The sequence below is a fragment of the Lissotriton helveticus genome, chromosome 1_1 (assembly GCF_964261635.1).
Source record: "Lissotriton helveticus chromosome 1_1, aLisHel1.1, whole genome shotgun sequence".
Classification (NCBI taxonomy): Eukaryota; Metazoa; Chordata; class Amphibia; order Caudata; family Salamandridae; genus Lissotriton; species Lissotriton helveticus.
Window position 1 is genome coordinate 543171175 of NC_136057.1, and position 144179 is coordinate 543315353.

Sequence of the window (144179 nt, forward strand, 5' to 3'; positions counted from 1 at the left end):
TGAAAGGAATAAGAGGTTTTGTATTGCAGGAAGTGTTGTATTAGGAATTTGTGCTATACTCTATAGGCTTCTTTAGGCTGGAATCCTTTATGTTACTTATTGGAGTTTTGAGGATGGTAAGGCAGAGGAGAGAAGGCTCCATAGAAAAGCTAGGCACTGCTGCTATGGTCCTGTACTGGGGTTATTCTGGAAACATTTACTTTACATTTAAAAAAATCATCTTTCATCTGTGCCCAACCTTGTCATGAATGCTACTATAAGATTTTCAGGCAAGAGCGCCAAAACCACCCAGAAGAGGAACTGCCATTGTCTACAAAAACAACTTCATATGCACCGCCTCTGCTGAAGCCATAACTAACTACATGGAACAAGTCCGCTTCAAATTATGAATCACAACAAATTTCACCTTGGGTGGAACCCTAGACTACAGCCCCTGAGCAAACATCAGATTTCATTGGCCCCCTAGTCCTCAAAGCCAGCACTTTCATTTTACTTGAAGACCAGACCAACTCAGCTGTCTGGACAACCTCAGGAACCTGGGAGTAACCCGATGAGTCAATGAGTCCACAAATGCCTCCCGAAACATTCTAGACTTAGACTATGGCATGGTGTGTCCAGGTGATGTTGATCCTAATGTTGATGGATGTGAAGACTGTTTTACAATTGAAATCCATCAACCCAGAAGAATCCTTACAGCGAGCCTAGCATGCTGACACTAGAACAATCTAACAGGGGCTGACTTGATGACCCCCGTACTCAAGAACAAACTGGAACCCACAGGCATCCTGGCACACAACATCGAGAACTTCAACAAGTGGCTCACCAACTGTGCCGACACCCCTGGCCCCATGAAATGAAGCAATACAGCAGAAAACAGAACCAAAATGTTATGTTATGTTATAAGCTGTTTTGTAACGCGCTCAATTACTACCGGAGTATCCTGGCGCGTTATACCGCTGGGGAACCCATCCTGGCTTTCCCTGTGGGATGGTCCCTACTGGGAGTCCCCAAGGTGAAGCCAGGTATCCCCTGCATTGATGGGGCCGTTGTGGGGATTGGGCAAGCTAATGCCCAGAGTTGCCGAGTGGGACCTCTGGTTAGAGTAGGCACCGAGGTGAGAATTATCGAGTCCGCTGACCCTGGTCCACGACCCTGCCGCATCGGGAATTGAACCCTGGTCCTGGGCCGACTTCTGCTTCCGGGTCTGCCACCTCTAACCAGTGAGCCACACCACTCCAATCAGCTGGTAAACAGAAGAACTCAAACTGACCAAGCAACATAGCAAACAACTGCAACTGAAATGGTGAACCAGCAATGGGGAAGTGGAAAAAGACTCCTTCAAAGCTGCCCAGATGAGGTACAACCAGCTCATCCTCTTAATTTCTCAGAAGAACCTAGTCCAATGAATAAATGCCATATCCAACAGAAGCAAAGAAATATTTGCAATCAAAGGATTCACCATACCCACAGCAGTCACTGAAAACATCAACCCATCACAAGACCTGTGGAACAACCTCTCAAACATCTTCTGCAGTAAAATAGCAACCATATACAGCAACTTCCCCTCACAACCGGACACCCTGGCCCTCTTCAGAAGTCCCCAAGTGATTAAGGGTGTAAACACATTCATCACATGAAGCACAATTAGTACAAAGGAAACCACAGCAATCATGAAGACAATTCACTCCATGAGCCCTGCCCCACCATACCTTCGACAAAGAAGAAAACCGTATCAGCAAGGCCCTTATCCCTATCCTAGACACCTCAATCAGTACAGTCACCTTCCCGGAATCATGGAAACAGCCATCAACACCCTGCAAATAAACCCTTTGGGATACACACCCAAACTCGCCAATTACCAACTGGTATCCCTTCCATACACAGCTCTAGAAAAATAACCATCAACAAGCACCTCTCTGACCACCTTGCCAAACACCACCTTCTCAACACCACACAATCAGGATTCAGACCCAACCACAGCACAGATATCACCTTCATAGCAATAACAGATGACATCCGGATGATCCTAGACAGGGGGGGACGGCATCTGTTATCCTTCTACACCTATCAACAGGCTTTAACACCATTTTGCACCCCATCCCAATCCAATGAACCCACAAGGTAGGAATCCAGGGACATGCCCTCGAATGGATCTGATCCTCCCTCACTGGAAAAACCTGAACTGTCAACATGCCCCCCTATGCCTCTGAAGCACAAGATCTTATTTGGAGAGTCCCTCAGGGCTCCTCCCTCATCACTATGCTCTTCAGCGTCTGCATGACCTTACTGGCTGACATCATATATACTAAAAACATCCTCACCTACCCAGATGATACCCAACTGATACCGTCCATCTTGGACAAAACATCCAACACCAGGAACAAGTTCACTACATGGATAACAGAAGTACCCACCTAGATGAAATCCAATTGTCTAAAATTGAACTAAGACAAGACAGAGGAGGCAGTCTTCATGAAGCCATGGGGCTCCACCAGGTAGCCACCCCTTGCTTGCAAGTATGAAATCTCAGAATCATCATAAATAACAAACTGGACTTTACCACACAAGTCAACACAATGGTCTTGGCCTGTATCAACAAACTAAGTATGCTGAAAGAAATCTTCAAGCAACTACTGACAACACAAGGAGAATTATCACCCATGCCCTCAACAGCAGACTAGACTATGAAAACAACCTGTACCTAGGGACTACCATCAAGCTTACCAGAGACTGCATTCCACCCAGACGAGTCCTTAACCTACGCTGAGCCCACACACCTTTGAAAACGCCACTGACTCCCGGTACACAAATGTGCACACTTGAAACTTCTTACCCACACCCACAAAGCTCTTCAGAAAAATGACCCTGCCTTACTGAACAGCCACATTGAATTTCACCCACCTTCCAATCACCTCCACTCTGCCAGTCTCACAAACACACCACCTAAACATACACAAAAGAGCAGGGAGTCGTGCCTTCTCATTCCCTGCACTGAATGCCTGGAACAACCTCCCACAACACAGAGCCTCCTCCTCTCCTCTTGACTTTTGCAAGAAACTGCAAACATGGCTTTTTGAGTAAGCTCCCAGGGCTGGCCTCACCTTCTTCAGACCGTCTGGATACCCTCAACAGCGATTAGCATGCTATAAAACTTGATATCATAACACACATTTCTGAAAGATCTTGGTTGTAGGCAGAGCCAACATATAGCTTTACATTCAACCATTAATTCCCAAAATGTTGTTCAAGTAGGTTCTTATTAATGTAGCTGTTGAGATGGACAAAGTTCCCCTGCATTCCTGTGGAATGTGCACCCCTTCCTCGAATTCCTCATAGTAACCCATAGTGCCCCTACCTCAACTGTCAGGTTGATAATGTGTATAGGCTGAGGCATTTCTGGAGACTCCAAATGGGGCTTTGTGGTCAGAGGGGCACACCATGTGCACTTTCATTTTGAAAAGTGTGACTACTGTATCTTCAACACACTGTGGAATCAGATGATGTCAGCAGAACTTTTTTCAATTGCCCACTAGGGAGAATAGTCTTTTAGCCATCTCCTGAATTTTTAAAACTATTCCGCTAGCTTCCTGTAACCGGGTCCTTCGCCCATTCGAATAAGGCATGAATTCTGTGAGTTTGTACATCACTTGTATGTTAGAGGAAGCAACATGGATTTGTGGATATGCCATGCATGGCCAAACTGGGTTCTATTTTACATTGAATATATTATACCGGTATAAAAGACGCACGATTGTAGAGCCAACGATCACAGCTGTGAATAGAAGGGCTTTCCCTCAGATTATTCCAGGGACCCCTTAAAGTTTGTCAGAAAAAGTGCTAAGGAAGGACAGAGTGGGTGCCTTTGAAACTAAGGTTTTTTTTCTCCTTCACTTTCCAGCTAGTTGTTCTGAGTGAGACACGCCTCCCCCACCCCCAAACAACCCTCCACAGGTGAACATGTAGTTATGTGTGGTAAAGACATGACTGAACTGGTTTACATGGAAATCGCAAAAAAAAGCAGAATTACCCAGAACCAGTCCCAAGACTGAACTGAAATATACACGGGCAGTCAGCAACAAAAGCTTCTATTCAGTGTACCAAGATTTACTGACCAGAAGCCTGGGGTGAAAGTCCAGTGGTTATCAGAAAATTCCTTTGAGCTCCAGGACTGGAGTATTGACCAACAGATCAGCTTGCCAGGTTTGGGACCAGTAACCTGGGGAAAAACTGGACTAGTGTGCAAAGAGGACCTTCCTAGGGTGAGCGGACAGGCTGCTCCGAAGGGGCATTTGAGGCATCCTTATACAAGAGTGAAAGAATGAAAGATAGAAAGAAACACACCCACCCTGCAAGATCTATCCAAAGTATTCTCATTGATAGCCATTCATAGGACAATGGGCCAATGCACTTTACTACAACAGATTTCTATGGTTACTGTTTTTCATTGATACGACTTCCATCAACTAAGTTATCTTTTACAGAGGACAATTTAATTTTCTCCTGGTGAAATTGCATCCAGTTGCCACAATTTCAAATAATGTGGTGTCACGGACAGTGAAATGGATGGTTTAGTGCAGATTACAGGAGACCACATTCCTTTGTGCAAAACAAAACAGATTCGGACTCCAAGTTTTTAAGTAATGGAAAAGAAATTTAATAGATTTCATAGTAGATCATTTATAGCTTTATGGTTTGGTATAATTGACAGGATTTGCTCTTTTTTGTACTAGAAAGTTACAGCTCATTTAAAATAGCTGGTAGATACAGAAAGCATAAATATACAATAGTTTTAAACACTGATTGTACTAAATGCAACAATACAAAGAAGCAACCAAGAGCACAAACTGTAATACAATAAAACTGTATTAAATTTGCGCTTTAAATATTACAATACTTTATTTACAATAGTAGTCCAAAATAAACATCTCATGCCAAATGACACATAAAAATTAAACAAAAGCAGGCAAAAGAAAACAAAACCAGAAATCTTCAGCATTATGTACAGTACCCTTAAGAAATATTCATTTCCCAACTTGGGCAATGTAACTACATCGATTTAGTCCACCTTTGTATCACGCGTTCCTCATGGCTCCCCATCTACGCCGTTCTGTAAATTCTCGTGTCAATTCTTATGTACATGTTGAGCAAAAAGATAAAGAATGTAGTGCTTCATTTTCTTTTCGATGCACGTCGGTGTGTCAGCGAACTTGGGGTGCGTAGCCTTCTTTCATTAGCCCTTCTTCATAGTCCGTCTGGCAAAGGATCATGTTGTTCTTCAGGAAAAACTTGTCACCGACACAAAACCTAGAGCAAAAATAATGACAGCAATAAACATGGATGTAGGAAATGGGTAGTTAATACCAGCCATTTTAGCAATACAGCATATATGTTGTGGAACAGTGAAACTGTTCAAAGTATCATTTCTTTTTACATAGTCAAACACCATTGCTGTTCTTCCCATTGCAAACTAAGCAATATGAACTAACAGTCGGAAATTGAATACTGGATTGCACTATTTTCTATTTGTTTTCCTCAAATTTCGTTCGGTTCAATTGTGGACTCACAGCATTTGCGAGATAAGGCTGAATTAAGTGAGGTACTTGCACGGTAAATATTTAGCAATCACCAAATAACAATTTCAGCTTTAGGTTCTGTGTAGAATGTAATTCTGGAAACACTGCATGGGCTACATTGCAATTGTATAAGAAACACAATAATTCTGATCAATAGAAGACACCCTTTCGTTAAAAAAACATAATTCAAGAGAGAGAGAGAGAGAGAGAGAGAGAGAGAGAGAGAGAGAGAGAGAGAGAGAGAGAGAGTGCGATTGAGAGAGAGAGAGAGAGAGAGAAAGAGAGAGAGAGAGAGAGCGCGAGTGAGAGAGAGAGAGAGAGAGAGAGAGAGAAAGAGAGAGAGAGAGAGAGAGAGGGAGAGAGGGTTTCATTTATAACACTAGAAATGCACAAAAAACTTCGAGGAGAAAACCTGGTAATTTAGGAAGGTGGCACATGCCTGTAAATCCTTGAGAATTTGACTTTCAGGGGTATTAAAAACTTTAAGAAAATGGTGTGGCTATCGGAAATTAGTTCTTAGTCTATTTTATATTGTACTTTAGAAAGCATTTGGTCTAATAGAATAGCATTCTGTTTCCTTTTCAACTACCATTCGGGCACTAATGGTGGAGGGAAAGGGGGTGAAGAAGAAAAAAAAACATACGGTCTAGATTGTTCGTGGTAGATTTAAGAGAAATAGGAATGTGAATTGCTGTGTATGAGAATATAATTGTAACACTTTAACCTTCAAACGGCGCAGTCTGTTGTAGTTAACCTAGTGCAACTGCACAATTACACTGGTTGACCGGGATGACCTTCGGAGGGGGTGCCTCTTCATCAGGCAGTCAATTTCTAATGACATTCAACACAAAGTCTCCTTCTGAATTGTCAGATTAAATTGTGGATTCAAAGCAGCCCCTTTAATGTTTTGTGAAGCTGGTGGTTTTAGATGAGGAGCAGTTGGGCTGATTTACATTTGTAAAGATTGGAATGCCAGACAAACACTGAAACCATTTATTTTCCAACTGGGTAGCTTTGGATATTTATCCTTATTTCATCTCGATGAAAGAGAAATATGGTGTAATAACGTGAATTGAAAGGCGTTAGGCTTTGCTCTAAAAAGAAAATTGTTCCATTTAGACATGGAATTTCTCTTTGCTCGGGATTACTGCATGCTGAGGTCCTTGATTGAAAATGCAGATTGTGCTACGATCTTAAATATCAGGGTTACGTGGATTTGTTTGCAATTAAAAAAAAGAAAAAAAGAAATCTCGACACCAACCACACATCTTGTGATCAGTACTATTTTCGGTTAGGGCCTTATGCAGTGCCAAATGAGAGTAATTTTAATGTATGTACTGGATAGGAAAGCAATGCACCCCCATGAATGAGTAAGCTAAAGCAAGTTGCATGCTCAAGCGCCCTAAATGCAGAAACACTCACTTCAGTCGAAAGGAAACTTGCTCGTAGCTGTAAGCAAATTTAAATTTCAAAACTTGACGGTAGCTTTACCTAAGAGCTCAAGAGGGTATGTCAACCAAAACAGAATCCCTCGATAGCTGGATAATAACTTAATAAGATACTGATTTTCTCTTTAAAAAGGAGTATTCTCATTTGCATGTATACATTTATTTGTATAGTACAGATGCAAGTGATAGGAGGGGTAGCTGAGGTCTGAGAAGTAGACTATTACTCCATTGTGATGCTTTGTTCTTTAAAGATGTGGGCCTTCAGTGGTTTCCTAAATTAAAGCAGAGTGGGTGCAGTTCTGATGAATAGAGTGAGGTCTTCCCAGATTCCACATGCCTAAATGGACCATGATCAATATATATAGGAGATATTGGGACCATGTAGACATCATATTTTGCCTTTATCCTGCCCAGGGTGCCTAAGGAATACATTATTTTGAATACTAAGGGAACACCCAGAGACATTTTAACATTTTCTTCTTGTGGCCCAGATTGTGTGATCCTTCACAACAAAGTGCTCCCCCCAAAAGTACAGTTGAGCCCATCAGGGTTTGTTCACAATACAGGGCGAGGACTTCATTTTATGTGACATGCTTCATCATTATGTGGGTAAGTGTCCATAGACAAAACGAATGAAAAAATAAAATAAAAACAAACACCACAGGAGTATTCCTCTTATCAGTGGGGTTAGAATGATAATGTAGGAGGAAACCTCCCTTTTAATATATTGGTAATAGACCCCATGGAACTGAGGTATCTATCCTGAAAACCCCTCCTCACTCTCTCCTTTTGATTAAATGGAGGAGCTGGTTGTCTTCATTTTTCTTTCTATGCACTCCATGTCCAGTATGGTGGTGTCCCGGATGAGAGTGTGCCTGGAGCCACCGGAGAGGACAGGTTTTTCAGTCCGATGTACACTGGGACACGTCCTAAATGGCTTTTTAGATACTGAAACAAGGTTTGAAGATGGTGCGAGCCAGCATGGGAGCTATTTGGGTTCAATATGGAGGGGGGTGACATGGCCATTTTTCGTGGGGGGTTTTAAGAGGCTTTCTGACCATGTGGGATGCCTTGAAGGTTGGCCAGGATGGAGACCTGGAGGATGTGGAGCAAGGCATTACCAGTATTCAGATTCAAGAATAAGAGTGCCTGAACGACAGTGCTCAAGTTGTGTCTGGGAAGAACCATTCTTTAAAGACATGGTTGAGTCTGTCTTGTGTAGCTTAAGGGTGAGCTCAGCATCCAGGGTTAATCCGAGCAATGTAGCATAGGGTCAAAGTTAAGCTTGAGAGAAATTTAAATTAGGTCTGCCTAATTGGTGTAACTTTTTTGTCTTACAATTGTTACACAAAGTTCCTGAAATTAGATTACACCACTTTGCATATTTAGGTTCCATGTTTAGTAAAACATTACAGGGAACCATAAGTTATACAAATTTACTGCAAACACCTGCGAACAGCAGAACGCAAGAGGCTATTCTTCAAAGTGCTTTTGTAAAGAGGCATACTCGTGCCATAAAACGATGCAAGAATGCATTTTGCACTCAAATATAGTGTGAAATGACAGGCTTTAATTTCACGTAATTGTGTGTAATTTTGCATTGGTGTGCAAACATTTAATTGCACACCAACAAAATTAAACTAATTTCAGACACCTAGTCAAAGTTGTGGTTGAATCTGTCCAGGTTTATATCATTTACCCAGGTTTACACTAGTTTTTGCTTGTTCTCGGGAAATAGCAGAAATTAGGTTTTGTTGTAGTGAAGCTTCGGGTAAGATCTGGCCATCCAGGTCGGGATGAGATGTAGGGAGTGCTTTAAGATTTTGGACGTCAGGATCCAAGAAGATTAGGTTACTTTTGAGGTGGTTGCCAGTAGGAAGTGTGCCAAGGGGCATCATATTGTTGAATGTATGTGGATTCCTGTGACAAGTATTCATACATCTTACGGATGTACATCCATTTTCAGCTACACAAACATTGTGTTATTAATCTTGCAGTACCCTCAGCCTAGCAAAATGTAATGGCTGTAAGGCCGAATGTGAGGTTGCAAAAAGGTAGTGAATGCTTATGCTACCTGTATGAAATTTCAAGCCAAGGGGTCGTAATTGGGTTGCCCTTGCTCAATAATAGCAATGCAATACAGATGCCATAAAAAATAAACATTCTATACTGCAACAAAACATTTAGAATGGTCCTGAGATTTTGTAGTTCACATTTACCAAAATCTACCTATCCATCATTAAAACCTGAAGTAGCTACCCTCCTACTTCACTTTCACTGTTACAACTACATTCACCTCTTTAAAGCTCTAGATGTGCTAAACCTGGCTCTCAAAGTTGTGATGAGAAAGCCTAATATGATTAATGCTCATGTTATTTTTAGAGGCAATCCTGGCCCTCTCGAACACATAATCATCCTCATAATCGCTACACTTTAAACTAAAAATATTAGTCAATTAGTGGCCTTTTTCCAACATCCCATACTAAGCAAAACTATGAAAAGGAAGGTGAGAAATATGAAATTTAACCACGTTCTCCAAGACCATCAATCCAAATAGCCACCTCAAAGGGGTATCGAAATAGCATTTAACATTAGGGAAGAGGCCTTACGATCTGGATGAGGACAATAAAATGGCCCGTATACACCGTGATGTCACTGTCAGCCACATTTTTACTGATTTGAGAATTTGACAGACAGATTTACAAATACATTGGGGCAAATCATTTTTCAACAACTGCAGTTGAGAACCACTTCTGTCAAATTGTTTGTTCACAAGCCCAGTGCCTTTTGGCACCATTGAAGGATTTTTCCATCTAGAAGATTAATATTTATTAGGTACTAGCTTACCTGTCGCGCGTTGCTGCGATCTCCGAAGAAAGGAAATTCAAGGAAACTCGTTATGATAACATTCAATTTACATTGTGTCATTTTCATTGAAATGTATTCATTTTAATATGGAAAACATTTCAAAGTGTTGTTTTAATTCTATTTATTTATTCGAGTGCTTGTGGATACACGACTTTTTGTTTTTCTGTCTGGTGCGTACATCAGTATTCAAAAGATTATAAGGGCCCTGGGGGGTGGATATTTAAACAATTTTTATGCCAAGAAACCTTCGGGGGAGTGTACTCAACAACTTCCCAAAGTTTCCTGGCAATCGGAGGAATGCTGTTTTAATTCTATTTATTTATTCGAGTGCTTGTGGATACACGATTTTTTGTTTTTCCGTCTTGTGCAAACATCAGTAATCGAAAGGTCATGAGGGCCCTGGGGGGTCGATATTTAAAAATTATTATGCCAGAAACCTTCACGGGTGTGTACTCAACAACTTCCCAAAGTTTCCTGGCGATCGGATGAATGCGGTTTTAATTCTATTTATTTATTCGAGTGCTTGTGGAGACACAATTTTTTGTTTTTCCGCCTTGTGCATACATCAGTATTCGAAAGATTATGAGGGCCATGGGGGGCCGATATTTAAAAAATGTTATGCCAGAAACCTTCGCAGGAGTGTACTCAACAACTTCCCAAAGTTTCATGGCGATCGGATGAATGGTGTAGTAATGCGCAAAGGACAAACAGACAGACAGACAGGCAGACATACATTCGTTTTTATATATATATATATATATATATATATATATAGATGAAGGCTCCCAGAAACAACTTTAGGAACAATTCCAGGTAAATGGACAAATGTATGCCAAAAATGCACCGATCCACTGTGGCTTGGCAAAAGGTCTAGAGTCTCCAACTAACATTATCTAGTGGAGTACACAATTCAAGCATGAAGTAGAATACAGCTCCTTGAAGGAAAAGTGTGTCTTAATCTCCAAAAGCAGGTCCCTTTGAAAATTGGCCTTAGATCACTCATTAACTTCAGTGACAAAAATTAAATTTGAAGTTGACGGACGATTCACTTACTGGGGCAAAGTTCCTCAACATCATTAAAATAAATAACACTTTACTATGTTCCGAACACAGACCTCCAATCTAGGTCTTCCCTTTTTCAAGAAAGATGACAGATCTTTATGCGTGCAAAGACCTAGACTTTCGAGCAACCTTAACCCTAGCCAGGGATCTAAAGCCAAAGACGATTCCTGAAAATATCACTATTCAGGTTTGCTTTTAAGGGACCTCAGGACAGACCCAGGCTGTGACTAAAGGATATTAGTCATGGTAACACACCGCACAAGAGAGGACAAACTTTCCTTTCCAATGATCAAGTTCCATTGCTGCCTCTCCTCCCAATTTCTCCTCTGAAGCAATAATAAAATGACAAAGCTTTACAAAATTCCTTTAAAATTTCAACAAAAAAGGAGCTTACATTTCAGAAACAATTGGTGAATATTTAAAATAACCTTACTCAAACTACTTCATCCTAACCACAGCAGCCATTGTCACCCCTTCATATAACCCTATGATTAATGCTCTTCAATCAAGTCAACCTACTCTGGTTAGCAGTCACATTTCATTTTAAATATAATAGAAGGCACTCAGGTTAGTTGGCAAGGAATTCTAGGCAACCCAGCCTGCATTAGCTTCCTTGGGATCACCCACTGCCTGCCCACCTACGCACTTTGATTATATTCAGAAAAACTGAGCCAGTGATCACACAGCCTAAGGACCACTCTGCTTCTGACCCAGGAATTTATTTGGTTCAATATGCACTTTACTGAGCAAGAGGTGGACTTTGACCACCTGCTAAAATACAGTAGTTGTCAGAAGGCAGTTGGACATTTAGACCAAGCTAGAAAACCTCAGGTAGGGCACACTCTTCTTAACAATATATTTCTTTAAGAGGCCATTATGATTGTCTGAAAATTATGTATAACTGTATTATTTGAGAATATGTGGAAAAGGAATGAAATAGTTTTTTGTTTTTTTTAAATCAAACATCCAGAACAAACAATTCTACTCGGAGGGGCTTGTCATAGAAATTGTACAGTCCGTGCAATGGAGCATTTTGAGAATGTGTTAAAAGAAGGGGATAATGGACAGTGATGGGAGCAAGAACAGGTGCTGAAATAGCAATGGGTTCAACAGGAGTGTGATTGAGGATTGCATGGAATGCACGTATAGCCATAAAATAAAGTGGATTAACTATTTACATCTGTTGTCCATTGTTTGGACTGTATGGATCTTTTTAACCAGCCATATCTTCTTAAAAAAGGGTGACCGTGGTCTCTTTAAGGACTAATTTTGAATAAGTTTAAAGATGACAGGGAAGCCTGGTTGCTGGAGAAAAACTCCAACAGATCCTATTTACTGCCGACAACGGTTGTGGGTGTTGAACCGTATCTCACAGCAGTCAAACATTCAAGGGACAGATCTTTGCTTACTAAATTTCGTCTGGGTTCTATACGCTCATTGATCTGTTTTCCTCTGGGCCAGTTTGATCCCCATGCACTTTTAACCTGCCCTTGTGAGGACAGTTCACACCAGACATTTATGCACCTGGTTTTATTCTGTAAATATTATGAATGCTTACATAGAAGGTATTTATTACCACTTTTAAAGGCAAGGGGTTTCACTCAGTTTCGCCCTGCCTTTTTATATTTACAGCTATTATCGTACCAGGAGGTGATGTTGGCGCTTACTAGGTATTTAAAATGTGTCCTTCACTGGAATAAAATATTTTGTGCCTAGCTGATTAGGAACTGTACTGTATTATGTTTAATAAGGCTTTTTAAGGTTTTAATGTGACTTTTATATATATATGTTTTTGAGATACATATATATAGTTGAATAAAGAATAATTAAAATTAATAAAAATAGCAATGTTTTACAGGATATACGGCCTCTGGATTACAGAGTTATCATGAAATTGAATGCTCTGGCCCAGGTCCCAGGTGAATGTAGTTTGAAAACTAAGGTCTGATTCAGAAGACCTATCCTTCAGTACTATAACTAATGATGTGACTAATAGATTTGCTTTCAAATCCATAACCTGCAATAGGTTCAGAATTTGTTAGCAGAAACGGTACAGTTTGAAATAATAATTCTAGAATTCATTCATGCTGGACTACTGCAATGATCTTCATTTACCTGTCCACCACCTAATAAATGCCAAATCCTCTCCAAGCGTGGGATACCACATCTAGCAACAGGTGTCAGCATATCTTGCAATTCCGGCAGTCCTTCAAATGTTGTTTTGACAGGTGAACCACTGAAGTACTGTGCATAAATTATTGCTTGGAATTGGTCTCACTAGATATAGTACTCAATTTAAGCAACCCATAGCTATGCTATAGCTATGCTCATTGAATGAGGACTTCCAATAGGTCTGCACATTATAAGTTGTGAAAAGGAGGCTATGATTTGGCAGTTCTCATTGAGATGATCGCATCACATTCCATGAGCGATTAAAGGGAGTCTTTTAAAAGCCAGTTAAATTGCTGGATCTTGAGCTCACATTGAATTGTGATCAGGACACATCTTTGTGCTCATAGCAGTACCAAAAAGTCTCCAGTGGCAAGAGCACTTCATGAAAGGCCCATTAGGCACAAAAGCGGTTCTTGGTGCCTTTCAACCATTGTGACATTACTCAACTGAACTATCAGAAAGAGATGTTGTCCCTTTGATTTTATTGGAGCCACTTGAAACTCCTGGTGGAAAACATGCACATTGTTGATACTTACCCATTTACAATTCTATAGGTCTCATCTAATATTTATGTAGCATGACATGTTACATTTAAGTTAATTATTTACATGGAAGGTACACTGTGATGAGAGAACTCAGTACCAGAAGAATAATGAACTTCAAAGTAGAAAAAACATTATGTACTTGCAAGTGTGATGGGGTGTGTAAATAAGTTAACTTTCACTAGATACGATACGCGGAAAGCACATGCACCAGGTTAGCTAAATTCTCCATTGTGGACTGCAGCACAATGAATCGTTAACATATGGACTCAACAGGGTACTAGCCCAAGAATTGGAATTGGGTTTTTGTCTTGGATGACTTAATGCCCACGTGGGCTTAACGCAACTGAGCCGACTTAATTTTCGACTGTTGTGAACTTGTCAATATCATGGACGGTATTTGTATGCATTGAGACTGAGCAAAATGACATTGTAGCTTTATTTTAGAGCGATGGATGCCACTATAAGAGTACGATTATCGTAAATAAATCAGATTAAATGAGAGAGTATCTGATACATTTAGACAAAACTCTCGAAAACAAATTGTCAACATATGTGTCGGCCAGGCTTTTTGTGATAAATGAAAGTGTACTTACAATGTTTAATGCATTAATTAAGCATCCGTTGAAACATGGGACTGTCATTAATAATATAATATATTTTTTCTATTGAGAAATTAAAAGAGTAATGTGCCCTTTGAGGATTTACACAATGAACTAGAAATTTTTCAGTTAAACTCAGAACATATTATGTAAATAATAGTGTTAAGATGTCCGCCATTCTTCTTTCACATTACCCCTTTGGCGTAATTGTCTGTTTATGTTTACTCATGGTATTTATTTAAATGTGTGCAAACTTGACACCTGTCACCAAGCGTGAACAAGGCAAGAGCTGAAAGGCATTGCTTTTTGCAGCCGTATTAAATATTTGCTGCACTACGAACCACGGTGTCGGAGAGACTTTCTGGAGGGAGAGTTTTGAAATTAATATTGCAGGGTTCCGGTACCCTGAGAACATACCACCCTGTCGACGGTCCCTACCCCTGTCCGGATTCTGCTGTGAATATATATATATATCAATCATAGAATCATAGATCTATATACACACACACACCCACACACACACACACACACTCACACATACATATACATTACTATGATAGCTTCGGAGTCAAAGAGATTAAAAAAAAAAACAACTCCAAATTTCATAGCTTTTTATCAATGAGAATCCTGGAGCTGTCACAGGGTTAAATGAGCAGGCAAACCTTTCTCATGAAAAGGTAGCAAGCAGCATTCAAGAGGTTGGATGATTAAGTAGTGGTGCATCCTCTGCCAGAAGAATAGTTCCTAGTTGTCTTGTGGGAGATTTTAGAAGTACATCTGGAGATCTGTACCACCCTCTACAGAAGCACAGAGATCCTGAAATGTATCTAATTATTCATGAATGACTTTCGGATCCATATTTTAGCATTCAAATCATGTATGGTGGAGTATATAGTTCGAAATCCTTGCTATGCTACCATGTTTATCTTGTGAAAGGTGTTGTAGGTGTTGCTAATTGTAGATGGAAAGGCCCATCCATAGCATTTAACAATATATACTGTAATAGGCCAGCGTTTGTTAATCAGAATCTTTATATTCCTTTGCCAGAACAAAAATGACTAGTCCATTGAATTGGAATCCAACAGAGCAGAGGATTAATCAGCCCCCTGCTTGCCTCAGAGTAACAGTAGTCACGCTTGATTTCAATTACTATTTTTTTAATAAAAAGAATGATGATGCAATAAAACAATCTAATTGGTTTACTTTGGCAAAAGATTTCAAGTGTTACATTTGTGCATACTTTGGAAAAAGTAAATGACATAATGCTATTGTAGAAGAGCACCGTGGGGAATCGACAGAGCCGGGTAAATTAGCGCTACAAACACTAAACTGTGGGAGGGGCTAAAGGAGAAGTAGGTGTACGGAATGAATTAAAAGAGGTGGGATAGGGTTGGAGGGGGGTGAACAGGATAATTGAGTGGGGCCACCAGAATTAAGCCTATGAATGATCAATATACTGCAGACATTTTAAACATTACCATTCACAAAGACACAATATTTTAAAAACATTGAAAGAGCATACCATTGAAATCTACCAATTAAATATTAGATAACCATTATTTTTACTTTAAAAAGAAAGGACCATATTTTTCCATATGATACGATATATTATTTATATTTCACACAGCTGCTCCAGGGAATGTCCTGGGGCGGGACAAGCTGAAAGTCAGAGCGGAAACAAGCTAAGATCTGCTGAAAAATCAGGTTTTCAGTTTCTGTTTTTAAAAAGCTGGTAATCACTTATAGAGTGTAATTCAAAGGGGAGCCGATTCCAGACCACTGCACCCAAAAAAGTAAGTGATCTACCGCCTACTCTGTCTCTGGATCCTTGGTGTTGGTGCCAGAAATTTATTGGTAGATCGTAGCTGTCTTCGTGGGCTACAAAAGCTAAATCGGTTACTTAGATAGGTTGGTCCTTTGCCCGAGAGGGCTTCATGACCCAACAAAATAGACTTGAATTTCACTCTTCCCTAATGGGCAGCCAATGGAGATCCTGAAGAGGAGACATGATACGCGTCCGCCTTGGGAGATTAAGCAGAAGTCGAGCTGCCACATTCTGGATCACCTGAAGTATATCCAGGAGATATTCCGGAAGGCCCACATAAAGGGCATTTCCATAGTCGATTCGAGTGCGGACATAATCAGTGCCTGGATGACTATTTTCTTTGCATAAAAGGACAGGAGAGGCAGAAATTTATTTAGCGATGACATGATTCCAATATACCAATTTCCTCAAAATATTTAAGTTCATACTTGACATACTAATACTCGTAATGACTAACAAATCTTTGGGTACTGACATTTTTCTACTCTTGAGCACATACGTTGTATACTAAGTGCTCAAAACCAATAAAACGTTATTCCAAATTTCACATCACAATTAAGAGAATCAGCATTTCTGCAATATCATGTTTCTAAGGGTCAGATGTAAAAAGCATTTTTCCGGTCACAAACGGCCAAATTTGCAGAATTAGGCCACTTGTGACCAGAAAAATGCTGTCTCAGGTGTACAAAATGCATTTGGTAACTTGTTACTGAATCACAATCTGAATTTGCTATTTCGTATTTGGAAAGAGACTGTTTTGGGCATCCCATCCAAAAACTGAATGGTTATGTTATGCATTACTGGTTTGCGACCAAATTCTGGTCGCAAAACAGTAGTAATTTACCACCATTTTAAAAGTGCTGGTAACCCATTCACAAATGGAAAGTGTCTCCTTGGGCCCACTTTCCCTTTGAGAATGTTAAAAACATTTTTTAAGAGCACGCAGTGGTCCCACGGACTGCTGTGTACTCTTAATAAAACAAAACTTCAAAGTTTCATTTTTCTTTCTTTTTAAAACAAGTCTTGTTTTTCTTTAACAAAAATGGGCTGCATAAAAAAAAACATTAAAAAAAAGATTGCTTCATTAAAAAGCAATCCGTCATGTTTGTTTGCTGACCTCAGTAGGCCACCATCCAAGTGATCGCTGCGATTTCTAATGGGTTGCAAATTGCGACTTACCTCATTAATAAACAAAAGGTAGGTTGATTAGTGACCAACTAGGAATTGTTCTGGGGGGGGGGGAAATCATACATTAGAAATACAGGTTTCTTAATTGCGATTTGGAGAGAATTCCTCAGTTGGAAATTGGTATTCCTAATGTCTGTACATCTGGCCCATAAGTGCTCTAAAAACAGCAGAAAATGCTCAGATATGAAATATTTTCCACAGATGGACATTTAAACTTAGACAACAGATAGGGGTGTTTCATAGCCGGCCGCCCAGTAGCAGAGATAAAACACCCAAAAACAAGTAGGTCTGATGGCATTTGAATTCTTCTAGCAAGTAGGTTCTCACCCTTGAAGCACATAGTACTATTTACCAACCTAATTTACTCTACCAAAAAACCTTGTTTCATTCTTTATTTTTTTTAAATATTAAAAAACGTTTCCACCATCATTGTAATCACCAATGCTATACCCACAACAACCATATTGACTCAACAGCTCCATTCCACCAACTTCTTCTAAATAGTTGAACCACAGGAGCCTAGCCTTGCAAAAAACTCAGATTAAGAAAAAATGAATGAGGAGAATTCTGGGCCCAGATCGCAGAAGTACTTTAGCTGAAGCCATCATTACCTTCCTGAAAAGAGGGGCAAAGCATTAAAGCTGTTACTAATCACTCCTCTCTTTTAAAGAATAGGTCTTCTCTGAACCTGGCAGACACAAGCAATTACCTCTCAGTCACATGCCTTCCACGAACGTCCAAAATGTTAGGGAACATAACAGCCCATCTTATAGCCTGTATAGCAATCATCATTTGTTCTGTTTTTTATTTTAATCTGTGGTGCTTTACATAAAACCCAGTTACCATATGGTAACCTCAGGCTATGTTATGGTCATATTCAACAAGAAGAAGGAAATGGGTCAGTTTTGGGTGGAATGAGCAGCCAGAAAGCAATAAATTGGTGTACACTGAAGAGAACCCGCATTCTTGTATGAGAGTAGAGCATGACAAAACTGTGTCAAGAGATTCAAATTCAGGAAAGTGGTAGCCTAGAAACGTTTGCTGGATATAGACATAACGGAATATGCCAGGTCGAAAAATACAGACCACGCTCAACAGTAATTACTATTAAAAATCAAATACTGACTATCCACATTGCAAGGCCTAAGCAAGAACACTGCAAGTCCAACTTATCAGTACCCAATTCAATATTCACATTAATAAACCCTATGTACTTCTTCTGGCTACATGGACTCCACCCCTACTAATATGCCTACACCAAAAACAATCACTTGTGAATTAGAGAGTGGGCAGAGTGATTTGCCTATGCTTTAGAGACTGAGCTCCATGCAATTTTAGCCTGTATTTTACAATATCTTAAAGGTTTCATTCCAAAAACTCTAGTTTAGGTTACCATCCTACATACACAAAATATAAATGGCATATCTTGTTCAGGGACATAGGTCCAATGAAATACCAATAAAAAATGTAGGTCAAACAGGACATTAGAACCTTTGACTTTCCATTTACAGATGTTTGCAAATCCATATTTTGAAAAAGCAAGCACCACAGAAAGACTCTTCTTAGTTAGAACATAGTGGTAGGCAAGTTTGTCACCTCTTGCCTAGACTATGCCAATGTCCTGTACAACAGCCTACCATCATATCATTCAAAATGGAAAAAGCAAAGCTCACATTGAACTACTCAAGGCTCAGAGAGACGGCAAGAATATTTTTTCTTTCTCGTTATAGAGCTCTGGTTTACCTTAGTAGTTTTCATGGAGCAAAGGAGTCAGATAGATGGCTAAGTAGAATTTTAGGTGCCAGGTGTCATCCTTTTGCATACAGCCCCAATGTATTGGTATACAAAGAGAGAAAACGGGTCCACACAACATCTGGCAATGGTAGCATAACAATAATTGAAAATCAAGACTAGATACATGGGCAGGAGTGTACAAGTAGAAGTTGCAGTCTAGTTTAAGAAATGGTTGGGAGTCTGTTCTATGAAACAGAAAGTCTAAGAGCAGACTAGTAAACAGGAGCCTGGCGTCAAATGGACAGCCAGCTTAGAATTTTTGAAAGTGGAGTACAATGGGAAAATCTGGTTGTGCCAACACTATTTTTCACTATTTTGTGTAGACTGAAGTGCCCTAGTGAATTACCCAAGTACAATACACTTTTTTTTCCTCTCCAAGGCCAACAAGGGTACTATGGCAATACATTTCTTATTATGGTGGTAGAACCCAACTGCCACTACTTTGGCCTGAGGTTATCAGAATCAATGTTCACAGACTGATTTTTTTTTATAGTTTGATATAAAGAATGCTCCTCCAGACAGCACTCATCAAATCATAGGTTAGACTGCCACCCTTTTGTCATGACCTCCTTATAAGGAAATGAAAAATGAAAGCCAGGAGCTTCCTGGCAACCCCCTCACACACTTAGACTTCCAAGTTCCGTCCTGGAAAGACTACACAAGATTATCCCGGATAAAAATGGACAGAAAAAAGTAAGAAAAAATGTACAACCATACAAAGAAAGGCAAACAAATGATAGAGAAGTTTATCCAAATAATAACTTCATACAAAACCTGCCTAAAGATGGGCATAATAGCAAAACAAATGAAAAAAATCAAAAACACTATGTAGTGTGGGTTACACAAGCAAATACTTTTAGCTGCTGTCAAAGGTGTGTTTTTCACTGGAGAGAAAAGGGAAGGGAAAACACATATATTAGGGAACCAATGTTGAATTTAGAAAGCGTATTAATGAAGAAATTGTGAACTGTGTAGTTGTGATAAAATACTTCATAATAGTAATGGGCAGAATGCGCAAAGCTTGCTGTGATGACAGGCTTTTAGTTCAAGCCAGAAGCTGCAGTAATTAAATTGGAATGATGGCCTTTAATATGAAAGGGTTATCTAAATGCTTTAAATGATGGTACCCCTTTTTTTATGAGAAGCATCTATAGATCTTGATCCCCACTTTTGAAAGTTTCCTTCAGATGTCGTTGTGGAGTTCAGAGGTTCATAGACCAAGACTTGATATGGAAAGTAGTACTTTATAAGTAGCTTTTATCCTTTATAATTGTATTTACGCTGTGTTACCTCAGACTGTATCACCACACAAGCCGGTGGTTTTGTCACCCATCTGTAATCTATTTAAATTGACCACTAATATTAGTTATTGTAGCAAACTGCTCCACACATTTATTCCTCCTTGATTTTTGCATTTGACCACTCTGTTTTTGAAGTTTTACTGTGAGTGAGTCTCCCTACCCTATTCTTGCTCACAGTAAATTCAGGGTACATGGACTTAGTGTGCTAACCACCAGTGCAGCTGTTTAATATAAGGCTAGTGCTCTACAACTAGGGTAGCATGCTCTGGGGTGGTTTCTTATGAGCACATATGTGTGCTCACATGTGCCTGTTGTGCCTGTGGGACATCTGTTCAGCCCAGTATCTGAGCACAGGTATCCTGATGCAGAGGGGACTCTTCCGAGATCTGTACAAACCTTGGGTAGGCCTTATATTTTGAGTGAGCATTCACTAGTGTAGGTCTGCCATGCTTATTGAAGGTATGTGATGCTTAAACTATATTAGACACTATAGGCAACATTTGAACTAAAGTATAGTTTCACCCCGCTTAAGCCTACAGGGTCCAGTGATGTATCATTCTAGGGCTAAATATGAATCTTCAGTGTAGATTTACCGTCTGACATATCTACACTCCAATTACCACTAAGAATGTTCATATGTCCTTGGCTCAGCCTATAATCAGATGCTAGTCCTCTGTGCTCCTCCACCCACTGAGCCATGTTGTTTACTCTGCTGCCCTGCCCACAGAATAGAGCCACTAACAGTCCTGGAACCAGTTCCTAGGAAAGGAAGGGCTTGGCAGGTAATCTGAACCTGTTAATTAGTTTGTCACACTGCACCTGTACCAGCCCAGGCACTTAGAAACAAACAATGAGAGTCAGACCTCTGGAGCAAACTTCTCGACTTTGAAGTTTTGGAGGGAAGAGATTGGGTAGCAGTGTTAGTGAGTGGCAAAGAAACGGTTTCCACAAACAACTTACAGATACCATACTGGAATGTCGTAAAATGCAGTGCAGGAGGATTGGGACTGGGGGTTGAGTGATGTGGCACCAAGGATTTGCTTGGGGTGGCTGGCTTTGAAAACTTTTAAAGTTATATCCTCCCCTCCCTGAGAGGGTAAAGTCCCCAGGATTTGGGAGAACTCTTATTTCATTAATTTATCTAGGGAGAGTGCCTGCTTGGGTCCCCTCCCCGAACCATAATTAGCCCAGAGTACCCCATTTCCTGAGGATGGAAGCAAATCAGAAGTTCTGCATGGGATACACATGCTGCTGGGACAGAAGAGGACATAGTCTCCTGCCCCAGCGGTGCAGACTGTGGTTAGGGTGAGCTAGCCAGTACATGCTTACACCCACACTCTGCAAACAGCAGGTGGGAAGAAGAGAATGTCTAGCGCCTGTGCCGGAGATGGGTCGAACATGAAGGCGCCCAGCATTGTAGGAGGGCCTTCAGGCTCCTCCTATATATTCCAAAGATGTGGCCATGACCTGAAGGGCCCAAAATCCCCATCAAGAGGGATCAAATTGTGCATATCTGCTCATTTTGGTGCCCAAGTCGGGGCATTGACAACGCCATTTTTGGGGAGCTGAAAAATGGCAGCTTATTTCTCCAGAAATGTTTTTAAAAATGTAACCAGGTCTCCCTGGTCACAATATTCATTTCCTAAGTGGCTGTTGGTCAGTTTCCAAGTTCTCTCTGAGCCCATACTTACGGGCACGGGAGGGCAAGGCTGGGTCCTAAAGCTCCAGTACAGGCAAATAACAGTAAAAGATGACATGGGAATACGTTTTTAGGTCCTGTCTGAGAGAGAGTGCAAGTGAAGTCACTCGCAAGACTTTTTGTTTACTTACTGCGAGCTTTGCCCGCCCGTTGATTACCATTGGTTGGCCTCATTGCCACTCATTTGCTTGCTTCTCTTTGGTCAGCACATGCCAGCTACACTTCCTCTTCCTGTGTTTGTCCCTCCCCTGGAACATGGCCCAAATAATGCCTCCTTTTGCAGTGTCCTTCCTCTGCTCGCATTTTTGGAGCTACTTTTTTTTTGGGGTGCAAGCACTCCATAGGAGGGAATGAGTTTGCTCTTTCAAACATATTGCATGCCCCGTCCCACCCTCTGTTGCGTTGCTTGCCCCTTCTTCCCTCATTTACGGTCTTGTTTTGTATATCCTCCTGCTCCATGGCTTGCCCCCCTCCTTCCCTCATACCACTGTCCCTTGTGTTGCTTGCCCCCTCCTGCCCCATAGCATTGCGTGCCCCCTCCTTCCCTCATCTCACTCTCCCTTGTTTTTCTTCATCCTCCTGCCCTGTCGCTTACCCCCCTCCTATAACTGTGGTCAGTCGTGATGCTTGCCCCTACCGCCTTCTTCCTGCTGTACATCATGTTACTTGCCCCCCTTCTACCACTGTTTGTTGTGTTGGTTGCCCCCATTCACCTTCCTCCTGCTTTCTGTGTTGCCCCCTCACCTACCATAGCAAAAAAACTAAAGAAACACATTTTGATGTAAACACATTGACCAAGTTAAAAGCTTTCACATAGGTGATTCCTACTGACTTTATCAATAAATAGTTGTTAAACAAGCAATGGCAAATTGGCAATGAGAAGTTTAACAATGCAAGGTTCCACACTAGAAGGAATGCTAATGATTATTGTTATGATTCTCACTCGAAGGGGTTACACTGTTGAATTACAATAAGACATGCCTGCATATACTGATATGGTGATTGCCTGACATATTGAGAAGGACAACCTTTTATTGTGTGTAGTTGCATCTAGTGTATGTAGGGGTATTGTGGTTATAGGGTTCAATACCCACTAGGGGTTTAGTGTGATGTGAGGGTGTGAAAGGGGTTTCCATCTACCTGAATACATATATATGTATGTTAATGCATAGTAGTATATCATAGTGTGTGGTTGTAATAAAAGTATTCTTACTTTTTAAAAGGAAAAGCACCGACTGGACAATAATTTTTGAGTGTTGCTGTTTCTTACCAGTGAGCTGGGGTTACTAGCCCATACCACCTCCTCTGACTAGGCCATGGCTACCCTGAGAAGGTCCACTGCTTAAATGTAAGACTTGCTTCCCAGTTAAAAGACAATTGCAGAATGACTAAAATCCTTTGCAGGTGAGAATTCAATTTGTTGTAGTCGTCAGGTCATGTCCAAAATGAAGCATACATAGCTTCGTTGGTAAACTCACCCAGCAACCTCGCAAGTTAGCTATCCCTTCCCTACAAAATGTTTATAGCCCCAAATGGGTTGGCAGTGATTGACAGAGACAGTAGAGCACACAAAAGAAGTGTAGAGTCAAGTTAACAGAAGCATGCTAAATTAGTTAATCGAAAAGTCAGTATTGCCAATGCAGAAAGGAATGGATTGCAGGAAGAAAGAGCAAAGAAGCTATACGGATCAGAGTAAAACAAAATGTGTTCCAGAGATTGTCTCAGGTAAGCTCACCTTCTATCCGCCAGTAAGTATTCGTACAAGACACCATGGTAGGTAAACCGCCCCTAGAGTGACTTGAGTATTGGGTCTAGTGGAAAAAGTAACAAATTTGGGGCACTGAAAAGTGAATTCTTCCACCACCTGAAAATTAGTTTAGTGTTTCATGGAGTTTAGACTCAGCCATGCAAAAAACACTTTCCTGTTTGCCTAAATTGCAAGCAGACATTAACATTATCAGTTTTTGTTGGTAAATGGTCGCAAGCGCATTTCTTACAAGAAATACGTGTGTGCGGGCGTGGGCGCATGCACAGTTTTCTTATCATTATTTCTAATGCCAAAGAAGAGGAGAAGGGCAGCCCGGGGACGCCACGGTTTAAAGGTAAGTCTTTTTAATTTGTTTTGATGTACTTTTAAATTATATTATTAATAGGGGGTTGAGGCGGGCTGCAGGCCAACTCCGCTCCGGAGTGTGCTGAGTTTTGCCTACTCCGCGTTCTCTGTGGAACGCGGAATAAGCAAAAATCGGCGGGCGGAGCAGAGTTCTCCGCCCACTTAGAGTTTCTTTATGAGGTTTGACGTATACGTCATTTTAGTATGGATTGCAAAACTGAGGTGTGGGTGTTCGGAGTTGTGTACTTTGAGGAATGCTATAATTTGTCCTGCCATAATTCAGAAAGTCCATATTGTTGAAAGGCCCAACAGATACAAAAAATGTAAAGCACATAAAACTCCATTACTTGTACTTTCCGTAAGCTGCTCACAGCACTTTTCTATGTGCCAAATTGTCTAGCTCGTGGTACTTACTATGCCTCACCACACAGTGCCTGACCTTTCTGGTATTCTTGCAAAGTAAATGTCACAACCTTCAGCTCTATAATGTTCAATTGCAAAAGTCATTCTACTCATTTGCTGCTTTCAGTTTATTCTTAGTGTACTGTACTTTGCCGCATGTAATCAGGCACCTGGAACCCCATGATGTTTAAACTGCTGCAAATGCCACCGAAGAACAAGCCTGCCACAAAATGAAATTATATTTATCAGGAATACTAACTCTCTCGTGATGTGTCCCCTATTTAAAAGCCTAAATGATTTAGGTGATGGAATTTAGGACCCTCAAGCACTAATAAAATGTCCCACTTTTTCAGCCCATTTGCTTTAAGCGAATTAGGAGCCAATTGCACATTAGGTAGAGCACTATGATGCCTTGCTAATAAACACCACGTTCAGTTTCATTTTTAAGTTGGCAGGTCTAGATAACACACCTGTGCTGACTAGGGAGTGGATGACATGCATTTTTTTGGGGGGGAGGGAATGGTAAACACACTTGAGAATTACATCTCAAGCTTAATTTCCTCCTTGAAATACGTACTTCTCCAGATTCAAATGCTCACAGAAAGCAAAGGGCACAGTTAGAAATAGATGAATACTTGGCAGCCTTCCATTTCTGTAGAATCTGTGCTGCCTTGTATAAGGGAAAGCATGTGGAAGCCATACAAAGCTTTCGTGGGACTGCTAGGCACAAGGGCTGCAGTGGCAGCCGTGCCCCGAGTTAAGCGAACACTGGAATGAGCCGGCATAGAATAGTTTTTCTTCAATTACAGGCTGATTTGCTAAAAGACACAACTTTATATGATGTTCCTATAAACATCAGACAGACAATCATTTTGTTCTTAATAACTGTGGGGAGCCCTGGCACAATTATATCCCTTAAGCTTTGCCTACTTTTTCACACAAGAAAACGAAAACAAAGTGAAGGCTTGATTCAGCTTGAAATCCTAGAACAAATGAATCCTTTTAAAAAATGAACTAGATCAAACTGCAGACCATCCAAGATAAATACTTCGCAAGTTAAAAGAAATAGAGAATAGCTGCTTGACGGTGAATAGGATTTTATAACACCATTCCTGTGCTCGTCTCTAAAACCACATTAAGCTAACAAAATGGAAGAATAAGCTAAAAAGCAGATTCGGTTTCAAACCTTCCACAAACTGGTAGAAAACCAGTGCAAGACATTACGATCAGGCAATTTGTGACACTTGCTGTGAACCTGATCAGAGAACTAATCTTGGGAGGAGGCAGGTCAGTGGGCTAGTCTTTCCGCCCCTGACTATACAAATTGAAGGCTGGCGTGAGCGGCTCTCCAAAATCCTCCTGAGGCTTGAACCTGGAGTAGACACCTCTGCACGCTATAGGTTCGAGATTGCCTTGGTTTTTAATTGTTTTCAACTTCATTTATTGTTAAAACTTTAACTGTAAACGGGGATATTCTGTATTTTAACCACGAAATTGCGAGTTTTGCACACTTTCCTCTCTCCCGGGGCCCACTCTCCAACGCGGGAACGCCATCTTGGGAGGAGGCAGGTCAGTGGACTGGTCTCTCCGCCACGGACTAGACAAATTATGAGGCTGGCGCGATTGCGCCACAGGCCCGCCGAAGTCACGCCTAAGGCAAGCCCGAATGTGCCCGTCCGCGCTCGGCCTGCGCTCAAGCGCCAGTCCCCCTGCCCAGTTTGGCTTCAAACAGAGTGCGATAGTCTACTCAAGCCCAACACTACTTAGCTTCAACACCTACAAACATACCAGCTGCTCAAAATTCCAGCCTGATAACTGTCTTCCACACTCCCAGCTTACATGTCAGGGTTGTGAAATTAAACTACCGGAACTAATACAACAACCAATTAAATCCTTAACTAATACAGGCAGGAGACATACTAAAATCTTGCCTTATCATGTATGGAAATGCGCTCTGATCAATGCAAGATCTTTAGTTAAAACACAGTTCTGAGTGTGAAACCTTAATTGAAGACGAGGAAGTCAGTATTGCCTTTATAACAGAATCTTGGACGGATTATGCCTCTGGTCCTGACTTGGTGAAAGCCACTCCTCCTGACTATCTTTCTTTCACATTGAATAGGCCAAATAGGAAAGGGGGAGACCTGGTAGCTATCTATCACAAATCAATAAAGGCATCTTTTAACCCTCTTGTCAATTCGGAATATGAAGCATTAGAGTTTTGTTTCTTCCTCTCACACCACTTTACCTTCAAAGGTTCTCTAATATACTGACTGCCAGGCCCCAGAAGCAAATTCCTAAGGCTAGATGACAGATTGTTGGAAAATGCACTAAGCGCCAACTCACACACGATACTCGCAGATTTTAATTTCCACTTAGAAATACTCACTGATCCAGACACCTCAAATCTGCGGGATTTGATGAATAGTGCTGGTCTAGAGCAACTTGTGATTGGCACGACTCACAAGGCTGGCCATACACTGGATGGCATCTTTTCAAACGAAATACAACTGCATTTCACGGATATTCTCCTGGTAGTCAGATCACAAAGCTGTGCTATTTGAGCTCACTACGCTTGACCGTCAGACAGTAAACCCAGTAAAAAATACAACTGGTTAGCAGAGTCTGGAACAAAATTAATGCAGATGAATTGCAGGAGTTTTTAACTGCAACATCTCCCTCATTCCCCACAGATTTGGATGAGGCCACCAAATCATATACCTAGTGGCTAGAGGCTGCGGGCGACAAGCTTGCTCCAAAAAACTCCTCCATCCCAATAGGGCATGCCCATCCTCCCCGTGGTACACCCAAGAACAGAGAGACCAAAAATTAGTCTGCAACATCTTGAAAGAAACTGGAGGAAGGAATATAGTGATAGGGACAGGAAAGAATACAAGCTCAGCCTAGCACACTATAAACAGTTGCTCCAGAAAACCAAACAAGAATTTTTCACCAAACGAATTAACCGTGCAAATAACTCAACCAAAGAACTGTTTAAAACAGTAACCTCTTTGGCACACCCAGCAATGCCGACTCTTTTGAGCACTCCGGAATTATGTGAAAAAATTGGGCAATTTTTTCTGGTCAAAATGGAGGCAATTTTCTCCATATTTACAAATGCAACAGCCAAGTCCAGCTCCACCCAGACCAAGGTCTGGCAGTCAGTAAATGGTTCCAAAGCCATCTTTGATAAATTTGCCTCAATAACACCCACAGAAACCTTAAATCGTATAAAGACAATCAAATCAGGCTCCCTGAGCGATCCCTGCTCAATTTCTCTCCTGAAACTAGCAGCAGAGCCAATTGCATCTGCACTGAACTCCGTTATCAACTCTATGTTTTCCGAAGGCTACTTTCCTAAAATCTGGAAATGCGCCTCAATTTTGCCTCTGCTCAAGAAACCCACACTGGACCCTAAAGACCCTAATAACTTAAGACCGATTTCTAGGCTCCCCCTACCTGCGAAAGTGGTAGAGAAACTCGTGAACATACAAATTAGTAGGTTCTTGCTGGAAACACAGGCACTGGATCCATCCCAATATGGATTCAGAGGGGGGCACAGCACCGAGTCAGCCTTAGAACCGTACTCTACTCTATCTAGGAGGCAAAGCGGTGATCATGTTAGATCTCTCCGCGGCCTTTGATACGGTCCATCATGTTCTATTGATGGACCGCCTGCGGAAGATAGGTAACCAGGGCACTGCCTGGAAACTTTTGGAATCCTTTCTCTTGAATAGAATTCAAATGGTCACACTAGGTGAACTCTCTTCCAAACCTTTTTCTTTACCATGTGGAGTCCCTCAATGCTCTTCACTGAGCCCAACTCTCTTTAATACATATGTCTCATCACTGGCCCTTCTTATTGAATCATACGGTTTCTCTCGAACCTCCTACGCAGACGACACCCAAATTGTGGTATCACTGTTGCCAGGGTCAATGATGGGAACAGCATCACGTCTCCAAGAGTGCATTGCAGCCATGGGTGGTTGGATTGCCCGAAACTGCCTTAAGCTCAACTCCGGTAAAAAGAAAGTGGTGTTGTTTGGAAACGACCCCAGCTTCTCGACTCCTGCTTGGTGGCTGGACACACTTGGTCCCCTCCCCACCCCCAGCAAGAAGGCTAAGAACCTGGGGATCTGGGTTGATAACAAACTTAGCTTTAAAGAACAGGTGAACGTGGTGGTCTCCTCCACCTCCTACATCCTCAGAGCATGCAGAAAAATAATGCCATACCTGCCCAAAGACAGCATACAAACAGTTATCACTACTCTATCCTTGTCTAGGCTAGACTACTGCAATGGACTCTACCTCACCTTGCAGGAGGGGCTCATGCACAAACTACAGCTCCTTCTAAACGCAGCAGCAAGACTGCTCACAGGGATACCTAAGTATCCCTCCATCCCGGCTGAGATCAAAAAGCTTAATTGGTTGCCAATAAAAAACGGATACATTTCAAAGCTTTATGCTTGGTCCATAAAGCCCTCAAGGGAGCCGGCCCAGAGTTCCTTAAACAGCAATTCTATTGGTATGTACCAAAAAGAGCCCTATGATCAGCAGAAGCTAAACTGATTTCGGTACCCAGAGTTCGTAAAGCCAGCTGGGGTCGTAGAAGTTTTGTAGCCAACGCAGCAAAGGCTTTGAATGGCCTTCCGCTGTATCTTAGATCAATAACAAACCTACTCTCCTTTAGGAAGTCCTTGAAAACTTGGCTTTTCTAGACATAAGCCATGCTGATGATTGCTCTCCCCTTATGCCTCTTTTGGACCTCATTCAGCGCCAGGACACCTGTTGGGTAACATTAACATTAACTTAGACTCTTCCAAAAAGGTCAGAAGACTATTGTATTCAAGGTCATCAACACATACGTGCTAGATAGGTCTTGAGCCAGGAACTAGAACAGGAAACAAAGCTTTAAGAGGCATAGATGTTCAATCCTCCAACAGAAGCCTGCATGGATGTCACCATAAACTAAATTCCAAAGGTTGGATAAAACACCACCACTAGAATAGGACTATGGTAATATTTTATTTTTATCAATTCAAAGAATGTCTGAATGTTTTTAAAGACTGAAGCCCCATTGCTACAGTGGATTAACTCAGTACAGTCGTAAAACCCAATAATTGCTAGTACACAGGTATCCAACAGCAATCTGAATCAGCAGTAGATGGACCACAAAACTGAAAAAATGTAATGTACTTGAGGAACTACAACCTACAGCACAAAGCGATGGAAAACCCGGAAAACCCGGAAAACAGCGGTCTTGGCCTGTGCAGGTAGGTATGTCTAGGATGCAATTATTTCAATAGGGGGTTGCGAGACTGAAGTGAAATGACATTAAAAAATATTTTTTTTCAAACTAAGTGGGCATGGTTGGAAGGTGGGGGTTCTTTTTTTCATCTTTTCTAGAATGTTTATTTTTATCTGGATTCATTGTGTGCGATTTACTACCAGCTGGCATCCTGGTTGTAGGCAGCACACTTGTACACTATTAAAACCCACTAAACAGAACTTAGCACAAGAATATCGGTCCTCAAGCCACAAGAGGAGTTCTTGATGTTTTCACATGGTGCAAACTAGGCTTGGAATTCAAGCATTGAGCCTTCAGTTCCCATGAGGTTATACAGCCCAAGAGATTTCAGCAGGATTCTGAAATGTCTGCTTTGTGCATTATATTTAACAGTCAGCACCAGCAGCCCAACTAATACTTGGTTGCGTCCCAGTAGCACTCAAAATGTGCACCCTTACCTCTGATTGCAAAGCTGACAAGCAAAGCAGTCCAGGTGGTACACATTGTCTTTGGCCCGCATCACCATCTCAAATGCAGGGATGAGTTTACTGCAGGCTGCACAGTTTCCTGTAACGCCAAATAACCTGTGAACACAAAAGACAGACATATAAGCAGTGTGCCATGAAAGCAAATAAGACACACATTCACTTTAACCCAGGTTTAGGTCTTAATGGAAAGCACACCTCAATTAATTAGGGGACCTATTTAAATAATCATAGTTCCTTCTCAAGGGTATGTAAAACACAGACCACCTAGAAGGATCTTAACGAACAAAAACTTCATCACCTCCCTGGCAAAGTCCAATAGTCTATGCAAATAGACTCACACCAATACATAAAACATTATTCTGTTCTCAAAGAAAATGTAGCCTTGTTCTAAACTCAGATCAGCCTAACAGTAGAATTACAATGAACATGTTAATACAGCGCTCAAAAAGGCAATCCACCACCATTCAGTTAGGTGTGCAATCCACCACCATTCAGTTAGGTGTGCAACAAACACAATTTCCAGAGCATTTCTAATTGAGGGCACATGTTCTATTTACAGTACTTTAATCAAAGTGCTAAACAGTTAAATATAATCCTATATGTGTACGGTTCAAACCCACTTCTACAGGAGCAGCACATCAATGTACTGCAGTCGCAGCCGGGTTACAGTTCAGTATTTATGCATTAGCAATGTACGATAAATAAGTGAAAGAAACACTGCTTCATAATCAATTTTTCAAACTGGAATATACAGATATTTCAAATGCCATGGAAATGTTTGTGTTGATCCACTATTTTTAGGTCGGGCATTAGCCAATATCTTCAGATAAAAAAAAATAAAACTTTAAAAAAGAAATTATATATATATATATATATATATATATATATATATATATATATATATATATATATATATATATATATATATACACACATTATTAAAAGGGCTTTCAGCCAACTTTCATTTTCCTTTGGTCCGTTGGTGTGTCATTTTCCTTTCACCCAAGAGAGTATAGAGTAAGATGTCGAGGTGGGCGGTCAGCCCACTTCAGTCACTGGATAATTTCACAGTCAGTGACTGCTTTTTGTCCTTTTTTTATTATTACTTTGATGTTGCTTTTTTGTTTAGCGTTTGATGCGACAGCATGATTCTTCATACCAAATGTGAGCACAGGCCACATTCCAAGCTTCCAGCTCCTGTTTCATGCCAATGCTGTTGTACATTCCTTTTTCAGTGTCCTTTATTTACAGTTTGACTAATATTTCACAGCATAATTATACATCCATTTGTATCTGTTCTGTATTAAGATATCAAAAGCTTCAATAATATACATGCGAATTCATGATTCTTCAGAACACATTAATTTTCGACTCAATTTCACCAATGGTTCTTCAATAAATATTTGCTGAGGAGGAAAACCAGCCGTCATTATGTTTAATTTGCAGCACTTGTTTTATTGCTGTTTTTGTCATTCTTTTCTTCTTTCAGTCATACTTTCATTCCTACTTCCTTTCCTTTCATTCCTTCTTTACCATTATTTTGTTCCTTCTTTCAGTCTCCTTTGTATTCCTTTGTTCTTGCTTTCCTTTTTGCTTTTTATTCCTCATTTCCATTTTCCATGCCTTCTTTCTTTCCTCTTTCATTCTTGCCTTTCTCACTCTTGCTTTCATTACTTCTTTCCATCTGGCTTTCTATCCTTGCCTTCATTCTTACCTTTATTTTTTTTTCATGCCTCTTCTTTCCTTCCTTCTTGCCTTTCTTTCTTAAAGGTAAGTGACTGACAGTCAATGGCACAACAATTGGCTTTTTACTTTTGTTTAGGTCTGTGTCAGCCAAGATCTTTGATGTTACTAAAATTATGTGTATGACATAACTACTGAGAATTTTCAGCCACACTTCATTCATTTGGCTATGATTATGTATTCACATTTTTGTTTCCTCCTCATTCGAGCATACATCCATCAAGAGGCAACGAGTTACCCCACTTCAGCCATTGGCTGACTATAGTAGGAGTACAGCATCTTTAGTCCATGGTATTTTTTTTTTTAGGGTGGGGTTTAGATTGACAAACTCCCGGCAGCTTCCCAAAAGGAGTTTTTCAAAAGCCATAACAAAAGAAGAATTGCCAAGAAGCTGGCAGGCAATGCTGGACCTATTGGCTTTACCAATACTTGTTAAAGCCCAGTGTGTCACATTGCAGGTTAGATGCAAAAAGAACAACTGATGGACAAAATGTTGAACAATGTTAAACATTCAACCCAATATAGAGATCTGGGCCTAAAATCCCTTATTTTTTTGGTCCCCATGCCATTCCGGTTTTCCAGTTTAAACCTAGCCATATGCAAATCTGGCTTGACTCTGCTCCCCATCGAGAACAGTCTATCCTAAACACCCAGGCCTGATTCTCCCTGGACTGGAACCAAGCATCCTGGGACTGGTTTTGGAGTTTCAACCCTCATAAACCAGGCTGGCCTGACTCCAGTAGCATGGAGCTCACGGGACTCATGTCTCAGCATTCTCATCCCACTTGGGGTGATGAATGCAAAAAGAACAATTGGATGGACAGAATGTTGAACAATGTAAAAGATTCAACCCAGTACAGAGATCTGGGCCTAAAATCTATAGTTTTTTTTGCTCCCCATGCCATTCTAGTTTAAACCCAGTCATATGCAAATAGTTTTTGACTCTGCTCGCCATAGGAACAGTCCAACCCGAACTGCCAGACCAGGTCCTCCTTGGACTAGACACAAGCATCCTGGGACCAGTTTCGGGGTTTCACCTCTCAGCTGCCAAACTAGCTTGACTCCAGTGGCTTGGCAGTTCAAGCTGGAGTGCTCCCATGGGGAGCAGGGTCAAGACTGATTTGCACATGGATGGGCCTAAACTGGGGTGGCGTAGTGAGCAAAGAAGAATGGATTTAATCCATTCCATCCATATTGTTCGGCAAAACATTTTGCCCTAAGTGGGATGGGTATGCCCAGATGTGGGTCCCTTGCTCGCTGTGCCACTGGATTCAAGCAAGCCTGGCTGATGCGGGGTGTTACCCTGAAACCGGATCCAAGATGCTTGTTTCCGGATTAGGGAGGACCCAGAAGGACTGTTACCTTGTGGAGCAGGGTCAATACTGATTTGCATATGGCTGGGTCCAAACTGGGGTGGCGAAGTGAGCAAAAGAACGAGGGATGTAACCCAGATCTGGTCTGGGGGTTAATGTTTAATTCATTCAGCTTTCTGTCCATCATTTGTTGCCGCAGCACATTGCAGTTAAGGAGCAAGTGCAATCCTTCAATGTTGGATTGTATTTAGCTTGTGAAACGTATTCCTTACGAAAAAATGTTAACAGATTTATTTTCACAACAAAACAGTGTGGGTCTATTTATCCTAACTTACCAGCACTGGTTATTGCAGAGTCCCAATCAGCCGCGGCACGTGGACGGAGTTACGGTGGGGCAAGAAGGCAGGGAGGGGGAGGGTCAGGGTGGGGTGTGCTAAAAACCGGAATATGGATAATTGCAGGAAAATTATCCATATTCCTGTTTTTAGCACTCCCCCACCCTGCCCCACCGTAACTCCCTCCACGGGCCGCGGCTGGTCCCCATATGGAGTATAAAGTATTTGTTCATGAATATCCCTGTGTGGACTGTTTTCATTTATGCACACCCGAGCATGCTAGGCTGTAGGGTGCCCAGAGTCTATTGAAAATAAACCCAAAATAACACACCTCCAGGATAGGCGACTGAGGGCCTTTTTAAGTACAATCATGGCATGTACCACTACAACATCACCACCGGAAGGAGGCATGATGCAAGCTGTCACTCCAGCAATGTTCCAGCTCTGCCTGTACTTCATAACAGCTGACCTTTCCTCATGACAAGAGACGGTTACTTCCCAGCTAACAAGAAGTGGCAAACACACAACAGATGTTATAGCACCACTGACACCAGGGGTCACCCGGTGTCAACAAGAAGCAGAAGCACTCCGCCCGGATCTTCTGGTAAATTGGAAAGAGGCGCGCGCGCGCTCCGGCCTCGCTTTTGTGTTTCTTATTAAAACATACATTAGCTTCTAAAGAATAAAAAAACATTAACAAACAGCCAGCATTCTTCCGTCTGACATCCAATGCTAAAAGCATTTCCATTATTATGAACAGAGCTTTTCATGAACGCGGCAGTGCGAGTCGTCCGCGGCATTAGGGGGTTCATGCGTCTGGCTGCCCCGTGCCAGAGCTCTAGAAAGGATTACGTTTTTTGCATGGCACATTAAAGTAAATGAAGCTGTAAACCATGCGCCGCTAGTGAGCGAAGGAGGAATAACGGTCTGCAAGAACATTTCGCCACATCAGACTCCAGAAGCCCAATGCATGAAAAAGTTTTAGAGAAGTTAAAAATCTAATTTGCAATGATTCCCACGAAACCCATTTACTGCGTGGAACATTATCGAATATAGTTTGTCACTCGAAGGCAGGCGCAACACGTCGTATTTTTGCAAAAGTGACCCGACCGCCTTCCTCCAACACCAGTCTGACAGGAGACAACTAATGTCGCCCCCGACAGGCGCCCACATTAAAAGCAGTTTTGCACTAATGAATACAGAAGTTGCTCGGCAGCAAATATCAGTTATGCAGTAAAATATGACTGCGCTCCCTCAATTATGTCCCAGTCATTTCTCAGAATTGTATCATTCCGAACAAGCCCGCCCGCATCCTAATTCCCTTTTAAGTTCTGCTCCTACTTAAGGAGCACGCATGTCCCCATTATGCAAACTGCCTCATCTCCCAGTTCGGCACAAACTTGCGATTAATGAGTCCCTTGTCTTTGTTTGAAAAAGTTCTGCATAAGCGAAAGTAATATGTGGTAATAGGTGCAACGGCTGGTAAAATCGAAGCAAACACGACCCAGATGAAATAAAAAAAAAATGAATTATGGCAAAAAAATAAAAATATTTATATATATATATATATATATATATATATATATATATATATATATATATATATATATATATATATATATATATATATATATATATATATATATATATGTATTCATATTAGACTTCTGCAGAAGATCCTGACAAATTTGACCAGGTAGAGTAAAAACCCTCTGTGAGGACACTGAAGGCAGAGTACTGGGTTTGTACTGCCCTATTCCCGCAACGAAAGGAAAGGACACTTTCCTAAACAGTGCAAGGTGATCGCAAAGAAAATTGTGTAATTGCCCCGGAATAGGTGTCATAGCGTGGAATGTTCTGTTCCAAAATCTTATCACAGGAAAAAGCACAAAAACACCGTTTGAAATTCTGGACGTGGTTTCCTTATCCGCTGTCCCCCGGTTTCAATTGCTCGCGCTCCCTGAGCATTTATCAGCCACCTTATTAGAATTTGTTTCCACACAAACCATTGATCATCAGCCTATTACTAGGCAAATGACAGTTAATTACCCACTACATTAACCACTGGGACCTGAGACCTGCTTCTGCTGCCATCAGTCAACATGATAAATGTGGCAAGTTCAGCAATGCATGGCCAGCCCTGAGCTGCCTGCTATAGTGTGAACAACCCTCAATCTCACTTCCAGGCCCGGGAAATCCATGGCAATCTGCATAATTACAAGCTCTGGGTTAATAACAGACAAATGATTTGTTGCATCTAAACAAAGTCCTTGGAATAGGATTGGGTCTCCTGTGGTTCCGGGCACGGATATGCTGCCACCGGTGTACTTTCTATGACACAAGCACATAAAAAAAGATAAAAACACACACCTGAGAAGTTGCATCCATCCGGTTTATTGATATCCAACTTATTGATTCTACATCTGCGATTTTTAATCACGAAGAAGCTTGTGAAGCAGTATCATCTTAATTATTCTCTGGTGCAACCAGGCAATTGGCCGTGGATAAATACCATTCCTCCATGCAGGTTTCCCCCCTCCCCTTACCCCCACCCCCAGTTGGAAGCTCCATCAGTTTTCATCTGCACCTGGACTGGGAGATCCTAATGATGAATTATTGCCCCTGGTCCTGGGAGGGGGAACCTTACAAGGGGCCATTTTACTGAACTGTCAGTTCACAGGCCGAGGGCAGAGATGCGGAAATCTGATCTAATTAACTGCAAAACGATGCATTTGTTAAACCCGCAGTTTAGTCCCAGGATCCGGGAATCACTCAGCAGCCACCATCACTTCATGTTCTTCGCTTTTGGTATCCAACGCAAGTATTCGGCTTTAGGGGGTCCAGAGGAATAATGAACCCAACAACTATCACGTAGAAGTCGATAGAGTGAAGGGCAGTTTGTGAGTAACTTCGGGCCCCAATTAAAAGCAAATATTGGTAACGCCAATAGGTCAGTCATTGGCAGTCAGCCCTTTGGCTTTGTCAATGCTAGTTTTGTTATGGTTTTTCACGAAAAGATATTGTTGGGGAATCTGCTGGCCCTGAACATATTCTAGAAACAAAAATATTTGGTTTATCTATATAAAAAAACAAAAACAAACAACAACAAAAACACTTATAGTCATAGTAGTCCGTGGCATATAGAGGAGCTACTCTGTGTTTGGATGTACTCCTTGTTAAGAGGTAGAACACAGTTACTCACAGTAAGGTCTGCTTATGTCTGAAATGGTCTGACCCACTGCCCCATGCTGTAAATTGCAGTGGGTGGCAGAAAGATCTGCAAGACAATACCAGACCAATGGGTGGCATAACGCCTCTGTAAGTACAGTGTACACATAATGTTAATACAATCAATAGTTTTTGGCTAATTACTAATAATCTTTTAACATCAAAGAAAGAAAGTTGTACATGGCATTAAATTGTACACACCTATTTTAACAAAAGTAGCACTACATGGAAAACTAGTGAATCGTATTTTTATATCGATTTAACATGGACTATTACTGATTAATAAAATCACAGCATTATTTTGGTTGGGGTCTTTAGTGACTCATGAATTTCCCTTTCATGTATCCATGGTCTGATAGTTTGGGTTTCAGAAGAGCCAACCTCCTGGTGTCCGGTACCTGTGTGTGGCCAACCTCTCCTAGTAGGAAACCGTAATGGAATGGAATTAGGGGAGTGAGTGGAAGCAGGGGACATCAACACTAGCTATCCCTATGTGTGCCCCAATTGGTACCTCTGAAGCCCTCAAGAGGAAAAATGAACAAAGACGTTCAAAAAGGAAATGGAACGAAGCTTGATACCAAATCTTAATTTCAAATTAGACATTTTCAGTTGGATTTATTTTTACTTAACGCGCGTGGTATCAATCAAGGCACGCTATCCAAATGTGTGTCCCAGTATTGTTTTCTCAGGCTGTCGCTGCGAACATCAAAGGAGGCCCTCTGCTACTAGGGCGGGCTCTTCCTGCTTGCAATCTAAGGGCATACTAATCCTTCCTGGGCTTTCCACAGGAGGGGTGTAAAGTATGCACCTGTCCAGTTCGCGGAAAACCAGCAGAGCAGATGGTCAGCTGTTAGTTGTGCAAATGTGGTGTGGAATGCTGCACATACCCAATGTACTGATCCTCGATTGTTACGTGCATGCAGGATTCTTTGGCAAAGAGTGCTTAGATCAGCCAGGGGGATGTTCCGGGTGATAAAGGAAGGTGGTGGGAGGAGAGAGGGGACTGGATTTTAGGAAGAGTTCGGTTAACAGCAACAAGCTGCCATGTTAGGAGGCCCCTGAAGTGTGAACATTGTAGCAGCCTATAGGACTTTCATGAGGTCCCCAGAAATCAAAATATGGCTTACCATGAGAATAAGGAAATGGGTAAACAAATTCCAGCAAACAGCCAGGAAAACAATACCATGGAGATAAGGGTAATATAAAAAGTTAAATAAACAACTAACTCCTGAAAATGACAGCCAAATGTGAAGCTGTCACATATTTGAAGAAAACTAAGATTTTTGCGAAAATTAATTATTGATGCATTTTGACCAGCAATCCAGCACGCTCACTCACTAAAGTATTGGCTTGAGGAAATAAACTAAGACGGTGTAGACAAATGCAAAGTTCTAGAATGGGCATGTCCAAACGCCTTTTGAAATGTTTCTAGTCTCCAACTAGAAACATAAAACACTAAAGGTCAAGATGAAGGAGTTATGGTGGCGCTAATATTTCTGTCTGTGTTGGAGGATTGGCCAATTGGTTAAGTATGTAAATGAGTGGCACTCACAAAGAGCAACATCAACAGTGAGGTTTTCGGAAACCTATTCCTCTACAAGTTCTCCTCAGGGCCAGTGTGCATAAACTTGTTCCACAACTGTGGACTCGTCTAAAGGTGCCTTTTTATATCGATTTATTTCATAGGCATATCGCTTTTATGGGAACCTGGTGTGTAAATAGATAGTAAAAAGTGAATATAAGTTAAGTTACAATTATTTTGTAAAGCCCTTATTTTGAAAAGGGATTTAATCATCAAAAGTTCATGGTCCTAAGAAAGGTAAGGCATAACTTAATCACAGACCAGACCATCGCTGCAGATTAAAAAGCCATGCACACTTTCCCAGAAAGTACAAAAGAGATTGTCTAATGCGAAAGGTATAGGCAGCAAAGATCACACTTCAGTAAAAGCTCTACTGCTAACCCCCAAAATATTTAATGGAGGAACAACTAAAATTCCTGAGGTGTTTATCTGACCAAGTGTGGGTGGTATAAGTTTTCAATTTAAGTGCCAAGAAATGGGGTAGAGGAATGCAAAAATGATGGCAAGGTTCAAATGATAGTTTTAAACATATTTTTCCTCCTGTATTGGCAGTGCAGCCTCGCTTAAAGTGAGAGACCCATGGTATAACATACTTAGGCTTTCTATCAATCTTGTAGCAGAACTGTGAAAAATAATTTCTGGAGGGTGCAAGATAAATAGGATTGCTATAATACAGAAGAGCCTGGCTCAAGGTATTTGACATGGTTAAATGGAAGCAGGATTGTAGAAAAGCAAAATCCTACAGTGCCGTAGATTGGTAGAAACATGTAGAAGAAACGTAAGGTGACATGCTTTTTCATGGAAATCTTACCATCAATGGTCAACCCAAGATCCAGACTATATGGAACAAGAGATACGCAAGTCCTTAAAGAACCCATTGTGTTTAGAGAAGGGGCAGCAATCTCTTTGGAGTAAAGAAAGAAGCCCCGGGCAGCACGGTTTTTGGGGGGCACCAGAGGTGAGCAAGTCACCATCCCCCCACACCCAAGAACAAGTCATCCATCGAGAACCAGAACTCTCCCCCCACTCTTACCTGCACCAGGCAGCAGTAGGTCTAGCTATACCACTGTCTGCCTTTGCATACAATTCTCACCAAGGAATCAAACAACTGGCCAAATAGGTAACAAAAAATAAGTACATTTTACACTCATAGTTCCTGCACCACAGCCAGTCAACACAGCACAGTGCACAAAGGAAAACAGATTCCCTCTCACCTTCAGAATGACAACAATTGTCAAATTAAAGTGTCTTTTTCCTGCATCGAGCACTTGAGGTATAGTCCCAACTCCAACACATTTAAGCGGAGATGAGCTGGACAGATTCAAAATCAGCCTTATCCACAGGTCTGCTGCTCAGGAGACATCAGAACATGGTTTAAGTGTATTGGCAGCCCCTCATTGCTCCACTAGGCCACACAATCAATCACCTTAAAATGGGAAATGAAGTCTGCTAGTACACCATCATACAAATAATGTATAGATCCTTAAATAACAAGTCAATGTGAGTGCTACTTAGACAGGAGTAAATACATCCAAAGTACATTCTGCTTGGCAAAAGATTTACTCAACCAAATTCAGGTGATCAGGGCATTAATAGCATATTAAATATGGAAGACATGACTACTCAGCAGGACAGTTTTTGCATGCAACCACAGCTGGACAATATTTCTGTGTATGCCCAATATTCAGATTCGAAGAGCCCCCATCACAACAATCCAGTAGAACCATGAAATGTGACAAAGCCAGGTCACTCATTTAAGCAAGCACAAAGGGAAATGGCTACATCACCCACAGTAAATTGAGTTCGATCTTGGACCAACGCCAATCAAAGAACCCCAGAAAGAAATGCAATTTTAATAACTAGAAGAACAGTTTATTGGTGGCAATAGGAAGATGTAATCCTATCAGCTGCAGCAAAACTTAACCCATGTGTTAATCTCGGGGAGTTACCACCTCAGCGCCAGGACACCGGTTGGTATTTGTGCGCTCTATAAGTGTTATAAATAAATAAATAAATAAATAAATGTGTTGTGCCTGTACTTTTCTACTATTTTAACTTGGATGCTAGGGTATGTGGAGCAATTTACTGTATATTTCCATTGAAATGAATGGGCACTCCATGACGAGTTACCCTTGTCATTAGCATGGAAGTGGTTAAGTCGAGCAAGTGCAATTTCCAGTAACAATAGGTTTTGCCGACAGCTGCACTGTCATGCTAGGCCTCAAAAAGGCAAACAGCCCTACTAACATTGTACTGATAAAACAATGAGTCTCCCAGGGCTCCGTTATTTCTCCAACTTGATTTAGTCCTTACGTGGCACCTGAAGTTTTCACGCTCATCCTCTCCTGCATATTTTACTGTAGTTCTATGCGGACACAGTATATTAGGTGTCATCCCCAAAATATGTTGAACTGTATGTCATTCAATATCAGTACTCCACTATTTAAAGTGCCGCCTGTTGAAAACGGAGCTCCTACTAATCTTCCCACCCAAAGCCTCAGCCTTGAGCCAAACAAGGTTGTGTTCATTCTCACTGCTAAACGGTCTCCCTCCAGCAGTGGCGTTTGGAAAACCCTTGATTTCATATTGGGATAAAAATGTAACCTCCAAACCCAGGAACGTACGAGGTAAGGACGTTTACTATCAACTCATACCCTTACCTGGTATCAAATCTTTTATCCTGGAAGGGACTTCAAAGTAGTCCCCATCTTTACTAACTATTGCAACTTTTTACAAGCATTCTCAAACGGTTTCTAACTTAGTAAAAAACGATGCATTAAAAAAAAAAGGATGTAATTATTATTATTATCGAATTTTGTAACACGCACAGCTACTCCTGGGAGTGTCCTGGCGCGGGCCTTTGAGGTGCTGGTAAAGGAGGCGATTAAAACAGAAAAGTTTTGAGCTGTTTCTTAAATTGCCCCAGATCCTGGATGCTATGCAGAGAAAAGGGCAACGAATTCCAAACCGAGGCTGCCCTAACGGCACGGGACCTGCCACCCATTCTTTGTAGGTACACACGGGGTATCTGTGCAAGAAGCTGAGATGCTGACCTAAAGTATCTGGCAAGCGTGTAAAAAACAAAGCACTTCCTAAGATATTCAGGCCCCCACCGTGCAGAGCATGATGTGCGAAGACCAGGGCCTTGAACTTTACACGTTTCATGACAGGTAGCCAGTGCAGCATACGCAGATGTTGCTTGACGCTCTTTCTAATAGGTGAACACAAGCCTACCTGCCGCATTCTGGAACACCTGCAGTTTTCTAAAAGTGTAGTCAGGGAGGCCCATATACAATCCATTGGCATAGTCAATGCGAGAGAGGATCAGTGCCCGGGTCACGGTTTCCTTTGCGTTCCTAGGAAGCAGCGGAAGGAATTTCTTAAGGGATTTTATTATCCCAAAACAGCTCTCAGCCAGTTTTTTTATTTGGGTCGAGAAGGACAGCTGCTCGTCAAACCAAACACCCAGGTTTTTTACTGGCAGGCCAGAGGAGGATGGCATAAGATAGTCGGACGGCCAGAGAGATTCTCTGAACCGAGGGAGAAACTTTCCGTAGAGAAGGATTTCAGGCTTATCCTCATTGCATTTGAGCTGAGTAGCACAGAGCCATTGAAAAACAGCTATCAGACACTCTTTTGCCTTTACAGTAGAGAACTCTGATTTGCCCCAAGTGAATAGAAGTTGGGTATCGTGTGCTTAAGCAACGATCTTTTCACCCTGCTCTTCCCCTAACTGGACCAGAAGGGTAACGTAGATATTAAAGAGCAGGGGGCTCAGAGAGGACCCCTGCGGCACTCCAGTGGCCACAAATTGAGGAGGGGACGAGAAATGTAATGCCATTTTCTGTTCGCAAACGGGTGAATCGGCCCGTTTGCAAATTGAAAAAGGACATTTCTAATGTATCAAAGGCTTGACATTCGCATTTCAGGTAATCACAATTAATTGCTTGTAGCCTTTCCTAAAGGCGAACTGTGCAATTAGGAAACGCTATTTGCCTTCAACTTCAAGTTGATGGTAATATGTGCATGCTTTGAAAAATGCATTTTTCAAAGTGCCATCTAGCACACACATGTCCTTAGGGCATGTTTGTGCTTTACGTGAGCACACTTACTTTTTTTGTGGGGTGCTTCAGGGGGCCGCCCTGGGGCACCCTTGGATTTTTATTGGCTATTTGTGATTACCAGCTTGGTAATCACAATTAGCCAATGCAATACCATTCATTCCTACGGGCCTGTAGGCCAATAGAAATTAATGGATTCATATTACCTAATAGCAATTCACAATTTCTGAATCGCTATTAGGTAATGTTAAGGATTCACAATTTGTTTTGCAATTCCTACATGCATAGCTTTTTGCAATTCCAAAATAGCGATTCAGTAAAAATCACTTTTAGAATCCCAAAATGTATGCTTGATGCACGTGCTCCTAAATGCTTAATTGTCCGATGTGGAATCGAAATGTTCTGAAGTATTTAATGTCTTTCTTAGGTTTATATTTCCAAGCGGACTTCATCATCACAACACAGATTAGTTTAGTGGGGGGGGACTCTCTGGAGAATAGTTGGACAATGGCACACAGTTTCATACAAGAGTTGGTAAATTTTTACTAGTTACATTGAATGGTGACCAATTTAATGGTACTCAAGAAGTTTAAGTGTAATACAGAAGTATCGTATTTATGTAAATTGACTTTTATAATCAATTTACTAATCACTGGATAGTGTGCATTGCAGTAAACAGTCACTTCACAACAAACCATCTTAAAATATTTGCATGAATGGAATTCTCGTAATTTGAAGAAATAGTAATCAAAAGTGGAGGAGTTTACACTTGAAAACCTTATTGCTGATGCAGGGGTATTACACTTGAATTGATCAATTTAGATATTAATGTTTGTGATCGCCAGTATATTTAGAGAGCTCTGCACCCCTACAGTTACTGCCTACACCACCATACATGGTTCTTTAATGTGCTATTCCTCCCCTAACATTCTTACAACTTCATCAGTATTGAAATTGGTCATGGGTACTCGCAAACATTTTCCCAGGGATCAAAAATGTTGGTCTGTGATGTGACAGAGGGTCGCATTGATGCCAGCAGAGTGGCGGTTGAGGGGGCAGTAAGGTGTGTGTAAGGGACGTGAATCATTACATATAGTGGCTGAACTGCATAATGTGAAAGCAGAAAACTTTGATCAATCCCGGCTTCCTCCCTTACCGAAACTGTCGGATTCAAGGCAGTTTAATTTCATTTTCCCTCCTTTTTATTAATTATTACATATTTGAGGACCTCGAAATTCAGAACTTCAGGATATGCACTGTACAAAACATTCTCAATTCTTTGATTTAAGAAATAATATTATTATGTATAATAGCAGCACAGGCCACCCAAAAGGTGCACAAAACAATACACTTGACTCTTAGTTCACTATTCTTATTCTTGTTAAGGTGGAGGGCGAGTATGAATGTTTCTAAATGCATGTTTGAAAACTATCACTAAAAAAAATAGATACATCTTAATGTGCTGATATAATCTTATTAACTAAGGTGAAAATATTCTGCATGTCAATGAAATACACTTTTGAAATATTGAACAGACTATCTTTTTTACACTTTTGTTGAAAGAGGTCTTAAAAAAAATCAAAATGCTCCTAAAGTTAAGGGGTGCAGGAAACCTTATTTTCTTTTACTGCAGTTAACCTATATATTAATGCGTCAAAGTTTATTTAACATACGTGTGAATGGTAGTGCTGGGTCTAGTAAACAGCAGCCTGGTGCTTCTGTTCACCACGGCACTAATTTCTACAGGGGTAACCCAGTATCCCTCAGAACCTGGGTAGATATGTTCTGAAACTACAATCGGTTCTGGTGAGAAGAGAATGATTTCTTCTAAATAATTAGTGCTTTAGTCCAACAACTTAGCACATACCATTAAATGATTAACACACAGGCCTGTATTCTCTCCATATATAAACATTCATATAACAGAGCAATACAGAGCACTACAATTAGACACAACACTGTCTTATAACAGAAAACAATTGAAAAGTAAAGAGAGGTTACCTGGTCATAACACAATGCACAGTGACAGATGACAGACAAAGGACATGTACAAAATTAATTTGATTGGGTGTCCATTATATTCATTCAATTTGTTTGAACATCTCCTATTGGCTGGTCAGTAGATATGTTAATCATTTATGCAGAACTCCTGGACGCATCATCAACATTTCGACCCCCTCCTAGATAGTGTGTTCATTGAAACATCAGAGCAGGTCATCCTCAGAACTAGAAAGCATGTATGCAGCCAGGCTAATGAAAGAAGATTGAGTTGCTGGATGCTCTGGTCCAAGTGTACACAGGGACATATCCCTCCCAGTGTGGATAGGGTGAAATCTGTGTATCAGGCGTACCCAAGATTAAAAGGTACTTTAGTAGGGAACCTTATTACAAAGAACTTTCAGCATAAAGATCGCAACAAAAAAAAGAGTTCCTGGAAGAACCTTTGTGAAGTCTCTGAAAAATTCTAGAATACAAAGCAAATAAATCAGCAGTCAGACTAAGCACACCTTGCAATTGTTTGCTGCTGACCAGGAGGCCACATCTAAAAGGCAGGAGGACCACACGCAGCCAACGGCCTACTTTGGGTATCACTCGCCTAGGTGGTCAATCAAAAATGTAAATCCCTCGACCATAAAGTTAGTTCATCCAAATTAGGAAGTTTGCAGATGGGTTCGAGTAAAGTTGACATGTGAAAAGAAAGTTAAATATGTTTTCCTACTCTGTAGCCTAAATCAATATAATAGAGTATTTTCATGTTTTGTTTTAGAACAGATTGTATGCTTACTGTTATCTGCTCCAAGACCATACAAATAGCAAGGCAACCTAAAGGATGAGCCAGTTAACTTTGAGTTGCAGATCTTACATGCAGATTATAACCTAGAAGATCAAAGGTGCAGACGACTTCAAAATTGATGATTTTCCACATATCCTGCAACAGAAATAAACCTAAAGGGTCTTAAAAAATCCAGGCTATTTGATTTTTTTTAAATCTTAGCTCTGTTCCAGGAATATCATAATGTGGGTGTGATTCAAACAACCAGTATCCATTGAAAGTCTTGTTATTTAGTCTGTTCAAGATGCACTGCCAATCAATGCTTTTGTGAGAAGAGAGTGATGGCCTGACGACCAAGCCATTTGCCTGCTTTCCTGAAGTCCTGAGAGACAAAGCAATGGAGAGATAGGAAGGAGGAAGGCAGTGCCCACTGCACATTATTTCAACCACTCCAAAAAAAAAAAAAAGAGGAGATTTAGAGTGGAACATGGATTCCAAATTCAAAGGAATGGTGAAATACGATGAAGATACGTCCCAAAATCGAAAATCTCCCTGGAATACTATAATAAGACACCCATATTTTTATTACCACTTCAAACCAAGTCAGAGTTGCAATGAAGGACAGCGGCTAAATGTCAGAGGAGGTCAAGGCCCCCACCTGTAACGGCGGTGTGGGCAAAGAAGTCTAATGCTTTTATGCTATTAAGATACGAAGATTATTGATTGTATTAGAATATAGAGCACAAATAGAGAGCGCCAGTATCCTTGATGAAGGATGTGGTTGGTGCAGTTACCAATATCTACTGCCTCAACAGAAGCTTAGAAACCAGATTTATTTTTTACGTTGGACTATGTTTGGGTGATGTAATTTATTTTCTTTGATTATTAGAATAGGAGTTGGACCATTGCCTTTTCAGAAGGTTAGTGAGGAATGGGGTTATGCTGAGGAGTTGTCAACTTGTGCCCTCTCTTCCACTTGCATATTACCTAGATCAATCAAGTATACCAGTTCTTCATTCTTGGGTAGGTTGGTTCTAGCCTGTGAGAGAAGTATTGTGCAGGTAAATTGTGTCATCCCATGTCCCTTGAATTTCATATAGGAGAGTAGATGTGCTAGCAACTTCCTGGTTTCTTGGTCTCACTGACAGAATTCAGTATTCTTGAGTGCCGGGTGTCACATATACAGTTTGTGTCAAAAGTCAGTATTGAATAAACTGCCTCTTTACTAAGAATTAACTCTACTAATCAGCTGACTAGTAACACTTGGCATCGATCTTCCCCAACCACAATTTTATCAGTTCAAGTTGTGATCGTAGCAATTCATATAAAGTCTCTGAAGTGAGAACAAAATACAGTGCGTCTAAGGCAAGGGGCTCAAAGGAGTCTGTTCTGTCATGCAAGGGTTCTTAAATGAAATGTATTATTGTTAACGAGTCATCAGTGAAGCAAATGGAACTAGAGGTACCGTCCTGAGAGCTTGGAAAGACTTTAATATCAAGAGCATCTTATTATGGGCGTTGGCATCCTAAAAAACGAAAACAAATATGAAAGTTGGAATAATGACCACTCCCAGTGGCAAAACAGAAAGTTAAGCCATCTCCAAACGTTTCTGGAGTGTCTCTCACATAAATGATACAGAGTTTTTTGTGAAAGTAGGTTCTCTTGCCCAACACTTCTATTGGAGTAATTGTGAACAGAGCTTAAATTTGCTCACAAAAAGTGCAAGTGATGGGTGTACATTTAAGGGCATTGCCTACAGTATTGATCAACCCAGTGGCAAGGGAGATGGTTCCATGAGAAGTTCAACAAAGAGGGAAGATGAAGCTGGTGGGTGAGGAGATTCTTGCATTCACAGACCACCATGCAATGAGATGGGGCCAACAAAGTCAGTGTCCTGTTCATCATGGGAAGTAGGGGCATCTCCATGCAAAGCTAAAAAGTGTAAAAAATATTTTTGGCGGTAAAAACACGTTTTCCTCAGGAGAAATCTGAGGAGTCTTCATGTCTATATTGAGTGATAGGGTGGAATAGTTGGAGCGGGTATTGAATAGTTCCACTTGACTGTTGCCATAGAGGTTCTTCAGATTTTCATGATATTAGTTGCTGCATGAAAGACGTGTTTATTTGAATTATGGATTCACTGATGCAGAGATCTGTGACTCTGGCTTGTCCCTGGCACTTCTTTCCCTTGGCCTACAGGCTCTCAACTACCTCTGATGGGAGGGAGACACATGCTATCCTAAAAAGGGAAGCACTGTGAGACAAATTGTGTACATTTGAGCCTATGTGGCTCAAAGTCTACTTTCAATGATCGGTCTTGAAGTTAACCTTGAGAGTTGATGAAGCCTATCGATCCACTTTATAATCAAAAGATAAAAAAGATATATAGATGAAGAAAATATAAGGTGCTGTGTATTTGGCAATGGCACAGGGTTGCTAAATTGAACCAAATGACACTTACCCTGAACTAGCGTTTTTGCATAATAACTTGATGTGACCTGTGTATTTTCAACATTATTGGCAACCCATATGTGCATTTCATCCCCACACTTTTGAAGTGGTATGTGCTAATATTAACTGATTGTGCAAGCCAGCATCCCTTAGGGAAACCCACATATATATGGTAATGTCACATTTTGGACTTCAAGTAGTAGGTTCTTTGTCAGCCTTTCAAGATCAGTTTGTCTTTTTTGAGAAAGGCAACTAAATATTTATCAGTTTTGTTTGTGAGAGTCTCTACATTTTTCATTACATCTTCAGACTGAAATTAAATTTTAGCAGGGTAGTACCAATATATATTGCTTAATGTGCTGGAAAAAGTATAGTTTGTGTGGGTTCAAACAAGATAAAGAGGTATGTGTGTTTATACAATACAACTTCAATTTTTTGAAAAAAAAGCTCTGGCACAAGGGTAGTGAGGGGATTAAAATATAACCAAGCTGAGAATCCACAGGGCATTGGATGGCTCCAATAGGACTTTGAATTCTGACAGTGAATGCAAAGGACTGTGGGCGTGTCATTGAACTATAAGAAGTCCTAAATGAATGGTTTCTAAAGCACTGCAACACCCCAGGTAGCTCCAGAATGGTGTGTGTTCATACCCTGGCAAGATGATAGTAACAGATGATTGGGAGAAACACCCTGAGCCCAAAGGAAGCAGTTCAACATGTGTGAATATTTTACCACTTTTCCCTGCCACCCCTCGAGTGCTTTTATTTAGGAAATCAGGCAGTCTGATGAAATGTACCCCTTTGCACACTTCCCACAATGTTTCCCAAACGGAGGTTGACCCTGGGTACAGCAGCAGCCAGTTCAAAAGCATGTATGTGAGCGAGCTGAGCAATGCGTTTTTATGAAAGACAAGGAGGAGGGCTAGGATTGGCTTCAGAGTTTGCAAAAGGAATTCAGCCAAGTGTGTGTCCAAGAGGAGGAGATGCCATATCCACCGAACATACATTTTTTGTGTAAAAGAAGACGGTGATAGCGGTGTACAAAGAGCATCCAACTGCTGAGGGGGCCAGGACATGCTAGGGGCAGAGGGTCAGCCCACCAGGACCGGAGGGCGAGCAGGGGTGATTGACTGAGAACGAGGGACAATATTGAGCTAACACCAAGAAGTAAACAGTAAAGTGGTTACAAACAAAGAGTGATAGTAAACTACTGTCTTTGCCTAGAGTGATGCTTCTCACAGCAGGCAGGCCTTGGTACTGGCTCAATGGAGTAGTGGCCATAATATGAGCATAATTCAAACTTGTGCCCCATAAAACCTACAGCAAGTTGAGAAAGAAAACATGGCCAGATACTCAAAGCAGACGAAGTCCTCAGAGAACATGAATATTGCATCTACTGAAGTCTAAACGTACCACCTCTCACCTAAACTACATGATTAAACCATCAATGTTAAAGTAAACATAAGCAGTTACCATTCAACTAAGACACCACCAGCAACAAAGACAACTACACAACAGTGGTACAGGTCAAACTAATCTAGCTTTCAAACTCTTACTCACACAACCAGGGTCGGATTGGTAAAGCAGGCATTCGGGCAATCGCCGAGGGGGGCGGTATCCGAGTTCCAGCTGTGGGCTGCTTTTTTGGGCAGCCTGGGGGGCCGATTTGGGTGGTGTCTGTGTTGTCCGGAAGCTGCCTGCAGCCCAGTGGGTGCCTGAGTGGTCTTTATTGGGACAGAAGGGCATCAATTACCTCCCTTTTATTTACGAGCAGAAGTGTCACTCCCTTTCTCTGGCTGGGCTGGCCCATTAATGTATGCATGTTGAGTGGGGCAGGGGGCCTGAGCGAAAGTGGCCTCACTTGTTTTCAGGTGTCTTTCACCAGTGTTCTGGAGAGATCGGTGTTTTGTCCCACATTTGAATCAAAGTAATGCATTTTTTTTATCTAAGTAAAGTTAAGAAAACATGCCTCTGTCAGAAAACCTCCTTTTATAAAACTTCGACTAAGCAGTGGTTTGAGGAAAGGCAATATGCAAATGTAGGCCAATTTTGTTTTGCGTGCCCGGAATTTTTTTTAATCCTAATCCAACCCTGCACACAATTGCTAGTAGTCTGGTAATGCTTCAAGACAATAGCTATGAATAGTGCAGAGCAACAAATCACCATATATTCACGACAAAGCAGAACGGAACAGGACAACGGCACTCACATTTGATAACAACTATAAAACGCTCCGACTCCACCAAGGCCGTCCTTGGCACATACTTTTGCGTTAGTTTTGACACACATGTTGCAAGTCTTACGACTCTGAATTCTGACATTCTCTATAAAAAAAAGCAGTGTAACTTTTTTATGCTGAAAATATAGGTTAAGGCAAAATAAACCAAAACTGAAGAGGATTTCAAAGTGTTGTTTATGATGGTAGGAAAGGTATTCAGCTAAAAAAATATGGAAGCCAGTTGGTGTTCCGTAAAATGCATATTATCTGTGAGGAAACATCGTGGCCATAAAGGTCTTAGAGGAAAAAACACTTTATAGTAATGTGAATAAAACCAAGCCTTGCACTACCTAGCCAATATACAAAATGCTGTAAATCTACTTGAGTTACTGTACTGTGAAATGAATCACTTAACCTAATCAGAAACTCCCCACCTATACAAGTATTTTGCCTTTATAGCTCCACAGTGAAGCTATTTGAAGGAGACTCGCCTATTTTAAGTTGGTTGGGGGTGGGGGGCATATAGAATTGTTGTCAGTGCATGTAATTAAGTGATCACATGAAGCCCGTTTCCTCGTGATTTATAATTGACAGCTCATACAACCTCGCGATTCCTTTGTGAATTCAAGAAGTTAAGAAGAAAGCAATTTCTCAGCAAAATTGCTTTTTCCGTAGCACCGACGTCAACTTAAGTTTTCTTCCTTGGAATGCCGTCCTTCTGCGCTCTTTATAAATAAGGCAGCAGAACCGAAGGGATTTCCTTTGTTGTGTCCCCTTTAGGATTTTCCCATTATTGGAAACATTTCTTTGAAGTCGCCACGCTGCACATGATGTGCAGAATATTAAGTAAACCTTAGACCTGTGTAAACCGCACAATCGACGTCCAGGCAGCTGCTATAAAAGACACTCCTCCAACAATGTGCCACCTTCCTCATAAATTAGAAAAGGTTTCTGCAAACGGCCCAGAAATGACGGCTTTGCAAAATCATAAACATAAACGTACTGTCCTAATCTCATTTCCAATCTATTGACAAATGCCAAGCAAGGGGATATGAAAAGAGGCCTGAGAGCTGGTTTCATTAGTATTTGTATTCTAGCTATAAACGGTTCAAAGCGTTAAAATGCCACTTGCAAGTAAACGGAATTTCTTCAAAACCCATTTATGAAAATCGGAAAAAACGACCCCCCCCCCGTCCGCATTTGTAAATGTATTCCTTTAAACCACTGTTCTGTTTACATCTCATTTTAAAGAGCCTGACTCAGAACTCCAGGGACTTATGCTCTAAAGCCCAAACTGTAGTGTTTTGAAGTTAGTCGCGGATGGGATGATGCTTCGAAAAAAATTAACGAATTAAATAAATAGATAAAGCATTATTTGGTTGCAGTAAAGTCAAGCACCGTCTTTACCCACTGATGTGCCTACATCACATAATGAACGAATGTACATGAGTAAGAGCAGTGTTCCTCAGAATCCACACCCAGCCTAATTGGATGAGCAGGAATCTGTGAAGCAAAAAGGATGCATTTCTAACACCAACAGAGCTGGAACGGGACAGAATGCCACCAAAGAGCCACCAGGTGTCATCTTAAAAGGAAACGGAGAACCCTGTACAAATATCAATTATACGTATGCATGCATGCGTAATGCCGAAGCCACCGGCCATCAGAACAACTTCTACCCTTCTTCTGGTTAGGGAAGAGCTGAGGACATCCAATTAATGAACATTGTAGTGTTCGAGCATGGGTACTCACAAACATTACCCGGGGGCCACAAAGTATGGTCTGTGGCATGCCCATGGGCCGCACTTATGCCTGCAGGGTGAGAGTCAGGGTAATGTAAGGTGGGCGTACGGGGATGTGAAGCAGATGCATGGTGTGGACAACAAACAGTCATGTTACTTTTGTTTGCTACCAATGCTCTATTCTCATGCACCAAGAATGAAAGCCATAGCATTATCTTCTAATGTATAGTGTGAGAGGGAAAGATATTCTCATCTGAAGGTGGCTGATTTGTAAAAATGTAAAACCAGAAAACCTTTATTTATGCCCGTATAACAGCTTTCTGAATGTTCCTGAACTGTCAAGTAAACAGCAGCACAGAGTTGCTGGTCACCAGGGGGCTGCAATTAAAAGTCAGGAGGGCCGCATGCGGGCTCCGGGCCGTACTTTGAGTATCCCTGTGTTAGAGGAACTAGTCCACTGGCCCCCTCTCTTACTATATTCCCTCTGCCTAGGTTCACTCCAGTTGTGGAGAAGCGTGGCTCAGTGGTTAGAGGCGGCAGACCCAGAAGCTGAGATCGGCCGTGGACCAGGGTTCGATTCCCCGCCTCGGCAGGTCTCGGGCTCAAAAATTCCACGGGCTCGATAATTCTCGCTCCGGTGCCTACTCAACTCACGGGGTCATGCTCTGCGACTCTGGGCAATAGCTTGCTCAATCTCCACTACAGCCCCTCGCGGCGGGATGCCTGGCTTTCACCTTGTGGATACCCTGCCGGGATATCTCACAGGGGAATACCAGGACGGGTTCCCTAAGCAAGCGCTTAGATACCGGGTCGGTGATTTGCGCTATATAAATACATGTACATTTACATTTGTATTCTCAGGCTTCAACTCCGTGCAGACCTCCACTGCCTTTCAGCTAGGTGAGCGCTATACAAACACTACTCACAAAGTAGGGGAATGCCTCAAGGGTTCCTGGTGCCAAACCAGAAACTAGGAGCAACCTATGAAGGAAAATTCAACAGCTAAAAGAACACAACAAGCAGCTTTTTATGAAATGGGAGCAAATATTTATAGAACGAAGGGGAAAATGCAAGCCAATCCACATCTAATTGGAAACATCTAAAAAAAATCTCATGAATGCAAGGTGAGGAGGGTGGGGGGTACGTGGGCGAAACCAACCCCCAGACTGAGGAAGAGAATGTGCTGAAGATAGCCTACGACTTTTCTCAGACATGTATTTATACAGGCCTTAAATTGTAGATGTTGCGTTCTAGACGACCAGTAAAGTGCTCTAAGCGGGTGGGATATTGGATCATATTGCGAACCACTCAAACGGGCGCAAACGTCTCGTGCCTCACTTCTACACCTGCTTTGCCAGTCCAGAAAGTCTCAGGTCCCCGTGCACCATATGCCTTCCTCACCCCCAGATTAGCTTTAAGTCATTGTGAAACAACGCCGCCACACAAGGCAGGGTGGTAAATGAAAAGGAATTCTGCTTTACCACGTTAACCGTGTAAATCAAGCAGGACTAGATTAACATTGCCAAATCACCCATCTGGAGACCCCTGCAAGCCAGAAGCAGAAGGGCTTTTCACACCTGAAAGGACCTCACACCATCTCCATCCTGTCACATTAATAAAGGAACGCCTTACCGCTGTGTAACCACGGACGGTTATAAATATTGTCCGACTGTCTCTTAAGGCCAGTCTGAGCAGGTTTCTGATGTTTCTGATTTGTCATCAGCCACTTCGGATCATATTTACCTTTGCATTCACTGTTAAGCTCCCCTTTCCAATGGCCCCGTTATGTTAGAAGATGGCAGCTGCACCAGCAGGACTATATTTCTAGCTTTCATGTAGAAAGCCGCCACAATAAACGCTTGATGGGAGTACTCTGAAATTTACGACGCTTTCAAAGACTGGTATTAGGTCTTCGAAGATGAACTTCAAAAAGCGGTAATTAAATTGATTCTCACATAAATTGAGCCCTCCATTACTTTAACGCGACCATAACCTCTACTTGGCTCTAGTGTGCTCTTTGGAAGGCAGGATTTAGAAAAGTATACCTGCCCAACTGAAGTAATGGCAAATCAAAGTAATAGACGTGCACAAATTAATTAATTTGTTGATATGCAAATCACTTTAAAACAAAAGCAGTATTTTGCTAATAATTGCACTGTGAAAACCTAAATCCAGGTAGATTGTGGGTCATAAGGAATCAGGCATAATAGTGTAGCGTGGTCGTTCCTGCCAGTTCCTGCAATATACAATATTAGGCAGCACTTTACTCAGTGGAACCCTCAACATCTGACCCTGGAACACAGAAAACATCTTTGCATACTGTAAAATAGCGGCACCTTCCTTGGTTCACAACATTGCATTGTGGTATTCATGCAGAGGCTGACTTCAGTGCCAGTTGGACGTGGCAGACGTTAGCCGAGTATGCATCATAAGGCGAGTAAGGGAAGATCAGGCTGCTGGAGAGAAGTTAACTCATCAAATTCATGGTTGAAGATGCGCTAGTAAACAAGCATTGGCATATCCAATAGGTCTCGCCTTTGGGACCTTATAAGTTAGTAGCCATGCAACACTTGATGTTGTTGCACCAAGGATATTGTGCTGGATAACTAAACACTTATAAGGTCCCAAAGGCAAGACCTATTGGCTATGCCAATGCTTGTTTCCTTCTACACTGTAGTCCCTTTAAGGTTTGAGGTCATTAAAATAGGACTACATCACACTTAATGGATACTCACAAGGTGTAAGAGCAAACTGCTCAAGATCATCTATGGTATGAGATGATCAGTTAATTGTTACTGTATTTATATAGCGCCTACTACCACGGACGAGGTGTCTAATCGCTTTTCGGTGAGTAGTACGCTACTCAAGATCCCAAAAAGGATTAGGACAAAAATTTATTTTAAAAAGGGGTCTAAGGAAGTGCCTGAACAAGAAGATAGAATGCGAGGAGCTACCCCTGTCACACTAGACATAAGGATCAAAGTCAATCTGTGTGAGAGTGCGTGTTATTTTGAAAACCACATTGCTGCCACTCATTTCTCTGCATTTTCTTACCGATCTCCTTCGGCCTCTCAAAATCCAGGTGATTTTACGCAACATCCCTCTCTCAGTGCCTGGAAAATTTGTTTATTTTTCGCTGCCTGTTCACCTCTAGACATCCATGCATGACCGCCCCCAACCTCTTGCTATCTCCCTTGCAGTGTTCACTCACTGCCTGCTCTCTAATGCCTGGGCCAGTTTTGTTTTGTGTTCTGTGAGGAATCCGCCTCTCACCCTCTGCCTGGCAAACCCATCACGATGGGCTTGGTTGCCAATGCTGCCTGCGGTTCACACAGACATGGTTGGGTTCCATTAGATGGCTGTGAGCCTGTCTTCCTCGACTAAACGCATGTACGAACATACACTCACCCACAACTAAAAAACAACTTCACACACATTCACAATCACTCACACACATTTCATCCAGATTGTTGATTTTCACATTTACCTCATGTTTTATAGCCAGAAACCCTGGACCAGAGCTGGCCCTTCTGGGCCTATGTTAGACACCCCTGTTCACAACAAACCTTCATAAGTTACATACAATGAACAGCACACAAACATGAGACAAGGTTGCAGATTAGAAACTGGAGAACGGAGTTAATTTTTCAATAGAGAACTAAATTGAATACATTCAACCACTGATTTTACAGACAAGGAAATATAATGCCACAGTTATATCGGTACCTGTCGGACATCATAATATCAAATGCTTGCCCTCAGAGTACTTGCAGCCCCAAGGAGGATTGTTGGTGCTATTTCTAGACCTTTTGTTAAATAAAAGAATACACCCCACTACTGTAGACTCAGCATGCCCTCCAAAGCTCATTGCACCTAATGACTCCTCAAAGTTATGTGGAAAGAGTGGAGCGCACATTTCAATTTAACCAGATCAATTCTACCCTTTGGCGGATTGCGTGAAATTTGCCATATGGACACAGGTGGCTTGATTTACCAGCATAAATAGACGTCAGCAGTTCAAAGCCTCGGAAAACAAGCTGGAAAACCACTGTTGATACTGGTTTTCCAGCTTGTTTTCCCATTCCACCGTGTGATATTGGTTCCTCACTGGGAGACCAAGTGATGGGGGGTGGGGGAGGGGGTATCGGGCCACACGGTGGCATCGTGTGAGTTGGCAATTATGCACTGAATGTGGATCGTGTGAGTTGGCAGTTATGCACTGAATACAATACAGTTACCTCCTTTACTGACAAACAGATCACACACCTTCACCAGCACCCCCCGCATTTTAGACCCAAAGATATGCAAATCAGTCTTGGTGGTTCTCCAACAGGAGCAGTCCAGCCTGAACTGACAAGACAGACCCTCTCGGATCAAGAACACAAGCAACCCAAAACTGGTTATGGCCCGATTGGGCCTCTTCAGTCAGGTGTAGCATGTTTCCAGCAGCACAGTGAGCAAGGGACACACATCTGGGCATATGAACACTATGAAGTGGCAATAGACAAAGGGGTGGCTTCATTGTGGACAAGGATATTACTGAGGAACAAATCAAGGGCAAACCCATTGAAAATAACCTGAAAGCATTTGGCACAGTCTCACATGGTTTTACAACAAAATTCGCAGTATGTAATACAAAGTGGAGGTAGCAGATAAAGTACAAAACAATCATAGGAAATCATCACTAGTAAAATATCAATAATTGAAGACTAGTATTTAGAAACAATTTAACATCTTTTCATCTATAAATAGAAGTCACTATGGCAGATCTAGTAAACAATGAGAATACAAAACTTTGATGAACCAATCCTAAATTTCTGAGTCTGAAGATTCAGGATTAGTTCATGCATAATGTAAAATGTTGTTTAAAGAGCATATTTTACTCTATATTGGCATAAATGTGGCATAATGGACGAAGAAATGTTCATACATGTACAGAAGGTCCTTAAAGTGGAAGGGAGTACTACTCCTGAATAAAATACATTGGCACTTATTAGAAGACGTACAAACCATAAAGTCCAAGGAAGGCCACAGCCTTTGTAAAGGCCTCTTGGCATGCGGAACACTACAACAAGGACATTCCCGGGGCAATAAAAGTGTAAATGCATATATTTAAGCACAATAATTTCGAAAGGGCCAAGCAAAGTTCTATCAATCTCTCCCCGAACACAAAGTCACTCATTTATGAACCCAAAGTATAGAAAACATTCTAGAAACTGCAGGATACTTTCAAGGATTTACAGGAATTTCACCCCTCCCCCGCCCAACACTGTAGAGGTAATGAAAAATTGGGGCATGAAACTTGACTCTTCATTATCTTTCCACCCTCAAGCGGTTGCAATTGCAGGAATGTGCTTCAATGTAATTAAATCACAAAAAAATGTGGGGACTACCTTCCTCTTTCTGCTAGAAAAACAGTGGCAGTCTTATTAACTACATCCAGATTAGACTATTACAATTGTCGATATACATGTGCCTCTAAACAAACCCTTCATAAACTGCTAATCCAACACGCAGCCACTAGGTTAGCACTAAAACAATCATGTAATTCTTCTGCCTCAGCAGCCTTAAAAGCCCTCCATTGGATGCCAGTTCACAAGAGAGTCCATTTTAAAATCATACAGCTTACTTTTTGGACCTACAGAACCGTAGGTCTTAAGTATCTTATGCCCAGATTTACCCATTACACGTCCTCTCAGCATCTGACATTTTCAGCAGTGAATCTCCTCAAACCTCCTCATTTCGTGTTTAAGACAAAAGGAGGTAGATCTTACACGTTTTTAGGGACCAAAGCCCGAACCAGATCCCCATGGAGCTGAGACTTACGGTCTCAGAACTTCTTTTCCGGAAACAGCTGAAGACCTGGCTTTTTACAGGCTCTGACCCCATCTGTCACTCTCATCTAAAGATCCCTGAAAGGCCACTTCACTGGCCCAAAGTCTTAGACTCTGTTTTACTCACAAGTACTTCCTATGACTTTTATACGGATTAGCACCAGGATGCGGTCTTGGGAGTGACAGTAGCGATTTATCAATTCAAAATTCAGTTCAAGTTATTGCTGGACAAAGGAAGTGGGGCATTTTAACAAAGCAGATGATTTTTGATAAAATAAGGTAGTTGAGAATTTAGAATATAGGTATGTAATTGTTGGTACAAAGGGTCTACCAAATGAACTGCTGTGCAGGGATAGGGCTTGACAGTTTATTATTCGGCTTGGATGGTGGAAGTGCAGGAAAGTCAATGGAACAGTTGCTTAAATTGGGATTATAGTTTTGCGATTTTAGGTGGAAACGCATGTTGGGATCTCACTTGTATAGTTGAACTGCAGCCGTCTCCTTAGAAAGAGTTCACCAGTTTAAAAAAGGGATGGGTGAAATGCGCTAGAGAAAGGACTTGGGCCAGATGTAGGTCGGTCGGTAACGGCCGAAAATCGGTATTTTCGGCCGTTACCGACCGGTATTACAGAAATGGGATGTAGGGGCATGTGTAACTGATTCGGTAAAATTACCGAATCGGTAATTATGAGATGTAGGTGGGACTCTTCTGAGTCCCACAAGACTTACAGATTCGGTATTTTAACATCAAATTCAATTTGATGTTAAAATACCGATTCCGGTGTGCATGCACATGTGTGCATGCACACCTATGCCATATGACAGGCAGACCTGCCCTTAGGGCAGGTATGCCTGCCACATGGCACCCGAGCCTCTTTTGGGGGTGCCAGAGGGTGTCAAAGTGACACCCCCTGCACCCTTGTGTAATTCGGTATTTACCGATTCGGTAAATACCGAATCGGTAATGCCCATTCATTCCTATGGGCTTCAAAGCCCATAGGAATGAATGGGCATTACCGGTCGGTATTTACCGAATCGGTAAATACAGATTTTTACAGATTCAGTAAAAGAAACATCTGGATGCTCCTACATGTCCCCCCTTCTTATTTACCGATTCTTAATTACCGAATCGGTAAAATTCGGTAATTAAGAATCGGTAAATAAGTCCTACCTACATCGGGCCCCTGGTCCCAGGTTCTGAAATGTCCCCAAACTTTAGAAAGAGACAGCCGATTGACTTTTAGGATTGTTCTGATTATGCAGCATTGGACTAACCTATCATTGGAAGGCAGACTCGACAAAGCATTCACAGTGTACTCAAGTGCAGGCTTGAATGATTTATTACAAAATTAAAAAAGATACTCTCAGACATTCAGCACTTTAGGATCAGTACGAAGAGATTTTATTTTGTGGTGATCTGAACGTAAATTAGAGCGTACAGAAGGATGGTAAGGGTCAGAGGCTAATTTTTGTAGCGACCAGTACAGCAGATTACATCAGATGGATATTATGGCACTATCAACGAGAATCCTTTTCCAATAAAGGATTAAATACTCACTCTGGGTGTATCTACAATGCAGTATATCATCAGGGAGTCCTTAAAATGCCACGCTCAGCATAGGAAATCAGTTTATTTATGGGATTAGGGGCTAGTCTCGATGCAAACTGTAAATAATCTCCCACAAAGCCTAATCAATCTGACTTCTTAACAGGAAAGCAGCTTGTTTTCTATACCACAATTGGAAGCTTGGCTCAAGTAGCAAACCTTTCCTCAGGATAAGGGCTGTGATACATGTGCAAACATGTGGTGCAGAGGACTAAAGAGGAAATATTCATATAGGGTGATGATGGATTTACAAAATAAACAATTTCCACGGTTTACTACATTTTTTAGCTATTTATTATTACAAGTGCCCTTTAAACTCTGGTATGTGTTGAAACGCCTGTTAGCCTGAACTTAATGTCAACATTTTCAAAGCATGTGCAAAACATATCGAAAAACGAGGCCATAGACAGAGATTGTGTTTTTCACTAAGCTTGACACCTTGCCGCCCTGTAGGGATTTCATTTTATATAGGTGCCAAATTGACAGCTCTCGATTAATTTTCATGTTCTTCACTCAAAATGTAATCTTTCAGGACTTTGTCGTCAGACACCAGTCAAGAAGTTGCTGGAGGGGCTTCTAATAGCTGTGGTTCAGGTCCCTAGCAAAATGCCAGCTTAATTTCTTCCCCGGTCTTCTCAACACCAGCGTCATTTATTCACATTGCTTTCTGTGTTCCCCAAGGAAGTAGGGAGTTCCACAGCCGGTCATTAGAGAAGTTCCCATCTGTAACTGGCCTCCTGGTTTTCTTGAAGTACGCCACCACTTTCTCTGTTGAAATGGACTGAGTGGTGAAGCTACAACTTTTGCTAACCGTGGCAGTCCCTGCGTTCGCCACCCCGCACCGGCTGCACGTAAGAGTGGGGGGTGCAGGTGATCCCAGTGTTTGCTGCCCCCCAACAGCCGCAAGTAAGAGTGCTGCTCTCAAAATTAATGCCGCCCAAGGCATTGATATTTGAAATGATCAACTGCTTGCATTGCCCCAGAGTCTACTCCAGAAGGCAAGCTGGAAGATAAAGAGATCCATCCATCCATTCGATGTTCAAGTTTCTGGTGGCAATTTAGCCTATGGTTTGATTGCTTTCAGGATGGATAGGGTATAATTAAGAAAGGGAATTGGCCCGTGATGCTAAAATTCTAAATCATATGCTATCTAAAATCGTAATATCCAAAATACCATAAAATATCATTTTATTCACCAGTTACTTTCCTTCCCCATTAGTCTTCTGGCAGCAGAGCAGATAAGGCACGGACAAACCCAATTGGCTTGACTTTTCTAAAGCTCAAGCACATGGAAGCACACACCAAAGGAATTGAAGCATACAGACCAAGAGAGCTTAAAGTTTCCCTGCACCAAAAGAGCAGCACACATTTATGTATCTTTGTTAACCGAACTCACATACAAGCCTACATGAACATCTACATACCTGCAAAGTGGGCCAGTATCAGGACACAATCAGCCATCTAGTCCAGGAATACAAACATGTTACCTCCATTCATAGAATCTTGGACCTGCATGCTATCTCTTGCACCTACTCTCAGTTGTGGCCCCTTTACCTTGTTGCCCCTTGTTTGAACCCTCAGACTGATGTTTCGGATTGTAAAAAGATTAGACTACATGGGAGCCTGCCATCACTGTACAAAAGCCAGTCTCAGATTTCCTCATTGCCAGCATCTGATGACCGTAAAAGAAATGACGTAGCCGCTCAACTGTAATAACTTACTACAGTTGAATTCTGATGTAACAATGCTCGCTGCCAACAGTCAACTGGAAATAGAGGTCATAGTATCATTCTAGCTGCAGATGCAAAAACTAAAGCAAAACATGGCTATTTCCTCTTCTGCTCTTTTTTCTAGATGAACAGTGACAAGAATGAAGGAGACACTGTTGATACTTACTTTCCTACCCTTGAGTTACTTATAGGAAAGAGAATAGGTCTGCATGCTTCTCACATTCTGAGCTATGGATACTTTGTATTTTTTTAATCTGACTTTTACTAAATGGATTCTACTCTTATTGTAACAAATATGTAACTGTTTGGTTGGTTTAATTTTGCACTGGAGTTTCTAATTGTATGATTCATGTTTTCAAACATCTCCTCTCTTTCACACGAAAGAGCAACACCCCAAGATTTAAGTTTTTTTGGGGAAGGATAATGATGCGGCCATGTATTAAGAATAAAGTAACCTCTGCCAAACATTATAAGGATCTTACAAATCAGCTTAGAGTTCCATGACCTTAAAGAACTCAGCCTTGTTCCTTAATGTAATCCGGAAACTCCTCTGCCTTGCAATATCATTACAATATACTGTGGGGGTGTGTTATCACATATAAAGCATTGTAAACTGATCTCTGTATGAGGTACTGAGAATTAACACTTAGTAGTTAAAAATTATTGTCATGTTACAATGTTAACTCATCACAGCATCCAAACATTATAGTATTGTAGTCCATTGATCCAAAGGCTCCTTGCAGAACATAACATATATATATATATATATATATATATATATATATACATACATACACATAGACACACAGACACACACACCCCCATGTGAATTATTGATAACCATGCAGCTTTAACCAATGCAATATTAGAACAAATCGTTTTTAAAGTAATTTACACTTTTTCCAAGTCTGAGCTCGCTCCATCAACTCATGAAAGTACTAAATACAGAGCTCACTTCTGAGGAAACCCTATTCTAAGAATAGAAAAATTACTGAGAAAAATAAACAGTGTCTTTAGGGAATGAGAGTCATGCAACTTTCTCCACCTCACTATCAAAGTAAACATTTGCAATAATAGGTCTAATCTTTGCAACATACTGGCTTTAACAATGCCTTTTGATGATACTCTATAGCTTGGCGTTTATTCCTGATGCTGTGCTGAATCATGAACATTATTATTATTATTTTTCACGTTTCATGACATACCTGCTGCAGGAGGTCATTCGCGTTACTATGCCGTCATGCATGATAATATTTGCGTGGATGCAGGATTACAAAAAATATTTTCAAACTTCTGTAAAAGTGAGCAATGGAAGGACACAAGCCAGTCAATCATATGATAGAGGCTATGATCCCTACAGGTGGACAGACAGACAGAAAACTTACAAGCTGGGACAAGGAAAGCCTTTGAATAAGGAGCAAGTGATAAAGCATTGACGATATCTTTCATCTATCTCTACAAATTCACCCTGGAAAATGATTTGTGATATTTTATGATAATGACAAATGTATGATATGTTATAGAGTTTAAAGAAAACAAACAAATGAAGCCAGATGTAGATACTGCATTGTAAAAACATGCAGTATCTTAGACATAGGTTTCTTATGACAAAACCGACAGGAAGATAATGTACAGTTCAACAAATATATTGATATAGGTTTTCTTTACGCATAGATTACATTAGAAAACAAACAATAGCTATGAAATGTATGTGCTAGAAAAAAGGTTAACACAAGAATGTGTAATATAGAAACTGACACTGATGAGAGAAATAGATGCTATACAAGAGATGTTATAATTTGTGTTATGTAAAGGTATATTTAAATGTGCTTTTCAAATCCTGAATGATGCATTAACCCATAACGTGCAAAGAGACTTGCAAATTATATGCGAAACATTAATGAAGTATTAAACATTTTAGGTGTACCTTATACTTACATGATATAATTACAAATCATTAATCTGTCTAATTGAAGAACTAATGCACTGTTTGAATAATGTAAGCTTCATATTTTAGCACAAATTCATTGTGCACAAGTGGTGTTTCATGAAGGCCTCAAAACTCGCTTTTCTTTCCCAGTATGAACTGAATAGTCTGAAGCCTATGGGAATATTTCATAAATCTTCTACTTGTGCACTAACACTTAATGATTCTTCTAACGTCTGTAGCTTACTAGACTAGCACCAAAAATTGTTACTTTCTAGAGCATATTCTTGGGAGAGGACGGACCAAGGATTAGAACATGATTTCGACTATTTCCTAAATGTTACAACCAATCATATTGCTAAAATACAGTGGTCCTAAGGAAAAATGAAAAGTAATGGATTACTTAATTCTTCCGGATTTGTATACATTTACCTACTACGTCATCTCATCCTACTGAAACAGACCAATGGGACAGAGCAGTCCAACAAATGTTGTGATGTCAAGAGATGTAAACTAGAAATATATGGAGTATAATTGCCTAAACTCTAAACAGGGGCGGTTCCTACCTTGTCCATCTCCACTCTACCAATCTTAAGGTTCAGAGACTGGTGATTTTCTCTTCCAGATACAACGCAAACTGTGATGAAAGACTGCATTTGCTGCCGGCTGGTATGCTTGCGTAGTGGAATCTTTCTGGCTGGAACATTTCTGAGAAACCACTGTGGCATTGACGTTGCAGTACGGACAGGGACAGACAATCCTGTCCATGAACTGAAACTGGTCATTCAGAATTGTACTGAACTTTCAGGGATAGGGTTTGTATCGAGAGACAAACTGATTTTCCTATATTATTTACTTTCTTATGGAAAAATCTCCCTCAGCTGAGGAAGATAGCTCCCTTAAAACGTGGATTTCACTGCTTGTTAAATGCTTATTAAATATGTTCAATTTAAACTAGATTGTATGCTAATCATTTGAAATTAGATCAAACAAATTGATATAAAATACTCTGCTGATTTTGCTTCATTATTTGCTGTGGCTAAATTAAGCTGCTCTATGATCAACTAGTTGAATGGTAGAAATTACTTGGGAGCTTGCTTTGATTTCTTAATGCTAACAATTATCTTATTCCAGGTCCTCATATGATAATTCTTCACCCCCTATATGTTCTGGTCCCTTTCAGCACAGAACAAGATCCATTGGAGGACCTAATGGGACTGGTGTGGTAGCTGGGGTTATTCTGAGATTAAATAATTTAGATCAACTAAAATAGTTTAGGAGGCCCAATATGTTTATACTACAACAAAAGCAAATGAGTGACAAAGCAAACCAGTGGCAAGAAATGGGCGCGCTGTAAGAACATTGATTCGTAGTAAGCCAAAAATAATTATTTTTCAACTGGGCAGCAAACCAAATTGCGGCCCCTTTTAAAGGAACATCACACTCTGTACGGAAAACAGAGAGGATTCCCATTACCAAGCCTTGGCCACATCGGCATTACTACATCAGCTTCCTCATCTTGCCTCTGCTGCCCAGGTGAGTGGCAATGACAATCCATCCAGCAATGGTTAAAGCTTCCGTAGGTCCTTTGAACATGATGCGCCATATAAAAGATCGAACACGCCAAGCTTCAGAAACCTCCACCCAGTGCAGATTTCTACATTTCAGTATTGAAGATAAAAATACAATCACTGCAAGCATTTGAAAGGGCAGGTAAAGGGCACAACCTTCACTTTATACTACATTTTAATTAAAACACAAGAGGATCCATAATTCTAGGACTGGTAACGGGTTGGGAATGATTATCATTTTCTATTCAAGTCATGAGCACTCCACATGTCTGCATTGCTGCGCAGCAGCCTTTTCGCGTTCTTTTCTTAGGCATTGGGGTTTTAAAATCTGCAGAATTTGTTTCAGCATGACCTTCTCCAGTGTTCCTAATTACAGTGCTTCTTGAATTAACAATTATAACAGCAAAGGTAGACAAGGAGTATATTCTATCAATATATTACCATCTGTGAAGGCAAGATGGTTCGTGCAGTTAAGCGCTCACTGCTGACAACTGTGCATGACATCTAGGTCAGGAAATGGTGTCTAGGGTGAGCAACTTCAATGTATGACTCTCAAATGAATGACAGGTTGAAAAGCGCAGACTTTGAAGAAACTGCAATATAATAATGTATCTGCATGAAATCCCACTTACATTGAGAGAAAGGCCCATTCAGCCATGTTTGTATTACTATAGGACTAGAGTTTGTCACTCAGCAAATGAAACGTGAGTGCAGAGTCGAGCAAGGATCTAGCTGGGCACAAACTCCCTGATATATGCTCACCATTTTCATGGTAAAGGCATATGTGTGGTAAAGGTATACAACCATTTTCACAGCACTCTGCAGATGGGCTGATTATGAAGAATGGTAATCAGACCACCGAGCTGCACCTGCTTGGTGAAGATGCCACATAAAGGTGCAGATTTTTTTTTTGTCTCGGGAGTCCAAGACGCCTTGTAGCAAAGCCAGAAGCACGCATCTGGCTCTAGTTTTCGGTGCCTTGTCCACCTCTATATATGACCAGTCTTGGTATCTATGGAGTACAGGCACATGGAAATTGGTAGCAGCAGTTGAGAAAGCTCAGAGTGCTCCTGTGAAGCTTCAGATAGCATCCGTTCACATCAAGTGGGAGTTCACATACTGGACTCATCGCATGCACATAAAAGTTCATAGATATCAGACAGCGCAAACAGAGGTACCAAACTATGGGCACATTTAGGAGTAGATGGGTAGTAACAATAATCCGTATTAAAATGGATGTCACGCAGAGATCAGTACTTGCAGGCGAGCAATTACTATATGTAGGAATAAAAGCACACCAAGATTTACCAAATTTTCCAAGGGACTCTCTGGCAAAATTTGCCCAGGAAAAATGGTCAATATAAAGAGAAATATGCAGTAATCAGTTTGAAAAAACTGATCCTGAAAGTAATGACCCATTCAGAGGTTATCGCACTTGCTCAATAATGCACTCTCGGATATCAGCATTTAGTGAGTGTGGCAACTACAACCAGCTATCCACATTAGTCCAAATTAAATTCAAAGGACTTCAGAAAGCCCTTGACTCAGATAAAGTACCATGTTAGACTTTATAGAAGTCAAAGCTGGCTGCACCTCAGACCCAAGTGTTCTGACATGTTCAATAAGCGTATGACCTTTATTTCTCAGTCTTACCCTGTGATTTACCAGAAGGAGTGCAAATATTTAGGAAAGTAAGAGTCTCGCCTCAATCCACATTTACCTTCAGTCATACTTCGTCCGTCAATGCTGAACCCTGTTAAACGTCTTTATAGCAGAGTGTGGTCTTCTCTTTCATATTGCTGCAAGCCAGCTGGAGGGATGTACAACAATGATCTTGCTCACATATTACCCTAGAAACGTCAAAGATTTGGGCCATAGTTTTAAAGGAGGACAATATCAAACTTCCCAGCGAATTCTCTACAAGTCTTACATTTTCTTGGTTCCAAATGAGATGCTTGACCATACGATGATCCACTTTCAAACCAGAGTGTCTCCAACTTATGTCAACCAACAGTCTACTAATATCAGGCTATGCACAATCAACCGTTCGATGTTGATAAACATGTTCAGCCTTACTTAGAAGTAAAACAAACATTGCCAAAGGAAACTGCACATGCATTTGCATAGGGTAAGAGATCCTTGATCTTCAGTAGAATAGACAGAGCAAGTCTTAGATGACCAGCAGGAGTCTTAACTGTTCCTACACAGTTAACTGTTGCAGCAGAGAATGCTGGAGAGAAGGATTATGCAAACTCAAATGCCCATTAACATGAATGCACACTGCGGAGTCAGTGCAAACTTTCTACAAAGTAAGGGAACAGACGCCGCAGTGCATACCTGCCTTGAAGAGGAGAGGTAGCAATGCTACTGTACCTCATACACAACATAGTCAGCAAAAGCAGGCATCAGCAAGGCAAGCATTACACACAGAGACACAGGCAAAGCACATCCACAGCAATGAAGCCTTGATTCGCACACAGTACAGGTAACGTAAAGTCAGCAGCATGAGAGGATGTAGGCATCACAGGGGGATGTAGGCATAAACATGTTTGGTACACAGACAACAATGTTGAAGGGACATACAGTGGGTTACCTCTTGCTCGTTAAGCAGCCTGCAGACAGTTGGTGCTGCAGTCGTTAGACCCTGCCCACCACACAGCTGAGTCCAACAGGGCAACACTTAAAACAGTAATTGGAGTGGCTGAGTTGAGGAACACTGATTCAGCGGCTCATCGAGCCTCTGTTTTCTTGACTAGAAATGTACTTTATTTACTGAGAATAATGACTTGATAAGGGGTTTGATAAAACTATCTCTTGCATAAAACATACAACACCGAAAACATGGTGAGATGGGATGAATTAATAAAAAAATAAAAAAAACAATTAATTATAGTTCTTGAACAACTTTGACCGTGTCCGTTTTGACCGTAAACTATTGATCTAAAAAGAGCAGCATAATATTGCAGTTTGCTTATATGCTCACTTTTGTTTTTAACGTGCATTGACATTTTTTGGTGGGGGTGTGGGGGCATATCAAAGGCATCCGTCTAGCATTTCCTGCGGTATAAAAATTGAACGCAACCACCTTATCTTATTCTACCTTAATCATAGTACAAATCCCATTATGTTATGATCTTGCTCACTCCATGTTCTCTCACTGTACTTGGCATTCAGAGAAATATGATCCATCATCTCTCGAAACTCAGTAGTAAATTTCCCAGCTATCACCCAGTCAAAGGTCCCATTCATGTAATTTGCTCTGATATGGGCGCATGTTTTTTTATGCATAAATATAAAATAAAATGTCGATTTCTGAATGAGCCCACACGAGACCGGAATTTTGGTGGAGTGTCCTTTTAAATCTTCAAAAATTTTATTTTAGGGTTATTTCAAAAAATAAAAACATCCGCTCATATATACAAGCTTGAAAATGATTTAAATACGTTGATGTCATTGCATGCTCGTGCTCTAGGTTTATAATTTCTGTTGTTAGCATCTTCCATGCACAAACTTGTACCAAACAGATTCTGCTCCACAAGGTCAAGGCCTGAGGAAAAGGATTCACTGTACCTTTCCCTCTCTTGCTCACCTGTCTAATCATTATCCGATCCTCTCCTTCTCTTTGCCTTTCTCTACTTCCTTCTCATTGCTCTGTGTGACCTTAAGGATTTCTAGGGACAGATTTCAACTGATTTTTTTATCAAACCTATTTACGGAAAAAAAAATTGCAACATCCGAGCTACAACTAGCACAAGAGTGTGCAATAAAATTCAAAGTGTTAAAAAAGGGGGTTCTAAAAAACGTCTGGCCTGGGGCCCAAAAATCCTTAAAATGACACGGCCCTTTGCCACAGTGCACCTTTTAGTACCTACCACATGCCGGCTCCCAGACCAGAACAGTATTACTTCTACCCTAGTTGTTGAACGTTTGCAGACTATGGGGCATTGCTCAGACTGAGAACTACTCTCATAGATTTAAAAAGATTAGCTCGGCAGCTACACAATTTTATAGTAAATGTAATTCACTAAAATATACGTTAGCTATGAAAATACGCATTAGGTAAACCAAAGTTGCACAGATAATGTGCTAATGGTAACCACAGACCCACTATTATGAAGAGGTTTAGTTTGTAGACACACCTCTCTATACCACATCAAATACATGCAATTTATTATTAAATGCATTCCACTGTATTCCTTTACTGGCATTGTGCCAACGTGAATCATTCTTCAAGATGCTGAGAGTTAAACATTTCTGCAAAGAAACCTTGCTGAAGTGTTGCTTTCATTAATTTTCAACAGACTAGACAAGCAGCAAGGATAGCGGTTTTCTCCACGAGGGCTACCTGCACGGCCTGCTACCAGCAAACGGGCTCTAAAATGAAGGCCTGGCCTTGGGTTGTGGCCCCCTAATAGTTGCCGACATGGTTGGCTACACTCGGTGTTAAACGGTCTTAAATTGTGTTTGTCAGGATATCATGTTTAAGTAAGGGGCCCTGTATTAGCAGGCACTCTTCTGTCAGGAGTGCATTTTAAACAGCGTGCCGAGTATTTTTCACTACAGGAGACAAAACAATGATATGTATTACATGCTGTAAACAATGCCGTTGGTACACAGGGTTCCCTTAACATTCATCCATCTAAAAATCTCATTGCCCTGAACAAGCAGAGGGTGAGGGCAGGTGGGAAGCGGTGGGGGCGAGTAGGAGAAAAGCTGTCTCATTAACTACTGCCGAAGGCTGCCACTTTGTAAACTGCCAACCACACGTGCTCGCAATTTTTTCTAAAAAGGGCTTGCTTAGGTGATGGACGGCATGCTCTGAGCAGCATAGTGAAGGGCTAACAATAAAACGTTATTTACTTATATGTAAAGCTTAGATTGTGCACACCATAGAATAATACCACTGCGTATTTAAGATGACGTGCAGACAAATGCTGTCAAGAGGAGGAAGGCAGGGGCATTACTCAGACCCTTACAGCTGGGGGGTAACCCTTCAGGGGCCCCAATATTTAATGGGGGGGGGCATTCATCCGATGGCCAATGAATATCTGGGAGATAGTGGGGCTCATGGGCCCCTCAACGCACGCTGCAGGGGCCCCCATCGTTTTGCATTACGCCATCGCCATGGACTTTCAATTAACCTCACAGTACAAGGAAATGTCAAGTCACTCCAGTCTGAAAACTCCAGGCTCTCAGAGTGGGACACCTTTCATTGGATGAGATGAAAGCAAAACGTAAAGGTAGAGGAATGCATTTGAGTTACCCCGAGTACATGCTACAGATTGCAGTGCAACAGGTACATCTTAAGGCTCAACCACTGGCCACGCATGGTCTCGGTCTGAGGAGACAGAACATAATTGCAGAATGGAACTGCAAGTGAACAGTCACATCCAAAGTTGTCATCGTATGGATTTCTTCAATCTTGCCAATGCCTCCTTTGTATAATGTAGTAGTCGATCATGAAGGTTTCTTAATATGTTACCCTCTGCCATAATAGTGCTTTCTGGAAGCAAGTTACTGGAAACACTAATAAAAGGTAAGTTTCATCTATGCAGTCATGTGCTTTTCTTCAATTCATAAAATGACAGGCATTCTTGTGAATAAAATACGAAGAATCTTTGGTTCTGTACATTTTCAACCAGGAATAAACCTGAGCAAGGTACATAAATGGCAATCTACAGTCAATGCCACCTTAATCGGAAGGGTGCCCTCAAATTAAAGCAACTTCTAGAATTCCTGCTTCAGTAAGTGACCAGCAGGAATGTGTAGTGTGCAGCAGGTCCCTACAGTAAATCTGCCGACTTAAGCCATGCTAGAGATCTTGAATTACTGGTCAACCTACGATCCAGCACTATGTATGACCCCTAAGCAATACCACAGGAACAGATTCCATGCACAAGTTTATACTTGTGGCAAAGGCTGAGTCGTCATGTAGGGAAGAAAATTCAGGCAGCAGAATGTCCACGAACTCTCGGATTCCAGGTCTGCATACTGTAAAGTGCCACAACTTGCACAAGAATGCAACTGCAGAAAGTCCAGATTCAAGTAGGACATACTCGCACCTCTGCAACTCCAGAAACTACCAGACCATTCTCATGGCAAACTGTTTGGCACATAACAAACGTGCACCAAGCTATTTATATTACAGTTACTTTAATTCAATTTACAACAGAGAATATCAAGGTATTGGTATAAATGTGCAGAAAAAGCCTCTGAGTCAATCAGATTCATGGATAAATCCACAAATTGTGACTTATTTCAAATCAGGGTTTCACTGCGTGAACGGAGAATTGTCAATCACAACAATAAGAAAGGCTAACAAATGTCATAATAAATCCATGCAATACATCCTGGGCATTAAATGTAAAGCATATCAATCACTTGGGAGCATAGCGTTCATCCGTGGCCTAGGGTAAATAATGGCACTTGCTACACAACATACAATTCCATTCCATAATAATTTGGAGTCCTATGATATAAACTTCAATACTCTGGGCTATAGACTAAGTGAATAACATTTTCAAATGCAAAAGAAGGTTGAGCAATGCGTTTACTGGTGGGGGCATTGTGACTAGGAATTCGAACTGATGTTCCTTCAATCTGGACTGGGTGAGAGTATTCTGCTTAATTCAGAGACTCTGTCCCTCACCACCCCTTGTTGTAAATATTTTTGTCCACCCTAAGCGTGGAAGGGTATACTCAGACATGAGTCCCTTGCTCATTGCACCATCAGGATTCAAGCAAGCCGGGCTGAAGACGGCTGTAATGCCAGAAACCGGTCCCCGGAAGCTTGTTTCCTTCCCAGTGTAAGAATTGGCTTTTGTAGTCTGGTCTGCCCTGTTCCCATGATGAACTGGGCCAGGGACAGACTAATTTGCATACAGCCAGGTTCTGAAACTGGGATGGTGCAATGAGCTAAAAAACGGTGTTGGATCTAGCCCTGATCTCTTGACTGGGTGAGAGTATTCTGCTTAATTCAGAGACTCTGTCCCTCACCACCCCTTGTTGTAAATATTTTTGTCCACCCTAAGCGTGGAAGGGTATACTCAGACATGAGTCCCTTGCTCATTGCACCATCAGGATTCAAGCAAGCCGGGCCGAAGACGGCTGTAATGCCAGAAACCGGTCCCTGGAAGCTTGTTTCCTTCCCAGTGTAAGAATTGGCTTTTGTAGTCTGGTCTGCCCTGTTCCCATGATGCACTGGGCCAGGGACAGACTAATTTGCATACAGACAGGTTCTGAAACTGGGATGGTGCAATGAGCTAAAAAACGGTGTTGGATCTAGCCCTGATCTCTTGACTGGGTGAGAGTATTCTGCTTAATTCAGAGACTCTGTCCCTCACCACCCCTTGTTGTAAATGTTCCTTCAATTAGTAGCACTCTTCTCGGACTGCAATAACGTCCAGTCTTCGAATACCCAATAAAAGTTTTATCTAATCAGGAGATCCATTTCATGCAAATCATTTTTAGTTTACAAAAGCATAAGAACGTGAGGAGAAATTGAAATACATTTGTAGATTTAAGGATGCAATAAGGAACTATTTTAGGTTATTGGTCCTACATGAAAATAAAGGTTAAATAACAGGCGGCTGAATTTGAGCAATCAATATCTCCATTTAGGAATAGACCGCTACTCTAATGATAGTCAAGCAATGGCAAGAGAATCACGGCCAATGCTCGAGGATCACATTTGGTTACAGTTTCTATAGAATCTGCTTTCCATTGGCTAAACAACAAGCACAAAATGGTTTTATTGACTTTTTAGCACATTTATTGACATCATCCTACTGCACTGTGAGAACTATATATAAAGCCTTGGAAAGTTCATACAGAGGCAACAAAACTGGCTCACAAAGTGAACGGACCGTGTGTCAGGCAGAAAATTTAGCAGCCAAACTAGAACCTCAGACCTCAAAGGATCAATGTAAATCCAAAAATTTTATTGGTATTACAAAAGAAAGACGACCCCCTATGCTCAATTGTGCCTATAGAGAAAATTCCTAGCAGAGTTACGTTTCTTTTTAACTAGATGCAAGACACAGGCTGTCAGACACTAGCATTTTAATAAAGCAGAAAAACTATTGCACATCTTCTATTTACTATGAAAACAAAATGTCAAATCCCATCTTGTTTAAAAAAAAAGAAAAAATCCCAGCTCTCTTTCTTGATGTCCCTCGGCCCTTAATGGGCCATTGTAACCTAGATCAAAGTTGGAAACCCTGTCATTATAAGACTTGTCCACTTAACATCCACAGTTCCCCAATTACTTTACTAATCTCTTGCACTGAAAGCTACATTTGTACAATTTTACACCACTGCGCTTTACCATTGAATTTTATAAAGAGGACTGAAAGACACTTGAAATATATATATATATTTAAAAAAAATAAAAAAAATAAACACACACCTCAAATATTCGGAACAAAATTCAGAAGTCAATGCTGTCCTTTCCTACCCTTATACATGCCATAGGGAGTGAGATCTTTTGGTGCATGCAAAAATAAAACCTACCCTTAACACCATTACTTGCCTATGCAAAACACAGAGATGGAAGTCTTCTGAACACAATTTATCAAAGTTTGAACAAAACCGAAGACATTGTGCCAGACCCGTAAACCAGCATTTGATTACCACCAGCACCTAGCTATGAAGTCTTACCTTATACTTGACCATTATTTGACTAAATCCATGTCAGAAAATACATGCCTATACCTTACCCAAGAGAACATGCTTCATTGAAAATAATACTACAGCTAATATTACTAGGCACAGAAACACATGCAGTTCTCTGGAATCTACAGAATTCCATATGTGAGTCCAACCAATTTTTGTACTCTTAAATGCATCTAAGCTGGGTAGAGGACTAATAACTTGTGATATACTCTGCAAGTTTCTTCAATAGAGGTCTAGTAGGTGGGACACATTGCAGATTGTGAGGGTATTTTCTTACATGCAACACATACTTGGAATCAATGTATATGGTCAATGGTTATCCTGAAAATCTGGCATGGATTGTCATTTATAGATATTGGTCATAAAAAAGGTAATATGGCCTCATTCTGTATGCTACCACACAGCACATTCAGCAGAATCACAATCTGCCCTTTGTTGTAGCTTGGAACTGTGTTGCAAGTTTATGTTCATCACTATACTTTAGGATTTGCGTTCATGTACAGTCACAGGGTTCTTATTAAATCCCACACAAATTGCAAAAGTAAAAAAAAAAAAAAAAATAATAATCTCTAAGTTGTGAGTGGGAAATCTGCCTTTTCTGTGTGGTCACCCCTGATTTTTCACCTTTGCTGGACCCTGTTTTTGTTTGCTGGTTTTAGAACTCTGTGCAATTAACGTATCCATATGTCCATAGTACATGGTTAAAAATTGTCCAAGGTCCTGGAAATAGAATTACCACCAGGGGGCTGCAGCACCTATTGTGCCACCCACTAGGTGGCAGAAGAAACATGGCTTAGGGACTGCCATTGTAGCAGCATATGCACTGCAATTCAATATATTAAAATAAACCGTTTTGTCAGGTCAAAAAACATCCTTTAAAATTTTTGTAAGTCAAATCTATACAGGCATGAAAGCCCAAGGCAGGGTGCATCGTTTTTGAAAGATATGTAGAAATGTAATGTTAATATATTTTACAGTGACTAGCATCCAATAGCTATATTTCCCATTGTTTCACTATTTATTTATTGCATGATAAATAGAAAAAAAACATTGCAACATGAGTAAAATACATTGTATCTAAAATGTTCCATATTTCTTAAAGAGGTTCTCTTAATATGATACACACTTAATACAAAAAAAATCCTTGCAATAAAGAAAGACCTCTTGTCCAGAATTTCTTAATTCTATAACATTGGTGCATCTTTATACAATGCCTGCATAAGGGAAAAGGAGGAGCTGAACTATTAGCACGATTGCAAAAAACAAAACCCAAAAAAAGATTTTTTTCCCCACTGTGGCAGTCCTTGCTGTAATATGTAGAAAACCAGAGCAACGATTAAAATCCTAATGCTGTATTTGAGGAATAGGACTAGCTAGAAATATAATTAAACAACTATTTTTGTTAGTTATTAAAATTCAGGTTAAATGGTGAAGCTAGATTCTTTTATGTATATTAAGGAAAAGTAATTTTTAGAAAGTTACCCTTTATGGGCCTGAAGTTCCTGGAGGGTAATCTGCATTTGCTTGCCATCTTTCCCAGCTAGGAATTAGTTTTGAATATGAAATCCCTTGTGAGCCTGCAGAACAGACTAACCTAAATGGGCAGCAATAAATCCACTGAATCTTACAGAATATGCAGGGTGGAGGCTGTGGGCATTCTTTTTTCCACTGCACTGTCAAATCCTACTTTACCGGTCTAGGTTTACATATTCCATTGGGGGATACACTTGAAAGGACTGGAACAGGATGCCAAGACAATTCTTGTGTATACATTATGTGGTTGCTGGAACAATTCTGTGTCCGAGTTTATTGGGAGAAAAGAGCCTGCTTCAAACTGCATTTTGGGGTTAGATGTTGAAGGACACCAAAGTTATCCTAATGTATTTCTCAAACACCCGTAGCTTTCAGAACCCAAGTTTAGAGTGACCAAATAGTTTCACCATCGTCAAAATGACCAGAGCATGTAGGGTTGGGAAACTTCAGCCTATTGGTTAGGGTGCCGAGGAGTCATTCCCACCAACTATCATGTGAGGCATAAATGTAGAATCTGCAGGGACCTACTGCAGGAGAACAAAAAAAGACTGGACCTGCTCCCTGTGACTCAAGAGGCGCCCTAAAGGATTGGACCTACTCCCACTTGTACCCAGGACTAAGAAGGGGTATAAGACTAATGTCCTGTTCAAGCTAAAGGTATAAAACAAGCTACAGGTATACAACAAGACATCCTTTCTGCAACTGCTCAGCTGACCAATAGCAACGGTATCTGAACCAGACCCTACAGTTGGTCTCTGCCTAACACCCTGTGCCTCCTGTGTAGTACTGGGGGTTTTAGAAGTGTACTCCTGTGGTGGATTTGAACATAGGCAAGATAAAATCTTTAACCAGAATGAACCAGTCGGATTATCATACCTGTGCTCCTTCGCAGTCAGCCTCAAATTGTGCTTAAGTCCGGTCTACCACAACCATAGACTTTCATTGACACCTTGTGCTTTATTGGAAGCATTTCTACCTAAATAAATAGCAGCAAGCATTCTACCACCCTTACTACCAAATTTGACCCTATTCCAAAGCTAATTGATAGAGCCAAGTTGTAAGCCTCTTACATATGACTATTTCTGAAGGTTCCTTCCTCAGCTGAAGAGGCAGAGAGTTCCAAAGCTTCACAACCACCCAGCCTGGGGAACTACCGCCATGTTGGTCCCTGAAGATCTGAGACAGCAGCTTGAATGATAGCCTTTCACCAGTGATGCCAAGTATCATGGGCCCCTGCCATTGAACATTAATTGGCAGAAGGCCATAGCTTTGAGTGGCTGACAGGCTGGACCTGTGGGCGCACCTCTAGGTAAATTGAACACTAGGTGTGCATTTTAAACCCTCTGCAACTTCTTTAGTCTCCCTTTAGTTTACCCCATGTAAAGGACACTGCAATGCCTGCACAAAGGTCTTCCGAATGCTAACAGGGAGGAGGAGGTCCATGATTTTTCTTAGCAATTTAAGATGTTGAAACACTTCCCTGCAACCAAAGCTGTCGGATGCTCAAAAGAAAACTTTGGAATGAACTAAGCTCCAAGTTCTTGGCCTTTTTCTTAGGGGCTGGAGCAGGGCCCACTACATCAGGCTGCTAGGCCGATGTCTAGATGGGAGATTTACCCACAATGAAGACCTCAGCTAAGTTAAGCCGCTCAGCTCTGTGCCTTAGCTCCAAGGGGTTGAGTACAGAATAATTTAGTGACTTTAAGGGTTTACCCACACTAGAGCTGTGATTATTCCCTCAGAGTAGTCACCTACTCCAATTCATAATGCAATCCGTTACATTGCATTTCACCTTAACAATTACACATTTTATTCTACCAGAGAGCAAATATTGGATTATGTTTGTACACAAGATTAATTTGCTAACAAAATTCTGATCAATCCTCAATTTTATTAATTTGGCAGATGGAATTCAACTTGCCAGCTTCACAACAGCATCATGCTTGAGGACTCGGCACTCCAGCTACATACAAGAGGTACAAAATGATGACGGGCAGAGATATTCAAGTAATAAATAATACATGTGACCTGGACCATTCCAGCCTGCACAAAACATTAAAAATCTACAAATACAGTACACAAATTCATATTTCTAATCTCCTGAGTTATAAAATGTAACATTTTCCACTCTCCCATTGGAAGAAAAAAAACTGTGGTGCTCTCAATGTTATCTTTCAAATTGAAAACAATTGTGTATTATGTAAGCCTAGAATTTCAGTTTATCATTCTAAATGTACATTTCTAGGCAGCAGGAATTTGGCAGACCAACACTCGCCACTCTTCTGTCAGGTCTGTAATACATACCATATTAATTTCTGCTGAGAAATTCTGCCACCTAAAAGTTTTCATCAGACTTTGTCTAGATTATCAGAGCACCAGTCTGTAGGCTAGAGCCAATGGCTGTTCCTGTTTACACCCGAAAGAAAACCAGAAATAATATGTTTGTTTCACAGCCACGTGAGCTTTTGATTGTTTTCTAGTATTTCCATATTATATACCAACTCTGATGAGGTCCAACGCACTTCTTGGTGTGTGAATATGAACATGCCGGTTTGTTCTTTACAGTAGGTAAATATTGGTTTATTGAATATGTTAAAAATGCTGGCCATTGTACATGTGGTTTGGAGGAATGCTTAAAACCCGTTGCAGCAACTGCTGCTGTGCTGAATCATTTGCAAGATAAATAGGATTTTCTCAGTTGTAGGGTAGCGGGCTACCAATTGTGTTGTGACTTGTAATTTGTGATGGCTTGTAGTATGTCTTGTGTGAGAAGTCTCAGCATCTAAAAAAACTGTTATTACATTACTATGGTTACGTTTGGACATTTTCACTAAGCTTTTAACAACAAAGGTCTCAAGAGACTAAATGCCTTCTTAATTAGTCTGAAACAGTCTAATAATAGCTCAGGAAAACATACATGAAGAAAGCAGATCCTCATAGGGAGTTACTTAAAATTGGATTTCTTTCATTTGCATGAGAAATATTTATATGCATTTGAATCCAACAACTTTAAAATGGTGGACTAGTTTACCCCTAATAGTTCATGGACTACAATGATCATTGTAACATTACTCTCCAGGATTATTTGCCTGTAGTATATGTTAAAAGTCAACCAATAGACGAATATGTTTGTACAGACTCGAGTTGTTGAGAATGCGGGCAATATATTTTTAGGAAATAGACCACGTACTTGGTTTACTTCTAATTTCGTTCAGTCAATGGTATCATTATCAAACTATGCACTGTAGCAGGGTAGAGAGGAAGAGGGGCAGAACGTCATGGTGTAATTGTGAAAGAATTGCACAACTCACCACGCGTCCAGCTCTGAGAAAATGGACTCTACTTTCCTCACGTGCCCAACTTTTCCTTTAAACTAGCAAAACTGATATGGCAAGGAGAACAGCAGCCAACACCACAATAGGGTTTAAATTGTATGAGGAAACACATGAAAACAAATCTAAGACAAAGTAAATGCAGGAATCATTTTCAGAGTCATCTAGGGACACATGCATCAATGGAAATTGCATTCGCAAATGGTGCGAATCGCAAAATTCGGCCGTTTGCGAATGCAATTCCAATTTTTGGGATGCATTAACATTTTTGTAATTTTCGCAATTTAAGAAATCGCAAAATTGCGATTTTTTAAATTGCGATTGCATTTAAGGAATCTCAAATTGAGATTCCTTAAATGCAATGCATCAAACTTTAAAAATTTGTGAATTCGCAAATAAGGGGAGCAAATTACGATGAAGTTGACCTTCATGGAAATTTGCGAAAACTTTGAAAAATGCACTAAAGTGCATTTTTCAAAGTTCTATTTTACACACACACATGCGCTTGGGGCATGTGTGTGTGCCAAATGTACTTCTAGGCAGATTTCAGGGGTGCAACAGGGTGTCCTTTGGCCACCCCTGCACCCTTGAAATTGCATTCTTAATTTGCGAATTTCTAATGGTGAATTGCAAACTAAGAATGTCTTTCCATTCATTCCTATGGGCCTGTAGGCCCATAGGAATGGATGGGGAGGTATTCCTTAATTGTGATTCTCAATTAGAGAATCGTAATTAAGGAATTTTAAGAAATCGCTATTTTTGTAGCGATTTCTTGATGCATTGCAGTTTGCAATTCCTTAATTGCGATTCCTTATTTTTCCCAATTAAGGAATCGCAAAATGCAATATTGATGCATGTGCCACCTAATAAGTTGCAATTTTATATAGGTCTTTAGAAATAATTGCACATTCGTGTATGGAGTCAGGCTTGTAAAGAAAGACAGGAACTAGTAAGCAACAAGGCAGCAACTCAGGAGTCAGGAAGTTTCTTATTTTGACCACTGAATGCTTAAACCTTGGGACCTAGGCCTTTCAACATAATTACCCTGTGATGCACACTATGTACTGCATTTAAAAAGGGGGTTGAGGGTTATTAGATAGGATGCCAATTAAATTTTTGATACTTGCCTTATATGCATATTTTATAGACGTTTTATGTCGATAGGAAGGGGAAAGGAGATTACCCGCCCCACCCTCCCACAAACACTCCGAAAATGGCTTTTAATGGTTTATTTTAATCAATTAGCTATGTAATGGATGATGGGACTGCGTAAAGTGACAAATGGTAGTTGTCCATGTCCGAAATTGAATGCTTGCCCTTTTTTTTATCTTCATAAATGCCGCATTAAGAAAAATTATCCATCCCTTGATATATGCTACAGATTACTGATAATGTCATAACGTTTATTTTGAACATCAATTGGATGACCTGTGTGATCTCAAAATATTCTATTTTCATTTTGTAATCTTTCAAAATCAAGATCTAATAGATTAATCCCAGATTTTATCTGTATTATAAAGCATTGCGAATTCTAATAGTCACACAAAAGTTCCATATGTATGCACGTTATACGTTTTAGTTGAGTGCGGTAATTTTGAAAAGCTTAACAACAAGTCTTAATGTGAGTCACATAGTTAAATATGCTTCGCATAATGAACACTGCAGAATGGAATACAAACCTACCCCAAAGGAATGCCATTTATGAACCGCTATTTGGTGATCTACAATTACTGCTGTATATTTGATGGTTGTAATCACAATATGTCAGATCTCTACAGGTTGGGCCTTTCTAGCATAGTTTTCAACAGTGAACAGTTTTCCATGAGAAAAGAACAAAGTTATAGTTAAATTAATGCATCATGGTACTCATGCTGCTTTGCTCAAACACTCCCCTCATTGGCTGGGGTATTCACATATGTTGGAAATCCATGAATCGGGCTTCTCTGTGGGAAAGAGCCTCAGGTCTTTTACTACATCAGTCAAGTTTGAAATAGCTAGATGTGCTGAACAAGTATTTCTTACGACACTAATATGCTTCAAAACCTTCAGCTGTAAACTTCATGTGTGCACATTTTCTTTATTCATACCTCAGTTCAAGCCCAGCGAACACTGCGCTTCTGCTACAGGAGCTACTGGCTGAGGTTACATGCATCTTGTCTAGCACAACATGTTAACCTTATCGGAAAATACATTTTATTACTGAGAATTCTATGAAAAGTGTAATCAAAGAGACACCTCCGCCCCTGCATAGTAATCACGAAAGGGGAGACCACACCTCAAAACCTAATAGAAGAAAATCCTCATCGTCCATACTGACAGAGGACAGACAACAACCTTGAAGGGTGAGGGCTCAACTTTTCTCAAATGAAGAAATTGGACACATTACAGTGTAATAAAGGATGGACTCTAAATTCATGCTGTTGAATAAAAAGAACCTCCGTCCCTTGCAATAAATATGTTCACCAAATTAAGTTTGTTAACATTGTGTCTTATAATAGATTAACATTTGTTTGTAAAACATTAGAAATTCTCCAAATAAATATAGGTAAATCATTGATGTAATATAAAAGTAATTGAAAATCCTCTGTTTTTTAGCTATGCAAACCCTAGCTACCAGCAAGACACTGCTCATTATCCCACACGTAATCAACGAACTCAAACGAAATCATTAATGAGAAAAGAGAACAGATCATTTTCAAGTCAACAGTTCAAAGAAATGAACAGAACAGAATCCAACAGTTTATGCTGGGCCGAAGGGAGGTATGGGTGAAGTCACCGGTAGGACGCCAGACAATAGAGGAATCACTGCACACATCAGTTTTCCATGCACAGTAGTCACAGGACACCATGTCACCAGTCCCCAGGAATCCCAAAGGAGCTGTGTACAGCCTGTGAGATCCACGCTAACCATGGGCACTCAGAGAAGAAGAGCACAGACAGATTTTTACGTTTATCCCGCCTTCCTTCTACCACTTATCCCGAAGGAAAAACTCAAGAGACCTAACCTATGTTTAAACATACTGGAAACCAACTTATTCTTCAGGTAATCATGTCCGTGTGCTACTGCCACTTGAATGTACTCATTCAAAGTTTTATTCATTCATTGGCTTCAAGATGGTAAGGTCAAGAATGCTTCTGTAAGAATCCACAAATTCCAATTTAAGAGTGTGTTTTCTTATTTATCGGCTTAAAAAGTAAACGGTCTCATGTGGGCTGGGCCACACTCCTGTAGTAAGGACAGGGATGGAGAGAGCGGACAAAGGATTATGTGTATTAAAACACTCCATTCCTGGGCTGCCAGTGCACCTTTATGAAAGGGCATAGAGGTTTTCCACCAAACACCAATCTTATGATCAAACCTGCTTGCTTTTGAGCCTCTATTTCAAAGACAGAAAAGGGGGAAAAGTATTGGACCTCCGACACTCCAAAAGCAGAACACTTCTGGACGTAGGACATTCTGCCAGGATGAATAGCTGGATGCTGTAGCAGGGACTGCCACTTTGCCTGTTGCATTGTTGTGCTGGCCTGCTGCTTCTGTCCTGAGAGTCAAAGGACTGGACTTTGCTTTCTGTTTCCTGCTTCCAATGTTCTCTAAGGGCTTGTGTGTGTTTGCCTTCTTTTAAGGAGTCTCATGGCCATGAAAAACGTCACCTGACAGTGCTTGGGCTCTTCTGCCGAGCGGCCTGACATGCCAAGTGATGCCAAATCCTGTTCCTGTGCTTGTGGAAGTGTAACCTGGTGATGTTAAGGAGAAAAATCAATGCATCAACTCCCAGCACCTGTTAACTGACAGTCCTGCAAAAGACCGATGCATCACCACCGCCTGTCCCGAAGCATTCTTCCCGCTTGAAGGGACCACAATGTTCACCACAGGCCCCAGCATGCCATCGCAGGGTGTCAGAAAAAGAAAAAAAAAGAAATTGCAGCAGCTTGAGTCCCGAGCACCATGCCACCAACGTCTGTGGCACCAGATCCAAAGCAATGGCTGCACCCCCGCTGTAGCATTGATCCTGGATTTTCAACGCATCGTTCCAGAGTGCTGGTTCTTCATTGTCACTGCACCACAGTAAGGAACAGAGGTAGTGTATCTGGAAACCGACATGACCTGCCTTACCAGTAAGGAACCAATGTATCATCTCTACTGTGTAGTAAGGCCCCTTGCACCGTCTTTGATTTTTTTATGGTACTGATTGATAAAACTAATGCATCCGTTGATATCTATGAACTAAACTTGCTTAATCTTTTAAAAGTGATATTTAGACTGGAGTCATTTAGATGTTGTTTTGGGTGTGTGTGGAGTGGTTGTGTCTGGGGAGGGGGTGTACTTTACACATTGACTCTGAGATAAGCCCATCTGCTCGTACCAAGGGGGTGAGCAGGAGTTATCTCAGCTGTGTAACTCCTTTGCTCTGACTAAGGTGAGGGTCCCTACTTGGACAGGGCACAAACCACTGCCAAATAGAGACTCCATTTCTAACAGATCTGAATGTGGCCTGGGTGCTATACTGGATTCAAGTGCAAAAGTTTCCATTTAAGTAAACCTTTCCAGAGGGCTCCCCAAATCGATATCACATGTACCCAATGAACTGAAATAAAACTTTCACGTCATTTGACACGTGTGAGGTGAATGGTAGTGACTAGATTTACCCTAAGAGAAGATGTGGGTTATTACCATAGCTGATAAAGGAGTAGATTTTGTTAGTGGTCTGAAATTGAATAGATACCGTTCAAATAGCAAAAGCTTACTTTTGATAGAGGCTTCAGAGATTTTTTTTCACAGTTCCTTCTGTATATGTATTATAGCTGCAACAAACACCCAGCATAAGATATTTCCTGTGGAGATGTAGAATAAAATGGTTTTGTTGTATAGCACTCAAATCTCAGAGGAAAGTTTAATGGGCGGGCTAACGTTCTTATCCCAGAGTCTACCGACAGGCTGGCTGGTTTGCAGGTGAAGAGACCCCTACTACTATTAAGAAAGTATCCACCAATGTTAAATTATGTGAGGGTAGGGATAAATGTCAGTGTTGTAGGTAGGTTGCTCAGGGGCGCCTTTATGAACTTTTTTCAAGAAGTGAAGCAACCATGGACAACAACAGGGGCCTAAGAAAGATGTAGGGAAATTATAGCACCTCTGAACCTACCTGCAGAGAACCAGTGCTGCAGTTGAAAGAAATCAAAGGGGTTTCAGTGGATGTTTTGGACTCTTAGATCATGACAATATTCGACATCTGAAAGGCAGGCAATACAGTCTGTATCGGCTACTTTGCCACTACAAAGATTCAGAAAAGGGTCTCATTAATCTGCATTGTTTGAAAGGGAGAGGTTTGATATGTAGTAAATGGATTGGTGGTATTTTTTTCCACCGATCTAGGCTGCAAGTGCTTGGGAAAGGGGGGCCAGTGGGAGGAACATAATACTATTCTCTAGCTTTTGAAATTATATACAGGCAGTCAAAACGCTTAGGTGGTACGTTAAAAGTCGAGGATACACATGTGTGGCAAGTAATGGAAGCCCAGACCCACCATACCCACTTGTAGACATATTGGTTTGCCATGGCCTACACTTGGATCACAGTTTTTGTTTACAGCCAATACAGAGTCTAGAATCTAACACCTTTGGAAGCATCTCATCTATCGGATTCACTATTGTGGCATGGTCATCAACCATTCAGTTGATCCTACAACATATGGGAAATATGTATTACAATACATATTCATCTGAGCTGATCAATCTTTCAATACTTTCAAGAGCTACATCACCATTATAGACAAGATTATGGGCCTATCCTAATTGGCCAAAATGTCTATAAGAAAAAGGTGTGTGGAAATGTTAATGGTCTTGGATGGGCAACAAAAGTAGAGGATGTTTTTAAAAGCTTATAATTCCCATCTCTTTCAGTTTTAAAGAAATTACTCAAATCTTTTATAGCTCCAGAGAGTATGAAAATGGGAGGAATATAATAAAGGTTTTGTGACCTTCTTAAGCCGGGGTACACCTGGATGTAGGGCAAGAAAAGTGCACCAGGTTAATTTAACCGATCTGCTTTTCATACCTGTACCTGCAGGAAGAAAGAGTTAGCTTGTACCAACGATGTTTGTCCAAGATCATGGATTTCAGCTTCAATAGACATAATCTCCATAAGACTGAGCAGTACATGTTGAATGAGGGCACTCCAGTATCCTCACTCGAGTGGTCCTTTCTATACTGCGGTCCCTTCTATACTAACCCTCCTGTGCATAGAACTTCTTCTACTCAAAGTATTGTCATCCCCACGGAACCAAATCTTCAGGTACCAGTCTTCCTTTGCATATCTTTCGATCTTCAAATCACATGTCACCAGCTGTTAACCCAGAATAACACAGGAACATGGTTGGCTCGAGGGCAGCAAGAAGTGGCAAAGGTAATAATTGTCCTCTATTTTGTTTAAGATTAGGCATAGAACATTGTTCAATTTATAGTCACTGAGCTCCCAACTACATGCCTGCTTCTATAACTGGAGAGGTCAAGAGAAGTACTAGAGGCGCAGCGCAGGCAGATGCCATTTGCACACAGTATCAATTAATGCAGGTTTTTTTGTGCAAACTACATCAGAGAATGAAAAAGTGACAAACAGACATTGCATTCGTTAGAAGTAATATAGATCTCTCAAAGAGCATTCTAAATGACAAAATACATTTTAGACCATTATAATTCTGACTGTAAACCATGTTATACAATGAACTATTGTGTTGGAAAATAAGAAAATGTGGAGTAAATTTGCAAGATAGAAATGCCTTAAAACATTTAAAATTCACCACAGTTCATTTTGTTACACACATGCACTTGTTACAAATAAGTGGAGTTGAAAATAGTTTTGGGCAAAGTCTGAATGTTAACGGTTTACATAAATACAGCAAAGCTTTTAACCATAGTTATGAGGAATTCCAGCATATAAGACTCTGGACAGAAAGAGCAACCATTTAAAGCAAAATCATGGTGTTCATACAACAGACATTTCTAGTCCCGATTCCTGTAGCAACTCTGAAAATTTGCACCCTCACCTCCAGGAGTAAAAATCTAGATATGTGAATAGACATTAAACTGCGTGAAAACTAGGGCCCTATTCATAACTGCTTTTAGAGCCAGGTTATGTTGTGCAAACGACCACTCTACAGAGTAGTAATCAAACCTCCATTCCAAGAGAAATCATACATTTATGCTTCACATATGTTCAGGTATTAAGGTAGTTCATTTTTAAATGTCAGCTGGGACACGATTAAATTAATACTTCACAATATACATTTAAATACCAAAATGCTAAAAGGTCAAACCCCAAATACTTGTTAAAATCCAGAAAAGATTTGCCGTCTGCAGAATTAAATTTATGGCAAAACTAGTAAGATTAAAAGGGTATAACACGGCAAAACGGGTTCGGATTTAGTAACTCGACAGAGGAGGTTCATCTCAAAATTACATGTCAGGGTTGGAGTCTCAAAAGTTTACCAAAAAAACAACACCAGCATTTTGAGGAATTTTATTAGGAATAAAACGATTACCGTGTGCCCCTCACAAAGACGGCAAAGTCATCATAGCCCTTGGTCATGCATAATTAATTAGACAGATGACTGGCATGCTGGATGGTCAATCTGTAATGCGGTGGTTGAATAGTCCCATTCAAGACATTCTGGACCTAGGTGTATGTCAAAGCATGGAGCACAAAAATATTGTACTACAAAAGTATTGCAGCTAGAATATCATGTATCAAATGTTGTGATGGTAAGTATAGCTTTATTATTCTTCACTCTACATCACATCTACTTATCTTGAGGAGCAAAATCAATGTAAATATATAGGGAATTACATATAGTAAATCTATACTTACCTAGATGTGCTTACCTTCATAATATTTTGGTAGCCTATCTTAGGAATATGATATTTTTGTAGCATATTTTACACTCGATATTACCTTAATAGATCCCTGAGATTTCCAGGCCATTACAACTAAAGGCTGTGGTTTCAACATATATAAAGACTGCATTCTCTTTTGATAATCTAATGAGTAGTCCTCGTTTGCTATCGGATAAATAATGATTGCAATGTAGGGTTAGGATTGTGATAGTCAACATTACCACTCAGAATGATCATCTTGAATGTTCTGGAAGAAGCAAGGAAAGACACCCTAGTACGTATAGCCCTGATCAGTCACTGGCACTTACAAGGTACCTTTATTACGTGCAGCAAACAGTTCAATGAAGCAAGGCACAAAGGACAGAGTAAGCACCAAGGAAAATGAACAAAAAGATGCATCTATTAGGTTGGTTAGAGGTGTGCACGTTGATAAACATTGAACCAATGTTTAGTCGTGGAATGGATGGATATGGTGGATTTGATCTTAGGTATCAAGACATCTGACCCAAAGATCACTATCCTGATGTAAAAGGGAAAAAAAGCCATTGATGCAGCCATACTAAGGTGAGGCTTCCACCTACCATAACACAGAAAAATGCTTGCTACAGTCAAAAAGAAAGAAGAAAGGGGGTTTCCTGTGTAAAATACATGTACAAGATAAATGAGTGTGATGGAGTAGAATTTTCAGATGTAAAATTGTGCCTCAATCACTTCATAGGAAGAGGAATGATACAAAGACAATAGCCTGAGGTGATGGGTTTATATTCATCTAGAATGAACCGCGGTGACATTGACAGGGTATCAAAGCAAACTCTGTAGGGAGGGAAACATGTATAAGAAAAGCATTGGCATAGCCAATAGGCCTCGCTATTGGGACCTTATAAGTATTTAGTTATGCAACTGTTGCATGGCTAAACACTTATAAGGTCCCAAATGGGAGACCTATTGGCTATGCCAATGCTTTTTTTTTTTTTAAAGGACAAGCAGTGCTATCAGGCTCCGACTAACACTTAGTCCACCGCATCCCACGTAGACGCTGCAGCCATCTTTGGATGGTTTTAAAGCCAATTCAAAACCGGTCGCCAGTGTATGTGAATCCCTATCACTGTGAGACTGTTCTCCTGCTTCCCAATTCTATTAAATACAGATTATGTCCATGGCTCATCCTACCCACGTTTCACGTGCAGATTTGAAATACTGATGGTTTGGGCTTCCCGGAATTCAACTGAGAGAAAGGAGGAGAGAGGGGGAGAGAGGGAGAGAGAGGGGTAGAGGAGGGGAAGAGTAGGGGAGAGGGGGGGAGAGAGCTGGAGAGGTAACGAGGTGGAGAGGTAGAGGTAACGAGGTAGAGAAGTAGAGGTAAAAGTAGAAAGTAGAGGGATAGAGGTAGAGTTAAAGAGAGGCAGAAATTTAGAGGTAGACAGAGGTGGAGAGAGAGGGTGAGAGAGAGGGTGAGAGAGAGGTAGAGGTAGAGGTAGAGGTAACATAAAGAATGACATTTGTAGTTCAGCACCCATTCAGGAGTTTGCTCCCGAACTATGCCGCATTCTTACTGTGATGCCAGTAGAAATAGTTTGGGTGCAGTACACACGCAGAAGAAGGGTGGAGAAAGAGTATGTAATTGAGTTAGCATCAAGAAGCCTTACACCCACAGAAGAGGCGCATTCTGTAAGAGAGAGACACTAGCTTGTGTGTGGGATACGGAGCATTTTCAGGTACTTGGGTACTGAGTTTGATGTAGAATGGACCACAAAACAATGGTAAATTTGCTTACAACAGAGGAGTTTGTGAAGGCATCTGCAAGAATTGGCAGTATTTCTATGCAGTTACAAGATTATAATGATCAAATATGTGCCAGGTGTACAAAACAAAGTTCTTGATTGTTTAGGCCATATGCCGTTACCCATTAGACAACTGCTTTATAAAAGAAATGGGGTGAAGCATGTTTATCCTTCTGTATATCACCCAGCAGGGAAAGGGGCAGTGGAGCGATTTAATTGGGTAATGAAAGGTACTAGCCAAACAGCTTGTGAAAATGAGAAGGGATGGGAGGTAGTGTTGAAGAAAATGTTGTGGACATACAGATGGACACCTTCGCTCTCTGGGTACAGTCCTTTTGTGCTGATGCGGAGTAGGGAGCTATTCACCAAAGAGAACATGGGGCGGAAGGATAGTGCAAGATGAGTGAGTGCTCACCAGAAGTGCTTAGGAGGAACGCTGATAAAGCTGGCTGAACTCATAAAAAGTTGCTGTTTCCGTGCTGTCCGGCCACAACGTAGAGTGGAGACTAAAGTAAGTTGTACACTTGGAAGCGCATGCATTTATTCCCCACAGGTACATGGGATGACAAGGAAAGGCCATCTAACTTATGGTGCCAAGAAGTCAGGAGTAACAGTAAAGGGAACTGAGCGGAAAAACTAGATGATGGGGTCACCCTGGAACCCACGGGTGTGCAAAGGGAGGTAGGGTAAATTGCCATAGCCTAAGACTGATCTTGAAATGAAGTGTGTACCTCCTTCCTCTGCAGACTGATCTTGAAATGAACTGTGTACTTCCTTCCTCTGCACGATCGGCTTTCCGCTCAACTAAGTTTCACTCTGAGATCTATATTAGTGTACAGTGTTGCAAATTATACATATCACATGGTAACCCAATCTGACAATATATTTTAAAAAATGAATTTCCAGATACAAGCTAGGTAAACCATCTACGATACAGTCTTTCATAGGGCAAGACCTCAAAAGAGATTGCTTATCCTACTGAATTAACTGACCCACCAAACCATACTAATTTCAAATGCATCTGAGCAGCTTGCCCGAATATAAATGTAATTATAAGCAAGACAGAGCACTCAAGTTATACTTTAATACAATAAGTGTCTTCCTCTCACTGAAAGAAAACTATTTCGGAAGAACAAAACTATGCCATACGCTCCCAAGCTTTCAATGGTACATATCTGCAAAAATAATCTAAAGTCTGTAAATCTACCTGCACATGCTTTCGTATATTTAAAGTGCAACTTGAGGTGATAAATTAATGGAAAAGCACTCCACTCTGACTGTATTTATACTGACTTGCAATATACTGGTCAGTCAGCCAGCCATCCTTTAACCTGATCTTATATTTTCACTAAACAATATTAAGCAGCAGAGAACATGGGCAGTACCCAAGAAATTGGGCTCAACAGACCAGAGACATTTGGTGCAAGCTAGGCAGGAGCTTTAGTTGGGTCATGTACCTATAGTTTTTTTCTTCTTTTTTTTAAACATGTTTATTGAGATTTTGTGTATTGCATACAATCATAAGTATTTCTTGTCATGGAATGATTTGTAAAAGAAAAGGTACAACAGGGAAAAGAGGTGCAGTTTTCACGTAATGTGTGCCTATGATCCAGTAACTTCACCTTAGCTTATAGATCGGCAGGGAAAACACCAGTTGGTCTAGCACAAATGGAAGTTGCCTGACTTGCTGCTTCACATGCAGGCTAGCTGACACATAACAGTGATCCGCATATAATGCGGGGCTAGATGGCCAGAAACTGTCATGCAAGGAGGCAGGAGGAGAAACAGGCTGACATGGAATGGCAATGATACCAAGAATCTAGTATAGAAGTTTAGTATATCAAGCAGACGAAGATGCCATTCAGAGTGAGAGGTGGTGGTACATATGGAAGACGCTTGCAAGCAGCAGACAGAGAAGTGCAAGTAGAGCAGTTAGCATGCACAGGAAGTGGGGGGCGCAGAACGGAACTCTTTTCTTTTTTTTTTTTAAAAAGGTGCTGGCAAGAATCGGGACATTAGCTTGGCATGCAAGGATGTTAACACACAAGATGCTAATGGCTAGGAGGAGTCAGTGCTTTCAATGGTAAACAAGAAGTGCAAGCAAAAAGTGGATGCAAGTGTTGCACGCGCGCAATGTGAAAAGTGAAAGTAGGCTGCAAAAAGTGGACGCGAGTGATGCGTGCGCATGCGATGGGAAAAGTGAAAGTAGGCTGGCAAGTGGTGTGCGCGCACCAGGATGAGGGAGGAAAGCCATATGGCACCTCTGCTCGTCATTGTGCGCGTAACCGCACACTCTAGGCAAGCCAGCTTTTGGTAGGACTTTTAAAAGCCCGTTTACAAAAATGCTCGCTGAGCAGCACATGCGCTGGCTCAGGCGAGACCTAAAAAATAAGCCAATATAACTTAAGGGGACCAAATTGCACACACACACACACACACACACACACACACCATGAACAGGCGTGATGTAAACAAGGTTGCATAGATAAAGATCTAAAGGGTCTGATGTGTAATGTAAATTAAAATGTTACTGTTACGACTAAAGAAGTAGATCGGCTACTCTTGAATAGCTGAGGGATGTGTAGATGATAAAAGGCAAACTGTGTGGCCTTTTGTCATTGATATAAAGAGTCTGAACCATAGCATATGGCTGATAGAACGTTATACAGTTTTATGAATTTCGTTCAGTATTCTATTTGAAAATTAATTAAGTAAAAAGACCACACACGTGCTTCACAGTCAAGAATGATATAATGTGAACCAGAGTGATGATCACAAAACAAAAGTGAACAAAGCAGTCCTACATTATTGGCCGACTTTGGGTCAGAAAATGTTAAAGGTGCAATTGGTCAGAGTCCATCCAAATTTCACTCAGCTATTCCTCTAGCCTGCTTTCTTCTCTTCTGTCAGCAATCATAGCAGGCCATTCAGTAAACAGGCTACTGCACAGAAGTGAGCAAGATAATGTGTTTGGCAAATCACTTGTGTTGCTGGAGCTGGCAAGGTGAGCGCTTCTTCTCACCCCACCCAGAACACCTTGCACCATGATGCCCCACTTATTGTCAAAGTAGATGGCTTAGCATTTGACCCAAGGTGGATGCTACAAGGGTCTTCGTTTAGCAGACAAACCTACTGCTGCGTCAGTCAGCAGTGCCACTAGGAAGGACTGAGTGTGGAGCAGTTGATATAGAGCAGCAGAGTGTGTGTGTGGTTGACGCATTATCTGCTGCTACATTTTAGGAAGAATGGAGATGAACGAAAAAAACATGGTCAAGATTCAGCAAACTGGCAAATGCATTCAAACAATATGCATTACACAGCAAATAAACATGGAACATGTAAAGTCAAACCATGTCTTGTGCAATACTCTTTCCAGCAGTCTGTCCGTGTTCAAGCAAAGTTGGTTAATGTTTTAGTCTCCATTGCCTGTTATTAGCCTTTCTTTGACCAAGTTTTCAGGACAGGGTAATGGTGGTGATGGAGTGAGAACGGGCGGTACCACACTTAGAAAAAAAGAGGTAACGGAACTATTTTTTGTCAATCATTCAAAGTGTACTCTGCACACAGACAGCGTCTTATCGAGATCAGTTCTTTCACCAGCTTATTTGAAAATCTTAGGTATACAGGGAAAGCTAGCTGAATCTCCCTCTGTGTTGTGAAATTCACAAACTTCACCGAGCATCAATATACGTCCAAATATTTTGAAGAGGCATTACTGTTATAAGGAGTTAACTTCCCTCTGATAAGATGAGTAGAGCATCTGAAATGTAAAGCAACGTTATGAACAAATTAAGAGATGGAGCCTTCCGCTTCACGATGACTGTACTGAGTTGCATTGCTCTCTGGCTTTGGTCCCAGGGGCATCTGCATTACAAGTTCAAATCTCGATGACCAGTGGTGAACTTTTATTCTGTCTGGTATGGCTTTAGAAAGCATGTGTGTCAGTAACCCATGATCTCGTAGGAATAGCCTCAGAACACAAATATTCGACAAACTAGCTCTGCCTCAATACATAGTCATCGTAGAGAGAAGATCGGCTCAAATGCACAAAACATCTGACTAATCCAACAACCCATGAAGGAAACTTGATGGGCCATGCCAGTTTATATGCTAAAGAGAGGAAGGGCTGAGAATAAGCCCGGCGCTAAAATCATCTTCAAACACTAGGATTGACATGACAAGGATTGTAGTTTTGTGACAGGCAGCAAATGTGCACCATATAAAGAAGCAAAAGTTTAACCACTGATGAGCGCCTCCAGCTGGCTTTACCAAAACAGTCTATAAAAGGAGGATTTCATGGCCGATTAGCACGAATAGGGGAAGAGAGACACTTAAATGTACACTCTTATCCACGGTCAGGCAAAAATGTATTTAGTGCTTGTGGCCTATTGATAAATGCACATTCCCGATTCATATTATATAACAAAGAAAGGATCTGGTGTGAAACAATAGAAATACAAGATGCATTGAGTAAATTAGTTTAACGAGGTTTTAGATTCGAAATGTACTTCAGTCATGGTTGTCTTGTTACCTGAAGAAAAGGAAATACTGCATGACCAGCACAAAAACGAAAGACCTAGCTAAGCTGATTGATCAGCGACAAACAGATAGGCAAAACAGATCCCTGGCTTGATTTAGGTGGTGGCGTTTAGATGTGCTGCTTTCATGTTCTCCTCAATTAAATGTGTTATGAGCTCTCACAGGTGCTTTTTAAGGGATCTTGCTTCCGGTATAGTGCCCAACAAATCCACGAGGCAGCCATTACAAAATGAGTCCCTACTTATATCAAGTGTACGACCGATCTATTACAATGCACAAAAACATGGCAGAAGTTCTACTTATATTTTGCTAAATTTTTTGCTGATTCCTGCAAAAGCAAAGGTATTTTAATCATCCAATCCGGTCTATGATCTATCATATTTAAAGTGTAGAAGCGTTTTATGGAGAGAAGGCATGATGTACAGTATGTTACACAAGTAACTCAAGGTGGCATAGCAATAAATGTCTTGGCTAGCTGTTGTAACTGGAGCTTGTGAACTTGATCCCTTCTTTTGCATATTGTAGGTACTTTCCTGAATGTTGAAGTAGGCATTCTGCCGGGGCAAACTCTCCCTAGTAAATGGGCATGCGTACGAAGCAAGAATTATCGCACACCTAGTGAGAGAGTGGCGACCAATTACTATTATCTCATGAAAACAAGATCGTGTAAAATGTAGTCTCCCATGTGAAAGTGATTAATTTGATAAGATCTGTAGGAAACACAATGAGGCAGAGGAAAAGGGTACCTGGAAGCTAGGAGACAAATTAAAGAATTCGAGCCGCAAAAGGTACATTTAAAATAGTATGGTCAGTTGTTCCCCTTTTAGAACAATGACGCAACATCGATTTGGAATTAAGCTGCATAGAAATAGAATCAATACCGTTACTGCACAACCTATTTGGGAATGCCTTACAATCATAAGTACTTTCCATATTGGTAAGTTAAAGAGGTAGGATTCCCAGAAAGACTGTAGTCCTGCAAATCATGTGTGCAGTTGTGCCTCTGTCATCGATGCAAGGCTATTAGAGAACCACTTTCTAAATAGTTTTTTTTTATTTTCACGCAAAGCTTCATCTTTCAATGTTTTATCATATCAGCCTCTTCTTATACAATCAAGAGGGCTTTGGGATAATTCCTTTGGAATGCAAGTTGACGTGAAAATTGATTCAAATAGAATTTCAGTACACAAAAAAAGTTAGCAATTTCTAAATGGCATGTCAGTGCAAAGGAAACATTGAGCACCTTAACATATTTCCATGCCTCAAAGTGGTCTAGTCGGATTTTTTTTTATTCCAACACAAGAGGACAAACCAAAGTGGTCAGTGCTCTTTGGAATGCAGGACGAAAAAAAATGCATTCTTATTAATGTAACAGGTTGTTGAACCAGCTGCTTGCTTAGTAAAACGTGCAGCTTGTAACTGAAGGACCTAGTAAAGACATTTCACAATTTTAAATTAATTATAGGCATCTCTACATAAACATGAAATTACTTGTAATCAATTAGCACTTTCTGCTTGTGGTCTAAACACATTTGCCCTATTTCTTAAGTCTGCAAGTCAAGCTCCCTTGGTGTTTAGATGTGCAGTTATACAAGGGTCATCCTAATGAGCTTCAAATAATAAAGTGGCGATGGCTAGATGCTGTCTGGTTGCCAAGGACAAACGTCACAGAAACTATAAAAACTCAAGGGGAAAAGTCTAGTTTAGCACCCATTAGGTTAAAACTCCCAGTAAGGACAGAAGAGCACACTGTTGCCTATCGTCTAGCAGTCTGCGATTTTATATCATAACCAAATTCGAGGCAGACACAACATTGTACGTCCATAACTAAATAGATTGGGGCAAGTATATTGTTAAAAATGCGTTGAACTCATTCACTGCAGTGAATGTCATTTATACGTGTACTTAATTACACAATTGGTCGGCACTGTAAAAAAGAAAATGTCTAGATGTGATTAAAGAGTAACAGAGTTGTATATAATTAAAGCACCCTTTTACAGTGCTGATCTTGTCAGACCTCAACCACTAGCTATAATCCAAGACTCAAAATCTATTTTCAGGACTTGATGAAGCTTGATTGCAAGCAACAGAAAACCTATTTTATTTGTACACACCTAATGGGTGATCATAACATTAGCCGCTCAATGAATATCAGCATTTTCAAAATAAATAAAATGGCTTTTATTTGTCGTGGACGTGAGCACTTCCCATAGCATAATCATAGTTTGATAGTCTGTCCGATTACAGCATTCAAAGTCAGGAATTATTATTGCCATTTACAGGAATAAATCTATGGAGGAAATATGGATAGAATCACAAAAACGTCTTCTAAAGAGTAAAGCACAAGTGTTATTAAGCCAGTTTATAATGCTTTCTAAAATCCAGTTCAAGAAAGCAGAAGTGAATAGGACCTGTATCCTTTCAAAGCATAAATTGCGTTTTCAAAACTATTGCAAAACAATTTTCAATGCCAAAAAATATACAGATGATTTATATGCAGGTCTTAATAATTCTTTGAATGTTTGATGAAAGACAAAGTGCTTCACCCTACTATACTCCATTTACATGCAGGTAAGTTGATCAAATGATTTTATGTTTTTAGCAACAAAAAAAATACGGCGGAAATCCAATTAAACATAACGAATCACCATTCAGCCAAAGATTTGTCAGCACAAAAAAAAAAAAGAAAACAATATAAGTAAAGGCATTTTGAAGATCTAAATAGGCTTCAATCAAAATTCAATTTTCTTTCATCAATCAGCGCCCTAGTACACAAGTATTTAAAGATCTTGAGATCTTGTGTGTAAATGTTTTACAAAGGTTTTGAAGCTTTGCATTATTAATCAAAATCCATGTAATTGTTAGAAAGAGTCCACTAGCTCAAAGAAGCAACAAGTTGTTGGTTCTAAAAGAAGGGGAGAAACTTTCTCTCCTATGGTATGGAAAATATCCCAAGCATTCCCAAAACAGCCAATGTCCAATATCGGCGAGAATTAATGATATGGCAGTACTTCTAGAAGTGAATAACTATATCTATTGGTAGTTAAGCCACAATTTCCCTCCAGCCAAAGTAAACTTGTTCATTCAAGTGAAATAATGTGCTTTTAATCAAAACAACTGAAAACGTGTCTACAGAGAGTTGTGTGCATTTAAAAAGCCCTTCTACACAACTGTTCCCATCCTGCATGTGAAGAAATTGAAGAAAAAAAAATATTTTGCAGTGCTATTATAGCCCACATAAATCGTCCAAGTCATAATATGGTCTTGCTAAATGTATAATACATTGGGAGAGGAGGGAGAAAATACAGGACCCTAACCATTAGTTTTAGAAAATCTACCCTCAAACTGGCCATATAGTGTTATTAAACGTACGAACTACATGTATTATTGGGTGGGGTTAAATGTACAGTCTACGCAAAAAAACACGTTCTCCCTTTAGGATTTCATTATACACAGCTAACATGCGAACTTGAAATTAAAAATAGAGAGAAAAAAACGGTTGCTTTCCTCCATTTGAACACTGGATCCAAACATCTAACAAGCATATTTATGCATGGGCATATGATCTTCTGGGATAGAAGTATCAAACACCTTCCTAACTCAATGTTGTTCTATAGGAAGCACTTCGTTCTGGTTTGTTTGAATCGACTGTTGGAATGACATGCACCCTGTAGCGTCCATTAATGCATTTTCCACGTCTCATCTTACTTGGTCTAGAAAGCAGCGAGATAAAATCACTGGCAAAATTAATATCACAGAAAACTGACATGTTAAGAAATAGCACCAAAACAAATAGCACCACCACAGATGGCACATATGAAGAGTTCCCAACATGAAATCCCATTGAGCTTCAACATTCTGAGAGACTGCTACAAAGCAGTTCACACTTTCCACTCATTCACACCTCTCTCCTTCAGATAAAAGCAGGGAGTTGCAATTCCAATGATAAATGTAGTTTCAACAGAGGACCTGCATGCAGACCACCAAGCACAGTCTGACAGAATAGGACATCACTACCCCCTTTTAAAAGCATTTCTAACACCATGGACAAACTATTTGATGTAGAATATTTCAGAGGGTCTGAAATAACTGTCCCCAAATGCACTCACCTTTTGCAGAATGTTCACAATTTTTTAATTTCTCAGTGCAGTTCCAGACATTTGGTTGCAGATTGTAAGGAGGTCCTTGGGTTTGAAAGCTTACGTGTGTAAAGTCATGAATAGGCCTGCTCTGGTACATATTATGAAGTATAGCAAAACTGCCAATGTCTATGAACTTAGAAAGCTTACTTGCTCACAAGGGTTAAAGGTCTATGGGAAGGCAGGTATTTATTCCAGAACATGCTGGGAAGACCATATACACATACTAATTGGAGATAAATACCTTAGGACCCTTGTATTCAGTCTGTATCCCTGCCTGATGCTCCTTCATCAATCTTCCTAGCTGTCCAGTTTTTGCACTCACAATACAAAGTCGCCTGTGAGAGTTCAAGCATTGTCACAACCAATAAAGCTTACCAATTGGCTTGAGTGTCCGAGTAAACTTACATTAAACAGTTTTTAAATGTTTTAATATACTCTATTACTATCTTTCAGGACTCCTTATAAATAATTCTACATTTTATATCATGTTGTCCTGAAGTAATACAAATAATCACATAAACCTCACAAGCCATTTTACAAATAACACTTCCAAGAAATTAATAAATAAATTACTGTATCACCTTGCTGCCTCTCCCTTATAAATCCCCAAACTCCTTCCTTTTTACGTTGACTCATCAGCACTTTATTCCCAGTCCCCCTCGCCCCAATCTATCCTATCGAACCACTCTGAAAATAACCTTTGGGCTCAATGCGCCTTCTGCCATTAACTTCTCCCTCCACCACGGCTAGCCTACTGACACTTTATTGCACTCCTTCATTGTATATTTTAAATGAAAAAAACTAACTGTACAGATGCTGATCCTTTTTTAACACCTCCTACATATATATACGTGTTATGTCTTATTGCACTGCGCTCTCAGGCCCTCTAGGTCTGCTTCACTCTATTGAAACCCTCAAACATATACTTTGTACATGCTCTATACTTCAGTGCACTATGACAAAACAATACAGGAGTACTAACTAAAGAGAACTTATTTTTATAAAATCAGTGATCAAGTAATGTTTGAAGGATTCCATGTACTTTTACGGCCTCTCTCAACAAATTTCTAAAGCTGTTAAGAAAGACTCATCAATAGTGTGAGAAAGATGTCGAATATTTTGGAAGCCATTTGTAATCTTTGCAGAATTCGTTGGAGAACCTACAGTTGTTAAATCGTAATGTAGAGAGAACTGAAGCAGAGTTGATCTTGCCATGAGAAGGGAAACTTGTCAAAGGGGAACAATACAAAAAACCTAAATGCATGTTAATAGATATAGCCACAACTTGGTTTACATTAGTAGATATTATAAGACACAAAAAAGGGAGGGGGCACCTTTGGGCGATTAGACTGATTCATACAAATTCTTCAGAAGCACATCTAGCGGGCATCGGGGTGTAAGCTGAGAAATCCTACCTTAAGTAATCTCTGCGACAGAGGATCAGGTTGGCTTTTGTGTACAGGGTGGATCCCACCTCACCCAGGCGGCAGTCACAACAGGCGCACTTCAGGCAGTCCTCATGCCAGTATTTGTCCAAGGCCTTCAGAAGATACCGGTCCTTGATCTTACGGTTGCAGCCAGCACAACCTTTCGGCTTGGTGTCTGGCTGGACTGATAGCATTTGTATACCTGATACAAAAAACACCGCAGAACAAAAGCCTATGAGAGTCTGTAGAGCACAAAGGCAGACAACTATTCCAAATTCCTAACACTAGTTCATATTTAAAAGAAAGGTACTGAAGATAAAAGAGTGCAGATCATGAAAATGTTAAACATTTGAAATAGGACAGTGTGAAATAAGCTTTTACAAACTATATACATGGCATACCTATAAAGGTTTAAAATATATTTATTACATATGTTAACACAAGAAAAGACGGTGGACTTGATGCGCACAGACCACAGGGGTGGTGAGAGGTGAGCACAATGGGGGGGGAGGGAGGCGAGCACAAGAGGCTCCCACGGCTGAACCTGGGAGGCGCACACAGGTGCAAGGCAGTGAGGCATCCCCAGGTGCAAGTGCTCTAATACGAACAGAGTATGGAATACAGAAAGGCGCCAAGTGCTGCAGAAGGCCCATGTAGCAAGAGAAGCTTTTGATAATAAATCAGCATTGGTTTTGGTGGCTGGGTGTAGAACAAGGGGCGACACTGCAAAGGGTCGTCGTCTGTCACTCGGTCCCATCCCAAAAGGAAACAAAAAAGAAATACAGGGTGATTAAAATGACACCCGCGAATAAACTGCGAGACCTCACACCGCAAGTCTCCACAAGGAGTGAAAATTCCGGCGTGCGGAAGGACAGTGTGGGCACGCGAACAGCAAACTCGCGGAAATGATTCTTGTCCGCAAGACGCCTCTATTCTGAGTTATGTGGCAGTTTAAGGGCGATCATAATTAAAAACACCACACATAATAGCCCGTTCAGCGCGCTGTGCCGAGAGAAGCGGAGCCATTCCATTTAAACTCTGGTGAGCTTTTAATTGCCTGGATCGCTTTGTGCGCTTCCCAACGCCTGAGTGAGCCCATTATGCCCTCTTGTTCTGTGCCACTCATCCGAGCAGTCGCGGACTCCTGCTTAACACAACACAAAGTAACGGCAAACGCACAACGCGCAGCATAAATATACACTTGCACACAAATGCTCGGCCTGGGCGCACACGGTTCTGGTGCTCCTCGAGTCCACAGCTGCAAACTTCTCTCAAGTTGCGAATTTGGGTTGGGCTGAGGCAGCGCGGCCATCCCAAACAAGTGTTGGTAAAGGGAAGAGGCAGAGGGGATAAAAGAAAGCATCTACTGGGACTAACGCAAGCCCCCCTCCACCCCTCCCCGCCGCAAGCCTAAATAGAAAATGTAGCCAAAGTGCTCATTCATTTGACAAGGGAGACCAAACAAAAGCCAGCGTCCCCTCCCGCTTCAAACCCCGACTTGGCCTAAAAAAACTAATTTCTCTCAGTTCAATGGCTCAGAGCATCCCTGCGGGCTGCTTCCCTCCCTAAGCCTCCAGCCGGGGAGTGGGGAAACCACCTCAGAAGCTCAAATTGCTTTCTAAACTAGCACCCCTTCCCCAGTCTCACCTCAATCTGTTTTCTTTCAGAGCAAGGGCTGGGAACCAATTCGATTCCCTTCTCCTATGCAGCTGTAAGGCTCGGAGATACTGACATTTTTCCACTCTTATCAGTTTAATTACAGTTACCATGGCAGCAAAGTGCTAGTGCTTGGCAAAGGCCAACAAGAGATTTGCAAGACTGAGTTCAATTCTGATGCCGCTCACATGCATAAAGAAACAGAAATACAGAGACGCACAGCTCGCACTATGTAACCTACTGCTACGTAGGGGCAGTGTACAGCTCGGCGTGACGCGACATTCCAAACCAGGCATTGGAAAGCACCGAACGGTGTTTGCTCCGGGTCGCAGCGGGCAAGAATTGTTTAACATAACAGCCTCTCGAAGCTGTAACCAGCAGCCTCATTGCAGACTTCCTGGAAGAAACGGGGCAGAGGTACACAGGCCGAGAGAAGGGAAGGCGTAGTGCGAAAGGTTAATAGGAAGGACGAGACAGTGAGAGAGAGAGAAAGAGTGAGAGAGAGAGAGAAAGAGCCCTAATTAAACAAGAAAGCGCACCATTCTAGTGCATAATAAACAGGCAATGCAAAGGGGTGGAGCAGGCCCGCAGTCTTACCAAAACTTTTCTCGTTTTGCTGCATGGGTTGGTCTGGCGATGCGGGGATGTTGACAGGATGTCTGAGCGGCTGGTACGGTCGCGAAGGGACCTGCCTTGAAAGATGGCCAGCGAGTGCCTGGGCGGTGGGACGTGTTCGGGTGCGAAGAGTGCCGGACAGTAGGATGTTGTCTAACAGGAAGGAGGGACAGGAAATGGTCTGGCTGCTTGGGTGACGCCTTGGTAGTAAATGAATCCCCGATGCTTGAATGCCTGGGTTGCAGGGTGTGAATGAGTTCCTGGCAGGCGAGTGAAGTCTGGACGCTGGGGCAGGACGCAAGGTGCCCGCCTGCTATGGGAGCCCGGATGCGTGGGTCAGTTGGAGGGTGGCAGGCTGCTCGGAGGATGTCTTGGTGAGCCTGCCCGCTTAGGTGATCCGGAGCTCCTGGACACGCAGAGGACGCCTGGCTCCTTGGACGGATCGACTGGATGCTGAGAGGACGCCTGGCTGCTGGAGAAGGTCGGCTGGTATCCGGCTGCTAGGAGGATCTCTTGGTTAGCCGGGAGTCTCGACTGCTAGGTAAACGCCTGGCCGCTTGGATGACACCGAGCTCCGGGATGCCGAGAAGCCTGGCTGCTTGGACGGATCGCAGGTTGCCTGGATGCTGAGAGAACGCTGGGCTGCTTAGACGGATCCGAGACTGCCTGGTTGCTCAGAAGACGCCTGGCTGCTTAGACGGTTCGGTGGACGCCCGGCTTGGCTGCTTGAGGAGGTCGGAGGGTGTCCGACTGACTGCTCATTGATTGCAGGCTGTCCCCGTCTGGAGCTCGTGGGAACAGCTGTATGCAGACACACCGAGCCTGCCTATTGTTCAGACTGACAGCCGGAGCCGAGCGCAGCAGCGTGTCACCCGCTCCACGCACGCACGCACAGAGCCCCGCGCATGTGGCAGCAGTGTGCAAATGATGGCGAAATGACAAAGCCACATGCTTCCCTAACTCGCCTGTAATCCTATAATCCCACTGGTCTCTTTTAGCTGGCTGCTAACAAATGGGTTTGATTAAACTGTCACATGCAGCGTTAGCATACCATATCATGCTCAATAGGAGAGGAGAAAAAAGACCATAAAATATAACTTGGTATTTCACATCGGAGAACCGAGAATGCAGTCCAAGATGCGCTGCAGTCGGGTGAATTTCAAATAGGCGCCGGTCCATTGTTCACTTTTAGCCTGTCATTTGCATTACATTTGAAAGCAAGGGTTTGTTTATGTGGGAAACGTTCAGTGCTGGTGTGTGTGCGAGAGGGATAAAGGAGCGAGGGTAAGTGTGTGCGCGAGTGAGAATTAGAGGGCGTGGCCAAATTACCACAACAACCCTAGATCTTAGCACGGGAAGCTAAAATAAACGTAGGCAATTCTAAGTTCAGATTTCTGTCTATGCACCGAAATGCTTGGGTGAGTTCGTGCAAAGCAGCAAACCTGTTTCCAGGCGTTTTACTGGAGGTTAAACCGATTCTGAAAAGGCTAGACTCTAAAAGGCATTGAAAGTTTACCTATCTACATTATATAGTCTAATTGAAAATGCCAAAATAATTTGCTATCCCACCAGGTGCGTGTAAACTCTGCCTGCGCGCCCAGCTTCGGGCGCTGCGCTCCCTCCCCGGATCAGCATCTTGCAAATGGCAGCATTATATTCCATGCCTCATCATAAAAATAATGAAGCCTCCCAAGGATTTCCGAGCAGCCCTTCTCACCAGAGCGGGCTCTTCATTTAGAAACAAAAGGCAGCAGTTGTAGAGCGGAGCCCTGGGCTGCCCGGGGTCTACCTCATTAGGGCTGCGGAGAGTCCTCCTGCCTCACTTACCTCCTCAATTAGGCCACGCAGAGGAGGCAATTCAGCCGACACGGCGGCGGCTTTGTAGCTCGTCTCCGCGCGAGAGGTCAGGCAGAGGCATTGTTTGAAGCGGCCACGGCAAGGCTGAAGTTTTAAAATAATGAGCTCCGCCAGGAGCTGCGCGTAATTGCGCACCGCAGCCGAGCTACAGGTGTTGTGCTCCTGGCCCCCACCGAGCAGCCCGGCTCCAGACAACTCACCCAGTGTAGCGGCAGCAGGGGCAGCTTGCGAGGACCCGGGCTTGATCATCTGTGCCTTCGGTCCCTCACCAGCCAGGCATGGTGGCGCGGGGGACAGGTCACCAGCGGTGCAGAGCCGGCCGAGTTCGGGCAGCACACAGGCAGGCACGCGGCGGGCCAAACAACACCATGGCAGTCGGCAGCCCCTTCCTTTAAGCGCACCCCCGCCCACCCCCCGCTCCTGCAGCTGCCCCCTCCTCTAGAGTCGTGTTTACCTCACTCTTCCTAATGGCCCCAGAACGCCCCTCCCTTATACACACCTCTCTTCTCAGCGCATCCTCTCGCCTCCCTTTTCATAGCGGCCTTGTTATCTATCCCGGTTAACTCTCCCCACCACGATCGGCGAGACCCCCCTCCCGCAGTAACCTATGACTTCTGACCGTTGTTACCGCCTAAAAGACCCTCCCCTAATGGCGTTATAACCACCCCAAACATTAAACTTTAACCATCCACCTGCCTCTTCCCAGGAGCAGTCATACCCCGTTTACGTTGTTCCTTATCACAACGCTGGCACGTCCTTATGCAAGCAAATCAATCACCCCCCCCCCCCAATCAAGAGCAGGATGGCTTGCATAATACAACTGTACTAAGCTAGCTGTGAAGTCAGTGAAAGCGCGTGCACTAGACACAGACATATGTCCTTTTCAATCCTTCGGGGAGGGGGGGGGGGGGCTTTGCACCTACAAATACGGCAGGCGGGCACGTGCTTCTGTCCCCTCGTCACCGACGGTAACATTTTAAAGTCAGCTGCTGTACTAGAACAAGGTCCTTCACGAACAGCAGGCTGGAAGTCTTTCTAAAGGGGCCCATTTGGGTGGAGTGCGTCGAAATGGCAGCCGTCTTTCTGTAATGTTTGTGGATGATTCTATGCCCGGAACGGAAGCGCACTCCAATCCAGAGGTCACACTGCTTTGACCAACAGTTGTTGCAGTCTAGACTTTCCACTATTAAAAGCCTCATCTTGGAGTTGAGCTATTCACGACGCAGGCCCCCCAGGTTCTCAGTAACTCCAATGATCTTCGTACCTCGAGCAACTGCAATGTACTAAACATCGTTGCTCCTTTTTGTGACGTGAAAGCCCCACCAAAACCCTAGCTCAGTCGCCGTAGTAAAGATACACCTTAAGTCGCGACTTGTGGTAACAAGAGTTCAAGTGTCTACACATAAGTGCTTGCAGGCCTTCAGCGACACACCCATTCCTTTCGCCCCTGGTAACCCTTGCCCCTAACAACCCCTTTCTCTACCAGCATTCCATAGCAACCACCCGTGCCTGACCACTCAGAACACGTAGCTCCTCATTTCAGGCCAGAAGAGGCGCTACACACCTCACTCCATGGACTAAGGGAACTCACGATCATTGCGTAAAGCATCCTGGAAACGGCACCATCCGCGGGCACCGACCTGATCGAGAGCAGGCAAGGATGGCCGAGGAAGCAGTCTAAAGAGAGGCCCCTGGGAGGAAGTGTCTGTCCTTCAGCTTGTCCCCGTCCCCCCTTCTCTCTCTCCTCAGAAGACACCAACTGGACTCCTTCACTCACACATCCGGAAGAAGAGTGTTTGCCCACCGCTGTCTGCACAGGAAAACACACCGAACTGCACAACCCCTTACCAAAGCTCTTAAAAGGAGGAGGAAGAAACGACTGTGTGCGTGCGCGCGAGAAATAACAGCAAAACAAATGGTACAGCTAATGAGGACAATTAAATTAGTTATGTTCAAGGAGATGAGATTGCAGCCCCCCTCCCCGATCCGCTACTACTCGTTGGCAACTGCTGCTCGCTAATTCATGGCAACTGATTGCTGCCTCTATGCAAATCTTTGTTTAAATCATTTAACTAATTACATGACGGGATTGTTCCTCGCCTAAGGTGACATCATTCGCAGCAATAAGCCCCCCACTTGGAGTGTGGCAACAATAAGATTTCTGGTATTAACAGCCAACCGGTACCACACATTAAACAGGCTCAAATCTCCCAGTTCTAAGTACTTAGCGCCCTCAAATCGACCCCTGCGATCTCAGTTGCTTTATCTAACAGAAGAAGGGGCACCAGGAGAAAACTTCGAAAATCAACCGCACGTCGTGCGTAGGAGGATATAATGAAGTCAATAGTTAACATTCAGCGCCACGCCATTCATTTCCCTTTAAAATGCAATGATAATTAGATGGGTCATAAAATGCTCTTCTTTTCATTATGACTGATGAAATGCATTAAAGCTGACAGGGTATTACCTGACAGTAATTAGGTTTTGTCATGAATTAAATTATTTGAAAGCAGGCTATCTCCCCAATCATGCAATTTACAGAGAGTTTTTTTTTTTAAATCTGTGCAACAAGGGTGAGGGGAACACCAGTTTTCCCCACTCTCTATACAATCATGCATTATTCACACCTAATGGGGGATTGTGGGGAAGACAAACAAAAAATTGGTGCACATGAAGAAAGAGGCCGGCCCCTTAAGGCTCTGATGTGATCAGCGTCAGTGACTGGCGACAATTAAATCCAAGTGCCCGAGAGGTGATCTCGTGAGCACGAGGTGGAATGTAATCATCCCATGCCTGCACTCGGCAAACAAAAGGGGGTCGGGGAGAGGACACACAATTAACTCACAGTAAGCCCCAATTTCACCACATCAATGCTTCTTGCCTTCCCATCTCAATTCCCCCAAAAAGGTTAATATTAGAAAAAAAAATAAAACACACATTTTGAGTTTCGACCGCAGTAACTCTACATAGCGCTTCGACAGATAGTGTCAGTGCCTCTCGGACTGGTCTCTAACGACCTAATTACTATTCTCCAGAAAACCAGAGCCACCACTCACTGACAATTACCATAAAGCGTCCTCTTGAATAGCGCCTTTCATCCGGCGTCTCCGGTTTCACAGCACTTTGCATCTGACAGAAGGGTTTGTTACCCACCCCTCCCTCTCCTCACACAAGTTATTTTGTAACTAGTATCATCATCATCATCATCCCACCCCACAACCAAAAGTACCACATCCATTAATTTAGGGATATCAGAAATTAATTAGCACTTTACCTGTTAATAACAGAAGGTCTCTGCAAATGAAATCAGAATACCCTGGCGGTGCCCGGCGCCTTGCCCTGGATGTCGACGACGCGTTCCGTCAGGAACTAAAGGCGCCCCTGGTCCCTCATAGGTTCTCGTTTTTCAGTTTCAATAGAGCGCGAAGGACGAGCGAAACGCGACGTGGATTATGCGAAGTTAAGATGTGAGAAAGCTTCCCACGTTAGGGAGAGCCGTCGCCCCCTCTCTTTAAAGAAAAGAAAAAAAACCCGCAGCCGCACTGATAAAACGATCACCTGTGCCTCCCGCCCTTTCCCCCTCTCCCTGGTCCTTGTTCTGCTCCCTTCCCTTTCCCAAGTACGCGCCAGACCTGAGCGGGCCAGCTCTCTCCTCCAGTATTTAAACACCTCACCGGGTCCCTAGTTAGCGGCTTCCTTCAGCTCATCCAAGAAGCTGACAAGTACCGTTAGAGGAGGCTGTACACGGCGCTCTAATGGACCTCATTACGTTCTACTTACAGATGTTCTCTTAACATAATTGATCTGCGGTGAGTTGAGAGGACTGCAACTTATTCCCTAGCCCCCAATTATGGTTGGGTAATTAGATCCCCAACCTCCAATTTTTCACATTCACCCTTCTAACATTCCAAAATATCAAAGTATCTCTTTCTCACAAAAGCTCCCCCCGCCCCCCTCGCCGGACTCCACTCCACTCTCGGTATTGACAGTTAGATCTGCTAACCTTTGTAGTGACGCCAGTTTTAATGGCGCGCGCGCAGCCCATTGACACAGCTCCAGTTTTTTTTCTCCTTCTCCCTTTTTCTTTTTTAACCCTCGGAAACAAAAGGGTGGAAAAAACTAACTTGTATAGTTTGTACTTTTGATAAAAGGTTGCAGTGATGAGCTCTGGCATCGGAGGTTCTTTTTCTAATGTCGTTTTATCTGTATTAATTCCTCAGATGAGAACTTTAAGGAAGAATTGAAGGAAGAGAGGCAAAGGCTCTGAAACGGTGAGGAGGAAAAGGGAAAAAAAAACACACACAGCACACCTGGGACAGATGAAGCCAAACCAGTGCTTTTATAATGCCAATCAGCAGAGCTGTTATCATCCCTCTAATTAGGAAAGCAGCCTAAAACAGAGAGCACTTGGGGAAATGGTAATGTTATGGTTTTGCACTTAAAAGAGGAGACATTTCCTGCACTGTACGGATCCGGGATTGGGGCTGACACGTCCTTTAACTAATAGGCAGGCTTCTCTGTATGTGTGCGCCTCTGCATGTTTTAGCTCATGAAAGTGGACACGGGGCCTGTGCAGGAGGCGCAGAAGCTGCACTAGTTGAAGGGGAAGCGGGTTTGTACTTCTCTCGCCTCCCCTGAGGGCCCAGGCTCTATTCTTAACGGTTTCCCGCTGAGAGGAAACTCTACAACGGCAGCGCGGCTAGCAGTGAGGCCCTACTTTGCAGGGTAACTTTGACACATGTTCAAGCAGCCTTTTAGCAAGTGTGCTGCTCGTACAAGAGTTCAATCGTAATATAATTATATTGTATTGGTATTTATATAGCGCTTTCCACATCCACTGCGAGGTCTATACCATTTTTCAGGTTGAATTATTTATATGGCGTATCATAAGCCTAGTGCCACTCCGAAGTGTTCTGATTTATGTTGTTCCCTGGTGCCCTTCTAAGTGCATGGTTGAAAGGGTGTTGGTTGTAGTCAGGCCTACATGGGACATGTTTGGTGAGGTTTGTGAAGTACATCAAAAAGATATTGCAAGTCACGGAGGAGTTTGGTGACTATATAGAGGAAAGAGGCCGAAGGCTGAGCTATTTTATAAGGTTATGAAACTCTGAGATGACTTGCAATAGGATTATCGTTAGCAGCTGGGGGTACATTATTCCTTATAATTCTTGGTCACACCATTACCTTTCCCAAAAACGACTTAAATCTTTTGAGTAAAGATGATTCAGAAGACAGGGAGAGCATTTGCAAACACTGAGGATGGAAAGAGTCTCTAGTGCAAAATTAAACCCATCAAAAAAGCTGTTCGATATATTTTGAAAAAATATGTTAGAACTGGTTTAATACAGGCCAGTTTAAAAAAATGAAAAAAGGGACAGCAGCTCAAAATGTGTAAAAATGTATGGAAAGGTTCAAACTTTTCTATAATTACCTTAGGAGCGCAAAAAATTAACATTTTGCCATACATTTCCCCCTTTTGCTTGTCAAGTAAAAAAAAAGCTACACAAATAGATACATCTGTGAGTTAAAACCGGTTAAAAATAAGTTAAAACCAGTGCTTGAAATGGTAAAATAGAAGTGCAGGTAATCTGTACCAGAGTACCTGCTTGTTTCTGAGAAGTGCCGGTACTCTCCAATTAAAGGTATCGCATTTATCTTGAGAAGTGCCGGTACTCTCCTCCTCAAAATAAAAAAGGGCGGTACTTCGTACCGGACAGTATCGGCCCATTTAAAGCACTGGTTAAAACACATAGGATAAAAACAAATAGGAATACCCTCTTGTTATCTGTAACGTTTCTACATCAGCTTCCTACATCTTATGACAGCAAATAAAAATGTAACAATAAAAAACATGTATACAAATTCGAGAAGGATTGGATATAAATAAAAGTTGGTCGGCATTGCAAAAAGCCATGCTGTTTTAACAGGGGCTTAATGTAGCATTTCCTCATGTCAGAGTAATATTTACAGAGAAATGGAATGTGTATGGTACTCTGCATGGACACATTATCACATGGGCATTTCACTGGTTCATGCTGCCAGTTATTAGTGGGTGAGAAACTGGTTAAATAATGGAAAATATCCAGCAGAAGCCGGGTCAATACGAATCTATGACGCAGATCATGTACATTGGCTACATACGGTTGCATTTCATAGCTGGTGAAGATCAATTGTCTCTTCAAACCATAGGGTTTATTAATCTCAGATGATAGCCTTAATTCCTCGAGTAACATTTCATCTTTAAGGCTTTCCTTGAGATACTAGTCAAAAGCTCTGGGTGGTTGAGTACTAAGGGTGGCCGATACCGACCAGAAAATTGCACACAAATTTGAGACAGGGAATTTTAAATGCAGACATGGGTCTGGGGCAATCTTCTACAATAGAGTGGTTAAGCTTAGTGTATTTGGAAGTCCAGAACTTGTGCCAGAGCAAGACTGTCTGGATCTTAATCAAGTCTGCTAAGTAGGGGGCTTCCAGTTCGGAATGATAGACAAAGGTCGCACAACTTTTCAGGAGGGCAAGGAGATACGTTAGGAAAGTGTTGTCCGCAGTCTGAAGTGAATCAACATTCACATAACCCCATAACTCTGACCCATAGGTGGCGGTCAGGCTACATTTGGCCTTGTAAATGGTCATCATTTCTCTTGGGTATTTAATACTCAGCTTCCTAGAGAAGTCAAACAGGGCCACAATCATCTTAACAAATTGAAGCCTCCTCGACTTAACCATGCTGTTCCAGTTCTCTTCTTTATTGAATAAAATACCTAGATATGAAAAGGTAGGTGTAAACATAATTTTGGTACCCCCTATAAAAAGTCTCAGCAGGATGTTGCTCTTTTCCAGAGTTTCATTGCAAAGGTTTTGCTGATATTCATTTAGACCATGGTTCTGCATGGACTTGGCAAATTGTGAGTCATCAGCATAAAAAAGTGCTGGGATGGATCGATACCTGACTTGAGGTAGATCAGTACATTTGCTTACAAGGGTCTCACCTAAACTATTAAGGTGAAGGTTAAACAAGAATGGAGCAAGTACACTTCCTTGGTGTGAAGAACCGGGTTATTTAAGACCCAGCGGCGCCAGGGGCACGCCCAAAGTCTTCGGGTTCACCTGTCTTAGAATACAGAGACACGGGATACTTCTTGGTGGCGTCAAAGATCAAATTTATTGGCTGCAGCCAGTAACAGAAGTCCTAGAAATCATCACGGTATGAGTTCTCAGGAGACTGCTCAATTTTACAAAGCAAGTCATCCCTTTTTATGCCAAAAATCACATTCCAGACAAATACCTAACATTTACAAACTGTCCAATCACATGTATCCACACCAGAGGTATCGCATGACAGTAAAACCCACTTTTCAGTTGCCCAGCCCATGATCAATCATCGGTCAAACCCAACATTCTTCTTTAGACAGGTCGAACGAACCCATAATAAAAAAAGGCACAACCCAATCATAAATAGACCATAAAGAAAGGAGCAGAAACAGGTGAGAGTAGGATAAGGCATATTTGTGTGCAGTAAAAGTTTATGATGTCCTGTGCTCTGATCCTTAATCTTGATCAGCTAAAGGGCAGGAACTGGTTTAACAAGGTCAGCTTCAGACAACAGGGGCAGTTCACTCAGGTCAATCAGGAGTCAGCACAAACTCGAGCTAAGGTGTACATGTCCTTAAAAAGACTAGTTCAGCCACAGTCATCGGCCTATGTGAGGGCAACCACAAAATGGCTGCCAAACACAAAATGGAACCCCAGGGTTCAGAACGAAATCCTTAAATACGTAGTGAATCCATCGGTCTAACATGATGAAAACACTCATACTTGCTGCACTAACTAGTTACGGTTCGCTAATATCAAATTTGTAACAAAACTATGACCTTTATGTAACGGGTTCAGAATTCACGGAACCTCAGACCCTCCTTTTGCCCTTACATAGGCAATAACCTAAACTCACGCCAATCTGAGTCCAGGTCTAAATTCATCAGATCATCAAGATGTTGCTGGAGCATAATCCTATTACTTAGTACCTCTCTTGGGGCAGGTCTCCTTGCACACGTAGTAGCACAGAGGCCACATATAGCAGGAGCGCACTGCACACAAAGACAGAACAGGAAAATAATCGCTAAAGCCATCCCAATGATCATCAGAATCTTCCATCCCCAAGTGGATATCAATCTCCAAAACCATCCCATCAACGACCAATCTCCTTCATCCATGTGTACAGACTCGGAGATCTTATGTAGCTTGGAAATGGCCTGGTACACTGTAGGAGCATTGTCTGGAATGAAAATGCAGCAGCTCGATTGAATCAATCAATCATGCCATTTGTATAGCGCACTATTCACCCGGGAGGGTCTCAAGGTGCTTGGGGGGAGGGGTATGCTACTGCTCGAACAGCCAGGTCTTGAGTTGTTTCCTTAAGGCGAGATGGTCCTGGGTCAGCCGAAGGTGGATGGGGAGGGAGTTCCAAGTCTTGGCAGCCAGGTAAGAGAAGGATCTTCCTCCGACGGTGACTCTTCGGATGCGTGGTACGGCTGCGAGGGCGAGGCTGGTGGACCGTAGCTGGCGGGTGGGCGTGTAGAAGGTCAGGCGGTCGTTGAGGTACTTGGGGCCCAGGTCGTGGAGAGACTTGTGTGCGTGGGTGAGGAGCCGGAACGTGATCCTCTTGTCGACGGGGAGCCAGTGCAGGTTCCTCAGGTGGCTGGAGATGTGGCTGCGTCGGGGGACATCCAGGATGAGTCGGGCGGAGGCGTTCTGGATGCGCTGGAGTCTTTTCTGTAGCTTGGCTGTGGTTCCGGCGTAGAGGGCGTTTCCGTAGTCCAGTCGGCTGGTGACGAGGGCCTGGGTGACAGTCTTCCTGGTCTCGGTCGGGATCCAGCGGAAGATCTTGCGAAGCATACGCAGGGTGTTGAAGCACGATGAGGAGACGGCGTTGACTTGTCTGGTAATCGAGAGGGAGGGGTCCAGGATGAAGCCCAGGTTGCGTGCGTGGTCGGTTGGCTTGGGTGTGGTGCCCAGGGCTGGGGGCCACCAGGAGTCGTCCCAGGCGGAGGGCGAAGATCCCAGGATGAGGACTTCCGTCTTGTCCGAGTTCAGTTTCAGGCGGCTGTCCTTCATCCATTCGGCGACGTCTTTCATCCCTTCGTGTAGGCAGGTTCTGGCGGTGTCGGGGTCTCTGGTGAGGGAGAGGATCAGCTGGGTGTCGTCGGCGTAAGAGATGATGTTGAGGTTGTGCTGGCGTGCGATGGCTGCGAGAGGTTTCATGTAGATGTTGAAGAGGGTGGGGCTGAGTGAAGATCCTTGCGGGACGCCGCAGATGACTTTGGTGGCCTCGGAGCGAAACGGGGGGAGGCGGACTCTTTGTGTTCTTCCGGCGAGGAACGAGATGACCCACTCCAGTGCCTTCTCTTGGATACCGATGTTGCTGAGGTGCTGGACTAGGGTGCGGTGGCAGACCGTGTCGAACGCAGCGGAGAGGTCCAGGAGGATGAGGGCCACTGTTTCCCCCTTGTCGAGCAGGGTCCGGATGTCGTCGGTAGCTGCGATGAGGGCGGTCTCGGTGCTGTGGTTGGCTCTGAAGCCCGACTGCGAGGGGTCGAGGGATCCGTTCGTCTCGAGGAAGGCGGACAGCTGTCTGTTGACGATCTTCTCGATGACTTTAGCAGGAAAAGGGAGGAGCGAGATGGGGCGGAAGTTTTTGAGATCGGTGGGGTCCGCTGTAGGTTTCCTCAGGAGGGCGCTGATCTCGGCGTGCTTCCAGCTCTCCGGGAAGGTGGCGGTGTTAAAGGAGGCGTTGATGATATTCCGGAGTTGGGGTGCGATGGTGGAGTCGGCCTTGTTGAAGATGTGGTGTGGGCAGGGGTCGGTCGGTGATCCGGAGTGGATGGTGTTCATCGTGCGGGCTGTGTCTTCGGTGGTCACCGTGGTCCAGGCGTGAAGGGTGGCGGTGGGGGGCGTTGGTTCGACGGTTGGGTGCGTGGGTGGGGCGCCGAAGCTGTTGTGGATGTCGGCGATCTTGCGGTGGAAGAACGAGGCGAGGGAGTCGCAGAGGTCTTGTGACGGAGTGATGTCGTTGGTGCCGATGCTGGGGTTGGAGAACTTCTTGACGATAGTGAAGAGCTCTTTGCTGTCGTGGGCGTTGTTGTCCAGTCGTTCCTTCAGGGATTTCTTCTTGGTGGTGCGGATGAGCTGGTGGTGCTTGCGGGTAGCGTGTTTGAGGGCGGTCATGTTGTCGGTGGTCCGGTCGAGGAGCCAGGCTTTCTCGAGGGTGCGGCAGGTCTTCTTGGAGTCCTTGAGGTCGTCGGTGAACCAGGATGCCTTTTTGCTTCTGGGTCTGCTGGGAGTGTTCTTTAGTGGCGCGAGGTCGTCGGCGCAGGCGGTCAGCCACTGTGTGAAGTTGCGGGCTGCTTCGTTGGGGTCCGTTGTGTTGGCGGGTGGGCTCTGGCTGAGGGAGGTGGTGAGCTGGTCTGCGGTGATCCTGCTCCAATTCCTGTGAGGTACCTGTTGTGGGTGGTGGTGGGTCGTGGATCTTTTGAAGCTGAAGTGGACGCAGCTGTGGTCGGTCCAGTGGAGTCCGGTGGGGTGGCTGAAGGTGATGTACTTGCTGGAAGAGAAGACGGGATCAAGTGTGTGGCCGGCGTAGTGGTTGGGGGTGTTGACCAGTTGCTTGAGTCCGAGGTTGGCGAGGTTTTCCAGCAGGGCGGTGGTATTGCGGTCCTTGTTGTTCTCCAGGTGGAAGTTGAGGTCCCCGAGGAGGATGTAGTCAGTGGAGGGGAGGGCGTGCGGGCTGATGAAGTCTGTGATGTCTTCGCTGAATTGTGTGCGTGGTCCCGGGGGTCTGTAGACGAGGGTGCCTCTGAGGATCGTCTTAGGGTCGGTGTGAATCTGGAAGTGGAGGTGTTCGGCTGCTGCGAAGAAGTCGTTGGCGTCGGTCGTGATGCGGATGTTATTCCTGTGGACGATGGCGATGCCACCTCCGGTTTGGTTGATGCGGTCCCTCCTGATGATTTTGTACCCGTCCGGGATGGCGATGGCGATGTCGGGTGCAGAGGAGGCGTTCATCCAGGTTTCCGTGAGGAAGGCGACGTCCGGTGATGTAGCGTCAAGGAGGTTCAGGAGTTCCACGGCGTGTCTGTGGACGGAGCGGGTGTTGATCAGGATGCACTTGAGGTGGTTGCTGCTGGTGTTTGTCTTGGCGGGTGTGGGGCAGGTTCGGAGGCAGGTGAACTTGCAGGTGCAGCAGGTGAAGGGTCCGTGGGTGCGTCTCGGGGTGGCTCGGCAGCAGGCGTGGGTCCGGCCGGCATTGAGTGCGTTGAGAGTGGCGGCGTCGTAGGTCAGTCGGGTCGTCTTGCCTCGGCGGGGAGGGCCAGGGGTCCTGGCGCTGGGCGCGGGCCAGGCGCGGACGGGCGCAGACGGACTTACCTTTGGCGCACCTTCGGCGCTCAATCGGCGCTCCCGCTGCGCAGTCGCTCTGGGGGCGTCATAAGTAAGGAGCCGGGAGGGAGGAGCAGCTGGGTGGCGGGAGCGGCGCGGCGAATGGAATCACAGGGGGGCGGGGCCGCAGGGAGGCAGCGGCGGGAAATTCCAAGAAGCAGCGGGCAGCGGGAAATTCCCAGGAGCAGCGGGAAATTCCCAGGAGCAGCGGGCAGCGAGCGAAGGAATCTGCAGGCAGGAGGCGGGAAAGGCAGGCAGGAGCGGCAGCAGTGAGTGGGGCGACCGAGCCCTGTGCAGGGCTGAGCGGTCACACTCTGTGGTCCCCTTAAGTAAGGAGCCGGGAGGGAGGAGCAGCTGGGTGGCGGGAGCCGGGCGGCGAATGGAATCACAGGGGGGCGGGGCTGCAGGGAGGCAGCGGCGGGAAATTCCAAGAAGCAGCGGGCAGCGGGAAATTCCCAGGAGCAGCGGGAAATTCCCAGGAGCAGCGGGCAGCGAGCGAAGGAATCTGCAGGCAGGAGGCGGCAAAGGCAGGCAGGAGCGGCAGCAGTGAGTGGGGCGACCAAGCCCTGTGGAGGGCTGAGCGGTCACCATCAATCAATCAATTTACATACCCCTCCTCTGTCTGCAAGTATGACGTCTAACGCAACTCGATTCTGCAACGTCATAAGACGATCCGATTGGAGCTCAGCAGTCAAATTACTAAGGGCACCGGCAGTCTCAACTATGGTGGACTCAACCACTCTCGTCAATTGCCGTATGTTCCTACTATTAACCATAAGTCCCCAAACCGGCAGGAAACCCTTAAGAAAATCTCCCAATTCTTGTCCTGAAGTATCTTTCTTACTGAAGACACCTCTAACTACTCTAGTTCTGTGGTAATCTGCCGCTGCAGTATACGTAGGGGGCAACAGATACGAAACATAACATGTTTCCAAAAAATCAGGGGGCAACCATGTATATGCTCTATCATAGCGCACAAAATACGTACCCTTAGCAGCTAAAAACGGTGGGGAAGTCTGGGACGCAAAAACATACGTCTCAGTACAAACACTCTTCCCTAACTGAGCTCTCGGATTCTTGCCATTACCTTGCAGACAAAAATGACCACGATGGGGCACGATCCAAATCGGGGATGATTTTTCCCTTCGCTGCTTTTCACTCAGACTAACACCATATCCAGTCACGTTCCAACCAATATAAGCTAGTGTCTCATCTTTAGGGATAGTCTTATAGGATTCGATTCCTCTAATCATATCTACTATTCCTTTCACTAGAGCACTATTACTTGGATTATCTTTCATAGAACGCATGGGGTAAACTTCATGGGCATAAATAAACATCGTCCTATATGCCCATACAGATTCATTATAGCTGAATGGCAGAACCAGGTAAGGAATACCCTTATCCGTGGTATGAGGCATAAGCCCACACATCCAGCAATTAGTGGTGTTCACTACTAACTGATGCTGATGCAGAAGCTGCACAAAGGAATTATTAACGAATTCCAACCTTCTGATAGATTCATGTTCAGGCAAAGGATGAAAAGAATGCGAAGAAGTAGTAGTAGGAAAAGACATAGGTTGTATGGTGGGTGCAAAAGTCACTTGGAAAGAAAAAACAAGATATCCCACTAAAAACATCGTTATGCTAAGTAACATTAAAAGACATGTTATCAAAAAACATTTGCTACTCATTAGTCTACACAGTCTCGTCTTAAAGTTCATTTCTATAACAGCTCTCTCGATTTAAAAAAACTCCATCCTCTAACCGTGCTGTTCACGGCGGTTGGTTTTCTTCTGCTAAAGAATGCTTCTGTCAGCCCAGGGAACTCCGTTAGACCAACCAGAACCGTCGACCTTGCGTCTTTGGCTGCACTCCCTAGTCTTTACACCGTGACCCTACAGCTGAACCCGGATAGTGGTTCACAAAAATATACCAAAAAAGTTTCTTGGCTGAGAGAGTTCAATTCCAAAAATCAAAAAGGAATTATTCACTTTATTAGTTCATTGTCCCTAGGTCGTAGATTATAACGGTCTTTTCCAGGCTTCGTTTGACTTTGGAATAATAGTTCAGGTTCAGTAGTGTCCAATCTTAGAGACAAAGGCACAGCTTCTTGCAGAACATCGTCATCTTCTTTCTCGGAACCTCTCCATACCAACTCAGCATCGCTAAACGGTGCAAACTTCGGCACCCTTTCAGTCTCGGAATCTGCAATACCTTCACGGACCCACTGGTCGTACGGCAGAGGCAACGGTGCTCTCTTACAATGTACGCCGTGGATCCAGTTCTTTTTCCCGAAAACTTTCACTGAGGTCCTCGTAGACAACAAGACTTGGTGTGGGCCGGTCCAGCGGGGCTGATCATTCTTGGTTCGCTGAAAGTTCTTCACCAAAATCCAGTCACCAGGATTGAGGGTGTGACCTGGATCCACAGAAGCTGGTGGCAATTTATCATGAACCTGTTAATGCTAGACACGTAATTTAGTCGTTAAGTCATACAAGTAGTCCACTAGCATAGGATAATCTATGTCACTGAACTTCGTTGGCCTCGGCACTCCCCACACATTTTCCGGACGGCCAAAAACTATCTCATAGGGACTAAGGCCTATTCGGGAATGTACTGTAGTTCTAGTTGACAAAAGTGCCAACGGTAAAGCATCGGGCCATTGGAGACCAGTGCTCGCTTGAATCTTGGCCAGTTTCAGCTTTAGGGTGCCATTATAGCATTCCACTAAACCAGCGGATTGGGGATGATTCGCAGCGTGAAACTTCTGACGAATTCCCACACTCTTTTCATCACCTTCCCCACAAATTCACTTCCATTATCACTCCATACCATCCTTGGCAATCCAAATCTAGGGAAATATTCTTTGACCAGGACTTTGGCAGTGGACGAGGCAGTATTATCTTTTCGGGGGTATGCTTCTACCCATCTAGAAAAGGCACAAACAACTACAAGGACGTACTTTAAACTATTGCACCTTTCCATGTGGATGAAATCCAATTGCAAAACCTCGAACGGATACGTCGGAGGTGCAAAATGACCAGCTGGAGTTGGAGTTCCCTTGCCAGGATTATACATCAAACACACCATGCAATTCTTGACCACATTCTCCGCACATTTGGGAATTCCAGCATTCAGCCATACTGGAGCCAACAACTTACAAATCCCTTTCATACTAATCTGAGACAAACCATGTGCCATCGTAACCACCGCAAGCGCATACGCATCTGGCAACATCCATCTTTGGTGTTCTGACAATTCAACCCAACAGCCAGTCGAATCCAATCTACCCGTAGTTTCTCTCCAAACATTCTTCTCACTTTCAGTAGCTTCAGCCTGTATTGATTTCACATTCTCAATCGTATCTTCGCACATTCCAACATCACCAATCCATCTCGCAGGGCCTGCAACATACATTCGGCTCATCAGATTTCTTGCTGTGTCTTTCGCAACTTCATCCGCAAACGCATTACCACGGCCAACATCATCCGTAACCTTCCGATGAGCACTACACTTCACAATCGCAACTTGCTTCGGCAAAGTAAGTGATTCGAGAAGCTCATTCACCAACTGTCCATGCTGAATCTTAGTCCCATGGGATGTCAAGAATCCCCTTTCTTTCCACAAGCGTCCAAAACTATGAGCAACACCAAACGGGTACTGGCTATCGATATACACATTCACTCTCTTTCCTTCAGACAAAACACACGCTCTCGTTAATGCAATCAATTCCGCTGCTTGTGCTGAATTATAGCTCACTCTGCAGTCTCAACAACTGTGCTTAATGTCGTGACGGCATATGCTGCAGTCGTATCACCATTCGGAAACTTGTAGCATGAACCATCAACCCATAACGTACCATCAGGATCCGGAAGAGGAAAATCTTTCAAATCAATCCTACCCTTCGTCTCCTCTTCCATCCTCAAAAAACAATCATGCTGTTCCTGACCATCTGTATCCACAGACGTCGGCAACAATGTTGCTGGATTCAATACATTGCATCGCTTGATATGCACATGACTAGCCAAAAGTGTCAACTCATAACCCGACAACCTCGCACTAGTAAGGTGCTGAGTCTTGGTACGATTTAACAAGGTATCCATGTGGAACCATAACAATCAACGTATTATCCAACACCAGTCCAGCAGACTGTCGGATAGAAATAGTCGCTGCCGCTGTAGCTCTCAAGCAACTCTGGCAACACTCTAGCTACCGGATCTAAAGTTGACGAGAAATACGCACATGGACGCTGCTTATCACCAAATTGTTGAGTCAAAACTGACAATGCACAACCCTCTCTCTCGTGTACATAGAGTGTAAAAGGCTTACTGTAGTCATCACGCAACTCAGAAAAACTTTTCTGACAATCGTCGGACCAAGGAAGAGGATACGGTGTATCCTTACAAGTCAATGCCAATAGAGGTTTTGCCAATAGAGATACATTTGGAATCCACTGTCTACAATACGACGTGATACCCAAGAAAGCACGCACTTCTCTCTGCGTACTTGGCACAGTCATTCGAGCAATCGCTTGAATTCGTTCTGGGGTCAACCTTCTTCCCTCCTTTGACAAGAGATGACCTAAGTAGGTCACTTCTTGGCAACAATACTGCAACTGTCGCAACAAAGAAATAGTAGCTTCTTTACAAGTTTCCTCATCATCAGCAGCCACTAATATATCGTCAACATACTGAATAAGAGCAGTACCAGCAGGCAATGCAAGAGTATCAAGCTGAGTCTTCAAAGCCTGGCTATAAATAGAAGGACTTTCGCAATAGCCTTGGGGAGCTCTCTTAAACCGGAAGCTTCGGCCTCCTAAAGAGAAGCCCAAAATATCTCTACTTTCCTCAGCAATTGGAATACTGAAGAAAGCATTCTTCAGATCTATAACCGTAAACCAGGCAGCTGAAGCAGGAATCAAAGTCAACAAAGCAGTAATGTCCGGAACAACTGGAAACTGTGGCACAACAATCTTGTTAACCTCTCTAAGATCGATCACAAACCTATAAACAGGTGGCTGAGTAGAGTCAGTGCGCTTCAGGACAGGCAAAACGGGACTGTTACACACACATTACCTCTCGTTTCTTCAATCACATCTTTCTCAATCAAATCATAGATAATCGCTAAAAGCGCTCTTTCACCATCACTAGAAATCCGATATCGGGGAATACGCGGCAATTTAACATTCGCTTTAAGCGTTACAACATAAGGTGGAATCTCCAAAAGACCCACATCATTAGGACCAGTAGCCCAAAGAGTATCAGGGAGAGAACGCAATTCCGGTGGAAGCCGATCTTTAGACAAATACATCGGAGAGATCACTTTCTTACCCAATGTAAGCTGTACTCCCGCAGGAGAACAACGTAATGTTGCATGCAACCTTTTCAACAAATCCAAACCCAACAAATTCTCACCACAACCTGTCGTTAAAATGAGAGGTGCTTCCAACTCACAAGGCCCTATAGAAAGAGACAAGGGACTAGAAACTGGGTTACGAACTGGGGCGCCAGAGAATCCTACCGAGACGTTCGTTAAGCCAGACAAAGGTGCGCCAGGGAGTTTAGAGTGCATGATATAACTCTTTGCTGCACCAGTATCCAAAAGAAAAGGCTCTACCACACCCAATGTGGCTACTGCAACATAAGGCCCACTCTGATCTACTGGAACCGACACTACTCCCTCTCTTTGTCAATGGCTGTCCTAGCAATCATTATAGTCAGCATTCTCACTCTCAACATAATAGTCGTCAGCATAGTACTGAGTCGACTGACCAGATGCAATTTTCTGTTGATCAAAGCAATTCATAGAATTTTGTGGGGGAAAGGAACGTTCATTCTGAGGAAACGCACCACGTCCTCTACCCCTAGACACTTGCTGAAAACCACCACGACCTCTCGGGGCCGTCGTACCACTCGCACGCTGTCGTAACACAGGGCACTCATTTTTATAATGACCTTCCTCCCTACAATATGCACACTGATTTAAACCCAAGGGTGGTCTGGGAGGAAAATACCCAGCGTTCTGTTGTGGTCTCTGAAACTGTGGAGGTTGCTGAAACTGTGGGCGTTGCTGTGACTCTTGCTGATTCGAGCGAGGCAGATACGCCTGCTGTAAAAGAACCTTTGTCTTTAAGTCTTTTGTATTTTTCTCTGCTTTTTCTTTCTCGTCCTTATCCCTATTCTCATAGTACTGTGCAGTCGCCAATATCTGGGCCGAAGATGAAACAGCCCAAGAACTTTCAGAATCTTTCAACTTATTACATAGTTCAGGAAGTAAGTTAAAGACAAACTTATCCACAAATAATCTTTGCCCACCTTCCGTACTCATGTCCTGACCACTATGATCTATAAATGTTTCTTCAAACCTAGTGAAGAAATCAGATACACTTTCATCTTTCTTCTGCTTACATGCTGCTAACTTGTCCCAATTTACTCATAACGCTGGCATCATCGTTTTCATAAGATTTATAATTCTGCCAGGTAGATCTGCCACTAGAGCTTCCAACTAGGCTTGAGACCCAGGATAACTACACTAATGAAATATGTGAAGATATCGCTGACTTTTTCATAAAAAAAGTGGATTCTCTACATGCCACTTTCACAGGAGGCATGTTGACCACTGACCCAGTCGTGGGAAGTGTCGGTGCTATAAAGGCCTCTCTGACCCAGTTCACTGTTCCTGAAAGGGCTGACTTGCTAAAAATCATCAATGGCATTCAGTCTGGCTCCCCCCTCGATGTGATTTCCCCCAATCGCTGTAAGGCAGTCATTGACTGTATGATTGAGCAATTGGAACACTTGATTACTCTATCCTTTCAGGAATGCTATGTGCCTGATACCTGGAAAATGGCACAAGTAATACCTCTGAAAAAAAGGCTAATATACACATTTCCCAGTTACAAAATCTTCGTCCTATCTCTCTCCTCCCCTTCTGTGGGAAGGTTGTGGAGAAGATAGTAAACAGCCAACTTATGAAATTTGTGGAAGAGAACTCGCTTCTCCACTTCACGCAATCAGGGTTCAGAGCAGGCCACTCTACTGAGTCGGCGGCTCTATTCTCCACAGAATGTTTAAGACAACTTGCAGATGAGGGGCAGACAGCAGCATTGGTATTATTAGACTTGAGTGCAGCTTTTGACACCGTGCTGCACTCAACACTGCTGTCTCGCCTCTCAGATCTGGGAGTAGATGAGCCAGCTCTGAAATGGATGGTATCCTTTCTGGAAAACCGAAGTTTCCAAGTACACTGCCCCCCATATAAATCATCTATCCACAAATTAAAACATGGGGTACCACAGGGCTCAAGCTTGAGCCCTACGCTTTATAATCTTTATATGGAGCCGCTAGCCCATATAGTGGAAACTTTTGGTGTGGATATCGTCACATACGCTGACGATACCCAATTGATAATTAAACTCACCCACAATCAACCAGAGGATGCCATCAATTTTTCCAACTGCATGCGTTCTCTGGCAGGGTGGATGCATAACAATTGCCTACGCCTCAATGGCGAGAAAACAGAAGTGTTAATAGTGGGCAAATCCCCTTCTGCCTGGTCGCAGGCTTGGTGGCCATCAGAACTGGGCGCACTTCCCCACTCCGCTAACCTGGTGAAAAACTTAGGAATATGGCTAGATGCGGAGCTTTCCTTTAAGCAACAAATCAGTAAAGTTACGGGTAAATGTCTCGGTATTTTAAAAACTCTTCGGAAAGTCCTAGATCTTCTCCCCATCAGCGCCAGGAAGGACCCAGTTACCTACGCAACCTGCTGACTATTCACCGCCCCACCAGGAACCTTAGATCTGCGGGAGCGATGCTGTTTCAGCTCCCTCGCGTACGTAAGACCAGGATGGGAGGTAGCTCCTTTCGCTTTCTTGCAAGTAAGCACTGGAACAATCTCCCACTAGATCTACGCATGGAGCCCTCTGAAACAAGATTCAGGCTCAAACTTAAAACATACCTTTTCCCAAAGTAATATTGGTTTTGTACCCCTGTACCCGCGTGGGCTCCTGACCTCGGCCTCTTTGATATACTGCAGCATTTCTTAGCGCGGGGACACACTGTCATAAGTGTAACCAGGCGCTTTATAAGTGTTTTTATTATTATTATTATTAGGTTTAGCACCACCAACCTGTCTAGCGTCCGCAGCAGCAATATTGAGCCATGAGTCACCTAATTCAAATGCATGATCCTCATGACGAATCTTTGCCCATAGAGGTTGAGGTACTACATTACCCAACAGCATATCTATGTCGGCTAAATTCATGATGCATGCATCAACTGTCTGAGACAATTCTTTGTAATAGCCAGCTGGATTCTTACGGGGATCAGGTAAAGACTGTTTAAGGGCCAAAACTTCTACTCTCTTCCATGGCACATGTACCTATACTCTTTGAAAATGTGCTGGTATAGCTGGGGGAACATTATTCGCACCAGCAGCTACCGCATCGCGCCATACTGGAGGAAATTCTCTCATCGGATACTGTCTCACTTTCCTCCTAACTGCGGAATCAGGTTCAAACAGTCGCTGAGAAGGGAAATCGCTCCTTAACACAAGTACCATCGCCACTGCATTCTCAATTCCGGGACCCACTATCGTCCCTTTCGCAAACTCAGACTGGACATATAGCAATTCTACAGGGACTGAACCCAAATCATTATCTTCCCATTCCTCACGAAGGAAAGTACACATAACTTCAAAAACATACCTTTTCTTGGGTGCTTCCCACTGCTGGAAAACATCCATAACTGACTCTAAGTTATACCTCGAAACATTCGAAACCCATCTGCGAGCCAAGAGATCTAACACTGCCCGTTCTTCGGGACCAGGTAGCTGACTACGCATTTGTTTACGTGCAGAAACAGGGGTCATACTCAATGACCCAAAGAAAGGAGACAAGAGACCAGTAACAGTATCAGTCATTTGTTGTCGAGCAGAAGGAGAAGCTGTCATAAGGACAGGAGACAAAGTATTTTGAGGTGATAGAAGCGTAGGGTTAGTAGCAAGAGAAGTTGAAGGTACAGGAGAATAAGGCAAAGTAGTGCCAGACAAAACCGATTGCAAAGTTGGCGGCCCCAGAGGAGGCTGCACTGTAGGAGGAAGAACCAGCTGAGGAGGAGCTGGTGGCTGAACAGCATCAAGAGGCTGTGCAACTGGAGGTTGCAGAGGTGCCGTAGCACTCTGTGCATAAGGGGGTGGTAGTCTCAACAAATGTGACATCACAGGATCCTTCTCTGGGTCCTTCGTTACATTCTCAAGAAGAGATGGAAAAGCTGGACAACATTTATCAATAGCCATATTATGTTGCCTATCTGACACCTCAATTGCTTTATCTTCTTCGTTTTCTTTAAACTGCCTAGCAGCTTTCATTATTGATACATCCTTTTCTCTTTTATCTCTTTTAGCTTGTTTAATTTCTCGTTGTCTGGCTTCTTTACGCCAAAGGCGAAAGGAGTCAAACATTGCCGGCCGGGCTTTCTTCTTAAATAGTTTTACTTCCAAATTATCTAGAATCTCTGTGTCATAGCTACCATGATGTGGCCATTTTAAAACACCGTCTTTCCTAGTGTATCGGACCCATACTTCATTAAATGTAATGGGGCCCACGCCGTGTTTAGAATAGAGCTCATAAGTCGGAGTTCAAACTGGAGGTATCGGACATGAATCCTCCAATCGGGAATCCCTGTTACAACCACAACAAAATATTCTCCCAATTTTGCTAAGACCAGGCATCTTCGCTCACTAATCTAGCTTCAAACTTCAAGGGATTATCTACAACGATAGTCTCGCAAATATACGAGTCCCTCGGCTTTGGAAATTGCAATTTTCAAATCAAAACTAAGGACCAAACAAACTAAGAACCAAGAACCAAAACCTAAGGACTGGGAGCGACCCACTTATACATAACTGAGGTATCAGTCACGCCACCAGAAGACCCGTCTATTGTCTCGCCGTACAAAGCATCACAAATGGGTCCAAGACAGGGCAACAGTCAGGGCAGCAGTCCTTAGTAAAGCGATACAAAAGGGGATGATGGACGGAGCGTTTGAGCAAATCAAACACTCACCCCCAGTCAACTGATCTGGGTTTAATCCATCACCATTCTTTAGCTCACTCAGCCACCCCAGTTCAGACATGGCCATATGCAAATCAGTCTGACCCTGTGCCTCATGGGAACAGTCCAGCCCTAACTGCCAAGCCATGTCTTCCCTGGACCGGAAACACGCATCCTGGGACCGGTTTCGGATTCATAATCCTCATCAGCCAGGCTATCTTGAATCCAGTGGCCAAGTGAGCAAGGGACTCACGTCTGAGCATACCCTGCCACACTTAGGGCGAACAAAGCAATACGAAAGGAGATGATGGACGGAGCGTTTGAGCAAATCAAACACTCACCCCAAGTCAACTGATCTGGGTTTAATCCATCACCATTCTTTAGCTCACTCATCCACCCAAGTTAAGACATGGCCATATGCAAATCAGTCTGACCCTGTGCCTCATGGGAACAGTCCAGCCCGAACTGCCAAGCCATGTCTTCCCTGGACCGGAAACAAGCATCCTGGGACCGGTTTCGGATTCATAATCCTCATCAGACAGGCTATCTTGAATCCAGTGACCAAGTGAGCAAGGGACTCACGTCTGAGCATACCCTGCCACACTTAGGGCGAACAAAGCGTTACAAAAGGGGATGATGGACGGAGCGTTTGAGCAAATCAAACACTCACCGCCAGTCAACTGATCTGGGTTTAATCCATCATCATTCCTTAGCTCACTCAGCCACCCCAGTTCAGACATGGCCATATGCAAATCAGTCTGACCCTGTGCCTCATGGGAGCAGTCCAGCCCGAACTGCCAAGCCATGTCTTCCCTGGACCGGAAACAAGCATCCTGGGACCGGTTTCGGATTCATATTCCTCATCAGCCAGGCTATCTTGAATCCAGTGGCCAAGTGAGCAAGGGACTCACGTCTGAGCGTACCCTGCCACACTTAGGGCGAACAAAGCGATACAAAAGGGGATGATGGACGGAGCGTTTGAGCAAATCAAACACTCACCCCCAGTCAACTGATCTGGGTTTAATCCATCACCATTCTTTAGCTCACTCGGCCACCCCAGTTCAGACATGGCCATATGCAAATCAGTCTGACACTGTGCCTCATATGAACAGTCCAGCCCGAACTGCCAAGCCATGTCTTCCCTGGACTGGAAACAAGCATCCTGGGACCGGTTTTGGATTCATAATCCTCATCAGCCAGGCTATCTTGAATCCAGTGGCCAAGTGAGCAAGGGACTCACGTCTGAGCATATCCTGCCACACTTAGGGCGAACAAAGCGATACAAAAGGGGATGATGGACGGAGCGTTTGAGCAAATCAAACACTCACCCCAGTCAACTGATCTGGGTTTAATCCATCACCATTCTTTAGCTCACTCAGCCACCCCAGTTCAGACATGGCCATATGCAAATCAGTCTGACCCTGTGCCTCATGAGAACAGTCCAGCCCGAACTGCCAAGCCATGTCTTCCCTGGACCGGAAACAAGCATCCTGGGACCGGTTTCGGATTCATAATCCTCATCAGCCAGGCTATCTTGAATCTAGTGGCCAAGTGAGCAAGGGACTCACGTCTGAGCATACCCTGCCACACTTAGGGCGAACAAAGCGATACAAAAGGCGATGATGGACGGAGCGTTTGAGCAAATCAAACACTCACCCCCAGTCAACTGATCTGGGTTTAATCCATCACCATTCTTTAGCTCACTCAGCCACCCAAGTTCAGACATGGCCATATGCAAATCAGTCTGACCCTGTGCCTCACGGGAACAGTCCAGCCAGAACTGCCAAGCCATGTCTTCCCTGGACCGGAAACAAGCATCCTGGGACCGGTTTCGGATTCATAATCCTCATCAGCCAGGCTATCTTGAATCCAATGGCCAAATGAGCAAGGGACACACGTCTGAGCATACCCTGCCACACTTAGGGCGAACAAAGCGATAAAAAGGGGATGATGGACGGAGCGTTTGAGCAAATCAAACACTCACCCCCAGTCAACTGATCTGGGTTTAATCCATCACCATTCTTTAGCTCACTCAGCCACCCCAGTTCAGACATGGCCATATGCAAATCGGTCTGACCCTGTGCCTCATGGGAACAGTCCAGCCCGAACTGCCAAGCCATGTCTTCCCTGGACCGGAAACAAGCATCCTGGGACCGGTTTCAGATTCATAATCCTCATCAGCCAGGCTATCTTGAATCCAGTGGCCAAGTGAGCAAGGGACTCACGTCTGAGCATACCCTGCCACACTTAGGGCGAACAAAGCGATACAAAAGGGGATGATGGACGGAGCGTTTAAGCAAATCAAACACTCACCCAGTCAACTGATCTGGGTTTAATCCATCACCATTCTTTAGCTCACTCAGCCACCCCCGTTCAGACATGGCCATATGCAAATCAGTCTGACCCGGTGCCTCATGGGAACAGTCCAGCCCGAACTGCCAAGCCATGTCTTCCCTGGACCGGAAACAAGCATCCTGGGACCGGTTTCGGATTCATAATCCTCATCAGCCAGGCTATCTTGAATCCAGTGGCCAAGTGAGCAAGGGACTCACGTCTGAATATACCCTGCCACACTTAGGGCGAACAAAGCGATACTAAAGGGGATGATGGACGGAGCGTTTGAGCAAATCAAACACTCACCCCCAGTCAACTGATCTGGGTTTAATCCATCACCATTCTTTAGCTCACTCAGCCACCCCAGTTCAGACATGGCCATATGCAAATCGGTCTGACCCTGTGCCTCATGGGAACAGTCCAGCCCGAACTGCCAAGCCATGTCTTCCCTGGACCGGAAACAAGCATCCTGGGACCGGTTTCGGATTCATAATCCTCATCAGCCAGGCTATCTTGAATCCAGTGGCCAAGTGAGCAAGGGACTCAGGTCTGAGCATACCCTGCCAAACTTAGGGCGAACAAAGCGATACAAAAGGGGATGATGGACGGAGCGTTTGAGCAAATCAAACACTCACCCCCAGTCAACTGATCTGGGTTTAATCCATCACCATTCTTTAGCTCACTCAGCCACCCCAGTTCAGACATGGCCATATGCAAATCAGTCTGACCCTGTGCCTCATGGGAACAGTCCAGCCCTAACTGCCAAGCCATGTCTTCCCTGGACCGGAAACAAGCATCCTGGGACCGGTTTCGGATTCATAATCCTCATCAGCCAGGCTATCTTGAATCCAGTGGCCAAGTGAGCAAGGGACTCACGTCTGAGCATACCCTGCCACACTTAGGGCGAACAAAGCGATACGAAAGGAGATGATGGACGGAGCGTTTGAGCAAATCAAACACTCACCCCAAGTCAACTGATCTGGGTTTAATCCATCACCATTCTTTAGCTCACTCATCCACCCAAGTTAAGACATGGCCATATGCAAATCAGTCTGACCCTGTGCCTCATGGGAACAGTCCAGCCCGAACTGCCAAGCCATGTCTTCCCTGGACCGGAAACAAGCATCCTGGGACCGGTTTCGGATTCATAATCCTCATCAGACAGGCTATCTTGAATCCAGTGACCAAGTGAGCAAGGGACTCACGTCTGAGCATACCCTGCCACACTTAGGGCGAACAAAGCGTTACAAAAGGGGATGATGGACGGAGCGTTTGAGCAAATCAAACACTCACCCCCAGTCAACTGATCTGGGTTTAATCCATCACCATTCTTTAGCTCACTCAGCCACCCCAGTTCAGACATGGCCATATGCAAATCAGTCTGACCCTGTGCCTCACGGGAACAGTCCAGCCAGAACTGCCAAGCCATGTCTTCCCTGGACCGGAAACAAGCATCCTGGGACCGGTTTCGGATTCATAATCCTCATCAGCCAGGCTATCTTGAATCCAATGGCCAAATGAGCAAGGGACACACGTCTGAGCATACCCTGCCACACTTAGGGCGAACAAAGCGATAAAAAGGGGATGATGGACGGAGCGTTTGAGCAAATCAAACACTCACCCCCAGTCAACTGATCTGGGTTTAATCCATCACCATTCTTTAGCTCACTCAGCCACCCCAGTTCAGACATGGCCATATGCAAATCGGTCTGACCCTGTGCCTCATGGGAACAGTCCAGCCCGAACTGCCAAGCCATGTCTTCCCTGGACCGGAAACAAGCATCCTGGGACCGGTTTCAGATTCATAATCCTCATCAGCCAGGCTATCTTGAATCCAGTGGCCAAGTGAGCAAGGGACTCACGTCTGAGCATACCCTGCCACACTTAGGGCGAACAAAGCGATACAAAAGGGGATGATGGACGGAGCGTTTAAGCAAATCAAACACTCACCCAGTCAACTGATCTGGGTTTAATCCATCACCATTCTTTAGCTCACTCAGCCACCCCCGTTCAGACATGGCCATATGCAAATCAGTCTGACCCGGTGCCTCATGGGAACAGTCCAGCCCGAACTGCCAAGCCATGTCTTCCCTGGACCGGAAACAAGCATCCTGGGACCGGTTTCGGATTCATAATCCTCATCAGCCAGGCTATCTTGAATCCAGTGGCCAAGTGAGCAAGGGACTCACGTCTGAACATACCCTGCCACACTTAGGGCGAACAAAGCGATACTAAAGGGGATGATGGACGGAGCGTTTGAGCAAATCAAACACTCACCCCCAGTCAACTGATCTGGGTTTAATCCATCACCATTCTTTAGCTCACTCAGCCACCCCAGTTCAGACATGGCCATATGCAAATCAGTCTGACCCTGTGCCTCATGGTAACAGTCCAGCCCGAACTGCCAAGCCATGTCTTCCCTGGACCGGAAACAAACATCCTGGGACCGGTTTCGGATTCATAATCCTCATCAGCCAGGCTATCTTGAATCCAGTGGCCAAGTGAGCAAGGGACTCACGTCTGAGCATACCCTGCCACACTTAGGGCGAACAAAGCGATACAAAAGGGGATGATGGACGGAGCGTTTGAGCAAATCAAACACTCACCCCCAGTCAACTGATCTGGGTTTAATCCATCACCATTCTTTAGCTCACTCATCCACCCAAGTTCAGACATGGCCATATGCAAATCAGTCTGACCCTGTGCCTCATGGGAACAGTCCAGCCCGAACTGCCAAGCCATGTCTTCCCTGGACTGAAACAAGCATCCTGGGACCGGTTTCGGATTCATAATCCTCATCAGACAGGCTATCTTGAATCCAGTGACCAAGTGAGCAAGGGACTCACGTCTGAGCATACCCTGCCACACTTAGGGCGAACAAAGCGTTACAAATGGGGATGATGGACGGAGCGTTTGAGCAAATCAAACACTCACCCCCAGTCAACTGATCTGGGTTTAATCCATCATCATTCTTTAGCTCACTCAGCCACCCCAGTTGAGACATGGCCATATGCAAATCAGTCTGACCCTGTGCCTCATGGGAGCAGTCCAGCCCGAACTGCCAAGCCATGTCTTCCCTGGACCGGAAACAAGCATCCTGGGACCGGTTTCGGATTCATAATCCTCATCAGCCAGGCTATCTTGAATCCAGTGGCCAAGTGAGCAAGGGACTCACGTCTGAGCATACCCTGCCACACTTAGGGCGAACAAAGCGATACAAAAGGGGATCATGGACGGAGCGTTTGAGCAAATCAAACACTCACCCAAGTCAACTGATCTGGATTTAATTCATCACCATTCTTTAGCTCACTCTGCCACCCGAGTTCAGACATGGCCATATGCAAATCAGTCTGACCCTGTGCCTCATGGGAACAGTCCAGCCCGAACTGCCAAGCCATGTCTTCCCTGGACCGGAAACAAGCATCCTGGGACCGGTTTCGGATTCATAATCCTCATCAGACAGGCTATCTTGAATCCAGTGACCAAGTGAGCAAGGGACTCACGTCTGAGCATACCCTGCCACACTTAGGGCGAACAAAGCGTTACAAAAGAGGATGATGGACGGAGCGTTTGAGCAAATCAAACACTCACCCCCAGTCAACTGATCTGGGTTTAATCCATCATCATTCCTTAGCTCACTCAGCCACCCCAGTTCAGACATGGCCATATGCAAATCAGTCTGACCCTGTGCCTCATGGGAGCAGTCCAGCCCGAACTGCCAAGCCATGTCTTCCCTGGACCGGAAACAAGCATCCTGGGACCGGTTTCGGATTCATAATCCTCATCAGCCAGGCTATCTTGAATCCAGTGGCCAAGTGAGCAAGGGACTCACGTCTGAGCGTACCCTGCCACACTTAGGGCGAACAAAGCGATACAAAAGGGGATGATGGACGGAGCGTTTGAGCAAATCAAACACTCACCCCCAGTCAACTGATCTGGGTTTAATCCATCACCATTCTTTAGCTCACTCGGCCACCCCAGTTCAGACATGGCCATATGCAAATCAGTCTGACCCTGTGCCTCATGGGAACAGTCCAGCCCGAACTGCCAAGCCATGTCTTCCCTGGACCGGAAACAAGCATCTTGGGACCGGTTTCGGATTCATAATCCTCATCAGCCAGGCTATTGAGAATCCAGTGGCCAAGTGAGCAAGGGACTCACGTCTGAGCATACCCTGCCACACTTAGGGCGAACAAAGCGATACAAAAGGGGATGATGGACGGAGCGTTTAAGCAAATCAAACACTCACCCAGTCAACTGATCTGGGTTTAATCCATCACCATTCTTTAGCTCACTCAGCCACCCCCGTTCAGACATGGCCATATGCAAATCAGTCTGACCCGGTGCCTCATGGGAACAGTCCAGCCCGAACTGCCAAGCCATGTCTTCCCTGGACCGGAAACAAGCATCCTGGGACCGGTTTCGGATTCATAATCCTCATCAGCCAGGCTATCTTGAATCCAGTGGCCAAGTGAGCAAGGGACTCACGTCTAAACATACCCTGCCACACTTAGGGCGAACAAAGCGATACTAAAGGGGATGATGGACGGAGCGTTTGAGCAAATCAAACACTCACCCCCAGTCAACTGATCTGGGTTTAATCCATCACCATTCTTTAGCTCACTCAGCCACCCCAGTTCAGACATGGCCATATGCAAATCGGTCTGACCCTGTGCCTCATGGGAACAGTCCACCCCGAACTTCCAAGCCATGTCTTCCCTGGACCAGAAACAAGCATCCTGGGACCGGTTTCGGATTCATAATCCTCATCAGCCAGGCTATCTTGAATCCAGTGGCCAAGTGAGCAAGGGACTCACGTCTGAGCATACCCTGCCACACTTAGGGCGAACAAAGCGATACAAAAGGGGATGATGGACGGAGCGTTTAAGCAAATCAAACACTCACCCCCAGTCAACTGATCTGGGTTTAATCCATCACCATTCTTTAGCTCACTCAGCCACCCCAGTTCAGACATGGCCATATGCAAATCAGTCTGACCCTGTGCCTCATGGGAACAGTCCAGCCCGAACTGCCAAGCCATGTCTTCCCTGGACCGGAAACAAGCATCCTGGGACCGGTTTCGGATTCATAATCCTCATCAGCCAGGCTATCTTGAATCCAGTGGCCAAGTGAGCAAGGGACTCACGTCTGAGCATACCCTGCCACACTTAGGGCGAACAAAGCGATACAAAAGGGGATGATGGACGGAGCGTTTGAGCAAATCAAACACTCACCCCCAGTCAACTGATCTGGGTTTAATCCATCACCATTCTTTAGCTCACTCATCCACCCAAGTTCAGACATGGCCATATGCAAATCAGTCTGACCCTGTGCCTCATGGGAACAGTCCAGCCCGAACTGCCAAGCCATGTCTTCCCTGGACTGAAACAAGCATCCTGGGACCGGTTTCGGATTCATAATCCTCATCAGACAGGCTATCTTGAATCCAGTGACCAAGTGAGCAAGGGACTCACGTCTGAGCATACCCTGCCACACTTAGGGCGAACAAAGCGTTACAAAAGGGGATGATGGACGGAGCGTTTGAGCAAATCAAACACTCACCCCCAGTCAACTGATCTGGGTTTAATCCATCATCATTCTTTAGCTCACTCAGCCACCCCAGTTGAGACATGGCCATATGCAAATCAGTCTGACCCTGTGCCTCATGGGAGCAGTCCAGCCCGAACTGCCAAGCCATGTCTTCCCTGGACCGGAAACAAGCATCCTGGGACCGGTTTCGGATTCATAATCCTCATCAGCCAGGCTATCTTGAATCCAGTGGCCAAGTGAGCAAGGGACTCACGTCTGAGCATACCCTGCCACACTTAGGGCGAACAAAGCGATACAAAAGGGGATCATGGACGGAGCGTTTGAGCAAATCAAACACTCACCCCAGTCAACTGATCTGGATTTAATTCATCACCATTCTTTAGCTCACTCAGCCACCCGAGTTCAGACATGGCCATATGCAAATCAGTCTGACCCTGTGCCTCATGGGAACAGTCCAGCCCGAACTGCCAAGCCATGTCTTCCCTGGACCGGAAACAAGCATCCTGGGACCGGTTTCGGATTCATAATCCTCATCAGCCAGGCTATCTTGAATCTAGTGGCCAAGTGAGCAAGGGACTCACGTCTGAGCATACCCTGCCCCACTTAGGGCGAACAAAGCGATACAAAAGGGGATGATGGACGGAGCGTTTGAGCAAATCAAACACTCACCCTCAGTCAACTGATCTGGATTTAATCCATCACCATTCTTTAGCTCACTCAGCCACCCCAGTTCAGACATGGCCATATGCAAATCAGTCTGACCCTGTGCCTCATGGGAACAGTCCAGCCAGAACTGCCAAGCCATGTCTTCCCTGGACCGGAAACTAGCATCCTGGGACCGGTTTCGGATTCATACTCCAAATCAGCCAGGCTATCTTGAATCCAGTGGTCAAGTGAGCAAGGGACTCACGTCTGAGCATACCCTGCCACACTTAGGGCGTCAGGAAAGCGGGAAGCCTCACAGAAAATACCTTCATTCCACGTTCGACATGCCAGGGTCGATGAAGTGGTGGCCGTCCTCCAGAATTTCCTCACGAATCTCCTCACGATCTTCAGGCTTGGACCAGTACCGCTGAAGTCGCCCCACGTTGGAAGCGCCAACTGAAGAACCGGGTTATTTAAGACCCAGCGGCGCCAGGGGCATGCCCAAAGTCTTCGGGTTCACCTGTCTTAGAATACAGAGACACGGGATACTTCTTGGTGGCGTCAAAGATCAAATTTATTGGCTGCAGCCAGTAACAGAAGTCCTAGAAATCATCACGGTATGAGTTCTCAGGAGACTGCTCAATTTTACAAAGCTAATCATCCCTTTTTATGCCAAAAATCACATTCCAGACAAATACCTAACATTTACAAACTGTCCAATCACATGTATCCACACCAGAGGTATCGCATGACAGTAAAACCCACTTTTCAGTTGCCCAGCCCATGATCAATCATCGGTCAAACCCAACATTCTTCTTTAGACAGGTCGAACGAACCCATAATAAAAAAAGGCACAACCCAATCATAAATAGACCATAAAGAAAGGAGCAGAAACAGGTGAGAGTAGAATAAGGCATATTTGTGTGCAGTAAAGGTTTATGATGTCCTGTGCTCTGATCCTTAATCTTGATCAGCTAAAGGGCAGGAACTGGTTTAATAAGGTCAGCTTCAGGCAACAGGGTCAGTTCACTCAGGTCAATCAGGAGTCAGCACAAACTTGAGCTAAGGTGTACTTGTCCTTAAAAAGACTAGTTCAGCCACAGTCATCGGCCTATGTGAGGGCAACCACAAAATGGCTGCCAAACACAAAATGGAACCCAAGGGTTCAGAACGAAATCCCTAAATACGTATTGAATCCATCGGTCTAACATGATGAAAACACTCATACTTGCCGCACTAACTAGTTGCGGTTCGCTAATATCAAATTCGTAAAGAAACCATGACCTTTATGGAACGGGTTCAGAATTCACGGAACCTCAGGTGGTCTCTATCTATAATAAATAACTGAGTGCATTTACCATTTAAACCATATCACACTCTACCCCGGGCCTGTTGCATACAGATGTCTATGGAAATTAACAATTATCTAATCTACACCCAAGGTGAGCATAATTGACCATAATTTGCCAAGCACAATGAAACCAAAAGCAGAAGATCAATCTACAAATGCTAAAAAGAAGCTGCCTCCTTTAATGTGTACATATTTCCCTAGGAGTAGTTTCAAATTAATAGCCTGCTCAATAGTTCCCACGCCTGGGCGAACCCATACTGCAGAATTGAGAAGATACTGTTAGACTCAGCCCAATACTGTAGTCTGCCTTAGAGGATGCACCTGGCCATCTTGACTGAGGAGCCTAGCAGAGAGATAGGTCTGTATTGAGCTGGACTGGTACGGTCTCCCTTCTTGTAAATAGGGACTATATGGGACTCTCGCGAGGTACTTGAAAATCCTGTGCTCCGGCAGGCTCTGAAAATAAGTGTTAAGAGGGGGCCCCACAGATCGATATTGGAGTTGAATAGGCAGATTGGGATACCATTGGGGCCTGATGCTTTACCACCTTTACTTGCCCTCAGAGCCAGAACTATCTCATCTAAGGTGAAGTCAGGATAAGACTGGATGCTGAGGGGAGCATTTTTTGAGGATTTGCTCGTTGCAGATAATGTAGCAAGTACAGAGGCAGTAACCTCCTGGATTGAATAAAGATTAGAAAAGTGGGCTAGCCATTCAGCCTCTGTAATAACAATCTCAATACGGAGACAGTCTGCTGATTTAAAAAATGGTGATTTAATAATGCGGCAGAAGGCTGAATTATCATTCATCAGGCTTGCTTCAGTAGTTGATTACATGCCTCCTCCTTCAACTTTCTATACAGTGTTCGGAGGTAAGCTTGTGCGCATGTCTGCACTCCTGGACTTCCTGTATTGACCTAGGTTGCTGACATAGAGCTGCTTTTAAATTTATGAGGGCTGATGCAGGCCAAGTTAAACCAGCTGCGATTTACTGCACCAACTTTGTTACTATTGGCAGTATGCCCTTCTTTAATTCTCTTCCTAATTTGTTCGAAGGCTACAATGACTTTATGTACCTCTGCAGACTCGTCCAAATAAATATCAATAGCCCCACTCTGATATAAGATTACATTTTCTAGAAAACAGTTTGGATTGATCATAGACCATCTCAAAGAGTACCCATTAGTGCAGGGGATTTCAATATTCTCCAGAGTTAATGTTTTGATTGACCCCTGTTTAGACAAGGGATAGATATTAAAAGCGACGCTTTGGGGGAAATGTTCTCTCATTGCGGTGTTGTAAATGACAAAACTTGAGACCAACGCTGAGTAACGCGAAGGAAAGTGCAGGAAGTCTATGACACTTTTCTCCCCTCTCCTGTTAAAAGTACTCTTAACTGTGACTGAGGAACTCGTTTTTTTGTTGCGAAAACTCAGATTGTGTTTAAAAAGTAAGTCATTTAAGACATTCCAGTAACCTGTATGTGAAAAGAGAGCAATATCGTCATTATGTGGAGTGGCAAACCCACACACCTTGTTGGATGGTCAAAGACATAGTCGAAGGTGAAAATCACCACCCCATAGAATTATAGAGTTCCTGCAAACCAGTGGAAAATACTGACTCAAGATCGGTGTCTAATTCATGGATGTCAAGATTAATATCCCGGACACAAGCATTGTAATAAAAATGTACTAAAGATACACAGGTGTGAGGTGTAATCTGAATTGAAACGATTTGATAACATACTTTGGTCGCAATCACTGCAATATTCAGGGGCTCCAGCTTATTTGGCACGTAAATACATAGACCCCCTTTAGACCTTCCATAAATAGAAGAGATGGCAGGGGGTGAAATGTTTTGAAGCCATTAAGATGTATTGGGTCCAAGGACCATGTTTCTTGTAAACATATAATGTGAAACATAGACACAAAATCAAGCCACTCGATTGTAGTGCACTTATGACGCAACGCAGCAACATTCCAAAAAAAGACAGTGTTTGCTAAAACGGATGAGTTGTCCTGAGGTCGTACCAACTGGGTGGCTGTTAGGTCCCTATAAGGACTAGGTGGTAAAGAAGGGAACCACAGGCAGGCATTATATCTGCACAGGTACCAAAATTAAGCTCAGGGAAGATAGTTTCCCACACAAAGACTCTCACTACGCATAGTGGGAGCCTTCAGTCAATCCACTTCGCTGAGCAAGGATAGACTATCAAACCTATTGTGAGTTGCAATGGGAAGTGAAGGAGCAGAAAAATGTACCTGATTAAAATGGGCTGGCTGATGGAAGAGTTGTTGAGAAGCAGGAGGCTGATCAAAGAATCCAAGGGGTAATACTACGATTTGTTTTGTGGTCAGGTGGGCAGTGCTAACTTTCTCTAGAATGGTTTCAACTAATTTGGGAGATTTGAAGGATAACACCACACAATCTGCCTGAAATGTTTTATGCCCCAAACCAACCCAATTAACTCTCCTGGTCATCTTGATATCTGCAAAGTATCAAGCAGTAGAGGACAGTCACCTCAGTGGCACAACAGTGCATTTCTCCTACCTGTGATATTGTTGAACATTTTTAACAGGGAATCTTGGGGGGAACGTTTTTAATCCTTCACTCCTCATTTCTTTCATTTTGGCAACTCTCCGGTCCACGGCGGCTTCTCTAGAAGGTCCGTTTGATGTGGAGAGAGGCTGCCTGCGAGCTCAGCTATTAGCGGTGGCCATCTTGGGCGGTTGGCATGCTAGTCTTTTAGGAGGGGTCTATAAAAGTAGACACAGCACACGGAAACGCAGCGGATGCGCGCAGTGGGCGCGCCACTGGCGTGCCGAAGGAAAGCCCGTCTGTGCCCGTTCGCGCCTGGAAGCTGCCGGCTGCCAGGAAGTGCTGCCCGTGTCCTAGGACAGGATGTCTTTCATCACCTACACAAGAGAATAACTTTGGGGAATGAGGCAGGGATGTAGGGGAAATACGTCAATCAGTGAGAAGGCACCGGGTAGTCAGTGCAGGGTCTATGGCTGGCTGGTTGAATCTGGAAGGCCCTCAAACCACAGTCTCTTAACCCGGCATCTCACTAGGGAACAGTGGATGAATCGGCAGAAGTAGGAATCTCCCCAGGCAGACAAACAAGCACAGAGAGGACTGTTTCAGGGGCTATATGTGAATGATAGGTCGCTCTCTAAACATTTGGTAGAACTATGGGACCTTCTTTATGTCTCCTAACCGAGACCTGGCTCCAGAACCATTCCACCCCAACGTTAACTGTAGTATTCCCAGAAGAGTACAAGGTGACCAGACTTGATAGAGAGGGCAAACAGGGAGGAGGGGTGGCTTTAGCAACAAGGACTCCTCACCATATTAGGGTCGTGGACTCAGTGCTCCCAACTTATATAGAGCTACTGGTGTTTCAGATTGATTCCTTGATGGACACCAGATGGATGAGTATGATAGTCTACCATCCCGCGGGGGAAAGGAAGCAACTGTTCTGCTCCTCCCTCTTAGAAACCCTTGCCCCCTATACCCTACAATCAGACTGCTTTGTGCTAGCAGGGGATTTTAATAATCGTTTGAAGAGCTCTCGAATACAGAATCCATGGCCCTTCTATCGGCAATGGAACCTTTGGGGCTTCTCTCCAGAGTGTCTGAGCCAACACACTGCGTGGGACATATCCTGGACTCGATTTTTTCCAACGTCCCCCTCCTGTCTGTAGAATCACCACAGGAGTTAACATGGACTGATCACCGAGCCTTAAGATTCTCCTTTTATCAGCCGAAAGGCAAAAACAAGCCCCAGGGAAGGACGCTGTGCCTAGATCTTGGAGGAAGGTTACGCCGGAGGCATTTGGTGGGGCTTTCTTAGCCCCTTCTATAGAGGGGGGCTAGACAGCAACAAGGCATTGGAGAGCTGGGAGGTTGCTGTCGAGACTGCTCTTGACTGCATTGCCCCCCTAAAAACAGTGATTATAAAGGAGAAATGAGCACCTGCACCATGTTTCTCTGAAAAACTCAAAGTGGAGAAGGGACGAAGCAGGGTTCAGGAAAGAAAATAGAGAAGGAACAAATGCATTGAGGATAAGTGGGCGTATAATGCGGCACATAGAGCTTAACTAGGTCACTGCAAAACCGCCAGAAGAGAACATCTGAATGTGCAGATTAGGGAGGCAAATAATTCCTCACAGGAACTGTTTAAGATATTAAAAGAATTTACCAATCGACTAACAGTAGTACAGCAGTCCCTCATTCGCAAGTGCTATGCGATAAGGAGGCCACTTACTTCAGAGAAAAGAAAGATAATATCTACAATTCTCTGGGGGGTGGAGAGGCCGCAAGGGCACCTAACCCGAAGAGTAGGAACCCTTCCCTACCCAAGCTTGATTCTTTTTCCAGCATTACTTCAGAGCAAGTAAGGGTGGCACTGGCAGCAACCAAATCAGGTTCAGAGTCAGACTGTGCCCCTCCCTTTGTGATGGCAGAATTGTCCTCCGTTCTAGCTCCTTCGCTCACGGTAGTCTATAACATCTCTTTGGGTACGGCCATCTTCCCAGACAAGTGGAAGAAGGCATTGATTAGACCGCTTTGGGAAAAAACGTCAGCCGATCCATTAGAGATGAAAAACTATAGACCGATTTCTCTTCTGCCATGTTGTGCAAAGGTTATGGAGAAGATGATTATCCAGCAATTGACAGGCTATCTGGAGCAGAACCACCTATTAGACCCCGCCCAATCAGATTTCCGAGCAGGACATAGCATGGAGGCAGCCCTGATGGAAGTTACAGTTAGCATTAGAATGTCCCTAGACAAGGGGACACCCACTATGCTGGTGCTCTTAGATCTGTCCGCAGCCTTCAACACCATCTCGCATTCTATCCTGCTTTGCAGATTGCAGGAGATTGGTGTCGAGGGACAAGCAGTGGAATGGCTGGAAAGCTTTCTGGCATACAGACACCAACAGGTCAATCTAGAACCATTTACGTCAGCAACCACCTCACTTGATAAGAGTGTTCCCAGGGCTCCAACCTAAGCCGCACTCTGTTGAACATATATGTGGCCCCGTTGTCTGCCATCATAAGATCTTGCAGCTTTGAGATGATTTCATATGCAGACGACACACAGGTGATAATTCTATTTGATCTGGATCCATCGGTCATGAGAACTAAGTTTAAGATCTGTATGTTGAACAGAACGGCCTGGATGAGAGATAATTTTCTCCAGCTTAACTCCAATAAGACGGAGATCCTCCTGTTTGGGAAGGCGGAGGAACTATGGTCACCAGATTGGTGGCCCTCGGAACTGGGGGGTCTGCCCCCCCCTACAAAACAGGCTAGGAATTTGGGAGTCCTATTCGACAGCAAGCTATCTTTTCAGGACCATGTAAAATCACTATCTAGTTCCTGTTTTGGGATCTTGAAAATGCTAAGGAAAGTCTTTCCTTGGATCCCTCTGGATGCAAGAAAGACTCTCATCCAGATGCTGATTGTGTGCAGGTTGGACTACGAGAACGCTCTTTTGGTGGGTGCCAGGGAAGAACTTTTCTCTAGGCTCCAGATATTGCAAAATACCGCCGCAAGAATGGCTCTCAATAATCCCAGATGTACCCCGTCCCGTCCCCTACTGCAATTCCTGCATTGGCCGCCTGTTAGGAAGAGAGCAATCTTTAAACTTCTTACCTTGGTGTTCAAGGCAAGGCAAGGCCTGGGCCTGGTATACCTAAGAAAAAAGGTGAAAGCGTATATCCCGGGGCGCCAGCTGAGATCCAGCAATCAAAATCTCTTAGTCCCTTGTAAAATAAACAAGTCCAGAATGGGAGGGCGCGCCTTTTCATATCTTGCCCCCTTCCATTGGAACAGGTTACCGGAAGTAATGCATGGATGTACATCTCTGGGTTACTTTAAGAAAAATCTAAAAACATGGCAGTTCTAGGGGCCCAGGCTGAGCAAGTGGTCTGTTTTTGTGCTGCAAGGCGCCCAGAGATCTCCCTGGGGATGATTTGTCGCGCCATATAAATGTCAAATAAATAAATAAAAAGAGGGCTTCACCCAACCCCACCCTTGCACTTAACCTGTTTAAGGATTTATTACTGAATGAAACCCGGGATTCATAAGCCGAGGTCGGAAGGGAATGGACATCAGCAAAAATAACCACGTAAGGTGTTGCTGCAGGGGGAAGTTCTAAGGATTGTGCAAAGGCATCGCAAATGCACTTGGAAGATAAAATAAACTCAACCTATGCCTCATTTTCCACTAGCTCTGATAGCTCTGTGGAATCTCTCCCTTGCGCCCCCATAATAACTACCACATAAATATAAATAGGATAACAGCGGTGTAATTCATTTTTAGCATTGTTGATTAGAGGTGGACTTGAAGAAGTGCCACGGGTGATGTGTGATTGAATATCAGGAGCAGCACAGACCTGTTAGAATGAAGGGGTAGGATTGGGTCTGCAGCAGATAGGAGGGTTCTTGGGCGGGAGAGCAGTGGGAACACCAAATTCCACTGGAGGCAGTTGGAGTTGCTCACGACGGGCTGGAAACAGTTAGTTGGGCCTTGTTGAATGCTGTGAGGGTACTGTGTTGCCCCTCGCTGGGGGGCGGCGATCAGAATGCACATGAACCTTCCCTAGTAGGTCCATCCAGGCTATGACAATCTATTTAATGGCTTTTAATTTCTCATTGCGAGCACTAAAGGAGAGCCTAACCATGTCCGAAAGAGCTTCTACTGAAGCTGCCAGGGAATAGTAATCTTCAGTTAGTGTGGGTAAGTTGATGTCAGATGCTTTGTTGGGTTTCCTAGATGTTGATCGGGTCTGGGGAGTACTTTTCTTTAGGTGCCGGCCCCTGTAAGATCTAGAATAGACTTAGTCAGTATGCTGGATGAAATTTTAAGACGTTTTCTTGGGGGTTGAGTGTCTGGCAGGCATGGGGAGGGAGATTTAGTAGCGTTCTCGACCAGTTCTATATCAATCGACTGTAACCTGCTAATTGAGTTGCCATGGTCGGGGATGGGGTTGGCCCCTGCAGTGATTGGGACCATTCCAGGATTGGCATCAGTACAGCTAGTTAGGGTTTCCTCAATGCTCAAAATCTGCTTTTCATTCGCCTTTATAGCACCGGCAATATAACTCAAAATGGAGGAGGAAGCTTGGGAATTGTTGGGGGATTTAGCCACCGTCACACGGGTGTTTCCTTTTCACCATTGTCAGACCCTTGCTGTGGTCAGCCCTGATATAAGCCTGATAGACATGCAAGCATAAACAAATTACAAACATCAGGAGGCCAAATTGGCAGTCCAAGCAAAGTCCCAGAGATGCTTAGGAAAAGTCAGGAAGTCATGTGCCGCAAAAGTAAAAGGTGCACACAGACCTCAGGAACTGGCTGTAGGATCACCTTTCAAAAGTTCCATAGTTCCTTCCCAATGAACCAGGGGAGGGGGGGGCGGTGGCCCTGCCTTGCCTTTTCCTGCCGCTGACGAGTGGGAGCGACAGGAAGAATTTAAGCACCTACGGGCAGAGAGACAACTGGAGAACTCTGGGAAGTATGGTTCCTCTCCCCGTGTGCAGGCTCTTCGACGTGGGCTTCACTGTACAGCTAAAACAGAGCAGAAGAATCAACAGCATGGTGTCTCCCAGATATGAATTTACTTTAAAAAAAAAAGAAAATTCAAGAACGGGAACAAGTTGGATTAATTAAATGCCGCGGCCAGGAGAGTATCGACAGAGTAGTGTCTGAAGAAAGTCTCTCCTTGTGCAGAAGTTTTGGCTGACAATTTATACCATTTGTGAGGTACAATTAATCGATCTGGCATTCTGGGCTAGTCAACAAGTAAAACCATCTGACAAGGGGGACACATTTGGCTCTCAACCTCAGTGACAGCTAGTCTGGGCCAGTGTGTTTTTGTCTGGTCTGGTGGCTCAGTGGACTATTGCGTCCAGTGCAGGGTCCTGTGTTCTACCTCATGGTCACAGGTTCAAATCCCGGCAGGTCCACTCAGCCTTTCCTCCAACTGAGGTCAATAAAATGAGTACCATTGAGTTGGGTAACAATAAACATCTGTTATTCAGCGCCAAGATAACCAAGGGTGAACGTGCCCTTTACAAATACACCTGTTATGTTTTATGTTATGTGTCCGGATGTCAGGCGTGGGGAGCAAGAGATCACTACATGTGGTGTTTATGCTGTGTCCTGAATGGCTGAGCATTCCTAACTTTATGTGGCAACTGTCTTTGTGGTATTTTGGGAAAACGCTATTTTGGCCAACCATGTTTTATTGGGGCCAATTTCCACGAACCTGTTTGTAGTGTAACTGCCTATCTGTGGGATTGATCAGGGTTTTCCCTGGGTGCGCGTTTGTCTTTGAGCTAAGTGTAACCCCACCTGTGACATGTCAATTGGTAGGCTCGGTTTTTGGGTTGCGGGGGTTGATGGGGCTGTTACCTTGGGTGAATCCGGCAGCAATGATATGAGTTTGTTAAATTGTGTACAATTAACATAGCTGTCCTTAATATACATTTTTTTTACATGCTCAATATTATGTGTACATTTGTCTTTTTGTATACATCGATATTGTCCTTACTAATATTGACATTGTTATGGCTGTATAGACTATCTCAAACATTGACATTGTTTTTACTGTTATCAACATTGTTATGCAAACGAAGGTGAACACCCGCTGGTTACAGATAACCTGGTGAGAGATGTTAAAAATTATTAACACTGAGCTTGGCCTAAATACTACCAAGCAAGTACGGAGAGAAATCCGCCTTATGGTGATGCAACATTGGTACATGTTGGACTTGATGGCCGAGAAGTAGGTTGGAGTGTTTGCCAAGATTGGTGCTTCTTGTGCTTTTATCCATGAAAATGATCTAGAGAACGAAATTCTCGCTCTTGCCATTCAAGCAATGCATTGAGTACAAGCTGACATGAAGAAGTAGGGAGGTGCCCCTGAGCATGACTGGTTTCAAAGTATTTTTTCTTGGATCCCCCTATGGGTGTCTAAACTATTTGTGTAACTACTTCTAGTTTTGTTGCTACTATTGTGTGGTTACCTACAAATGGGGGGTTCCTGCTGTAACACATTCCTTAAGGAAAGGATAACAGGAACTACAGCAACACACATGGTCTTGAAAAATGTAACTGTTGTGACATATGAGGGGGATGAAGTAGTTGAAAATTAAACTAGAGGAGGGAATGTTAAATTCCATGAATACAATGTCATTACACACCATGATATATACAGGCCCAACCACAGCAATACCAATAAATGCAATGTCGATGCACGGCATAAAATGTGCTTGCAAAAAAATGTTGATGCCAGTAGAAACAATGTTAATGCATAATGCATAATCTATGCACGCATAACAGCGGCACGCAGTCTCTAGAGATCATAAAACAACAGCAGGCATCTCTCTGCAGGTAGAATTTCGAGTAAGGAAATTCAGGGGAGCAGGTGGTGAAGTCTTGTGTCCCTGAGACTTCAGAACAGGAGGTAAGCTCAGCTTCAAGCCCTTGGAGATCGTCCTCAAGATGATAAAGTACACACAAAGTTCCTTTTCTCCTTTCCTTGGCAATAAGTAACCACTGCAGGCCAACCCCAAACAGTACCCAGCGCAGAGGCATTCTCCTTCAACTTCCTTGGTTTCTCTCCATGGCAAAGGTTTGTCCTGATTCACAGACGTGATCTAAAGTTCTGGGGTCTGGACCCCTCTTTTTATACACACAATTTCTTTTTTCTCTGAAGGCAGAGAGTGTCTGTACCCAGCCCAAACCAGTTCTGTCCTCCCTGGTGCAGCTTCCTGGCAGGAGGTGGAGTAGCATTGGTAAAAGCAGACCTGGCCCAGGTAGCTGAAAAGAAATCTCCCCCCCTACTCTCTATTCAATGAAGTCTCAGACAAGTGAAAGGAAATCTCCACCCCCTACACTCTATGCAGCCCAGCCCCAAATCATCAGACTAATAGAGACAAAACCCTCTCCAGCCCCCTGTCACTTACAAACCAGACATGTAATACACAAACCTAGGAGTAGGAGGCGGACTAGCAATAATCACGAAAGCTCACCTCATCTGTCATCTTAAGGACAGTCCAGTCCTTAACTGCGAAAATGTTCACTTCTCTTTACATCTCTCCCCGGAAAAAACCTTGTCAGGTCTACCATATACAGACCCCCGGGACCACTTGGACAGTTCCCTAACTCTCTTGTAGAGACTGCCACCTCCCTGCCCTGGCTATCGCCCAACTTGACAGTACTAGGAGACCTCAACATCCACTTTGATGATCCTGAGAACCTAACAGCGGGAGACCTCAAAGAAGATCTCTTCGCACTCAGCCTCTCCCTGAAAAATTCCCTACCCACTCATAAAAAGGGCCACCTCCTGGACCCTATCTTTTCAAACATTCAAGAACTCTCCACATCCCCTCCCCTTCCTATCCCCTGGACAGACCACCACCTTATCTTACTCAAAATCCCAATAACCAGCCAAATCAGCCCCAGCTCTCCACCCCAAGCACCCTCGCGCGCATGGAACAAACTTAACACTGATGCCTGGACCTATCAGCTCATAGCCTCCGCCCCTACCTTGAACCCGGATCCCTCACTAGCTGACATCCAATTCCGTGATTGGATTGAATCGTCTCTGGACACGGTTCTCCCCATTAAACAGCTCCCTAGTAAGAGGAACTCATATAAATCCCCCTGGTTCACCTCAGAACTACGAGATCTCCGAAAAAAATGTAAAAAACTAGAACGTATCTGGCGGAAAGATTGGAATCCTAACAACAAAGAAATCTATAAATCAGCCATTAAACAATACAAAACTCTTATCAAAATTACACAAGCCTCTTACTATGAAGAGAAAATCATGGCTGCCTCCAACTCCTCCAGGGAGACTTACCGCATAGTAACAAG

General features: G+C 43.2%; 1 protein-coding gene across 7 annotated transcripts; it reads right to left on the bottom strand.

Annotated features, from left to right (window-relative positions):
* Positions 1-4636: 4636 nt before the first annotated feature.
* Positions 4637-106126, bottom strand: LMO3 (LIM domain only 3). Of its 7 annotated transcripts, none has more exons than XM_078654356.1 (4): positions 105926-106126; positions 97783-97996; positions 30335-30460; positions 4637-5304 (listed from the first exon to the last, which is right to left on the bottom strand). In XM_078654356.1, exons 2-4 carry the CDS (start codon positions 97986-97988, stop codon positions 5199-5201), a joined length of 438 nt encoding a protein of 145 aa, XP_078510482.1. In that variant the 5' UTR covers positions 97989-97996; positions 105926-106126; the 3' UTR covers positions 4637-5198. The 7 variants fall into 7 exon arrangements, with proteins under 7 accessions (XP_078510482.1, XP_078510465.1, XP_078510450.1 ...); XM_078654339.1 differs by lacking the exon at positions 105926-106126 and adding an exon at positions 105197-105658; XM_078654324.1 differs by lacking the exon at positions 105926-106126 and adding an exon at positions 102422-102446.
* Between the last annotated feature and the right edge of the window lie 38053 nt (positions 106127-144179).

What these genes read in the sequence shown, in the direction of transcription:
- LMO3 (XM_078654316.1), bottom strand. Translation starts at nt 102,171, where the DNA reads ATGATCAAGCCCGGGTCCTCGCAAGCTGCCCCTGCTGCCGCTACACTG. An exon ending in CCCTGCTGCCGCTACACTGG is followed by an intron (nt 97,997 to 102,122) that starts GTGAGTTGTCTG and finishes TTTTTGTATCAG; the next exon opens with GTATACAAATGCTATCAGTC. An exon ending in TGTCAGCTTTGCAATCAGAG is followed by an intron (nt 5,305 to 30,334) that starts GTAAGGGTGCAC and finishes TTTTTGCTCTAG; the next exon opens with GTTTTGTGTCGGTGACAAGT.